The following is a 144179-nucleotide window of genomic DNA, read 5'->3' as shown; positions in this document are numbered from 1 at the left end:
TTCACATACGATGATTCCCAATGTGAGCAACCTCTTCCAGGCCAGTAAATACTTGTCTCTCTCCTGCTTTCATTGTCAGTACAGTTTCTTTTATTGGGTGGCAGGAATAGCTGTGTTAAGTATGTTCCCTGCCTTATCAGGTGCCCCTTGTTCTAAAATGTTCATTCCCAGGGCCTTGGAGAAACCCAGAGATGAAATCTTCCAAGCTAATGATAACGCTTCCAGTAGTTTCCACTCTGGGCCGGGCCTAATTATATGTGATTTTTACAGAAGTCTCTACAGATGAAGCAGATAAGATGTCTCCATTCTGTCTGGAGTATGTCTTACATGGATAGTCTTAATTGATTCACTGTTAGCTTTCCTTGGCTGCAAACTGGGGCTCTAGAAGCGTCCATCCAGACTCCACTATTGTCCATGCAAAGATTGTTCGTATTTTAGCCTGCAGACTGCAGGAGGGGAAGACTGTTTGGCAAGTGTGTAATGATAAGGAGTCGCTTGGTTTAAACACTCTCACCAAAGAGCTTCTTATTGTTCTCAACTTCCAGACCCTGGCTGCTTTGGGGTGGGTAGGTACAAACCAGGAAAACCTTTGAGTTTTACAGATATAGGGGGAAAAGAAAAAGAAAACAAAGAAAAAGCAACAGGATTCTTCCTTTGAGTTAGGAACAATTTTTAAAAGGCATTCAAAGAAAGTTGGCTGAGTCTGAATTGGGAGAAGGGAGGGAGCCAGGGAAAGTTTGACTTGACTCCCTCTGCACTGTTTATAACTTGTGGGAGCCCAACAGGGTTCGGAGGTAGAGGCCTTCCTGACCCACTTCCTGAACTCAGACTCTCTCCGGTGTCGAATTCACCGGGTGTAAGTGGCCAGCAAAAATCCTCATCGACCGAGGCCCAGAGGAAGTTTCTCAATTCGGTTATGATCTAACAAGAGAGCCAAGGTTTGGATGGCGAGTGTCGCCAAGTACTCCCCCTCCCCTTCCCTGTGGCCACAGAAAGGTCTGATGGGGGTGGACAGGGCAGTGTGTCCAGCCTGTTACCATGGAGGCGGCTTAATCCAAAGACAGTGAATTCAAAGCCTGCGGTAGAAAGGATGGGGTAGCATTGAAATGATGACCGTTTACTCAGAAGAATGCCCAAGTTGCAGCTCACAGAGATAAGCCGTGGCTCACTCTCTCCAGCCTGCAGAAGCAGCCAAGCCGGTTGGGCAACTTTGTTTCTTTCGCTTGCTTGTTTTCTTTTTTGGCCGGGCCAGTGCTGAATAGTAAGCAGTAACCTGGGACTTTAAGGAAAGGGTTCCCTCCACCCACCCTAAGTTCTCCTGGGCAGAATGCCTGTATCTTTTCATAGTTTAAAAAACAAGTGTGTGAAGTGTGTGTGTGTGTGTGTGTGTGTGTGTGTGTGTGTGTGTGTGTGTGTGTGTGTGTGTGTACTCATCTGCTGTTAGTTTTCTGCCCCTGGTGTTTGGAGCGGGAGAAAGGGGAGGCCTAGGGATTTAAATAATAATTTAAAAAATCCGACTGCTCTCTTTTTCATGGATTCTCCCCTAGCTAGTTTGCCAGCTTTGCTGTTTTCAGCTTCAACTTCCTTATTTCTAACCAAACTATCCAGTTGATGTCTGCCATGGAGCCTTTGTTCAGGAGAGGATTGGGGTAAAAGGGTTAAGGAAGAGAAAAATACAGTGTAACAGAGAATGCTTCTTGGAGACTGTCATCTCAGCAGGCCCGGAACACCAGAGGGGATTGGGCAAGGTTGAGATAGAATGGGAGATACTCCAGAGTCAGGATGGAGTGATAAAGGGGGCTGGGGAGGAGCTTGCTTCTTTTCCTTCCTTGGGTGACTCTGACTCAAGCACTCCCTGTTTGTCTTTGAACTGCCATGGCAGTTCAGAGTCTGGGGAAAGAGGAGAAACAGTAACAGAAGGCCAGAGGCCATTTGAAGGGGAGTATTACAGCATGCAGGATCCCCAGACTCCCCAGGTTAGCACCTGAAGTTCTGCTAACTTGGAGAGCAGGACGCAGGACGCCATCAGTTTTCTTGTCTACCTGCTTCCTGCCAGGCCTGTGCCTTTGGTGAATCTGCCCCCATGGTAGCTGAAAAACAGCACAACAAACATGCTTCATTTTTGGGTGGAACTGATGTTGTGGCTAGGCAACCATCTGGAGGGCTAAGAAGCTGAGCGGCCATGTTCCTAGAAGACTCGGATTGCAGAGCGTCAGGCTCTTCCCTCTTCAATTCTGGGTTACAGAGGCCTGTTTTCTAAAAAGGATACTTGGTTATCCTCATAAAGGCTCTCTTGCACGTTTATAGAATGCTCACAGGGTCCTGAGCATGCTTTCCATCAGTGTACGTTTTAAATGGCCCATCTTCTATTTGAGAAACATCTAGACTGCTTCAAAGGGGCAGACACAGCTTTTGTTTCCCATTGATCTGGAAGCAAAAGGTTCAGGTGAGAAGTTTATTTTGTTCCTGAATGCTTGATGCAGATGAGCCTATTGCTAATTAATTAAGTCAAGGGTTTGAGTCTCTTCCAAGCCTTATAGTCTTGTGATGCTGCATCAAGGTTGAGCTGACCCTCTCATTGTGGAGTGCTATGAAGTGGGGCTGCCCAAGTCACACACCCTCAGAATTAAAGAGCCATAGCATCAACCTAGGTACATGTGGATGTGTTGCTTCTATGTAGGAGGAGCCCACGGACATTTTAGACACACAAGCATTGTTCTTAGCACTCCTTGCTCTTCTCCATTTCTACCAATTCTTCTACCCCCAGGGCTCTCAGTATCAGCAGTGTGAACATTATGGGATTGGCAGTTCTTTCTAGTGGTGGGGAACAGAGCCCATCCTCTGCATCATTACAGGGTATTGATCAATAAATACTCCCAGGTCACACTAGATGTCAGTTGCTGTTGCTCTAGCAATAATCAGGACACAGACCAGGAAAAAAAAAAAGTCTCTCAGCACAGCCATACATCCCTGAGAATCTCGGCTTAGAGGTCGCCTGAGGCTGAACACCTGTGTTCTAGAACATTCTGCCCTTAGGTCCATTGAAAAGAAAGAAGACATTCTTTTGGTGTTCAGCCAGGCATGGGGGGTGGGTTGGGGGTAGGGAGTGGGGGGAATGACCTGCTTTAAAATAGGTATTTTAAGCGGAATCCACAGGGTGCCAATTTAAAACGTGAGAGCCAAGGAGGAGGCACAGTGCGGATGCAGGAGCAGTTTAGGCAGTAGCCCTCCAGGTTCCAGGTGAGAGGTTCGGAGCTTTAGAAGGCCGGTGATGTGAAGGCGCCACACTCAGGCTGGTTTCTTCCTTCCTGGTCTTAACGTTCTTCCTTAGCACAGTGCCCCCCCTGCTGGCGAGTGTTTTAGAGGCAGCTGGAAAATTTGTCTCCCGTATCTATCCTCCCTTACATCCACGAAATACATTTGCTTACACAATTTCCAATAGACGAAAGTGATTGTACACCATAATAAAGCATCAATATATATTTCGTGAGGCATTTTTATTACCACAAATACTATTTCTGTAGTAAACGAATATACCTCTATAAGAAGTTACTTTTACATATTATTTTATTTCTTGGAACCGGGGCTTATGTAAACAAAAACTCATTTTCTACCACTAAAACCACTAACTGTACCACAGGTGCCCCCTCCCGCTTTTTTATATATAAAAGTATTTTTCCCCCGTGTGTGGGAGGCTGGGGACGACCGCTCAAAACGTCATCACAAGGGTTAGAGTTTAACCCCCCCAGAATTCACATAAAAAAGGCTGAGCTTGGTGGTGTATGCTCTTAACCACAGAGCTGGGGAGGAGCCAGGCTGGGGCTCTCTGGCTTTCACTGGTCACTCAGGCTAGCCAATCCAGCCAGGCTAGCCAAACCAGGAGTTAAAGACAAGTGAGAGACCCTGTCTCGTAAAACAAGGGAGACCTCATCTGAGGAAGGACACCTGAGGTCTGCCTCCGGCGTCCACACGCATGTACCAGCATGTGTATGCACACACACCACTACACATATAGACCGTGTCCTGCAATCAGAATGATAATCAGCAGTCATTTGAATGATTGGTTGGTTGGTTGGTTGATTTCAGTGCTGGTCATGGAACCCAAGGCCATGTGCATACCAGGCAAACATTCTATATGTATTACTTAAAAAAAAAAAAAGAAAGAAAGAAAGAAAGAAAGAAAGAAAAGAACTTTCAAATTTCAAAGTGCTTGGAACCATGGGAGGAGTGGACTGGCTACTCTGAAAAACTGTTCAGAGCTCCTGGCTCTGAACACCCAACCTAAGGCCCTTGCTGTTCTAAGGATGGGGCATGTTCTTAGCCCTGTGTCTGCCTGGCTCCTTCCTTCCTTCCTGGAGACTGTAGCTGAGTCAGTTCCTCTACAGGGTTCTTTCTCTGTGAATGTCTAAAATAAAGACCAAGTAACAGAAACAGAGCACACAGAAAGGTCTCCCCCATCTCTCTGGACCGTTCTCCACGGCACTTGTTAAAGATTTCCAGGGAAGAAACATTACACATTTGCTTTATTATTTATTGTAAATAACAATCTGAAATCCTATAATCTTGGTTGAGAGTTTGATTTTAACTACCAGTTCCCAGAACAATGCCTGGTATTCTGCCGGCAGTTAATAAATAGCCGTTGAAGGGAAGCATTACCTTCTTGTCAAAGTGTGTGTGAGAGAGAGCAGGTCAGCAACAGCAGGACAGCAAGGCGTCCTGAATTCTTTTACTTTTGTAAATGGCTGTTTGCTTTTTTCCAGTATAAGCTCATATTTAATATTTAATTAGTTTAGCCTGACAAGTATTTCCAACAGACAGTCATTCCTTTGCATTAACTAACAGCTTTTTATGTATGGCAAAGAAAGTTCTAATGGGAATAGCAATGGACTCTCAGCTCACTGTCAGGAAAAGCTGGGGTGACATTTAAGACAATCAGAAAGCACACGCTTCCTTTAGAGACCTCAGATTGTACAGGGACAGCGGCAGAGCTTCCTGTGAATGCTCTCCTCTTTCATATTACAAAATGAAGTCTCTGTAACCAATCTTTGATATATTGTTGCAATTTTGCATGACCAGTAATCACACATTTATCTGTACAGTCATGTATGGAGTAGCTGGCTCTCTCCAGCCTGACTGGCCCTGCAGGTCCACAGTTCATCTTACCAACACAGCAAGCCTTGCCACCCTTCACTGCATTGAGGGAATAATCACTGTGCTTTCCTCAATGCACACCGACAGTAATACAATTCCTACGCCACCGCCACCAGAGAAGTTCTTCTAGAATCACAGTCAAGGAACATTTACAGTTGCCTATTTTTAAACTGAGTGTGTTTTAGGGGCTTTCATGTGAATTATCGCCACGCTAATCTCCTAAAGTGGTTATTTTAATTCCTGTTTTCAAGTGAGGAAATGGAGACTCAAAGATCTTAAAGCCAAAGGCCACGCTGTGATTTTCGGGTCTAGAGAAAACTTTGTGGCCATCTGTAGCCAGTTCTGAGGCCCCTTTAATTAAGGCAAGACAGAGTGCCATGGGTATGTGAACCTAGCCCTAAATATCAAATACTGCTGTGCATGCTGCTCGGCCACTGTGGGTACAGTTCTCACCTCTCAAGTTAGCCCAGATGATGAAGTAACAAACTGAAGATACCAAATAAACACTCACAAAACCCCAAGCCAAACCCACCACCAACAAAAAATGCCAACACACAGGGAAAAAACAACAAAAAACAAAAAACCCTGGCGGCTGGGGAAGCTGACCCATCAGCTTCTTAGAAGCTGCTTAGAATCAAAACACAGGAAGTAAGTTGTAAATGTCGAGAGATGAACACAGCTGTGATGGGGGGGGGGGGGTGGAGGCTGTGAAACAGAAAGTGTTATTTATAGGTCATTTTTCAAAATGGGGAGGGGGGCTGAGGTTAGAGTGTTCCCCCTGTACCCCATTTACAAAAAAAAAAAAAAAATAAATAAATAGCTAGGGATTTTTTTTTTAACTGAAAGTCACTGAATTGAACTGTTAAAGTGGCGTGTAAATGATATTGAAAGAGAATAGTAAATGCTGTTCCATATTTTGCTGATGGGCAGCCAGTACAGTGTGTGTGTGTGTGTGTGTGTGTGTGTGAAACACACCAAATACCTCCACCAGGGTGTGGGAGATGCAGGCTATCAGTTGTTATAGAAAGCCTGTGTGTAGAGCTAAAAGGGAAAAGGCCTTAGGTGGGCACTTGTGAGGCGAGAGGTAGGAAGAGAGAGCCTTTTGTCCTGAAGGCCTGGCAGCACCTTCCTTACCCACAGCTGGTTCTGTTCATTTGGACTGGCGGCTGGGTTCCAGCTACTGGGGACCGGGGGAAGCACAGAGCTTGTGTGGCAAGAGGAATGACTTACAACAGAAGTAATTCTGGAGGGTGTGGAGGGAATCTAGAGAGGATGGGCGGGGATGGGCAGGGAGAGAGCATGCTTCCTAGAGCAGCCGGGTATAATGGGGAGGTTTCCCAGCCACAGTGAGAGGTAGCTCCACTTGGAAGAACTGAGGGGGCATCTTGCTGGGGGGGGGGTACTCCGGATCAGGTCATAGAGCTAGAAACACACAGGTTCTGAGCCTCTAAGCGGCTTTCCAGGATCCTCGGGAAACTTGATAGGTTTAAAAGATGTCTTTATTAGCATGTATTCATCAGGCTTGAGTTTCGTTATGGCATTTCATATACGTACACAAACTATTTCGACTCTATTCACCTCTCTTGTTCTCTTCCCAGGGCCTCGGACTCTTTTCTGATTTCATGTCTCTTTTGTATTCATTAGGTATGGGGGTTTGAATGCGAACGGCGTCCACAGGCTGCTACCTCTGAATATCTGGCTCCAAGTTGGTGGAACTGTTTGGGGGAAATTGGGAGGTGTGGCCTATTTGGAGGAGGTGTGTCATTAGGGGTGGGCTTCCAGGCTTAAAAAGCCTCCCACCATCCAGAGTGAATTGCTTTCTGTTTACAGATCATTTGTGAGCTCTCAGCTGTCCCTGTCACCTTTACACGGCCATCACGTACTCTAACTCTCCGGCTCTGTGAGCCGCAGATAAACCATTTCTTCCGTAGCTTGCCTTGGCCGTGGTGTTTTGTCACAGCAATAAGATGAAACTAATACACTAGGGTTGCTTACGGGAGCGTGGGCCATATCACTGAAGAAAATGTCTCTGCTTCCCGGACAACTATTAACGCTGATAGCTCCTCAGGGAGGGGCGGGGCTTCATGAGTCCCTCCCCTTACCAACCATTACCGGCCTATAATTTCTCCAGGAGAGGCGGGGCTTCGTGATCACCCCCCCCCACTAACTATATCTGTTTTCTGTCAGTCACTATTATTTAATTTCATATTTTTAGTGCTGAGAGAATGTTGACGATGATTTTGAGATGGGAAATGCTTCCAGTTCGGGATCCTGAATGAATCTTGTGAACCGCAGAGTTTATGTAGCCTGTGGAACAACTTTGTCATCATTGTTATTTTTCTCTCTTTGTAGTCCTTGATGTTGGTGAGCCAATAAAATTTAGGGCTCATGGTGGGCTAAGTGGACGATTTCCTGGAAAACAGCTGGTTAAACATCTTTCAAGTAAACATCCTCCTGGGAGAAGGTCTTCCTCAGAATCACCCAGCTCAGCATCACCATTTCTGCAATCCACATTCCTGGACACTTCTCAGAAGATTCTGGAAGAGTCAGGAGTGACGTGAGAGCCAGGCTTTACCATCCCCACCTTTATTTTCATGCCAGTTCTGGGTGGTGGGTCCTTTCAGGAGGACAGAGGCCGGGACTCAATATATTCTGCATCAGTTAGTGATTTCGACAAGGGCAGATGGGTTTTATACCCAGGCATGTGGGCTTTAAGCATGGAGCCATCAGGCCTCCTTGACCCTGGAGTCAAAGGTCAACCTTTAATTTCGGTTTCTGCAGCTGTTGTCCGAGGACTCCAAGCCCAACATTCCAAGACAGGAAGTATGCAGATGCAAAGCTGGTGTTTTCTCCTGCAAAGTGATCTGTGCTATCTGTCTGTCTGTCTGTCTTTCTGTCTATCATCTATCTGTTTGTCTATCAATCTATCATCTATCCATCTGTCTATCTATCATCTATCTACTTAAACTCTTGCTGAAAGAGTGCAATGCGCTGATATTGATTCACAGACTGAGAAGGGAAGACAAAGAAAGAAAAAAATAAACAGAAAAATAGGAAGAGAGAGAGGGGAAGAGACTAGAGCTAAAGCACTCACACATTCATGGGGGAGAGGGGCAGGAAGGTTCCAGAGAAATTAGCCAGGCATACAGATCCACAAGGTCTGACTCACATGTGGGAACTTGGAAAATTGATCTTGTAGTCTTGGAGAACAGTGGTCAGCAGCTGCTGGAGAGGGGAACACTGGGGAATAGAGAGCCACTGCTGTTGGGTGTGGAGCTCTAACTAGGCAGGAGTAAGTCTAAGATTCCGGAATACCCAAGGGTGAGTCACAGTGATTTGTAATATATTTCAAAACAGCCAGAAGAAAGGATTTTGGACCGCCTCAACAGAAGGAATGCTGATGCTCTGGACACACACACACACACACACACACACACACACACACACACACACACACGCTAACTGCCCCAATCTGATAACAATATGTTGTGCACATGTACCCATAGCACATCTTACTCTATGAGTAATTATTATACATCAGTTAAGTTCAATGACATGGGCTGGAGAGGAGGCTCGATGGTTAAGAGCATTTATTGCTCTTGCAGAGGACCTGGGTTTGGTTCCCAGCACCACATCAGGTAGATGCCAAGTAGCTATAACTCCAGTTCAAAGCAATCTGACCTCCCTTTGGCCTTCATCGGGCCCTACATTCATTTGGTGCACATAAAGTCACACAGGTGCACACACATTCACACAAGTGAAAAATAATAAATGATAACAACAAAAACCAGGCTAGCAACACGCTCGGGTTGTAGAGTGTTTTCCACCATGCACAAAGCCTGGCTTATATTAGAGCCCGCATAAACTGCTTATGGCAATGGCATGTCTAATATAGATCTGGGAATGGACCTGACTGGGGGTATGAGGGAATGAAGAAAATACAGACAGATGGACATGTGAACACACATAAAACTCCAGCACCAGAATATAGTTTATATAGAGATGAAGTGTGTGGGGGGGTGGGGGTTATTTTATACAGCCGAAAAGGGAGGCAGGCAGGGTTGTTATATCTAGATAAACAGGAAGGCAGGGTTTATGGTATATATAGCTGGATCAAGGGGACAGGGTCATCCAAACTCCATGGAGCAAAGGTTATAGGGGAACAGATTATAAACCATAAACATCCTGGGGCAGAAAGATATGGTGGACCAACACTCACACGGAGACCTGAGGAAGGACTTGTCATCTCTCCGAGTCTAAGGCTATAGGGTCCCTAACATGGTGGTTCCCATGACAACAGTACATACACATTCACTCAGGACCACACTCACTCAAGGTTTCTTGTGCTCTCTACATGGTGACACTGGAGAGGTAGATTTGGACAATTCAGAATTCAATGCTACCCTAGGGTGCATAGTAAATTCAAGGCCAGCCTGAGTCGCACAAACTAAGAGGAGCTTCCCATTGCAATGGGTCCCAGCATGCCTGGAATCACATGATGAATCTCAGTAATCTCAGTAATGGGAAGAGGGTGGCCCAGCAGCTTGTACAGGGTGGTTCCTAGAAAACCAGGCCGGTGCACCGGCCAACAACAGAGCCTGGCTTCTCCTTCCCAGCCTGTAAGGTGCAGACATCAGTGTGTCCATTTACGGACCAGACTGCTCCTCCTTTCCCAGCATGCTGTGAGTGAGGGGCAGAGTCAGGCCAGGACTTTGGAGGTTGGGGCAGGAGACACGAGAGTGTGGGGGACACTTTTCCCTGTCTCTAGCCTGCACCTGTGGGGTCTGGGGACAAGCAGGGGAAGCGCTGGCCCTGCGCTGACTGTGTGTCCTTTGACTGTATGTACATCTATTACTTTTCACTGTTTGAGATTCGCAAGTTTTCCATCACCCGAGACACGCCATCCAAACTCCTGGTTCTGAAAAGTGGGAAATTTTATCAAAGAACTGTTGGCGAAAAGTCCAGTAGACAGAAAAAAGTGAGGTTCAGTGGTAATCATGATGGCGTCCTCAGTGACTGGCCTGATTCGAGCATGGATCCAGAGTTCCAGTGACTGACACACAAACCTCCACCCTTCCCCGTTAGCTGTGTGCAGGGCAACCTTTCAGAGATCGCCACGCCATTGATGTGCTGAGTCAATGCCCTTCAAAGTCCCAAAGCCCTGACCAATGGGAGCTCTTCATACACGCCAGTGAATTGTTAGGCTTCCTGTCATTGGTGGCTCGTGGTCTTTGGGTCACCGTGAAACATGGACTGTTCGCCTGTATTACGTCCTGCCTGTCCATTTGCTAGTGCCCTGGAGAAGGACGCTCAAGGTGAGATTCAGCTGTGGCAGTAGTAAGTTCAAGGTCACTGTGCCTCTCTGAGCTTCGGGTTCTTCACGGTGAAAAGGGATAAATAACGGCAAAACTCAGTGTGATCCAAGCGTGGATACTTGCCCCTCAGGACGGCCTTCCTTTACCTAATACTCTGTGGAGCGAATCACCATTCAGACTGGGATCTCCAGCCTCAGGTGTCTGCAGGGGAGTCCCACCCCACCCCCACCCATCTCCAGCACGGTACGGATTTTATCTCTGTCCCATTATTTGATGGGCAGTTTTGTGAGCCCACAGTTTTCTAAGTCGGCACGATGAGTAAATAAACATGGTGTTGGGAGTGGGTAGACTCTTCCGTCCTGCCAGCCCCTCCTCAGATAACCACAGAGAGACTTAATTATAAATGCTAGGTGAATAGCTTAAGCTTGGTTTTCTATCTAGCTCTTATAACTTAAATTAACCCATTTCTATTAACCTATGTGCCTCCCCAAGGCTTCTTTGCCTCATGTGTGTACTCCCGAGACTCATGGTGACTCTCTTTTTCCCAGCATTCTCTCTGCCCTGAAAATCCTGCCTAACCTTCGGTCAGCCAGCTCGCTATTAACCAATGAGAGTAATACATATTTACAGTGCACAACATGGCTATTCCACAACACTTGGGTCTTCAGAATTAGAGGAAAATTCCAAAAGATTCGACCACTGTCATGTGCTCCAGGGGCCCTTCCCCTCAGGAAATGGAACAAAATCAACAAAGTGTACAAGTCCCTTTCCTTTGAGGGCCATCCTGTCGAGCATGCTCCTGGGGTGGGGGGAGGGGTGCTGAGCCTTCAGCAGCTACAGGAGCTGAGTAGCCTTGCACTGCCCATAGGTTAGGGAAGGAGCTGGTCCCCTGCAGGCAGCTGGTGTCTCCTCTGTTAAAAACAGGCTAATGGTGCCTGGTGGTGGTGGTGGCGCATGCCTTTAATTCCAGCACTTGGGAGACAGGGGCAGGCAGAACTATGTGAGTTTGAGGCCAGCATGGTCTACGAAGTGAATGCCAGGATAGCCTCCAAAGCTACACACAGAGAAGCCCTGTCTTGACGCCCCCCCCCCAAAAAAAAACAAGATTGGCTGATGGCATTTAGCTCAGTCACACCTGGGGCACACTTGTCCAACCAGTCATCACTATTTGGACACATGTCATTTTCTTACACTGGAAAAAGACATGTATTTGGGTAAAAGCACATGACTAATAAAACGAACAGACTCTGTGATGCTTCCCCTGACCCCATCTCCAGGGCACATGACCTATTCCCGTCATTTTCCAAGTAGAGGCTCCAGCCATAGTGGCTGGAACGTACATTGGAAGCACATGGTAGCTTTCCCCAAAGCTGAGGCTGGTTTCATTAATGTTGCCTGACTAAGAAGACTTCAAACACTCCTCTAACGATTCTAGCCATTGGCCAGGGCTGAGAATCCCTGCTTTTTAAAGTGATGGGCTGAAGGGTGAGTGATGAGAGAGAGGCTCCTTGCATAGCTGAGGACAGTCTCGAACTTTGATCCTCCTGTTTCCTCCACCTGAGCCCACCTGAGCATTGAGAGAACACAGGTGTGTACTACCTCCCCAGGTTTACTAGCTGGGGATGGAAACTAGGGCTGGGCTACAAGCCTGGAATTATCTTATCTACAGGCAGGGCCACCCATGAGTCAGGCTACTATTGTTTGTTTGGTTGTTTTTTGGAATGTTTGGAGATGGAATCTAGGGCCTCAGGCACGCCCAGCAAGTCCCCTGTGGCCGAGCCACACACCCGCAGGCCCTAGAATACTTGGATTGTAATCCTGTCATTTACTGTCTGAGTGACTCTGGGTAAGATATGGGACACTTGTGCCTCAGTTTCCTCATTTGTGAAATGGGTACACAGAAAGCTGAGCTCATAGTCTCGTGGGCGTTAACATGGACACAGGTTATCCTGCTTGGTGGTATTTATCCACTGAGCCATCTCACCGGCCCAGTGTCTGTGTATTTGAGTCCCTGTCCCTCAGCACTTGAGGGAGCATGCCTAGAAGTGATTTCCAGGATCATACTGTGTCCCTTGTCCATCCTTCTACTGTTGGCACAGCGGCTGCTCCTTTCCCGTTCCCAGGAGCGACACACCAATGCTTCTGCTTTCCAGTCACCTCAAACACGCGTTTTCTGTTTTTTTTTTTTTTTTTTTTTTTTTTTTTTTTTTTTTTTTCCTTTTCCTCTTCTTTTTTGCTAACAGCCATCCTAATGGATGTGAGGTTGGTTCTGATTCCTTTTGATTCCATTCTTGGCTGATCACCACAGTCTACTGCTCTCTTCCCCACAGAACACAGCTCTTTACTTCCCTGCTGTGCTCACCGCTTGTCCTTATGTTTGTTGACTATAGCTCTCAGGAGTTGGCCAACGATGGCCTGAGGCTTCTGGGCCAATCCAGCTGCTGCTTGTTTTTGCTGGTCCACAAAACTAAAAATTGTTGTTACGTTTTTTTAATGGCTTCAAAAACATATCAGAAAAATATTCCCTGAACTGAGAGAGAGAGAGAGAATTCAAACCCATTGTTCGTGAGTAGTCATTGTGGAGCTCTGCCATCCCTCCTCATGTGTGCATGGCCGGTGGCTGTTTCTGGATGGGAAGGCAAAGGGGAGCAATTGCAACAGCGACCATATGGCCCATCAGACCTACACTGTTCACAATGAGCTTTTGTAGGAAAGGATGCCGAGTGCCACACTAGACCCTGACCTCTAGGACAGTTACCCTGCCACTCCACAGGCCCTGGCAGGGAACTCCTCAGTGCCCAGTGCATCTGTCTGTCCATCTTCTCATGCTAATTCTAGTCTCAGTTAAGACTGGAGAGGGACCAGAGAACTGAACATAAAAATTCCAGCTAGAATTTTCTAGAAGAGAAGATGGAACACTGTCATCACAAGTTTGGGATAGCCAAGAATATCAGTTATGATGTACTTCATAGTATTATTTATTCCTTCATTATTTATGCTGTGGAATCCTGGCTGGCCTGAAACTCCTGACCTACTGTTTCAGCCTTCTGAGTATGTGCCGCTATACCTGTCTATAAAACATTAAAAAGCTACATTTCTGTTCATCAAAAATAATATTCACAAAATTAGTAGATGAGACAAAAGCTGGAAGAAATAATTTTGCCACATGTCTGTGTTATAACTTGAATCTAAATATACAAAGAATTACAAATTAGAATAAGAAGACAATTCACTTCAAGAATATATTTATTTATTTAATATTTTGAGATAGGGTCTTAGGTAGACCAAGCTAGCCTCAAGCTTGCCATGAAAGCCCAGGTGGGCTTCAGAGTTGCCAATCCTCTTGCCTCCATCTCCCAAATGCTAGGGTTATAGTTGTGTACCACCATGCCTGGTGCAACTCTGTTTTTAAAATGGGCAAATAGACTTGAGAATACTTTGGAACTAACAAAGAAAGCCTGGTGTGGTGTGATGGATCTTTAATCCCAGCTTTGGGGAGGCTGTGATGGAAGGATTTCAAGTCTAAGACCAGCCTGGACTACACAGTGAGATCCTGCAGTGAGATCATTTCAAATTGATGCATAACCACAGAATGGGGGATCCAGATTACAACCTAAGGGATCCGACAGCAGCCTGTGTCCTCACGCTGGACAAAGACACCACACAGATGACAAATCTGCTGGTGTCATCTGCTGACAGTTTCAACTCTAGGGGCACTTTTATGAGCCTGCCTCTGTTCTTGTCTAATCCCTGCCTTGCCCTGCCTTCATTTCCTGTCTAAAACAGACGGCAGGAGACCTGGGCCTTCTAAGAAACAGACCTGAAGCCAGGAAGATGCTCACCCATTTACTCATCCCACCACCAGCGCGGTGGTTGAGCCAGCAATGAGTGTAGTTCAGAGCGGCTAAAACAGGAACATCGAGCTGTGAGCGAGGACTGGAGAGCCTCCAGCACCCACAGATTCCAACACCCTGGGAGTTTGTTTCCTCATTTGTAAAACAAGAACACCGTGTTGTTTGTAAGATTCCTCACTCATAGAGGGGTTTCTGTGTTTTGAATTTGGAAGGGGGGGGGGGGGTCTCTCACACAGGCCCCTGTGTTTGAACACTTGGTGTCCAGCTGGGGTCGCTGTTTTGGGAGGGTGCGGAGCCTTTAGGAGGTGGAGGATGTGTGTCACCGAGAGTGGGCCTGCTTCCCACATGCCCTCTGCTTCCTGCCCCACCAAGATGTGCCTCGAGGCGGTCCCAGGTGCACAGGCCTGCCACCCTGGAGCAGCCTGCTGCCTTGGCTTCCCCTCCCATGATGGATTTTATCCCTTCAAACTATAAGCCCGAATCACTTCCTTCTGTTACTTAAATTGCTTCTTGTCACAGGCAGAGACAGAAAAAAGAGCCGGTGGGCTGTTCAATCTCACAGCACCCTAACTGTACAAGCAACCACCCAAGACCTATGTGGCAGAGGCGTTTTTAAAAGACTAACCATCCCTCCCTTGATTTTTAGATGGATTTTGTTTAAAACAAAGGTCGGGAAGGGTTGTGTTTGAACTCCAGATGTTGCTGCCAAGCGAATGTTGGGGGTTTAGAGCCGCACCTGGGGGACTGCGGGTGGGCGGGTGGGCGGGGCTTTTGGATGCTCAAGGTGGAGAACCTGAATCAGTGAAGAGAAATAGTGAAAGTAAAAGAACGAAAGACAGAACCGGAGTTCTCCCTTGCGACTCTCCTGCCGTTCGCAGAATTATCCAGCGCGATCACCGAGTGCTTATCGGAGGTTCTCGGCCCCTGGTTTCCAACCAGGGCCAATTTTGTTCCCCAGGAGACATTTGGTGGTATCTGGAAACAGTTTTCTTGTCACACCGGTGCCAGCTGCTACTGCCATCTGGGCTTAGAGCAAGCACACAAGACAGTTTCGTGCTGGAGAAGTATCCTCCCTCAAATGTCTGTTAGCGCCACAATTAGGAGATCCTAGCCCAGGTTCTGGACACAGCCACAGACAAAACCACAAATATTAACCACTTGCTTTGCATTTGTACAAGATATGTTCTTTATGAGAAACAGGACATTGTCGTCACAAATGTGAAGTTTCTCAGTATGTGCTTCTTGCCTGTCAAGGTTCCATGGCTGTTTTACATTATTAGAAATTCTCCAAACGTATCATTTTTATGTATATGGAGGTTTTAAGATATATGTACAATCCTCACAATGACTGTCTCTGTCATTCTTAGGGGAGAACTGATTATTACAATAATACGATACTGTGCGCTCTTGTGTCCTTATGGTGGATGGGGTCTAAGGCTTGGAGTTTATTTTAGAAGCTATCAAGAGTCAAAATATGCAAATGTTAAGAAAGTCTTAATATGTATGATGCCTATTTCCCATTCTCTTTGTTCAGGGTTAGTTTCTATTAAACAAACTAAAAGAACAAAGTTTAACAGCAAACATTGCTAGTTCAGGCTATGAATGACTCATCTAATAAGTTCTGGGTCTTGAAAAATACTTATTGTATTTTCAAAGCTCTCTCTCTCTCTCTCTCTCTCTCTCTCTCTCTCTCTCTCTCTCTCTCTCTGTGTGTGTGTGTGTGTGTCTGTGAGCAGGTGCCCGTGAAAGCCAAGAGTGTCAGGTGCCCCTGGGGCTGGAGCTGTGGGCACTTGATGACACTGCATGCTGAGCATCGAACTCTGATCCTCTGCGAGAGAAGTGTGTGCTCCTAACTGCTGAGCCGTCTTTCTGTTCATCCTCTTTGTTTTCTTTGAAGAGGCAGATGACTTGGGCTCAGGTCCATAGTTCATTGGACCTGTCCTAGTTAGGGCTCTCTGCTGCTGTCATCAAATAGTGCCCCAAAACAACTATGGGAGGAAAGGGCTTATTTGACTTACACATCCCCATCGCAGGCCATCATCAAAGAAGTCAGGGCAGGAACTCGAGCAGCAGCAGCAGAAGGAAGCTCGCAGGGCTGCTGCTTACCAGCTTCTCCTCATGGCTTGCTAAATTTTCTTTCTTATACATCCCAGGACCACCTGCCCAGGGTTGGCATGGTCCACATCAACCATCAGTCAAGAAAATGTTCCACCGACATGCCCACAGGTTAGTCCAATGGAGGCAATTCCTTAATGGAAGCTCCAAGGCCATTCTAGTTCTTGCCAAGTTGACAAAAATTAACCAACATAGGCTCCTACATGCACAGTATGTACTTCCTCTCCAGCAGTCCCAGGGTGCAGGTCCTGTAAACATCCTAATAATATGGGGAGGCTGGAAACAGTTCAAAGAACTGGCAACAAAACACCATGAAGAATGATTAGCTTATGGGAAAGGATGACAAGAGCTTGGAGCCTGAAAGCTGTGGCAGAAAGCACTGTGAGGAGGGGATCTCCATCTCTGGGCCCTGAAATGCAGGAAATAAAGGGAAGAGAGGAACTTGCCAGGGAGAGGGTGGGGTGTGTTTGTGTGTGCCAGCTGTTCACAAACAGTGGGGATTCCAGACAGAAGTCTCAAGAGTGAACTTCCTTACCATGGCTCTCACAGAATAACCAACAAAGAAAATCACAGGATTCCTTCAAGAAACAAAGCTGAGGGCTTCTGAGAGGCTCGGCGTGAGGACTTCTGCCACCAAGCTTGGCTGCCCGAGTTTCTTCTTTAGAAACCACACAGCAGAAGGATAGAACTGACCCCTATCAGATTAGAGAAGTTGTTCTCTAATCCCGCAAGTGCACCCCTCCCCCACAACACAGAGCTAATAAATAGAAAATTTAATTTTTAACAGTTTTAGGGGATGACAAGATGTACTAGTGGTGAAAGTTGCTTGCTGCCAAACCCAATAGCTTGAATTTGATCTCCTGAATTCACATGGAAGAGAGAGTTCTACCAGGTCTTCTGACCTCCACATGTGCTCTGTGACATGAGTGTGCATAGACACACACACACACGCACACACATACACACATGCATGCACACATGCACACACATATACACACCACACACATACACACATGCATGCATGTGCACACACACATGCACACATGTGCATGCGTGCACACACACCACAACACTGCACACACATGCACACACTTGCACACATGCATGCACACAAGCACACACATACACACATGCATGCATGTGCACACACATACAAATAAACAAATGAAGTTAATTTTAAAAATTCTTAATTGGAGGTTGAGATATGGCTCAGTGGTTGAGAGCACTGGTTGTTTTTCCAGAGGACCCAGGATCATTCCCAGCACCCACATGGCAGCTGACAACCATCTGTCGCTCCATCTTCTTATCTTTTCAGGCCCCTGGTACACACATGATGCATAGACATACATATAGGCAAAACATCCATCCATAGAATTGTATCTTAATTTATTATTATCAGATTTGTTTGTGTGTATGAGACCCTGTGTGTGTGTGTGTGTGTGTGTGTGTGCGTGTGCACATGTACCATGATGCTCTTGAGAAGGTCGGAAAACAGTTTGGTGGAGTTTTATTTCCTCCATTCACCTTCATGTGGGTTCTGAGGATTTCTGGATGGCAAATATTTTACACACTAAGTTTTTTCTGTGGCCATAGAATTGTGTTTAAAGTATGTGTGGATGAAACAGCAATAGGCACACAGGCTAGCAGCCAGCATGGCCACAGTGCACATGAGAACCTGACAGGACAATCACACTGTACCTTCTGCTAGGGGGACCCAGTAACCAGTCTCTATTGTAACCCACAGCTGGGTAGAGAATCTTCTCTTGGAGAAAAAAAATGCTTATTTTTCTCTAGGGATATAGAAGAATAAAAATTTCCTTGTACAGGATATGGGCTGCCTCCTACTACAGCTCCAGAGCACAGGGAACAAATCTATTTTTCTACACAGGGACACATAGTAAAGAGTTTTGGCTTGCCAGGCCTCGAGGCTCCATGCCAATGACTCAGTCCTGACCTTATGAACCAAACAATTATATACCTTCAGTGAAAATGGGTGTGGCTATGCTTCAGTATAACTCAGAAAAGCCTGATAGCTACAAGAGGCACAGTTGGCTGACTTTCAAACTCAAGGAGTGGGCAGAGGTATAAGAGCAACTCTCAGGTGAGTGGGCTCTGACCCTACCCTAGGTACTTTCTGTTGCTGTGGTAACACACCAGGACCAAGAGCAATTTAAGACAGCTTGTTTGTGCTTATGGTTCCAGAGGGTGAGAGCATGATGTTAGGAATGACAATAGAATTGTGGTTGCAGTAGGGGACTGGATGACCCACACTTTCATCCACATGCAGGAAGCAGAGAGAAAGAGAACAGGACCTGTTGTAAATCTATGAACTTTTAGAGCCAGATCCTAGTGCCAGTGACATACTTCTCCCATGCCCACCCCCCAAGGGATCTACAACCTCCCAAAGAGCACCACCAACTGGGGATATGTGTACCCTGTACATGAGCATATATGTGTATGTGTGTAAAGGTTTCTCATTCAGTCCACCATAAACTCTGTCTCTGTGCTCAACAGCTGTGCAACCTTATATCAATTAACTTTGGGGTTAATTTGTTTGTTTTTGAGAGAAAAAATGGTAGTTAATTGAAATGCTTACTGAATAAGTTTATCCTCAACATTAAATGGCGGGATGATGCTTAACTTGGGCCTGGATGCATGGAGGCCCTGTGATAGGAGAAGGATGGAAAGAGTGTCCACCATCCATCCCGTGAGAGCGCTTACCTTTGTATGTCTGGGTAGCAGAACTCATTGGCCAATGAGCACAGATTTCTGGGGTGTAAGAACTGTTGCTTGCGGTTTCTTGTCCTGCCAGGTCCTGCCATTTCAGTCCCAAATAAACACACAAAGACTTATATTAACTATAAAACTGTTGGCCTACGACTAGGGGCTTCTTATTGGCTAGCCCTGTCTTAATTTATTAACCCATTTCTATAAATATAGGTATTCCCATGTGGTATTGGCTTACCGGAGAATGTCCAGACCTGTTTCTGGTCTTTTTGCTGTACCTCTCAACATACCTTTGCCAGAATTCTCCTCTTCTCCTAGTCCCGCCTATCTTCCTCCCTCTATTGGCTGGCTATTGGCCAACAATGTTTTATTCATCAACCGATAAGAGAAACATATACATATACAGAAGGACATCCTCTATCAAAGAACCATGTGTTGGCCTGGAGATCCAGGCCAGTGACAGAGCTCTTACCTGGCACATGCAAGGAAGCATGCAAACATGTCCTGTTTATATGGGTCTCCGTAGAGCATGGCATCTTTAGGTCTGGTGGTAGGACTGGGTATGGAGGTTGGATGCAATGGTTTAGTAAGGAAAGGCAGGAGGATGGGGCAGGGGTAGTGGAGAGGAAAGGAAGTAGCTAAGTGGCTTTCTCTTTGGGCACACATAGCGCCATAGTCTCATGCTCTTCTCGGAATAGCCCGCCCCCCCTTGGACAATGGAACAGCGACTGGCTGTTCCATCAAGGGTGGGGGCATCATTTCCTAGGTGAGTTGTCTCTTGTTTTGCTCAGAAAGAGAGGGGCTGGGGAGATCTCAGTGGGAGAGCTGGGGATTCTGCTGGCTTCTGCTACAGTACCTGGTTACTGCTCGCAATACCGCCCTCAGTCACCCACAAAACACAATGGTTTGTGGGAAAAGGATGGTAAAGGTGCCTCTACCACTTGTCACTTGTCATCTCAGAGACTGAGTAGTGCCTGTGGGTGTTTTCTTTGCCAAGAGCTGTGAGTAGTTTCACCCACAGGAGCCCCTCTGGGTTCCCAGACTGTGCTAGGCACAAACCGTGTGGGACTGAATCTTGCCCTGGCATTTGCTCAGTGTGGGTCCATCTGAATGTGGACGGCAGAGTCTCCCTGCTCACATGCTTTTGTATTGGCTTTAAAGCTAAGAAAATGTTTGGTCTGATGCCTAGCACCTGCTTCAGATTGCGTTTCAACACCTGGCAGTTACATTGTGTCTTGTTGCTGTTTGTCTGTATGGCAGAGGACTGTGTGTGTGCAGATGTTCTCACCAGTGCAGGTGTGTGTGAAAACCAGAGGTTGACAACAGGATGTCTTCCGTAATCACTCCTCCACCTTGTCTTTTCAGACTGGGTCTCCATTGAATTTAGAGCCCATTGCCTCTGGCCAAGGGATTACCATGGCCAGCTTTTTTATGTGGGTGCTGGGGATCCGAACTCAGATCCTCACCCTTGGGAAGCAAACACTTCACCCAGAGAACCATCTCACCAGCCCTCTACTTGTACTTTATCTACTTCCTCTGTTGCGGTTGCTTTATTTGTGGAAACCAGCATGGCCTAAGATTCTCAACTGTCATTTCCATGTTACCTTGGATTTCTGCCATATCTGTTGCCACATGTACTGTGCCTTATTTAGAACACATTAATTGGTGGTTAAATCATTTACACACGGTACAATAAACTTGAGATTATGGTTTGAATAGGCCACTGTTTGGCACTCTGGGATGAGTGATATCGTCATTGGCACTGTCAGGATTATATTCTTTATTCTTTTCTCCCTGAGAAGTTGGGTCATGGCTTTGTCTTGTTTGAACTCATAGTGATGCTCTATGGTAAATTGCTTGCCTGGGGATTTTACTCCTGAAGTCAGAGGGGTTTCTTTTTTCTTTTCTTTTTCTTTCTTTTTTTTTTTTTTTTTTTTTTTTCTTCTGTTAACTTGGACCCTGACAAATTACGAGGAAGTGGTTTTTTAGAGCTGAGCGTTCAGAGTTTCTGGGAGGGAGGGAGCTGTGGAAATTCCCCTTCCCTGCCTAAAATAACCAGAATGGGAGCCCAACAGTATGAGCTTTGTCCAGGCTTGAAACAATATCCCTTCCAAGTGTGTTTTGTGCGGAAATACTTACCGGTATACGATGGTAGTTCTTGCCGACAAGCTGAAAAACGTGCTAGTCATTCCGTGTCCCATAGCTAAAAGGGCCATTGTTACTAACAGTGAGTCTCACGGGGGTGAAATTTGAGTCTGTGGACATAGCAGCCTTGCCCTCACATGGCTTCCTCTCGCTCCTTCTGTTTGATTGCTTGGCTGTCACAGGAATCCAATTCTGGAAGTAGGTATGTCCTCTATGCGTGTGATTATTTCTGCTACACACCCACTTGTGACAATCATCTCCCAGACACTCCCCAGCAGGTTCTGAGGAAGTGAGAGACTGCAATGCTGGGGCCTTCTAGGAGGGCAGAGTTCACAGGAGCTGTCCCAGTTGGACGGCTGGCTGTGGGCTCAGCTTCCAGGGCAGTCTGTAAGCCCGTGCTTGGAGTGGGTCGGAAGTTTCCCACTGCAGGTGTGTAGGCTTGGGCAGACTGGGGCTTATTTGGATGAAATGACATCATTCGGGCTATTACAGACCCTAAAAGGCAAACAGGCTGGATAAGATCTCATGAAGTGCTTCATTCTTAGTTTTTAAAAACAGTTTTATTTATCACCCAAAAGAACATTTAGGGGCCAAATGAACAGGCAGGGATGAAAGTGAGAAGCCATGAATTAACTTAAAAAACAAAAAACAAAAAACATGGTGTTATAGTTTAGATCTCCGATGCTCCATAGAGGCCCGTGTGTTAGAAGGCCGAGCTTGCATGAACATGGGTGGAGTATTTATTTACTTGATCAATGTAGCTCCTCAGTAGCTACAGCATGGAACATGTCTTCTCCTCCCCCACACACCATTAACTTGCTCACATCTCCTCAGGGAGGGGCGGGGCCTCCTGTGCCTCTCCCTCATTCAGGTAAGAATGCTGGCAGGCCTGGTCTTGTGTGGCTATCATGCAGGTAAGCACTCATGCAGGTAACCGTAGCTGCCCCGTTTCACGGCACATCTTCCCCCACGGCTCTTCTGTCCCTTCTGAACGCTCTTCTTCAACACCTTGGAGGCTGGGGTGTAGATGGCATTTAGGGAGGAGCACTGAGCAGTTATTCTCAGCCCTCTGAGCCATTAGGAATCCCTCTGTGCATGAGGACGTGTCTCTTGCCCAGGGCTGAGAACAGAGCTGTTCCGTGGATCTGAACATGGTCTCTTAGGAGGTGGTTTGGCAGTACAGCCATTGGTTCCCACGAGGATCCAGGAGTTGATCGTGCTCTGTTGATATCTGCCTCCAGCGAGGCAGTAGCTCCGCAGTGGGGAGCGCTCACCTCACAGCCAGGAACAAAAAAGGAGGGTGTCACAGTGTCCTTTTAAAGGCATGTCCTCAATGATCTCCCGCTAGACTCCACCCCTTAAAGATTCAAAGCCCCCACCCCACACCTACCCCCACGGCACCTCCCAAAGACTAAACCTTTAACACAAGGGGAGCATTGAAGAGCTAACTACAGTACCACATTCAGTGAGGTTCCTCAATCCCTAAAACCGACCGCAAGAAGTTTCTTTCTGAAGGAAGGGAAGTCAAGTGTAGTGGTTTTTGGGGTCTCTAGCTCTTGATACTCTTGACCTTTGGGGTCACATCACAGGGGGAGGGTTCATGCTCCCGATAGCCATGCTGCTTTAGGGAAAGACTAGGGCAGTGATTCCCTCCACCTAGCAGATGAAGCCACGTGAGGTGGGATGGGTCTTAGCGCTTAGTCAAGCCTCTCCCTGACCTCACCTCACCCTCATCTCCCTTTCTTCAACACAAAGGAGTTGTGGGACCTTCTTCACTGGCCACACCTTACTCCAGGCCTGTGGTCCCAGTGCTGGCCGGGGCACTAGCTGCAGAGTGAGGAGTAAGGTCACTGATGCTCCCATTGGAGCTGAGAATTTTCTCACACAGCCTTCTTTCTAGCTAAGGGAGCTTGATTGGGACGAACATGGCTGCCTCACCATGTCAGTGAGGAGATGCCTTCCCCTCCCTGCAAGGAGGGAGTTCTCTCTTTCAATTTTCTCATACTGTGGCTCCTAACTGCAAGCCAATGGTGGCATCCAGGGAACCTCTTCTCCACAGACCACATTCATTAATTCAGATATGCTGACTAGGGAGAGACTCTGCTACAAAAGTATGGGGTGCTGAAGTAATTGCATAAGGCACTTGGCCTTGACCTCTGACCTCCACATGTGTGAACACACATACACACACCTGTGTATGGCATGCCTTGAGACAACAAGAAAAAGTACTTTAGATTGTAAAGAGTGTAAATGGCTTTTCATAGCAGAAGGGCAAAATCCCCGAGTCACCGGATGACTGACAGCTCTCTGCCTCTTGGGATGGCTCTTAACCCATATTTTGAGTTCATGACATACATTCCCAAATGCCTGCCTTTTATGAACCTCTGCATAGTGTTCCACCGTGCAGGATGTCACCTCATCACCCAGTGGCTCATGTGTAATCAGGTACCCGTTTCCCTTGGCTGCCCACAGGGTGGGTAGTGATTTTTGCCTCCAGTGGCTTAAGACTTTGACTTCTTTTTCCAGCCGATATGATGGATTTCACAGATATTGGCAGGGCTCATGAGGTTTCTGGTGCTAAAGGAAACAGCTATGAAGGGATGCCAAAACAAGGGCTAAGAAGAGTCAGAAGGTATTTTCAGTGTTTAAATCAAACAGAATAGGGAGCTGGGAATGTTGCCCAGTTGGTAGAATGCTTGCCTGGCATGTGGTGAACACTGACATCTTAGGAGGCTGAGGCAGGAGTATAAGATATTTATGATGATCCTCAGGTACACAGGGCATTCAAACTAGCCTGTGTTCCATCCAAGAGACAATGTCTCAAAGTAAATGAACAAGGGGGCTGGAGAGATGGCTCAGCAGTTGAGAGCACTGGCTGCTCTTCCAGAGGACCTGGGTTCAATTCCCAGCACCCATGTGGCAACTCACAACTGTCTGCAACACCAGTTCCAGGGGATCCAACACCTTCACACTGATGAATATAAAATAAAGTTAAATAAATTATTAAAAATAAATAAATGAGGAAACAAATGACAGTTGGGACACGGGTGGTCAGACGGACACACTGCAATGACGTCTGCTGAATCTGGAACCATAGCATTTACAGTAAGCTGGAGGGGGCATGGTCTGTGGATGGGACACTTTCATGCATCGCTTTGAAAACGAAGGCCTCTTGTTGATGATGCCACTTACTTGATGGAGACCCACAGGAATGCAGTGCTTACCTTGTGACTTTCTTTCAACTAGCGGAGTGAGCCTGTGGAGGGCACTTACCCTCTCTGGGTTTCCTCATCCGGAAAAAGGCAAGCATTGGGCCTTAGGACCGTGCAAGCTCCCTCTAAGAGTTTATGAACTCACCATTGCAAGGGCATCATCTCAGTTCTGGGGATACAGATCTTCCTTGCAGGGAACCCATGTTCTGTGCACAGGTGAGGTGGGAAAAAGGACAGGCAGACACCATGTGCTGCAAAGAGCAACTCAGCCATGAAAAGGGGGTGTGGACCACAGCGGGATGTGCCATAGAGTTCATGGAGGACTCAGGGGGCAGAGAGGCCACTGAAGGACCTAATGAAGACAGGAAGTGACTCCCCAGTGGATCAAGTATAAGAACTGGGAAAGAGGAGGCTCCTGGAGCATTCCAGACCATGTCTTCAGGAGGGTCTGGGTAGAAGCCTCTGCTCCAGTCAGTTAGCCACACGAGAGGGATGTAAGTAGCTGGCCCATCATGGATGGGTAGAGTGGAACATCCTAGAATTCGTCCATCCCAAGCAGGCATGTAAATAAAGGCCTGACTCATAACTGCCATAGAGCTTACTAATGTTGCAGGGCGTCAGCCGAGGAGTGTTCCATCAGGCCTGTCTGTCACTTCCTTCCACCCTCCCTGACAAGCAGGTACTGTTGTGATCCCATTTCATGGGTGAGGTAAGTGGTTCTGTCAGGTTGTTAACATTAGTCATTGTTATGCCCTATGGTGACATCATGAGAGGTTAAGGTGACCCAGCTGCTTAGCAAGGATGTCAGCAGAGACTGGCAACAGCTGCCGGGTCTCTGTTTGGAGGAGAAAAATAAAGGAATCCAGACTGGATAGGAATGCACGTCACCACCCACCATGGGTGTGTTTTATTGTACCAGCGTATTGTTTTGAGTTCTGACGGATTCGGATGCGGATGCGTAGCCACTTAAACCGTCCCACAGCTGTGACAGTGACCCATTTGCTCAGTCATAATGGTTTTTCTTTTCTAGGATTCCCTGTAAATGGCACCACAGGGTTCTTTCACAGCCTTGCTTGGCATTGCCCAGCGATATTCCACTGCCAATCAGACCTGTGCTTTATTTAGCTAAAGGATGGATGTTTGCCCCCTTGCTTCCTGTCCACTGTGAAGGAAGCAGTTGAGGACAGTTAAGTCCAAGTGTTGGTGGACACATGGCTTCAGCTTTCCTGGGTACCACACAGGAATGGGATTGTGGGGCCACACCCTAAGTGTGGTCTCACTGTATAAAACATTTTTTAAGGCAAAATTAGCTGTACTATTTTGTCTTCATGTTGGCATGGTAACTCCAACTGTTCTGTGTCTTTGCTAACAGCTGGGGCATCAGTAAAGGTTAGCTGTCCTACTGTGTGCTATCCTACTATGTACGGTGGCATCCCATCGTGAGTTCTAATTTGCATTTCCTTAACCACTGATGACAATTAACAACTGTACTCAGTGCTTAGTTGATAATCTAACGTCTCTTGGTAAAATGCATCTGTCCAAATAGTTTTCTTAGTTAAAAACACTGCCTTCTTTTTCATGGGTGTTTTGCTTTCAGACAGCACATTTCTATGTGGCCTGGGCCGGCCTTAGACTCGAGCCTTCTTCCTTAGTCTCCCGATGGCAGGTGTATTTTTAATTTAGTAAGCATGTTTAAAATGAAATCTCTTTTCTCTAGCCTGTGGTTTTTCTTTCCTTTTCTGTCCATTCCTCCTTCCTCCCTCCCTCCCTCCCTCTCTCCCTCCTTCCCCTTCCTTCCTTCCTTCCTTCCTTCCTTCCTTCCTTCCTTCCTTCCTTTCTTCCTTCCTTCCTTCCTGGGTCTTGCTACTACAGCTCAGCTCAGGATGACCTCCAGCTCATAAGTCTCTAATCCCCATTTTTTTGAGCACTGGAATTACGGGCATGTATAACACCCAACCCTTTCTATTTCCTAAACAGAGGCCCTGAAGATGGAAATTGTCAGTTTTTGTGATGGCTTAAGTGTCTATTAAAAATTAAGGATTTTTAATTATAGGAAAAATGGGACCAATCCAAGGTCATAGGGTTCTTTTCCTGGTTTCTCTCACAGGTTTTACAAATGCACCTTTCACATTTAGGTCTGCCAGGTCTGCCGCCATTTCAAGTTAATATTTTGCCTTCAGGGCCAAGTCTGTCTCTGCACATAGATGTTCCATTGTTTCAGTGTCTTTTGTTGTGAAGACTCACTGACTTAAAAATACTACATTAATGGCAGCACACCTGACTGTATTTAGTGGTGTCTTTTTGATGCTCCAGAGGTCTGTCCTTGATGGGGACACTCTGAAGTCACTTGTGGTGCTGGATCTTGAGCTTAGGCAGCCGAAATCTCCCATTTTTGGCCTTTCTATCCGTTCACGGAGTATCATCTATGCTCTGCTCATTTGTCAAAAATTTTAGGGCATCTGGCGCATCAGTTGGTAAAATGTTTGCCTGAGGCCCTGGATTTGATTCCCAGAACAGAATAAAAAGTGCATACCAATAATAATAATAATAATAATAATAATAATAATAATAATAATAATAAATGGTGGTGCATGCCTGTTATCCCACATGAGAGGTACATGTGGGAAGATCAGAAGTTCAAGGCCATCCTCAGCCATAGATTGAATTTAAAGCTAGCCTGGGCTACATGAGAGCCCGTCTGGAAACAAAACCAAAAATATTCAGCATCTATTAAGTCAGGCTTGGCTTCAGGTACTGGGGTGGAGTGGTAACAAAAATACACGGATTCCTGGCTTTCTAGGTTTTTTGTTTGTTTGTCTTATTTTTTCCAGGGATTCAGGTATTGCGTAATGGTGGGATGAAAATCCGAAACATACGTGTTGTATCTGCCATACTGCATGGATGTGTCTGTGTGGGTGTATGTGTGTGTGTGTGCCCAGATAGAAATATGTTCCATGGAAAAAACAAAACAAAACGAAAACCCACTCCAGAGACAGGCAGAAGAGTGGGTAGGGAAGGACGCCCCAGAGAGGTGAGAAATGAGCTCATGCCAGAGGAAGCCAGGGGCTGAACCACTCCACAGTCTTGCAGATGATATAGAACAGGCCAGAAGTGCTCAGAACTCCAGCAGGTCAGAAGTGGTTCCCAGGAGGTTTCTGCCCTTGGAGAACCCATGGTTTTGAGGAGGAAGCATCCATATTGAAAATGTAGTTAGTGGCCATTTCCATTAGTACAGTAACTAGAGAGAGCTGAGAGACAAACGAACTGAGCCCCAGATGTATAGACAGGCAACCAGGAAAGCCTAGACAAGCATTTCCAGACTGTAAAACAGCAGATATGAGGGGTCATGGGCAAGTTAGTGGGAGAGGTCTTCCAGAAGAAGTAGCAGGAACCGGGACTCACATTGGATGGCCTTGTCTACCAGGGGAAGCTAGGATCTTGTTCTAAGGGGTGGGGAATGCCGTTGGGTGACAAGGCTGATCTCAGTTTTTAAAAGGTTTTATGTTATATAATCACTTCTATTAGTCAGCTACTTTGTAATACAAATGAGTACTTGGCCTGTCTTTTAGAAACGTCTGGAATCCTGAGAAAACATGAGGTCTGGCCACACCACCTGGAGACTTTCAGCCAGGCCCTGGACCCGGGTGAGTCATGCAAACACTCAGGGGCAGAGTCTTCACTTGGTACTGATGAGCTGTCTTGGATGCAAATACCTGCGCTTCATTTTACTACCAGTCACGGTGAGTCAGGAGGTACTGTTTTCACAGCGTGACTAAGTGACAGAGAGCTGACTACAGCCCTTCTTGGCCCCAGCTCCTGAGATCCTTTTAAATTGAAAGTGAGCTCGAACTTACTGTGAAGTCACACCTGTATAAACCGTGTGAATGATCTGTGCACAGCCCTTCTTTACCTACTGCCTTCCAGTGATCGGGTTTGGACAGCCTGTGTGCTACTGGACTCTCGATGTCCCCAATACTGTCCCTGTCTTTTATGATACTGACATTTTTAATGAATTCAGTGGCTCCCTGTCCCCTCTATGCCTAGGTATACCGTTACTCATGGCATTTGTCTAGGACTCTGCTACATCCCCGGATGATGTGGACACACAGGTGTCCCTCTGGGAGACACGTGATGTCTCTGTCACTAGTGGAATCAGATGCCCCCCAAACTGCTGTGCAGTGTTTGGGAAAGTGACAGAGGGCAGGAGCAGGAAAAGGGGGGTGGGAATCCAGATGTGCCTGAGCATCTGATGTGCGTCTGAGTGGTCCAGGCTGCTGACTGCACTCCCTGGACTCAGGGAGGCCATGGTGAGAACACACACCTCACATACCCCATGTCTACCACACACGCATACTACATTTCACAAATCACACACACACATACTACACCCCGGACACACCATCTATACATACCACACATACACACTCCACACATCAAACACATACCTCACCCCCACTCCCTTACACCTAGTCACACATCCCTACCACACCATACACATACCACACACATACCACATCACACACATACCACACCCCCACACACATACCACACACACCCACATACCCAAAGGCACATATACACACACCACACACATACATTTGTGTATGCACACATACCCATAGGCACACATATATAACATACACACACACACACACACACAGATAGGCACAGATAGACACACCACATGCATACATTTATTTGTGTATGCACACATGCACATACACATAGGCACACATACATTTGGGTATGCACACATACATACACACACATAGGCACACATATACACCACACACATACATTTGTATATGCATAAATGCACACACACACACATACACACACTTCTACTTTGCATTGTTTAGCTGTCACAGAGTTCTATTTAGCTTGGAGCACACTGCCATTAATCACATGGTAATTCTGTTTCTTCATTAAGGTTCGCATGGACTTAGCAGTTCCTGGTGATCTCCTGGAACCTGGAGGAGTATTGCCTAGAAGCAGAAGCATTGGCCTGAGCCCTGGCTGCGCATTACCACCCCCACCCCTTCCCGCAAAGTTTAAAACTGAGAGGATCTCAATGTGAAACCTGCAGGCGCCATTTCAGAGAAGGCAGAGGGAATGAACTGGGGTGTAGTTTGAACCCCTATATCCAGCTATGCTTGATGCTGTCTTGCTATCTCTTTATTAAATATTCTTTTAGTTTTATGTGCATGAATATCTTGCTTGCATATATGTATGTACACCATATGTGTTCCTGGTGCCTGTGAGGCCGGCAGAAGAGGGCGTGGCTCCTCTGAGCTGGAGTTAGAGACAGTTGTGACCTACAGTGTGGGACCTGGGAACTGAGCCTTGGTCCTCCTCAAGTGCAATCGCTGCTCTTAACCTCTGAGCCATCTCTCCAGCTCTAAGACACGTTATTTTCTTAGGACATCCGGGAAGGAATCCAGAGCTTTAGGCTTGTCCGTTCAGCAAGTACTCTTTTCGTGTATGTTAAATTTTATTTTACTTTTTTGAGATAGAATCACATTCTGCAGCTGAGGTTGGGCCTGAACTCATGACAGTCAGTCTACCGGGTAATAAGATTCAGATGTAAGCCTGGCTTTGACAAGCACTTTTAAGTCTCCAGCCCTTCTGGACACTTGTTCTATGGATATTAGATATATATGTATATGTATGCATGCATGTATGCATGTATATGTGTGTATGCACATATATCTATACCTGTATACATATTTGTATATATTTAAATATAGCTCACTTGTTCTAAGGGTATCATATATATATATATATATATATATGTATATATATCTCCTTGATTTGCTTTTAATTTATTTTTTAATTAAAAATGATTAGCTACATGTCACCTTTATCATCTATATATTCTTCCTTCTCTCTCTTTCTCTCTTCTTCTCACCCCCAAGTATCTATTTTCATATCCTTGTGCTGAGATGTGGAGAGTCTTGTTGTGGGAGGTGGTGCCTGCTGGGGAGGGAGATACTGGAGCGGGAGATAGACTGGTCTGGGTCTTTGGAGAGCTCAGGCGAATTGCAGCCTTTCTTTCCTGTCCCTGGTGTCACCTCTTAGAGCCACCACCATTTTGTGGCCTGGCAGACATGAGTTGTCAAGCTGGTGACAGGTCTGCCACTTAATCCCAATCTGGCCCCAAGAAAGGGCACCAATGTCTGTCTCTGGGGTTATAGGTGCTGCTGGTCCTCTCCAGCGGTACTTGAAACTCCCGTTTAATAAAGAGTTCTGCAAAATAATGCCCGCGGAGTCACAGTGCCAGTGCTTTCCTGGCCCGCCAGGCATGGGCTCTCTACGAAGTGGGGCCTTGCTCGCCAAGCTCCCACGGCTTGCCCTTCAGACGGCCTGAATTATCTGGCACTCTGCGTTGCCACCGAAATGAAATGGAAAAAAAAAAAAAAAAAAGTATCACTGGAAGCCAACACGCTCACACAAATCCGCAACGATTGCATGACCACTCTTCATTGAGAAGCTGGAGTGCTGGAGTGCAGTCGCCCTCTGCTGGGAAGATGAAGGCAGCTGGTGGCCGGGAGGACAGTGCTAGCATCCTTCCACCGTGCGCTGGCTGTGGTGCATGACGGGAACCGAAACGCGGAACTGAAGTCGGTCTTGCTTTGGCGGAACTAACAATCAACGAAATCACTTACCCTGTTTTTCCCTTTTTACAGGAATTCTTGGATTTGGTAGCTGGGAGAGGATCAGAGGGGGAGGGGGAAGGGGCGCGGGGGCGGAGAGGGGAAGGGAGGAGGAGAAGAGAGGGGAGAAACACTAACTTTTCTAATGACAAAGATTCGGAGTAAGTGCACTGCTAGTGACCCAGGAATGCACTATTGGGCATCATATGCCCTGTTGTCTAATGGAATCAGACTCCTGGTTCCAGAACCAAGGGTTCTGTGCCTATCCTATCCAAGACAATCACCACAGCCCACGAGGAAGAGGCTATACAGTTGAATAAATAAAATTTTCACTTTATTTAATTTTTGTGACTGTATTTCACATTTTGAGAGCTACCTGTTTGTAGTGGCTAATGTGTTGGGCAGTAGAGTTCTGGGTCCATTAGTATCTGGACCGAATCAGAACTCCCACCACAGCTAGAGCTTGCTGGGTGAGATGCTTGATTAGATTTCTTCCTGTATTTATTTAGAGGCAAGGTCTCATACTGTAGTCCAAGCTAGCCTCAAGCTCACAGAAATTCTCCTGTTCCAGTTTCCCAAGTACTGGAGTAATGAGTGTGCGTTAATGAACAGCTAGGAATTTGGTAACTGAAGAAAAACTCCAGTGGGTGTGGCTAATCCCTGAGACCCCAGAGGCTGAGGCAGGGGGAATGAGAGTTCAAGGCTCGCCTGGCCACAGAGTGAGCTCAATGTGGAGCCTGTGTCAGGATAATAATAGTAATAACAACGAAGCCTAGGGTGTGGCTCTGTGGTAGAGCAGTTGGTTTGACATGCTTGAGGTCTGCCTGTCCATCTGCAGCCCAGCAACAGGAAGGAAGGGAGGAAGGAGAGAATGAGAGAGAGGAGAGAGTGAAGCAAAGGCCGGGGATGAGTGAGGAAGGAAGAAAAGGGAAGACATTCAGACTCCCGAGAAAGACACATTTTCCTTTATCTTCTCCAGTTCAGCCAAAGCCTGGTGACATCCTCTACATGCCATGACGTGGCCTTCGTGTGCACTGGCTTGGGTGGTTAGGAAAGGTATTTTCAGCCTGTGGCAGAACAGGGCCCAAGTTGCATGCTGGGTCGGTGTCGGTGAGAGTTTCTGCCCATTAACCCGAAGTCTCTACTACTTGTGACCTCACCAGTGAAAATTTCCTTAATTGTCTCCTGGTGTTCTGAGTTTTGCATTTTTTGTTTCTAAGGATGCATTCCTGGGTGATGTCATGAAGTCCCCAAAGACACAGAGGAGCTGTGTTGGGTTGGGACAGACAATGTGCTGACTATTTATTTGGAGGTGTCAAAAGGAAAAGAAGGAAAGCAGGCACTTGGGGAAATGGCCTCCCGCCCTGCATTTTGGCTTAGCAACCGTGGTGGAGGAGATAAGAAACACGTGGATGTTAGAGAAGGCATGGGGCGGGGGTCCCAGGAGGACTGGGGGTGGAAGAAGAGAGCTGGGCTAACAGCCTGCAGGCATTGCACAGTGTCAGAGGGAGATTACAGCATGGCTGAATTTTTAGGGATCCAACAGGGACCAGGGTAGGGATCTGTGGGTTCTGAGACAGTTTGACTTCAACCAGATGGTATTTGAATAATCTGCTCTTAGGATGAAAAAAAACAGAGCAAACGCAGTCACATTTAGTGATGAAACTCTCACTCTGACTGGATCATGTGCAGCACGCCCAGAGGTCAGGCTGACACTCAACTCAAAAACAAGTGAGGAACTGAAGCCAGTGAAGACAATCCACAGCCACGGGCACTGGAAGGGCGATGTCCCCACACACAGTGGAGCTGTTAAAAAGCCCTTAGTGATGGCACAGTTACCTTGAATGTATGGAGCAGAAATTTATGGAAGATCGAGAATGTTAATGAGGGGACATTTGAGTTGAGTCATTCCGTGTGGGAAACCGAAATTCTTCCATCCCCTAAAAGGAACATTTTTGCTCCCAGTCAAGATGGAAATAGAAATTGGGGCTTACATTTGGCAAATGATTCAGAACTCTGTGTAGGTATTTTCACACGCACAGCACATAATTTTCGTGTTGGAGTTTGTCTGTGCTAAAAGGCAGACAAGGGTAAAAAGCACACCTTAAGAATTGTGAGAGACTATGAATAAAAATATTGTTACTTACAGCTATCCCTAAATTAGTACCTCCTTCCACCTGTGGTAATTTACTGGGCTACTCAACGAAGAAAAGATCTCCCCTCCTCTCCTTTCTGCCCCTCCCCTCCTCTCCTTCTGGCTTTTCCTCCTCTTCTCCTCCCTCCCTCCCTTCCTCCTTCTTTCTTCCCTGCTTCTCTTCTACCTCCTTCCCTTTCATCTTCATTTATTCTAAGTAGCTTCTAACAGCACACCATTTACCTGTGTACAATGGGAAAACACAGGTTCAAAGCAGCTTAGGGAAGATTTTCTGTGTTCGCTATAGCCTGGAATTCGAGGTGGGTGAAGATGAAAGGCCAGAATTTGAGGCCATTCCCTTATTTGGCATGGTGCTTAGGGAGTGGGCTGTGCCTAATCTACTGGTTTGTAGCACCTGTCCCTTTAATGGACTGTTTGGGAGTTCCTCAGCAACCGCTTCTGCCATCTCATTGGCCAGAGGTCTGTTAAAAGATATTTAGTTGCAAATGAGGTGATGACTTGTAGCTTTAAAAGCCCCTCCACAACACAATTGCTACTCTCTTACCAAGAAGGAAGGAAGGAAGTATATGGCAAGGGGTCTAATAGACTTTACCACTTTGAAAAACCTTGATATGAATCACATAGTGATTTTGTAATGATTGGTCCTTTGTCCTGGCTGATCCTACTGCTGCTCAGCCCCCAAATAAACACACAGAGGCTATATTAATTATGAAACTTTAGGCCCATGGCTTGGGATTCTTACTGGATAGCTCTGTCTTAATTATTAACTCATGACTACTAATCTATTTTTCATGTGGTCTTATCCTACCAGAGACTGTAGTGAGATTTTTCTATCACTTGGCAACAAGCTAAGGAAATGTCCTACTTGCTCATTCTATAACCAAACTCCTTTACCACTAGGAAGTAACCCTAAAGGTATAAATAGGAATGAAATATGGCAAATGGATGTGTTTCATTCTGCAGAATTTAGAAAATTAAAATAAGTTCACCACACTATAGATACATTTTCAGGGTTTCAATGGGCTACTGCTCTGAGCTCTGAAAAGGCTGATTCTGTTCCAGCATATGTTTCCAGCAAATTGGAACAGTTTTTCTACAGGACAAGCAGTAGTTGAGAGATCCAATCATACTTTAAAGGAAATGTTCCATAAACAGGCAAGAGGAACCAAGACACCCAAACACAGATTACAAAATGCTTTATTAACATTAAACTTTCTTAATGCTAATGAAAAAGGAAAAACAGCTGCAGAAAGACACTGGACAATGGAAAAAACTTCTGAACTAAATCAGCCGGTGTAATTCAAGGATGTATTGACCTCAGTATGGAAACCAGGATATGTGTTACATTGGGGTAGGGGGTTTCACATTTGTATCTACAGGAGAAGAAAAACTATGGATACTGTCTAAGTTGATCAAGATCCGAGTTGAATAAGAGAAACAATGAAGAGAAATGACAAGTCATCCAACAAATTAGGTCCTATGAGATGTGTGGAGACCTCTCAAAGGTAGGGGAACTGTTCTGTTCTTGTCCTTACAGGAAAACAGAAAACACCCATCTTCAAACAGCCAAAAGACACTGAACATGTAGGTACCTACAGTAGAGAAGATAGCTCTCCAAAAAGAATCATTTAATGAAGAGGAATCTGATTAATGGTAAAAATATTTAATTATAGTAAACTATTTCTATATAGAAATATATTTCTCTATACTATCTAGTACTCCTGTAGTCCCAGTTCATGTAAACCAATGCTGGCTTTGGAGCTGGATTTGGCTTTCCTTCTCTAAATTCAAGCATGTTGTTAAGATTAAATTCATGGTTTCTGCCTTATATCAAGATGCCAATTGGTGTAAGGTAGAAGAACACAATATCTGGGCACTCATTTGCTTATTCAGTTTTCTCTAGCAAATCCTAATTTTCTCACATACATTTTAATGCTGTACCAACGTTGCTGTGAGACCTTGGGTGACTGTCCAGGTAGCCTGCTGTTTCTGTCCTTGCTGCACTGTTTGGAAGCTGCCCATCTGCATTTCCTGTCTACCCTAGTATTGTTATCTTCCTTCTCGGGTCTTTGATGAAGTTGAAGACTAAACTATCACAACTATTATTCTCTCTTCCTAGTTAGATATATTAGGTACTAGACTTAAGCTTTCCAGCTTAAGACAACTCTATTGTAAACGCTGTTATGCCTCCACCCTAGGACTAGATATGTAGGTCTTAAGTTTGTATGTTTTTGATTTTTTCCTTTTCTTAGAGAACACTTGTTATTCACTGCTTTGTATATAGTTTTGTATCAAGCCTAAATCTTTTCTTTAGACTAAAAGGAATTGTAGTGAGATATTCACTTTGTCTGCACCTGTGGCACTGACCACGCCCATTGGGTGGGGACAGGGGTGGATGTTACCTGGGGGAACTAGGTCTGGGGAAGGGGTCCCAGGGAGCTCTCTTGCTTACAGCATGGGGACAGAAGAGAATCCGGAGGCATCCTTGGGACCAGGAACCTGCTGGTGTTCATCTGTCTATGTTGTTAAGTTATTTCTCCCTGAATAAGCATCTATTCGGCCTATTTGTTTCTCTTGATCCTTATTAAACCACTATAGGAGACACCTCACTCTAGTCCTCTCTTCCCAGGCTCACACGATGACTCCTCTCTGCCTATACTTCCCAGAACCCTCCTCATCTCCTACACCGACCTATCTTGCTGCCCTATTGGGCGACAGTGTTTTATTCATCAACCAATAAGATATACAGGACAACCCCATCAACATAGAGCCTATTTTTAACTGAGTTTTGAAAACAATCTTTGTGTGTGTGTGTGTGTGTGTGTGTGTGTGTCTGTATGTGCACCACTTGTAGCCGGTGCTGGAGGAGGCCAGAAGAGGGCAGCAAATCTCTTGGACCCAAACCACACATGTTTCCGAGCTGCCTAATGTGGGTGTTGGGAACTGAACTCAGGTGTTCTGAAAGAGCAGCAACTGTTCTCTCCAGCCTCCCCATAATTTTAGTTGTTTATTTTAGTAATTTTATTAATAATCAATTATCACAGTATAAAACAATGACTATATATATCATATGCATATCAAGGATAACAGTGTGTGTGTGTGTCTGTGTGTGTGGGGGGGTGTGATTTCTCTGTTGCTTGTGATTTCTCTGTGTGTGTGTGTGTGTGTGTGGTTTCTGTATGTGTGTATGATTTCTGTGATTTCTGTGTGTGTGTGATGTCTGTGTGTGTGTGAGCGTGTGATTTCTCTGTGTGTGTGATTTCTGTGTGTGTGTTTCTCTGTGTGTGTGAGTGTGTGATTTCTGTGTGTGTGTGATTTCTGTGTCTGTGTGTGTGTGATTTCTCTGTGTGTGTGTGAGAGTGTGTGATTTCTCTGTGTGAGTGTGTGAGTTCTCTGTGTGTGTGTGTGATTATTCTGTGTGTGAGTGTGTGATTTCTCTGTGTGTATGTGTGTGAGTGTGTGATTTCTCTCTCTGTGTGTGATTACTCTGTGTGTGTGTGTGTGTGTGATTTCTCTGTGTGTGTGTGTGATTTCTCTCTCTGTGTGTATGTGTGTGTGTTATTTCTCTCTGTGTGTGTGTGTGAGTGTGTGTGTGTGTGTGTGTGTGTGCTTCCTAAGAATGTACAACAGTAACTGCACTTCTCTGAAGGATTTCAAAGGCATGAGGCATGCCTGCCTGCCAGGAACTCTGTCTTCCTCTTTTGGAGTCTGAGCCAAAAGAGGTGCTCTGAAGAACTAAAGGCAAAGCTCAAGTAGCAATGTCTTAAACTTTCTAGACAAAGTCAACTTCATCAGTGATCCGAGGAGAGATTTCCTGAGCGGGAAAACAAGTCCTCGCACATCCACTTGGATTAAGTGACTCCAGTGGCAGCTGGGGAGTGCAGCCTGTGCTCCATCTGAAACAGTATCTTTGCCAGTCAGCTGTGAGGAGCAGCTGAAGAGAGGATGGGGAGGGAGGGAAGGTGGGAGCGGGGCTTAGGGTTCAGACTAGGTAGAGCGAGCACACCAGCTGGATGGCTTGTGGTCTGTGGGTCAGGCTCTCAGGGTCAGAAACATTGCTTGAACTGAATGGCTGAGACAATGCAGAGAAGGCGAAGACTGCAAAGTACTGCCCGCTTCCACCTCCCCCGGGGTCACTGGTTATAGCTGAGACTGGACAGCATGCTACTAGCTGGTTAGATCCTTCAGGGGAAACTTGATGCCTGCATGTTGTTATTAAATCAGATTTGATACTTTGTGATAAAACTTATCATGCTGGGTCAGTCAAGCCCGGAACAAAGGAGGATACCATTGGTACCTTGGCGTTAGGGGCTTCATGACCTTGACTTTTAGTGGGACTTTTCTTTCTGTCCCTGAGTTCCCAGAAAACCAACATGAAAGCTTAATATTAATTATAAATGCTCTGCTGATAGCTCAGGCTTGTTACTAGCTAACTCTTACAACTTAACCATTTCTATTAATTTATATTCTGCCACATGGCTTTATCTTGTACCTTGTTTCTTCTCCTTGTCTGGCTGACACTACTTTGACTCTGCCCTTCTTCCTACTGTCCTTAGTCTGGTTCTCCCGCCTAACCTTATCAATTCCCCACAACCATATGGTGGTTCACAACCATCTGTAATGAGATCTGGTGCTCTCTTCTGTCCTGTAGGGATACGTACAGGCAGAAAGCTGTATACATAATAAATAAGTACATCTTAAAAAAAAAAAAAAACTATATAGATTCCTGGAGTCTAAGAAAGCCATGACAGCTGGAGCTATGGAACAGATGTTCCTGATGAAACACCCCAGGGTTTCTACTTAGTATCTATTTTTCATTGTTGTTTTGAGACATGGCCTTATGCTGTCCAGACTGGGCTTCCAACTTCTGATCTTCCAGCCTCTACCTCTCAAGTCCTGGGACTACTTGGCTCATAAAACAGTTTTGTTGGGCTCTCTGACGTTATGGTTGTGCAAACCATGGGGGTCAATACACTCGCTTAGGCAGAGAGAGGAGGTCTGAATCCCAGAACATAACAGCATCTCAGGACAGCTGGGCAGAGGACAGTGGCAGAAGGGTTAGGAAAGATATGCCGGAGAGTGGAAAAGCGGCAGGGACAGAGAAACAAAACAGGAAGCCCGCTATCCAGGGCCACTCAAGAGTCCTGTGGCAGGGGGAAGTGGGCTGGGGATACACGTGTGCTGCTGCGTGTGTGTGTGTGTGTGTGTGTGTGTGTGTGTGTGTGTGTGGTCAATGCTTAATAATGCTGAAGGGAAAATACTTCCATCACAGTGTGTGTGTGTGTGTGTGTGTGTGTGTGTGTGTGTGTGGTCAATGCTTAATAATGCTGAAGGGAAAATACTTCCATCACAGTGTGTGTGTGTGTGGGGGTCAATGCTTAATAATGTTGAAGGGAAAATACTTCCGCCTGTTAATGCTGAAGGGAAATATGTATACCACATTGGCTCTGGGAGCAATTCTCAGTATCTGGCCTAGAGAAAGGAATGGTCCCTACAGAATACACAGAGTGAATGGTGCCCTCCTGCGCTTTACTGTTTGTTAAAGTGAAGGAAAAATGAATATTCTTCCATAGCGTTTCAGGTAAACGAACCCCACAGTTCATCTGTGCTGTGGAGGCCTGGCCAGCGGATAAAAGACACTGACAAACGTCCAAAGGACGCAGTCTCACACAGGAAGAGGAGATCCACCCCACAATCTCTGTAAGTTTCCTCAAGGGGAAGACATTCCAAGAGTGGGAATAAATGGTGGTGGTGGGGGGTTGTGCACCCTTGTCTTTAAATTGCTTGTTATTTTAATCAGGAAAACAATTTCCTGTATCCCTTGTGAAACTGGAAGCTGATTTGGGGCACAGGACAAGAGTTTTGCGAAAGTTGTTCCAGAACAACTATACAGCGAGGAGTGAGGGTGGGTGGAGGAGGGGGCAGAAGCGGAAGCTGGCATTAAGGGAGGAGGGACAGACCACAGACAGGCTGGGGCGGCGCTCAAAGGAGGCAGTGGGAGCCTTGCTAGTGTTCACAGCCGTAAGCGAGTGTGCAAGCGTGAGTGTGCAAGCGCCTTTGTGGTGCGTGACCAGGAGTGGCACAGCTGGCTTGCGTGCTACGCTTTTTGAGGCTTTCTTACTGTTGTGCAGTGGCTGCACATTTCCCTCAGAGAGCGCGAGGGCTCCGCTTTACCCGCCTCTCCTCACCAGCACTTGTTATTTGTTTCCAAGATGGCGGTGGGGGAGATGAAGCCTCTCTGCTGATTTGCCTTTAACAGGGGTGTGCGAGCTCAACCGGGGGACATTTTTGCCTTCTTGGAAGGCAATGCTTCCATATAGAGCAGTGAGTGGGACCCACCTCTAAGGCGAATGACCATTTGCCCCCCACCCCGATGCAGGAAGGGAGCTGGCGAGGAAGCAAGAGTGTTTGCCTCTTAAGATGGACACATTCTCCATGCAAAGGCTCGGGAGGGGCGAAGGCTGCTTCATGTTTAGGACCCGGGAAGGCCCCTGGCAAATCTGTGATTAGCTGTCTGCATCTGTGGAGCAGACATGGGCTTGTTTAAAACCAGTGTTTTCTAACCGTCAAACCTTTAAGGTGAGATGATTGACTTGGTGTGCTGGGCCGTACACAGAGCCAGTGCACTGCTATTGGGCCAAATCCCCAGCTCTGGTTTTTTGTGCACTAGAATGGCCTAGAACTCACAGCCCTCCTGTTCCAGGCCCCAGCTGCTAGCATGAGCCACTATACCAGCCTTGCCTGCCTGCCTTCCTAAGTTTTAAATCATGGGAACTACACTTTTTGTAGTTAGGGTTTCTATTGCTGTGAAGAGACACTGTGACCACAGCAACTCTTATAAAGGAAACGTTTAATTGGGTGGCCTATAGTTTAGTACGCTATCATCATAGCGGGGAAGATGACCGTGTGCAGGCAGACATGGTGCTGGAGAACAAACTGAGAGTCCTACATCTTGCAGGCAACAGGACCTCAGCTGACACACTGGGCAGTGTCCTGAGCATAGGAAACCTGAAAGCCCACCCCCACAGTAGTGACTCACTTCCTCCAACAAGGCCACACCTCCTATAGTGCCACTCCCTATGAGACTGTGGGGGCCAATTACATTCAAACTACTATGTATGGTAGCCGGGTGGCGGCAGAGGCACATGCCTTTAATCTCAGCACTTGGGAGTCAGAGGCAGGTAGATCTCTGTGAGTTCGAGGCCAGCCTGATTTACTGGAGTTAGTTCCAGGACAGCCAGGGAAGAATACACAAGGAAACCCTGACTTGAAAAACCAAAACAAAACAAGAATTGTGCTGGGAGCCATCTCTGCTTTGGCTGCTTCCCACTTCCCCAGAGCTGGACTCTTAGTCCACAGTGAACCAGCTGTGAAACCAACTCCTGAATTCTCCTCTTGGAACAGGAGCCAGGAGTCCGGCCATCCACCCCTTGTCGTCTTGCAGGGTTGCTACGACCTTTTTCTGCATGCCCACGATTCCAGAACAAAGGAGAGAGTGGCAGTAGCAGAGACTGGGAAGGCCACAATGGAAACAGGAAGTTTTTGCACCCTGGGAATAGTGTGGAAATGAAGTTTCAAAACTTGCTTCATGTTCAGTTGGACAAGCTCACTCCCAGGTTGACTCATGACTATGTCTGGACTGTTTCTCTCTGCCCCTTCTCTCTCTCCTTTCCAAAATGCTGAGTGTGCAATGTGAGTGAGTCACCCTTGGATTCCCAGCCCAGGGTCATCCTCCTCAACCTGGCCTTGTCTTTCTCCAGCAGCCTCTGCCCACCCCACCCCCCACTCCCTTATTGCAACCTTACTCCTTACATTCCCTCCATCAGAAGGCCTGAGCAGAGCACTCACATTCTGATCCACTCCTTGTCTCCCTGGTGAAGTGTTTGCCATGAGGACAGGAGGGGGGGGGCAGAGTTGCCTGTAGCAGTATGCACCTGAAATCCCAGGGCTGGGGAGGTAGAGACGGATGGGTGTCCAGGGCTTCCTGGCTGGTCAGCCAGCCTAAAGGAACTGGTGAGTTCCAAGACCTAATGAAAAACCTTTATCAAACAAACAAACAAAACAAATATAAATAAAAGTAAAAACCCACACAAGGTGGGTGGCTCTTGGCTCTCGAGGAATGACTCACCCAAACCCAAAGCTTGCCAAAGCAGTTCTCTGGCCTAAATGGGAGAGAGAGAGAGAATATGTGTTGTGTGAGAGACACTGTGTGTGAGAGAGAAACTGTGTGTGTATGTGAGTGTGTGTGTGTGTGTGAGGGGGGAGAGAGAGAGAGAGAGAGAGAGAAGGAGAGAGAGAGAGAGAGAGAGAGAGAGAGGGCTTCCTGTACTGTGTGCTCTAGGCCATCAGGAACTCGCCTGTCTTGCTCCCTATCTGGCACAGCCACAGTACCAGCACCGGGCAGGTGCACACACCTCCCTCCGTGGCTCTTGAACAAACACAGGTGTATTGGTTGTCTATTGTCCTGTAGTAAGTTCTCCCAGTTCTATGCCTGGAAACAACATTTTCCTGGTTTTATTTCTACTGTTGTGATAAAGACCGTGGCCAGAAGCCACTGGGGAAGGAAGGGTTGATTTCATCTTAGCATCCATGTAACACTCTGTCACCTAGGGCAGTCAGGGAGGGGACTCAAGAAAGCAGCTGAGGCAGAGGAAAATACAGGAACTCTGCCTCCTGGCTTGTTCCCCATGGCTTGCTGCTTTCTGCAAGCCCTCATCTTCCTGTTGGCATGCCTGACATGAACGGCATGAGAAACACTCAAATGTCGCATTCAAAAAGGCTTCTCTAATCTTGCTAACTAAATCGGACCAGGTTTTGCTATGTTTCACTATCTTTCTGCTGCCTGCCTGCCTGCCTGCCTGCCTGCCTGCCTGCCTGCCTGCCTGCCTGCCTGCCTGCCTGCCTATCTATCTATCTATCTATCTATCTATCTATCTATCTAATCTATCTATCATCTATCTCTATTTATGTACCTATTATTCAATCATTTATCACCTAACTAGCTATCATCTATTTATCATTTATGTGTTTGTGTGTTTACTTACTTATTTTGTGTTTTGTTTTTGAGACAGGATGTCTCTGTGTAACATCCTTGGCTGTTCTGGAACTCACTCTGTAGGCTGGCCTTGAATTCAACTCACAGAGATCCCCTGACTCTGCCTCCCCAGGGCTGGGATTAAAGATGTGTGCCACTACTTTATGGCAAAAATTTGCTTTTAAGTATGTCTTTAGGTGAATCTTTGTTTCGATATGGCAAAGGTTCTTAGTCAAATGCTTTTGTGTGTGCACCATGGTTCATGAATGGAGGTCAGAGGACAATCTCGGCTGTTGGCCTTGACTTCACGTTGTTTGAGGCAGGGTCTTATTGCCGCTGCATACAGCAGGCTAGCTGGCCTGCATGCTCCTGGTGGTTGTTCAGGAAGTTCTTGTGGGGAGGTTATCAAGTCCCAGAAAAGAAAAAAAGCCTGCACCACTCAGACCTACTGTTAGCCTGACTTGGGTGGGAATGCGCTAGAACCTTTACAACATTCCCAGGACTTGTTTTCCCATGTGCCCTCCTAGACGATTGATGTGTGGGCTCTCTTCAGTTAACATGACTCCAGTGCAGCCCTGTCTCTGTCTCCCATCTCACTGTAGAGGTGCTGGGATTATGACACACACTAGCTTTACGTGGGCTCTGTGTTTGCACATCAATTGCATTTTCTACCAAGCCACATGCGGCACCTGTGAATTGGTCTCTGTTTGCCATCGGGATTTGGTTTTGAAGCTGTGAGCTTTCAGAATCATTTCCAAGTACTTGGACATCTTCTCTTCTGCTGTTGGTTTCCACCGTGGGCAGGAACCATACCAAGTGTGTGTTATTCTTTGAAGTTTCTTGAGGCCAAGTGTACATGGCATTGATCAAATCCTTGTTGGCTTTTGTCTTGGTGTCAGTGACAGGGAGCATTGAAGAGCCTACCGCTGTGTGTGGATTTCTTGATTTTACCTTTCAGATTTGGCAGCTTTTGCTTCTTTCATGTTGAGACTATGTTTCTGTGTACAAATAGAATTAATTTGTCTTTCCAGGGAGCATGATGATTTTTTTTTTTGCTATTATAAAATATCTCTTTCTATTTACATTGTTTCTTTCCTTAAAATATACTTCACTTGGTACAAAAATAGCTAAGGCAGCTTTCTTTAGGTCAATGCACTCATGTAATATGTTTCCACATTAGAAAAATACTCATTTTATACTGTTTGTATGCGTGTGTGTGGGGCATGCACATGAGCCATACCACTCATGTGGATGGCAGAGGACAATTTTCAGTAACTGTTTTTCTCTTTCCACCATGTGGGTCTCAGGGGTCAAGTTCAAGGGTCACAAGGCTTGGTAGCAACTTCCTTAACCAGAGCGTCATTTTGTAGCTTGGGCTGGCCTCAGATTCTTTTTAGAATTAATTTATTTTTATGTGCAGTGACATCTCAGCCTGCATGTGTCTCTGTGCAAGAGTGCCGGATCACAGACATTTGTGAGCCATCGTGAGGATGCTGGGGATTGAACCCTGGTTCTCTGGAAGAGCAGCTGGTGCTGAGCCATTTCTCCAGCCCCCTGGCCTCAGACTCATTAGTATATCGTACTGACACATGTCAACCCCACTATACAACTACCCAGAACAGTCTCATCTTTGAACTTCCATCATTTCTGAGTGTTTCATTCAGATGCCTCTTAGAATATAGTCTTCTTTTTTCCTCCAGTTTAGTATAAAATCCCTTCTATTGATTGATTGGTTGGTTTTTCAAGACAGGGTTTCTTTCTGTAATAGCCCTGGCTGTCCTGGAACTTGCCCTATAGACCAGGCTGGCCTCTAACTCACAGAGATCCATCTGCCTCTACCATCCCAATGCCCCAGCATTAAAGGCATGTGTGCCACCAGTGGCTTCTCCTTCTACTGTGTGTGTGTGTGTGTGTGTGTGTGTGTGTGTGTGTGAATGGAGTCTGTGCACATGAGTGCAGGTGTCTGAAGAAGTCTGTGGTGTCAGACCCCTCCGGAGCCGCAGTTGCAGGCAGTCATGGGCCACCCTGGGAACAGAACCCAGATCCTCTGTGGCAGCGGATCCTCTTTACAGATGGGACGTCTCACCAGCTCCTGGGATGGAAGCTTTTAGTTGAAGGGTTTAGTTCTTTATACCTAATGTGATTATTAATATATTAGTAACGTAATGCTAATGTATTGTTAGCTGTTTTCAATTAGCTTTACTTGTTAGAAGTCCAAGTCTTGACAACACCCCGTTTGTGGATACAGCAGCTCCTATGTAGCCAGACTGGCTTCCACTTTCAGACCCGCTGTCTCGGTGTCCCAAGTGTTTGGATTGCAGTCAAGGCCGCTGGACGCAGCTCAGGTCCCTATTTGTTCTCTTCTCACTTTTTAATTAAGGAGACCTTTATTATCTTTTTTGTGCGGTATGCATATTTCGATCATTCAATGTCTCCTTTTATCTTGCTATTACTACATTCTTGTCTTTCTTGTTGCCGCACGGATTGCGGTGATTATCCCTGATCATCGGAAAACTGATAAAATTAAAACTGGTAAAATTAGTGCACTTACTATTTTCCCCAGATCATGCAGTGGGAGAGCACATTTCACTCTGTGTTTCCTACCATGCATGCATACTGTGGCTGCTATGCGTTAATACTGTACATATCTCTTGATGTCCATGGGACATTATTATCTTTAACCTAAGTAATATTAATTTAAATTTAGTAATGCTTTAATCCCGTTGCTCTTTATTTTCCCTGCATTTCCAAGATCATTACTTCCTCTCAGGGAACTTACACACACACATATATACACACATACATACACACCACACACACAGGAGCACATACACACCCAGACATACTTACATACTTGCACACACATGCATACATACATATATACATACACACACATACATATATACATACATACACACATACGTACATACATATATATACATACATACACACATACATATATACTTACACACACACACACACACCCTTGTTGGTAGCATATTAGTTTTGTTTTGTTTTTCTGAAAGCATATTTTGTATTCAATTCTGATAAACATATTATTATGATGCAGAATTTTTCAACTGTCCTCCCCTCCCCTCTTCTCCTCTCCTTTCCTTGTCTTTTGTTTTTTTTTTTTTGTTTTGAGACAGGGTCTCGCTATCTTCTCTAGGTATGGCTCTCAGCTCCATCAGTTCTGCTGAAGTACATTGGCTGTCTCCTTGCTTTCAGTTGTTCTTATTACCAGGTCCTAGGATGCTTCCAACAGCTTTTGGGGTGTCTTTGTTTTCAATTTTGTGTAGGGAGAGATTTTACACATTAGCTGACTTTGGTTTCCCCCAGGCAGTGTTGGGGACTGGAGGATGGAGGGAAGGTTTGTGTGCAGGGTGGGGGAGGAGCTTTACTTAGAAGGAGAGATCCTCAGAGCCCAGCCTGGTGGCACACTATGGTGGCACACTAGCTCTAATTGCAGCACTTGGGGGGCTGATACATATAAGCAGGTCTTGAAACTGACAGCAGCAGGGATACATAGCCAATCCCCATGTTAGAGCAACAAGCCAGCGAGGTGGACCCCAGATTAGCAGCAGGAGGGGTAACTCAGGTGGGTGACACTTTCTGATGGTGATCTGTGGGTGTGTGAGTGAGTGTGAGTGTGTGTGTGTGTGTGTGTGTGTGTGTGTGTTGTGACTTCTTCCAGGGACAAGTCCTGAGAACACTATTTTTCCTGCTTGCCAGGGAGACACTTCATGGAGGAGGCTGTGAATTGCCCTCTGGGATTGAAGAGAAAGGCCTAGAATGCTGGTTTCTTAGGCAATACTTTCCCAGGACTGCCACGCAAAACTCCTCTGCTGCAGACAGATTAAATAAAGCTGCCGGCGTTCTAGATGTCCTGTCTTGCGGTTGACTTAAACCACATTACCACTGGCCCGGCTCTTTCTCATCAAGCCTTCTGTTTGGCTCAAGCAGCTCTATGTTTGCAATGCACACCATTAAACAATCCTGAGATCTTGGCACGGGACCTGGATTTTCAAGGCCCAAATTTATGGGAACTAAAGAAATCTGTCTGTCCCTCAGAAGGATTTTGAGAATGAGGTTTTCAGTCCTCACTGGGCGGAGGGCCTAATTTCCTGTTTTGTATTCTCAGAATCATGGCATACTTCTGAGGACTGGCCAGCAAAGATACCTAGACAGGGTGGGCGAGTGGATGGGGTATGTGTATATGGATTCTTACAGGGGTGCCTGGGTCAAGGTTGGGAGGGGAAGGAACAGGCTCTAGAGAGTTCCAGCTCTGGCCTAACCTCTCAAAAGGAGATGATTTCGTAGGACTGTAGACAGAGTTTCTGTCCTGCCTGCTCCCACAGCCATTTAGTTCCAAATAAACACAAAGAGGCTTATATTAATTATAAACTGTTTAGATGATAGCTTAGGCTTCTTACTGGCTAGTTCTCTCTTAATTATCAACCCATACTATTAATTTATGAATTTTTTTCATCTTACTAAGAGAATTCCCAGCATCCTATCTTCCCGGTAGCTACATAGAGTTTCCCCAATATGAGTTAATAATTAAGAGAGAGAGCTGCCAATAAAAAGTCTAAGCCATTGGCCAAAAAGTTTGTAATTAATACAAGCCACTGTGTGTTTATTTGGGTCCAAATGGCTGTGGGTGCAATGGCAGGACAGAAACTCTGTGTACATAAGGCTTTGAAGAACAGTCTGGAGGCAGATCCTAGGCAAGTAGTAAGAAGGAGAAAAGACCCCACTGTAGCTGATTACTGTGCATGCGTGCACTGGCGTGCAGGTGTATGCAGTGTACATGCATGTAGAGGGCAGAGGTGGACACTGAGTGTCAGTCTCCACTGAGGCAAAGATGGGGATGTCCTTCTGTGTGTGCGTCTCTCTTAGTGGTCAATGAACAAAACACTGTGGGTCAATGAGGCAGGAAGATAGGGGATGAGGAGAAGGGGAGAGTTCTGGGAAGGGAGGCAGAAAGGACTCACCGTGTAGCCACGAGAGGATAGGATGCAATCAGCATTCTCCGGTAAGATGAGACCACGTGGAAATACTTAGATTAACAGAAATGGGTTAATAATTAAGACAGAGCCAGCCAATAAGTATCCAACAGTTTTATAACTAATGCAGCATCTGTGTGTTTATTTGGGGCTGAAAGGTAGTTGCAGAATCGGGCGGGGAATCCTGTAACGAGGCAAGGCCTCTCCCTGAACCTGAAGTTCACTCAGCAGGTCCCAGGGGTGTGCCTCTGCCTGGCCAGCTCTGGGATTACAGGTGGGTGGCCTCTACTTACAGATTTTTATGTGCATGTTGGGCATCGAACTGCGGTCTTGGTCTTTAAAGCTTGAGCAGGAGCAGTGAGCCCTTTTAGCATTGAGCCACCCTCCCACCTGAGCAGGGATTTCAATGGCCTCACAGCCCGCTCCCTTCACTTGCACTTTCAAGTAGCTGACTTTCATGTCCACTGTCTCCATGGGAATGGACCCTTACTGGGTACCAAACGCAATCACTCGTCTCCTGCTAAGCATCACCAAGTCTCCATCATGTTTGGTGAAGGCTCATCACTTCCATGGTGTGAAAGAGGCTTGCCAACCTTAAGCAGTTTGCTCAAGGCCGCATGGCTAGTGAGTAGCAGAGCTCAATTCCGGTTGAGGCTATGTGGGTGCGGGCCTGTGCTTTAACCATAACTGCCATCCTGTTCTTTTTTTTAATGTGTTTATTTTATTTTTGAAGGTTTAATAATTTTTAAAATTAACTTGAAGTTAGTGTACAAAATAATGAGTTTCATTCTGGCATTTTCATATCTTGCCCGCTACCCTCTGTCCCTCCACGATAGTCTTCCTTTGGCTTTCATATTCCCCCTCCCCCAACTTCCCTCTAGAGGCCCCCCTCACATAGTTTGTCTTCCCAAGTCCCACATATGTCACTTAATACAATGGTGTCCATTCCCATCCATTTTCTCAAAAATGTCATAATTCCAGTTTTCTTACAGACGAATAAGACTATTATGTGCACACAGCACATGCTCTTTATCCATTCCTCTGTTGATGGGCATCTACGCTGCCTCCGTAGCTTGGCTGTTGTGAATAATACAATGACAAGCTTGGGTGCCCAGGCATCTCTGTGGCTTGCTGATGTGGATTGCTTGGGCAAATTCCCAACACTAACTTTGTTTGTTCTGAAGATGAAATGATAGGCATGTCATCGTGACCATTTCATACATCCTCACTTACTTAGACCCACATAAGGGCTGGGACCCTCACTGCAGCTGCAACCCAGTCTCTGGTGATGCTGAGGTGACTCTTGGATCCTCTTTCCAACCTCCAGTTCCAATTGCCTCTCCCCGGTGGTTGCATTGCCAGCAGTTTCTGGGGTTTGGCCAGGGAGGTCACTGATGGCTGTGTTTCTTCACCGTCCCTTCCAGCCACTGAAAGACCACACTTGCTGAGGCACCCTGGCCCCAGCTGTCCTCAGCAAACTCCTAGCATTGTTTCTCACAGGCACTCACAGCCTCTCCTGCCACACTAACACCTTCTCCATCTGTTTCTAGCTTCCTTCCCTGGAGCTCTTTGCTGAAGGCTGGCCTTCTCTTAGTCCCCCAGCGCATTAAAATCATTGCCCATATCTAGTTCTCACCACCGAATTACTTGCACGGGGTCAGCCTTCCTGAGATGCCTAATATAGACACAGCCCCAGCTACAGCAAGCTGAGATGCTAGTGGTTTATTTGCCAAGTGATGGGAGTTAGGCAATGTGTATTCAAGAGCACGGCACTCGATACTGTGGGTGCCCGCCCACTAAGGACCCTGCAGGAATGTGGAGAGGACACCTCAAAGTTGTCCCACAGAAAGACGGGAGGTGTATATGCCATCTTCCCTCCCTCACTGGGAAGAGGGGACTCTGGAGATGAACACTGGCCAAGCTCTGACAGCATCTGCAGAAAGCCACCAAGAAGAGGAGCAGAGATGGGAGGTCATTAGTACTTCCTGGAACTCCGAGGTGGGCTGAGGAGATGGGGCTGGCTGGGCATCTGTTGCCATAGAAACCTCTTATTGTTGCAACCAAAGGAAGTCAAAGGCAGATCGATTTCTTCTCTCCAGAGAAATGGACATACTTCCAAATGGGATGTGAACCTGGAGCCCTGCCTCCCTCTCCCTACCCCCACCCCCCTCTAATGAGCCAGAAAGGGGACAAGATAGGAACAAGGCATCCCGAAGACCAAATGCCTTCACACGAGAACACCCGCGCTCTCCCCAGGCCAGATGCCATCTGCAATCGATTACTCTCCCTATGTGGGGTCACCTGACCACTGAGCTTGCGTGCCCCAGGTCGCCGGCATCTCATTTGCTCTGCTCTCAACCTTAATCGTGCAGTCTAGGCAGAACAAATGAACGGAGCTCCCTGGCTTGTTCAAGCTCTCTGAGCCTTGCATTGTGGCTATGGATCACCTGGGTGGGTGGCTGGGCCCGAGTCCCGTCAACATCGACACTTAGAAATGCATGTTTCGTGGGTGTCTTTTTAATGGTTAGAGTGTATTTTTATTTCATATAAAAAGATTTTATTTTTAGTTATGTGTCTGCGTGTGTGTGAGTACAGTGACCCCAGAGCACAGAAAGGGGCACACAACCCCTGGAGCTGTAGTTAGAAGTAGTTGTGACCCCCTCCCCACCACCCCATGCTGGAAACCAAACTTTTCTCATCTGCAAGAACAGTAAGTTCTTATAGTCATTACCTTAGCTTAAAAAGAAATGATTTTGTAATTAATATCTGCTGGACAGTTAGTCATGTGGTAGATATTGGCTGAACTGTTTGTATTAGGCCCTACTTGAAACCAAAATGCCAATTTAATTATATCACCCCCTCCAACTCGTGTGTCTTCTATGGCTGCCTATTGGGAGAGAGAGGAAGGGAGGGAGGGAGGCAGAGAGAGAGGGAGGAAGGGAAGGGGGGAGATGCATGTGTGTTGGGGATCAGAGTCCTGCTCATGCTCAGCCCATGATCTGCCATGAGCATGGTACTCCCGGCTTACAGACAGCTTGGGATTCTTACAGTGACTCCTATACAGCCTGAAGACCAGTCCTGCACTGCGTCCTGGCCTCCGGCCTCTGCAAGCCATGCCACCCTGCCAACTGTACTGGACTACTTATGTCTACTCTGGGGAGTCTACACTCTGGCACTTCCGGTTCCAATGGGAATCCGTGGCCAAGGCTTCTTCGCTCTTCTTGAATTAGCTCAACTGTCCCCTCTGTAAAAGGTCACCCTCCATCCAAGTGGCCTTGTGCTGGTGCTTTCTCTCAGACCCACAATGTCACATCCTCAGACAACCGTCACCATCCTTTCCCTTCCCGTGTCTCCCACAGGCCTTCCTTCGTTGGCAGGGCCAGGGTGGTGGCTCAGTTGGTAGGAGGCTTTCCTGCCGTGCTGCATTTGCTCCTCAGTGCCACACAATCCCAACACCAGGAGGCAGAGCCGGGAAAATCAGAAGTTTAAACTCGTCCTTGCCTACATGATGCAGAGAGAAAAAGCGCTGCTGCCCAAGGCTGAAACCCAACCTTAACTATTAACTGTGTGCATTAGAGGCAGGTCTCATGTGTGCCGGGCTCTCTCTGCTGGCTCAGAGAGGCTTTTTTCCTCTGTAAAATGGGGAAATAAACAAGGCCATTTGCATGTTGCACAGTGCCTGGATTCTAGTGAAGTTCAGTGCTGGCTTGTGTGTGTGTGAGTGTGTGTGATGTGTGTGAGTGTGTGAGTGTCCTCTCCGGAGCCTGTCTTTGGACCACATACTCAGTGGGTAGTTCAGGAGGTGGTCTCTCTCAGGGGTTTCGGATTTTCATCTACATTGGAACGGCCTGAAGGCTATGGAAGGACACGGGTGGCTGGGGCCCACTCTAGGAATTTTTGGTCAGAGTGTCTGCATTGGAGCATGAGGACCCTGTATCCCTGTCAAGCTCTTAATGGATGCGGTGGCCACTGGTTCAGGGCCATCCATTGAGACCACTGAGCTGTCCACCTGGCAGGTTGATAGGACTGGAGTGAACACTTGTTTGCAGCTAGGTGAAGCTCACTCTAGAGCATATGGAGATCTGTGTTCTCAGGGCTAGCGTCTGTGGAGTATCTGCCCATCAATCTAGCAGCTCAAGTGACACTTACTGAGTATCTGCTGTGCCCAGGCTGCCTGACAGTGTCCATGAAGCACAAAAAGGTCCTGATCTGGAGAAGCCACAGCCCGGCGACTTTTCTTTGGGGGCCAAGCTTCAGCTTGCACAGGCCCTGTGGCTAACACTCGTATAGGAGGGGGTGGTTTGGGGATGGCTGTTGACTACTGCAGGCCTTGTAGCTGCCTTGTCTAGGCTGAGTTCACTCAAACATCCAGGGTTGCAATAATCCTATAATCCCCTTGCCTACAGTGGCACTTATCACCTGTCACTAGCTTTAGTCCAAAGTTAACCCACAGAACAAGGCAGAGCAAAGCCTCTTGGGACCAGAGCCAGGCTGTGGCACACCTGTTGGGTGTAAGGGTGTCTTTCATTATCAGCCAGAAGTCTCCAAGACCCAAAGCGAAGGTCATCTTGTAATGCTGTGTGTGTGTGCATTGTTAGTATTAGCTAGGGACTTCTGTTACTGCTATGGGTCCCTATGCTGGGGTGGCTGTTGTTTACTGAGTTCTGACTGTGTGTCAGCCACAGCACTATGAGCTGTGACAGCTGTAATCCTCACAGTCACTGGAGGAAATAGAGACGGGGATTCTTTTGATCTCTAAGTGGGTGTGTTGGGGGAGGGGAGTCCGTGGGAGGGAAGGCCAGACTGTGGATCATGACAGATGCAGCAAGGGTGCCTGAAAGCTTGGCAATCTCATTCTTCCCAAAGCTTTCTGCAGGATGGAATGAAATGGAACAGAGAACCTACCCAGCTCATCTTTGTTGGGAAGGCTGTGGGGATCATAGACAGACACTGGCCAGTTTGTCTTAATTATTCCAGTTCTCCTAATGGAAGCTGACTGTATTCTAGAAGTTAATCAACAAGAAGTTCCTTTCTTGGGTTCAGTTTCCTGGGTAGGAAACAGGAGAAAGCGCCTTGGTCAGTTTGCAGAACTCTGGTCCTGGAGCGCACCCATGTGGCCAAATTAGGTAAAAAGTCGCTTGAATGACAGTGTCTCCCAAGAGCTCATTTCAAAGGCAACAGTTGCCAGATGTGCAGCTGGGCCATTTTGTCAAGAAGCACCCATTTGGAAATCTGTAACAAACCCATACAAGGTTCCTGCCGATTGGCTCTTAAGAAAATGTAATGAGGCAGTTAAATTCAGTAGGTGTGTGTGTGTGTTTGTGTGTGTGTGTGTGACAATGTGTGTGTTTGTGTGTGTGACAACACAGCTGTAAGTTAGATAATGTTTAGGGAGGCTGTGTGAGATCCTGTCACACAGCAGGGACCGCTATCCTTATTCCAGTTAAATCACGGGGTTCGCTTCTGCCAAGCAAATTAGAGGCTCCAGGGTACAGAGGAACCAGGGGTAGCTTCATTGGTGGCGCTGGGAAGGCCAAAGAAGTCCAAATTCCCAGGAAGCAATCCCTAGCCCTGGCCCATGTCTCTGCCTTCAGCAAAAATCCCAATAATCAATGTTTGGAAGTTTGCTGTCACCTTGCTTTCCTCTTCTTGCTAACGGGCATTTTCAGGGGACCACACTGCTCCATTTGGGACAGAGCGAACACTGCAAACTGCTTAAAGGGTTCCAAAGAGGACATGCCCAGGGTGGCTACAGCGAGCCCTGCCGGTGCCCGTCCCTAATCTGGGGGTTTGCACTGTGGGAAAGTGGGTAATGTGCCCTTTCCCCTTCCCCAGGCAGGCCGGGCGGGGAAGGATTTTCTCTCCCATGTGTGTTAACTATGGTGCCGCTGCCCGCTCCACCCCCACAAGGCTGGGAATGGAACACAAGGCTTCATCTGTGCTGGGCCAGTGCTGTACCACTGAGCTGCACCCCAAGCTCTGAGTTTATTGCCTTAGGCCGAAGACTAGCTTGGGGCTCTGGGATGGAAGCGACCACACCTGCAGGTCCTGGACGAAGAGACCCAGCCTTCCTCTGCATCTATGATGGGGATCCAGAGGGCACATTCTGGACTTTGTAAATTTAATGAGACCTCCACTGCCCTACTGATTGCATGATGCTGGGGGTGCGGGAGGGAGGGGAGAAGGAGAGGAGGAGGAGGAGGGAGAGAGAGAGAGAGAGAGAGAGAGAGAGAGAGAGAGAGAGAGAGAGAGAGAGAGAGCGCTATGTTCAAAGAGCTACAAACAAAAACAGTTCCCTCTCTGGCTTTCTCTTTTCCTTCCTATTTTTGGCAGCTCCTTAGGTTTGTGGCTCATTCCCCGAGAGGACGAGTCTAGGCGTGGCCTCCGGCTCCTGGAGACAACTGCTCCTTTGAGTGAATTCTTTTATGGGTATCAGTCAAAAAGTTTCTGTCTGCAGAAACAGGAAGGCATTGCTGAGATTGTGCATGTTCGCGAGCGCGTGTGTATGTGCATGTGCGTGCGTGAGCATGTGTGTGTGTATGTGTGAGCATGTGAGCATGTGTGTGTATGTGTGAGCATGTGTGTGTGTGTGTACACTTGAACACACAGTGGTGGACACTTCATCTCACTAACTCCATTCTTGGAAAAGCCACGTCTTCTTGGCAAGGGAGAGGAGACACTTCCCTGTGCACCTACAAATAAATCAGTAAATCATTAAATGACTCATCATGACAAACCCAGCACCTTTGTCCCCTCTCCTCCCAAACTTCTTAACTTTGTTTTCTTTCGGGGAGAGTATTCTGGAATGTTTTGCTGCCTGCAGGCTTGCTTCCCATCCACTTGCCAGAGCTTGGTTTGGCTCTGTGGGGTCGAGTGTGTAACTTCTTTCTGTGACATCTGTGGGGGCCTGCTCTTTCTCACACTACTGTAGCATGAGGTGTGACAGTTAGTGTCTGCTGTGGATTCATCAGAAACTGGGATTACAACCGAAAGCACACAACTTCCACACAAAACTACAGCTGGGTTTGGGGTCCTGGGGGTTAGTAAATCGTTGTTCTAGTTTATGGCTTAAATTTCCTAACCTTCATAAAAACAAAAGCAAAACCACAATTGCATTTCAGAGCCCCCTCGTCGTGGGACTGGGAGGGACAAGGCATAAAGGCCAGGGAGGGGCTTTGCAGAGCTTTGCCACAGAGAGCCGCTCCCCCACCCGACCTGTGTTCGGTTTCCAGGAAGTGGGAGGGTGCTATTGCCTGGTGGTTTGAGTCACTCTTCACTGCTTCTGGACCTCCCTATCCTGCCTGGAAACATTTCTCCTCTGAGCCCAAAGCGCTGGTGCCCTGTACGGTGACACTGGCCAAGCAAGAGACTGTCACCTTCCTCTGCTGGCGGGCAGACAAAGGAACAGACAGCTGGCTGGTTTCATTGATGGCCTCCTGGAGGGTCTGGGTGGTGTGGCCACTGGACCCTCTCTTCCAGCTTTCCCAAGGTGTTTTTAGCTCCCACCCCTAAACCCCCACGCACCCTGTCAAGAACCAGACAGGGATTTCTAACTCAGGTAAGGAGGAGCCAGGAAGCAAATGTAGCTTACAGGAAACCACTTCTGGTCTGTGTTTGAAACCCAGAATCCAGTCAGTCTGTCCGCAGCCCACGGGCCACCTGCCATTCCTCCCTCCACATCTGGGCATTTACAGATGTGGCTCTTCCGACACATCTATCCATGTCCTAGTCTGCCTTAGCATGGCCTTCCTGCTCTCATCCGTGGCAGCACAGGATATTCTAAGTTAATATCTGACCGCTACGAGATAGCTCTCATGTGCAGTGGGTTTGTGTGAACCAGCGTGTAGGCATGTAGGTGGGTGTGAGTATGTGTCAGTGTGAGTGTGTGTGCACGTGCACACACGCGCGTGTAAAACTTGTCTGGCTCCAGGAATCAATATATTCTAAAGGGACACTTAGGATCCCTTTTGACTATCAGACTATTGAAACAAATTAAAATTTCCTCAGGGGTCTCCAGATGGAAAAGGGAAAGACGGAAACCCAGGGGCTGCCTGAGAGGTGTTTGTTTTCCGGAGCAAGTTTTACAGCTGAGATAATGAAGACCAGGGAGCCACACCTGGGCTGGACTGGGTCATGCAGTTCTGGCTTCTATTTAAACCTTACCCTCTTGTCAGGACTCTGAAGAAGGGCTGTGGCCACATAGAGTACATCTCCCTTTTTTGGGTTTCACTATTAATTTGGCACTTTTAAGTGGCCAAGCCTGGTTTTCTGGGGCACTGTCGGTGACCTTAAGGTCCAGTCACATGTGTGCACCCATCTATTCCTGTATATGTCCTGTTTTTAAAACGATTTATTTATTGTATGTATGAGTGCTCTCTCTGCATGTATGACTTTATGTCAGAAGAGGGAATCAGATCCCAGGAGAGATGGCTGTGAGCCACCATGTGGGTGCTGGGAATTGAACTCAGGACCCCTGGAAGAGCAGCCAGTGCTCTTAACCATGGAGCCATCACTCCAGCCCTGAATGTATCACCCTGTAAGTATGGATGTTCATGCGCACAAAGGCCTGTGTGAAGGGATATCTGCACATGTATGTGGGCATCTGAAGTAGACATTGTTTTTTATCTGCTTAGGAAGACTTGCGTTTGTAGAGAGCACAAAGAAGAGAGCTGCATTTAAAGTTTAGAATAGGAAGGTTTTCTCAAATTAATTTTTTTTTATTAAATAAGAAAAAGAAAGGTACAATGTACATGACCATTAGTCAATCATAAGATACTTAGCATCCCACCTTAATGGACTCATGATCCAATCTAGTTCTCTATACAAGAATTAAAAACAAAACAAAACAAAACAAAAAACCACCTCAAGTATTTGAATAATCTCCTGTAAATTTTTATTAACTGGGTTAGGGGAAGGCTTTTATCGCAGAGCATCCTGAACACATTAGGAAATTACAGACAGGCGTGAGATAAGCGTCAGACAGAACAGATGAAGCAAGCCCCTCAGCCATCTGAGAAACATTAATAACGAAATACCGCAGAGACAAATCTTTGTTAGGGGTACTGGATGCAAAGGGAAAAGTAGAGGTCTTAGTGCCCCTTTGTGTTGCAAAATGAACCTCAACTTAATTTCATTTTACTCTTGGTTTTTCTTTTGAGGTTGGTAATCCATGCCCTTTTTTGTTCCCCAAAACATTGCAATCCCTCTCCAGCCCCTCACTCCCCTTCACCGATAACTTTCAAGGACCCTATTTGAAAACCAACTCTTACCCATTCTTCTTTATACCCCTCACGTTCCATTCTAGAAAGTTAACAGGTGCCCAGCCTGCCCAGAGCCCTCTTCCCTCCAAGTGTGAACTGAAACAAATGGGCCTTCCCTTCCCAGCTCAGGCTCAGGGGGATGAGGCAGCATTTGCTACAAAGCAGAATATTATTCTTCTCATGTTTGCAATTTTTTCCTCTGCAACTTACTGGATGCTGCCATTTTTTCATAACTTAACACAAATGCCTTTATCTACCTCCTCCATCCCACTCCGGGCACTCACCAGCTTCCCTAGATCTACTAGTCAACCTGCTAACCCATTTTTACAGTTATATTGCTAGGAAATACCAGACCAGAGATATAAATAATACACCTCGACCTACAACAACACAGGTTGAAGTTGTAGGCAGAATTTCATTGGCTGGCCAGGAGAAAAACAAATATATACACAGAGTGAGTCTGGATGGGGGATGGATTGGGGGAGGACCCGGTGGGAACCGAGTGATTTGTTTACTTGGATTTTCCAACTGGTCCGATGGATACGGGGTCCGTTTGCACTTGAGCATCCAACATTCGCTTTGGTCCCTGGAGAAAAACATAAAGCAGTCACTATAAAACCGGCAGCAGCAATGAGTACTTACAATATACTTATTCTGAGCCAGGTAATATGCTAAGTAAATATGCCCTGTTCATGGGTAGACGTCCAGCTTTCTGGTTTTGGGAAATCTTAGATACATTATGATTTGATTTCTTTGCCTTTAAGATGAGAATGTACAAACATCTCAGGCAGTTGTTCTGGAGATAAAGTGGGATCACACTGTGACACCCGTAGGGCAGTCCTGGGGTGAGGACTTCCTATTCTAGCTCATTCTAGACACCTCATCTCTTGTCACCATCAAGCAACTCATTCATTCACTGTTTCACAAAATGGTGCTCCGATTTATTCCTCATCACTTGATGTGGGATGTCCTTCTATATGCTGCAAATATGTGTTGCTTTTATTGGTTGATGAATAATGCTGCTTTGGCCTATGGTATGGCAGAATATAGCTAGGTGGGAAATTCAGATGGAGATACAGAGAGACAAGTGGAGTCAGGGAGATGCCATATAGCTGCCGGAGGAGTAAGATGCCAGAGCATTACCGGTAAGTCACAGTGACATGGTGATACATAGATTAATAGAAATGGGCTAATTTAAATGTGAGAGCTTGTTAGTAATATGCCTGAGCCATTGGCCAAACAATTTTAATAGCAAGCCTCAGAGTGGTTATTCAGGAACTGGCGGGCAGGAGAGAAAGTTCCAGCTACATCACTATTTGAAGAGATCTTACTGTCCTTTATCTGTCATCTTCCTCCTCTGTGGATTCTGTTTGCTGCGTCCTCAGGGCCATGCAGGTGCCTAGTTCATGGAGAGTGCACCTTACTACTGTCCTGCTGTGGCAGGTGGATGCATGCAGGCACTGTTATGACTGTACTACTGTACTTTCTGTCAAGTGTAATGTAGACACACTCAAACCAGCCCTTCCTGCATACAGTTCCATGAGCTCAGATTAATACAATGGTCATGTTAGCACCATCTAAATCAAAATACATGCCTCCCTTGTCTCTGCCTATCTTCCAACTAACAGACTCACTTACAGACCCTCATGACATCTGACCTTTCCACATCCTACAGATTTTCTTCATCTAGGATCTTTCTTTTTTGTCTTGTTTTCCAGATAGCATCTCATTGCGTAGTCCAGGCTGTCCTAGAACTCACTATTTAGCCAAAGTTGGCCCTGGTCTCACAGTAATCTTCCTGAGAGTTAGGATCATAGGCTTGCACCATTACTCCTATTTTCTAGGATTTCATATCAAGGAGTAATAGAATCCCTAGGCTTTGAACACGGTTTCTTTCCTGTCACACATGAGTCAAGATTTATACATGCCACATGGATCAGCTCTTTCTTCAGTATAAAGTAGAACTTTACAACACAGAATTGTGAACAGAGCACATAAAGGTGTACAGAGCAGAGTTTGGGACTATAGTATGTTAAATAAAGGGAATAGTGTTATATATAACATAGGAGAGTGTGTATTACATAATATATACACACCATCTGCCGCAAAGTGTAGGACATATTATACAGTATAGTTTTTAGGTGTGTATATGTATGCATGTATGCTCACATGTGTATGGTGCACACATGAAGGCCGTATGAAGACCATACGTGGATGCCAGGCATTTCCCCAATTGCTCACCACTTCTATACCGAGGCAGGGTCTCTCACTTGGACCAACAATACACTGATTTAGTCTAGCTAGTCATCTTCCTCTAGGGATCCTGTCTCTGCTCCCCTTAAGCACTGGGATTACATGTTTGTAGCCATAACCTCTCAGCATTTACGTGGGTCTCGGGGATACCACCTCTGACAATTGTATGGGGTGGTTGGAGCAAATCTGGATCTCCTGGCCACTTTGTCTAAAACCTGCAGTCACAAAACGAATTAATTCTGTTCCCAGAAGTGTCAGTTGCTCCTTCAGTGAAGAAGTGACCCAACCAAGAATTTATATCCCTGGCAGACTAAAGACGAGGAGGCCATCAGCCTGAGGCTGGCTCTAAGTTTTTATGTCCCAAAGTACAGTATGACCGAGTGGCTAAACACACCAAAACCTAAGAGAAGAGTGTGTTCTACGTAGCAAGTAGCTGGGCTTCCTGTCAATCACAAGCTGGGAACATATCATCTCATACCATGCCTACATAAGGTGAACGGTATATCACACCACTCCGATGCTTCTTGTAGCCAATCAGTGATTACTTTACAGCCTGTAAGCTGGTGGCTGGTAGGGCTGAGCTGGGCTCTAGGATCTCCCTGTGGTTCAGAGCTGTGCCTGACCCACCGATGGTCCCTTCCTCAAATACTCCATACTAAAATCCACCAACTTAGGGAAGAGGAGATGTCAGTTAAGGAATTGCTCCCATCAGATTGGGCAGTAGGCAAGTCTGTGGGGGTATTTTCTTGATTGGGAGGGCTCGGCTCACTGTGGGCGTTGCCATCCCCTGAGCAGGTAGTCCTAGGTTGTGTAAAAAAGCAGGCTGAGCCAGCCATGATGAGCAAGCCGGTAAATACACTCCTCCATGGTCTCTGCTTCCGTTCCTGCCTTCAGGTTCCTGCACTCATTTCCCTCCATGATGGACTGTAAACTACACGCTGAAATAAACTTCCCCAAGTTGCTTTTGGTCGTGGTATTTATCACAGCAATAGAAAGAAAACCTAAGATAGAACTGTGGCTGTAACCATGACCTAAACGTTACAATGGGGGAAACTGAGACACTCAGAGGTTGAATGACTCATCCAAGGACATCCAAGGAGGCAGCCAAAGCAGGACTGCACACAAGCTGGGTGGAGTGGCTTCGGAGCACACTCTGATCCCCTGTGTTATTTAGATCTTCCCGTCCATAGCATCCAGCATCCTCATCCTTCCTGCCCCAGCCTCAAGCTTGCCGGCCCAGTGCAGTGCCTGGCACCCAGTAGATGCACAAGAATCTTCTTATTTATTTATCTATTTGCCAGCTTTACAGCCAGCCCCCACTTTGGAGATTAATATCTTATCTCTAGGCTAGGAACCAAGAAAAAAAGACTGCACCCACTCACCAGCCCCTTCAGGAAAACCCCGAGGGACTGTCGCCGCTTCTCGGACCTCTTCGGGGTCTTGTCCCCATTCTGCAGCGAGTTTGCCTCCACCACGGGCTGTTGCACGCACTGCCCGGGTTCTCTGGTTTCCTGTTTGCTGCTCTTCTGCTTGTTGGTCTCTGTCACAGACTTCTTGTCCATCAACTTCTTGTCCTTGGAGGGGTTCTCCTTGCTTTTCTGGGCTATCCCTGCGGGCTCTGGTTCTGGGGGTGAGGGTGTCTTCTCCGCGGAGTTCGATGTCTAATTTCAAAAAAAGCCCTTGTTTAGTGTTTGAAAGATTATTCTAAATAGCAGAGGGGTAAATGTGTCAGATGTTGGAAATGAGTTTGGGCAACATGTGGGTCATCAAGGTCATGCATAGCAGGGGGCATTTATTTATATATTTATTTTTTGTAATACTCCATCACTCATTTATGCTTTCCCTGCAAGCACTCTTTCTCTTTGTCAAATTGCATAAATGACGTTGGCTGAGCCACTTACCTCCCCAGGGCCTCAATTTCCCCACCCGTAAACTGAGGTAGTAATAACAGCTGCCCCATGAAATCTAGGCAAACTAATTCTATGCCTGGATAAGAGCATGTGGTCCAGGTCTGGCCAGTCACGGCCATGTTTGTGGGCACATATAGCTCTGATTGATTCAGGATAGCTGAAAATTGTTCTGATTGGTTCAGGATAGCTGAAGAGAATTCTGATTGCTTTGGGATCACTGAAGACAGCTCTTATTGGTTCAGGATAGCTAAGGACAGAAGCTGATCTGATATTAGAGCTTTACTAGAATAAGCAAGAGGTCTGGATTTACTACACTGGATTTGAAGGTATGAAAATGTAAGCCTCGACCTTTGCGAATTTGTTTCAAGGAAAAAAAAAATGCCTGGATAGGAAGTCAACACAGGAAAAAAACAGAGTTGAGAATATTAGAAAGAAACCAGTATGGGTGTCAGCATCTGTGACCTTGGATCCAGACATTCCTGAAGCCCTTTCAATCATAGGCCAGTGTTGAGGTGTCCTATAATTAGCCCAAGTGACTTATTTCTTGAGGGTTCTCATTTTGAAATTCATAATTACATATGCCTTATATTTTTATATGAAACTGTCCTTTTATTTCATGAAATGGTAGTTTTAAAAAAAACCCTGATGGTTATTTTTAGTTTTGAATCAGCATCTTTCAATAACAAAACGAGACACCCTACATGGTACCTACAATGCAGAGCTGTAAAAATCCCAGTTCTAGAAGATTCTGGCAAAAGTGTAGCTACACAGAAGAACTAAAACAAACAACTCCCACACTAAAACAAACAAACAAACCCCCACACTAAAACAAACAAACAAAAACAAACTCCTGCACTAAGACAAACAAAACTAACAAGCAAAAACCCTAAAATCAAAACCTGGCAGGAAGTTGAAATCTATTTCTCATCATATTGTTTACCTCAATTGGTTACCAGTACAGACAATATATAAGCAGAAAGAGGAAGACCAGACAACCCCAGAGGAATCTTACTCCCCAGCAGTAAGCAAACAGGCCCAATGAGCTCTCTCAGTCACTCGCTGGTCTCAGTAACTCTGGCTTTGGTGCAGGGGAGGCAAAAGGGAGTGGCAGGAGAAATTTGACAAATTCAATGTCACAAGCACCGTCCCATGGGCTAGTGGCTGCTCAGATCCTAGCGGGGAGACATCATGTCTTTACACGGCCAGCACAGGCCTCAAACTTGTCATCCTCCGGCCTCTGCCTCCTCAGTGCTGGTGGTCCCATGTCCAGGTGAGGCGTCTGAGACCTTGACAATGAACTCTTCTGAAATGCAATCGGTATGGGCCTTAAAACAGAAGCTCTGAAAGTCACAGGAAACAACGGAAGTCAAACTACTTCCCCATGGGCCACATGTGACCCCCTCATACAGGTCTCCAAACTCTGGTTCACGAAGGCTGTCATGTACCCAGGCAGGAAGTCCCATGCAGAGGTGCAGTTGACTGAGAATAAAGGCTGGTATTGTGTAGCTGTGAACCCAGAACAGTTCTGAGAAAGAAGTCAAAAGACAAGCCGATAGGCTGCTCTGAGCCTGAGCTCAGGGTGACTGCAGCGTTCCAGGAAGTAGATGTCCCTGAGGTAGCCAATACTCTTCAAATTATTGTGTGGCCACATGTCCCTAGTCCCGTCATTTCCTAGCAGCCAAAGCTGCAGCAAGCAAGTGCTAAGAAAGGAGACGCCCTGAGCGGCACAGGAAGCCCAGAACAGCCATCTCCTCTGGATGGAGGGGACCCAACCCCCATGCTCCTTGGGAGGGTCAGGAACGTGTGATGCTCTGAGCCCCCCCCCCCGAATTTTCACAAATTGTGTGGAAGATGCCAGCGTCTAGCAGTGACTCAAAACCTTACAGCGGACTCAGAGACCTGGCTTGAGTATAGTTCCATCACATCCTTGTGGCATCAAGAGTCCCTTTGTGTCCCCACCTGTGTAGTGTCCCCCGAGGGTCAAATGACCACATCTGGCTCATGTGCAATGCCAAGCACAGGGCAGAGATCATCTTGGGTTTTCTCAGAGGGAGGTGATTCCAGGGCTCATACCGGACAACTTGACGTCCAGGAAAGTCCCCAGCCAGCAGCGATCAGACCAGCTGGTCACTCTGTTAACCTCGCCTGCAGTTCCTCTCTTTAAGAAACGGTGAGGTTCTGATTGCACGGTGCAGATGAGGGGGGCTCTGGGAAATAATGGCGCACGCAGGGTGACACACGAGTGGCCCGCAGCTCGCACTGCCCACCTGCAGGGACTCCCCACCCCCTTCTCCGGAAAAACTCCATCTGGGAACCGAGCTTCCTTCTTCCCACACACACAAGAAGTTTTCTAATCACTAGTGGAAACAGAAGCTTTAGCCTGTATTCTGAATTATGCTGCGGATTCGTGTGATGTGAATATAGACAGGATGGCCACTCCCTACCAACACTTTAATAACATTGTCAAATAGCACCTGCAATAGGCTGGATAGTGCAACCCCATTCATACGTTGAAATGGTGATTCCCTTTTGTGGTTGCATTTGGAGTAAAGTAATAATTCATGTTAAATGAGGCTGTACTATGGGGCTCTGATTCCAAAGGCTTAGCATTATTATAGGAAGAGACACTAGGGGGCATTCTTCTTCCCCGCTCCTATTCCCCTATTCCCCCTGCGAGGCAGAAGGCAGCCATTTGCAAGTAAAGGAGAGAAAACCTCCACCAGAGACTAAACTGTGTCAATACTTTGATTTTAGCCTTTCCAGCAACAGAAATGTGGGAAAAGAAATTTCTGTGGTTTAAGCCACTCAGGGTACTTGGGTGTTTTGTTATGGCAGCCTACACTGATGTAAAACAATTTATGGAGCCCTCTGTGCCAGCAACGTCGTCTCCGAGCTTCCTCAGTAGATTCATTCAGCTGGATGCCCTATCAAGTCTACTTCTCCTACATCCTCCTAGGTGTGGGACCTGAGGCACTCAGAGATCCTGCCAAAACACAGACAGAAAACAAAACAGAAAAAACAAAACAAAACAAAAAAAACCAAAAAGACCTTGGCCAAGCCAGGATTGGATCCAGGCCCTTTGAGTCTAAAATCCAGGCTTTTGAGCACTTCTCCGTATTATTAAAATTAATACAAGAGTATTTGATATTTTTATAGAGATTTCTATTTAAATTAAAAGAAGTGCCAGATCATAAACTAGGAGGTCATTAGATGATGTTGAACACCTAGTTTTCTCTGCTGGGACAGCAGGCACGAGCTACCAGGCCTGGTCTCCCACAGTGCTGGGATGGAATCCAGAGCTTTGTGTATGTCAGGCAAGCTTTCTACTAAGCGAGCCACACCCCCAGCCCAAGGATCCCGTTTTAAAAGAGAGAACCCATGCAGATATAAAGTATTCTGTTAAGAATAAAGCAACCAAATAAACGAGCACCATTTGTGTGTTCTCGGACAGTTCCCACTGTGTGCCAGGCACCACACACGGGGATAGGAAACGGAAGCACCTGCTTACTCCACAGTGCCCCAGACATGGGTGGGAAGAACCAGGAGAGGCAGGCGGGAGAAGCATGATGGCGGTGACGGCGAAGGGCATAGGCTCTCTTTGAGGAGGTGGCATTTCTGCTAAAACTTGAAGGCTGGGAAGGAGTTTTCCACACAGAGAGAGAAGAGGAGGTTCGACCACAGCTGAAGACCTGTTTATACCATGCCTGCAGAGCCCAACAGTGTTGTCTATACAGTAGGTGCTTATTCAAGAAATGTTTCACAAATGACTGAGAATCGCATTCAACACGAGTCTGGAGAGGTGAGGAGGCACCGCTAAACCCACCACCAGAGTGAGGTCAAGGTCACTTACTTGGCAAGTGGAGTCTTTCCCATTACTTTCTTCTGAGCGGGTGGTCCCTCCATCCCCTTTCACTGACTACAATAACAAACAGACAGTGGCCTTTGAGTAACGGAAACGCAGCAACAACGGACAAACGCATGCCCTTCCAAAACCCACGACCCCCGCCGACGCTTATTCTTGAGATTTAGGATCAAGGCACCAGAAGAGCCACGAGGAAGGGATCACTCACAGAGGTGTGGACCTTTGTGTCATCGGAGTCCTATGGAATTCAAGTGTTAGCTCCCCCAAAGGAGTCCCGGGTCCCTGGGAGTATGTAATTCTGGGATGAACAGATGATGAGGAAAGAAACAGCGATGAGGCTGACTCTGGTGGGAACACCTGCCATTGCAGCGTGTGGTCCTCTGGACATAAGGGCCACCACGGCCATGGAGCAGCTGTGACTGCTACAAGAGACCCTCTAACATCAGGCCTGTTGACTGTCCCTCAGAGAAGGGAGGGGGTGGCATTAGACCCAGACCTGAGACTCCACACAGCCACTCTTTCCTAGCCTCCCTTCCCAGCTGTATGTGATTCTGTTTGTGGTCTCAGGGTGTAGCAGGCTAATTGGCGAGAAGGGTGTGGCTCCATTAGCTAGCTCTAGCTAGCTATGGGGAAGTCATTATCCTTGCTGGAGTGAGACCTTCCAGTGCTGTGGTTGCTTTGGGGTCACGGAAGCTCCTATAAGTCACCCCTCACCCATGCTGCGGAAGCAAGCCCAATAAACTCAGTGGAGTGGGTATTTTGCTCAGTCACTGGCCCCCTATCTGGGGTAAATAGACATTTGTTCCTGTCTCCTTAGGAAAATACATGTAATCCCAGCACGTGTGGGCGGAGGCAGCAGGACCCCAAGATAGCCTGGGCTAAATGAGATCGTTTTTCAGAAGGGGAAGGAGAGGAGAAAGACAGCGTTGGAAGGAGGAGGTGATTAAACATGGATGAATGAAAGAATGCACCATTGGCCATTGGAGCCTTCCATTGGTACCACCTGGCTGCTAACTCTGCTATTTTCACCCAGTGGAGCTTCGAGTTGGTGAGCATTCCATTCTCCATCCTTTAGCGCCCCCTAGAGCCAGTGGCTTCCTTGACAGGCTGCATCGGGTTGACTGCATCTTGGATTCAGTCAACCAGGTGAATGGAGCTAGTGGTTCCAAATGTGTGGCTACAGGCTCAGAGGCATCAGACTCACCTGGGGACTTGTTAGAGCGATGTAAATTCTTCACACCCGCTTAGACGCAGATCCGCTGAATCAAACTCTGGGGGCTAGGGCTCAGCCACCTGTGTTTAACAAGCCCCTCAGGGGGTTCTGAGCACATTAATGCTTGAACTGGCCCTGGTCACACTCAGACTCACCCTGAGCTCTGTGGTTTAACTGTGCAAACAGGGATGCTCAGTGCTCGACACAATCAAATACCCACGCAATACGAGGATGAGCGAGCGTTCAGGTCTCATCAACAACACCAGCTCAGGTCGAGTCTCTGAATAGCTAGTTATTACTTGGCATCTTCTCTCCCGGCTGTGCAGGAGTGGGGCGGGAGCAGGATGGGCTGAAGACTCCCATGAGACTCCCACCTGCACTGTTATCAGCAGATAGCTGGCACTCACAATGCACAGCCAAGAACAGTTAATCCTGAGAACATTAGAGCAGGCAGGGGGCTGGCTCGGCACCTTCTGTGAAAGCGGCAGGTGTGAGGATAGAGGTTAGACCCCGGGAAGCTGGGCGGGCATGGTGACCACTTGTAATCCCAGTGCCCGGGGGGGAAGACATAGGGTTCCTGGAGCACGGGGCTCTATCTGAGAGCACTTGGCTCAACTCAGAGACGGTGCCCTAACATAAGGAGAACTCCCAACAGCAGCCTCAGGCACACATGCAGGTTTAGACCCCCTCACATGTGTACCCCTGAACCGGCAAACGTGCATATAAACACACATACCATGCACGCATGAAGAAAGAAAACCATACAGGCACTCATGCATTTGGACTGGCTACTGTTACCACTTCTGTGGTCTGAGATATGGTGCTCAAGGTATTGGAGATAAGCTAGGCCCAGTCTCTCTTTCTCTCTGTCTCCCCCTGCTGTCTGTGGGTCGGAATGTAACTCTCAGCCATTTTTCCAGCATCACGCCTGCCTGCCTGCCTGCCACCATGCTCTCCACTGTGGTGGTGTGGGCTGACCTTCTAAAACTGTGAGCAAGCCCCCGATTTAAATCGTCCTTTAAGAGAGTCACCGTGGTTATGGTGTCTCTTCACAACGATTTAAATCATCCTTTAAGAGAGTCACCGTCTCTTCACAACAACAGAACTGTGACTAAGACAGCCACTGTTCCTGGCTTCCACGTACTCTTCTCAGAGAGCTCAGTATTGTGGATTCACCAAGGATCATCAGTGTGGTCCTCGGCATGGAACGCAGACCCCAGGTCATGAAGAGCGGCTCTTCCTTCCTCTGGGTCTCCTGTGCTGTTCTAAGAGGCTCAACCTGGCCTGAGAGCACTGAGGATGGGGAATTGACTCCTTTGATTATTGTGCCCAGCCCTCCTGTCGTCTGCTGTATCGACACTCTGGGATGTCACTCAGCCCTCTGGGTTCAGCAGAAAGAACTTCTACTGACTCACCTCCAGAGTGGCCTTCAGGACATGGCTCTGTTCACAGCAGTTAGCCCTGGGTGTGTGTGTGTTTGTCTGTGTGGGTGAGTGGGGAGGTGTTCTTGTGTGCCAGTGTGCGTGAGGAGGCCACAGGTCAACACTGAGCGACATCCCCCTGGAAGCATCCACCTGTTGTTTATGAAGCAGAGTCTCCCACTGAACCTGGAACTCACCAATTTAGCTAGGCTGGCTGATACCAGGGAACCCAGTGAGCTACCAGTTTCTGCTTCCCATGCTGGGATGACAAGCAAGTGCTATCATACCTGGCCTTTTAAATGTGGGTTCTGGGGAAAGTAGGTCCTCACACTTGGAAATCAAACAGGTTACCAAGTGAGCCCTCCCAGGGAAATGTTGGGTTGCAAAATACGGACACACGTGTGGTGGCCTGAGTGAGGATGGTCCCCAGAGACTGGCGTTTGAGCACGTGGTCCCCTGTTAGTGACACTGTTTGGGGAGACTTCTGAAGTGTGAGCTTGTCACTGGAGGCGGGCTTTGAGAGGTTAAAGACCTTCACTACTGTTATTTCTCTGTACTTCCTCCTTTCTGTTCAAGGCCTAACTCTCAGCTCCCAGCCCCAACCGCCATAGGACCTCTTTTATAAGTTGCTTTGGGCATGATGTTTTATCACAGCAGTAGAAAAATAACCACTATAGCATGCATGCACGAAAAACTTTTAATAAAAAAACAAAACAACAACACGAACAATGGTCCTCCCCCAACTTCTTGACCAAAGAACTTTGGTATTCTGAGAGAGTGCTGCTGAGTTTGACTGTCTTGAAGTTGGTGTTCAAACTTTTCCAGGTCAGGGGTCGGATATGCTTTCTATGCCTCTGTCTCTTTGGTAGTTTTGGAGAACTGGGTCAGATCAGTACCGTGCTGTGTTGGCAGTGTGAGAGCAGACCTCCAGGACCGAGGGAAGACCGCTGCCAATCCCATTCTTCTTAGGAAAAATGAGACAGTCTCTCACGCCTTCCGATGGCCTTCCTCTGTTCATTTCTGACACAAGAAGCTGTGTGTATTCCAAGCTAACTGACTTCTGGTGTCAGACGAACGTGTCATTAAGTTCATCCGAGGCCATTTCCTTAATCAGCCCTATCATGTATAAGGGCGCCTCCTACCTGCCCTCCCTCAGAACTTAACTCCCCCACAGAGCCAGCCCTCATCAGTGACAACTCAGATAATCAGTGTTGGGCTTGGCCATCCAAACAACCATAACCACGGAGGTTTTATTTTCTCCAGTTGTCAAAAATAATGACCTTACGGTTTGAGGATACTTAAATTCTTTCAGAAACGATTCAGTGTCATGTAGAAAAGTTTAGAGGGTCGGCAGAAGTTTCTCAGATTTTCCTCCTCTCTGCCAAGGAACTTGTTTCACCCGTGCGTGGTGAAAATGGTTCAGGACTCCAGTTTGCCGTTAGGAGACAGAATCGCACTGTGGTGTCTGAGCCTTGCATGATAATGGTGCCAGTTTTTACTGCTTACACGATGTCAAGTGTTTTGATGACTTGATCCTCTGAGGAATATTGGAGCCGTTTCCAATATGGTCCACTTAGGTGGCCAACATTAGGGAAGAAACATTTGGTGGACGGTTCACGTTTTGTTTGGAAAGGAAGACAAATGTCAACCCTGACAGGTAAAAGAGGAGGAATGGGTGTGGTGGCTTAAACCTTTAATCCAGCACCGGGGAGGCAAAGTTGTGGTGGATGTGTTGGTGTTCTCTAGAGTAACGAGACTATGGGATGCATCTCTCTCTCTCTTATTGGAATGACTTATAGGCTGCAGCTCAGCTAATCCAACAAAGGCTGACTGGGAACAGAAAATCCAAGAATCTAGTAGTTTCTTAGTCCACAAGCCTGCATGGATGTCTCAGCTGGTCTTCAGTATACACCGGAGTCCCAAGAAGTAAGCTCCAGTGCCAGTGAAGGAATGGACTGGCTAGCAAGGTGAGGGCTAGCGGACAGAGCAAAAGCTCCCTTCTTCCATGTCCTTATGTAGACTCCCAGCAGAAGGTGTGTGTGTGTGTGGCCCACATTAAATTGTGCCTTCCCACCTCCAGGTCCAAATCAAAGCTGTAAATCTTTCCACCTCAAAGGCCGGGATTACAAGTGGATGCACCCAAGCAAAAATAATCTCTCATAGGTGTGTCCTCCATCTCTGGATCACAGTTTATTCCAGATGTAGACAAGCTGACAACCAAGAACAGCCATCATAGTGGATCTCTGTGAGTTCAAGGCCAGGCTGATCTACGTAGTGATCAGGGCTACATGGAGAGATCCTATCTCAACAAACAAACAAACAAACAAAACACCACCTCCGAGGCAAAGAAGCAGGGTGACTTTTTATTTGTTTGTTTATTTATTGGATACAGGGTCTCACATAGTCCAGGTTGGCCTGGAACTTAATATATACCCAAGGGTGACCTTGACTTCTGATCCTCCTGCCTCCCTGTCCTGAACGCTGGGATTACAGGTGTCCATTACTTTTTCCAGTTTGGGGGTAAAATTTTAATATAGTGTAAGAATATTAGTAATGATGTTTCCTAACTCAACCGTATTAACTTAGATCCAAGGAAATGGATGTTCATTAAACGTCCGGGTCCACAGAGGTAATTCTTCCCAGTTTTCTGTTTCACTGAGATGTTCATTTGTGTAGGACTGCATTACGCAAATTAATGATCTATGTGAAGGAGCTTTCACTGTAAGAGCAAATGTATTCAAGAACCCTGTACCCAAGCTTAACATAAGCCAAGCATTAATTTTCCTCTCCTGCCTTGTAACTTTTAGACCAGTAGCCCAACATAGAGACAACGTTTGCAGAGAAACCCCGTAATAAGAGAATCCCCAGATGGGGCTCAGCATCGTTACTACATCCCCTAACTCCAGGAGTAGCAGTAACAGCCGGATCAAAGGGCAGCTCCAGAAAGGACAAAAATGGAATGAAAGGGGACTCCTGACTGAAGTCCAAGTCTGCTCCAGGGTTTGGGTGAACTGCTCAGCTCTGCTCCCTCCTCTGAGTTGTGATGATCACTCCGAAAAAGTCAAAGCATTTATCATAGCTGGGGAGCTTTGACTTTTAGAAATCTTCTATTTCTACTTATGTGTCTGTGTGTTTGTAGGTGTCCACAGAAGCCAGAAGAGGGCGTCAGAGCCCCTGGGGTGTGAGCTGCCTGACATTTGTGCTGGGAACCAACCTGGTGTCTTAAGTTCTGTGCATGACTGATCCGTCTCCTCACCATCCCGTTATTGATATTTTAGTACCCACGGGGGAATTTGAGATCCAGAACTTTGGCCTAAAGACTTTCAAACCATCATCCTCTCCCCAGCAAATACTAATTTTTGAAGATTTATTAGCCTATTAGAGTGAATATAACAGGGAACTAGATTTCTTGGCTGCTTCCTTATTTGGGCCTTTAGCTGGCCTGCCATTAACCTCAAGCCTTTCCCTCAGCCTGAGGACATTACACCAATCAAAATTTTCTTGTAAAGCCAGTGGGCCAGAGAAAGACCCCCAAGCAGGAATAAATGGAACAATGTAGTTAAAACTGTGTGGAGAGAAAGTGGGCTTTCCAAAAGCAGCGTGTTATCATACTGACAGATTAGGCATCTGAAATCTACATATTTCTGTCTCCCACATTTCTGGTTTTGAATTTGCCTACCTGGTGATCAGGTACCTGAACACAGCTCCCTCTGCCTACTCATGCATAAAAATAAACAAGCATTTCAGTCAATTTCTTGACATTCACTGATTAGTATGTATAAGAATCTATCTCTCTTTTCTGACAGGCTGACGTCTTAGACATCCCTTGCAATTATTTTTGGAGCCCTGTAGGAGCCTGTGGGACTTCGGTGTTTTAAACTACCTGCGTCACTATGTTATGGTAGGATTTATACAACTCTACTTTCTTTTACCTGATATATAGTTACACTAGAAATGAAGAACTTCTGATATGTGAGAGGTTTATTTCTGGAAAGAAAACGATTTCTTAAGAAATGAACTAGGCCAAGTAGGCCACGGAGCTGCACCTCTGTAATCACAGCACTTGGTAAGGTGAGACAGGAGGATTGCCGTGAGTTTGAGGCCAGATTGGGCCACATTGTGAATTTTAAGCATTATAGTAAAAGCCTGTCTCAAAAAGGCAAAGAAACAAGATTAAAGAAAAGCAATGAAATAAATAGCAAAGTGCGTTTGTTTGGAAAAAAAATTCAACAAAGAAATCCTTTGCCACGAAACACTAAGACATGTCATCAGACAAGAAGAGACGTGATACAGAGGCTGGCAGTCACCTCTCTGGCTGCAGGGGTTGGATGCAAACAAGAGGTTTTGCTGATGCCTTTTCCATGAAATCAATTATTTGAAATAAAACTGTAATTTTCTAATTATGTAAAACTGTGTTAGAAACATCCAGTTACATGGCTTTAAAAGGTGCCCTAACCCTTGGTGGAAGTTGCTGTCTATTTCCAACCCCTTAGGGCAGGCCCCTGCCTTGATCCCCTGTATAAATTCAAAATTTTTAAGTCAACTTAGAGGCCATGAATACACTACCAAAAAAAAAAAAAAAAAAAAAAAAAAAAAAAGTTTCCTGAAAGTAACCATGGGGCCCACCTTCCAGGGATCTCCCCAGCAGGGAAATTAATACACATACATAAAAGAGAATGTAAAGTCCAGTCCAGGGCATGCCCAGTGGGTAAAGGTGCCTGCCACCCAGTTTGACAACCTGAGTTTGATTCCTAGGACCCACAGGATGGAAGGAGAGAGCTGACTTCTACATGTTGCCTTCTGATCTCCACATGTGTACATCATCCCAGCATACAGAATAGATTAATGTAAAAGGAAAAAGAAGTTTTGTTTGTTTTCTGTTTTTGTTTTTTGGTGTGTGTGTGTGTGTGTGTGTGTGTGTGCACATCCTTCATGCAGGCAAAAGAAGGAATCGGACTGCGTGGATACTGGAGCTACTCACTGAGTGTGAGCAGAGTTAAGCCTGAAGGTCTTGTCCCCTTTCACTGGGTTTTACTCCCCGAGGCGATGGGACTGTTAACTGTTCTTTCCCTTGTGCCCAACCCATCACACTCTATCCTCAGTGACTCTTGGTTGAACAGTAAATGAATATAATGGAAAAGTTGGACTCAATGATCGTTATCAAAGAGTAATGGCTACTCTGAGGGCGATAAATCACTCACTCTAAGTCAAGGGACTATCCCAGGACTGTGAACTCCAATACCCTCAGGGACAGGGATCTAACCGGAGTGACAGCAGGGACGCTCGGGGAGTGTTGCTAACGCTGGAAAACCCTGTCTTATGTATCAGAATCCACCACAACGCCCATCACAATGCTGATAGCATATTTTAAGGAAAACAAAACAAAGATAATAATCGGGTGCCAGGAGTTTTGGGGGTGGTGGTGTGAATCTGACAATCCCTGGAGCTTTGGACTGGGTAGTTCAAGTTTGCGGGTGAAGACATCGATGACACTGGTCGCCAAGGGCCGCCTGGGGAGGGCCAGCTCCGAAGGCCTCCTCTGCCAGCCATTCAGACGACCTGGTGCTGACCGTGGGGAAACAGTGTCTGGCAGACAGTGCTGAGGCGTAAAGCCCCACGGTAGGAACCTCCCTCAGCTTAAGGCTTTGCTGGAGAAGCACACTGGCTTTCGCCTTTATGCTTAGTTTGGAGTTTCTTGTCTCTCCTCGAGATTTGGAAGAGGTGCTAGTTTATCTGGTGGTTCTTCTGTGTTTCCCTACTTTATCCAGAAACATGAAAGCTAACCCGCTTTCATATCAGCATGAGGAATCTGGGAATCCCATTTATCATTTAGATCAGTCACCAGCAATGGGCCAAATATGTTTACTGGTGTCAGGTAAAAACAAGTGTAAGTCTCAGGGTTTTCTTTTTATCCCCAAAATTCTTACGTTGTTTATTTATTTACCTGTGTGTGTGTGTGTGTGTGTGTGTGTGTGTGTGTGTGTGTGTGTTGGAAGCAGGCTCTCTCATGCAATGGCACACGTATGGAGGACTGGTGGGAGATGTCATTCTGTATATGTCTCTCATACTGGTTAATGAATAAAGCACTGTTGGCCAATAGGAAAGCAAGATAGGTGGGACTAGGAGACAAGGAGGAAAGAGGAAGGAGTAAGGAGGAGTCAAGATGGATAGTCTGGAGAGAATAGAACTGCCATTCCTCCGCTCTTGGTAAGACCACGTGGAAATACATAGAAATGGGTTAATAATTAAGACAGAGCTAGCCGATAAAAAAGTAGTAACTGGCCAACAGTATTATATCTAATACAGAGTCTCAATGTGTTGTTGGGGCTGGCATGGCAGCGGGACCAGACCACCAGCGGCGGCAGGCAGAAAAACCTTACACCTTACAGAGGACAAAGAACAACGTTTCGGAGTCAGTTCATGCCATCTACCATGTTGTCTCTGCTTCGGATGGGGCCACCAGGGCAGAGGCTCTTGAATCTTAAATTCTGTCTCGGCTTGGAATCACGCCATAGCAGGGCGATGTGTGGCTGCATAGGCATTTCACACAAGTTCTGGGGCTGCAACCAGGTCATCAGGCTTGGACAGGAAATGACTTTACCTACCGAGCCTGCCCCCTTGGCCCAAAGGTCTCAAATCTAGTTTTTAAAAATCACGCTGGTTTTATGTTGCATGCACACGCGTGTGTGCTCTCATGCACATTTGCATTAATGCCACAGTGCACGCATGGAGGTCAGAGGGCAAAGGTAACTGGTGCCCTGACCTGCTGAGCCATCTCACTGGCCTAAAGTCTCAGATCTTGACCCCAATTTTAGAACAGGTGGGTGATGGGAGGGGAGGGGCTCAGCCTCAGCTGATCCCCCCTTTTTTAACACCCTCAATTGCAGGGGCCGTGAGAAGGAGCAGGGCCCCCAGCTGATTCCTCCTAAGTCTCAGTTCCCACCTGCACGGCTTTGGCCGGCTCATGTTCCATCTGCAGTCTTGTTAATGGGCTTCTGAAACTGGGGAGTTGCTCCCCCCCAATGGATTAGACTCCCAGACACAGAAACGGTGGTGCCCGAGGGCAAAGGTCCTTGTTCTTCACTAAAGAGAAATAAACCATGACCTTTCTCTCAGGCTTTGCCGCTGTCACCTGGCTGACTTCAGTTTTCTTGTAGTCACAGGGACCCAAAGGTGTTTGCTCACATTCTTTCTGTTCCACAAGGATTAAGAAGGTGAATAATTCATCAACCAAGCTATGTAGCCATATGTATCCACTCTAAGAACTACGCAGCCATCTCTGCAGATGGATGGCCCAGGCTGTTCATATGCCACCTTCGGAACTTCTGGGCTTCAATCGATAGTTTTGGCCTTTTCTGTTTTGCAGACTGGGTCTCACTGTGCCCCAGTTTGGCTTTGGACTTGGAATCCACCCCAGAAAATGCCTAATATTGGTTTTAAAGATCCGCTTTAATTTATTTACACGTTCTTTATAATTACTTTTAAAATGTGTATGTGTACCCCACATGTGCAGTACCCTAAGAGGCCAGGAGAGGGCACTGGATCTCTCGGAACTGGAGCTACCTATGGTTGAGAGCCACTTGAAGCGGGCACTGGGAACAGAACCCCGGCCCTCCACAGGAGCAACAGGTGCTCTTAACCAGCAAGCCATCTCCACCTCCATCTTTACTCATTCTTATGCTCTTTATGTAAACAGTTCATTTGAATAAAAGGAACGTTCTCCTCATCGTCATAATGAGAAAGCAGTATCACTTACCCAAACTGAAGCAAACAGCAAGCATACAATGCAAAGCCAGCAATGGAATTAACGTCTGGGTGGATGGATACTGCTGTCAACGTTTACAACCAAAAGCCTCTTCATTTACAAAAAAAAAGGGAATTAGCAGAAGTTGAAGGACAGTAGCAAGAAGCAGGCCTTGGGACCAAATGAGGGGGAACCAACTCACCGAGCCCATCCGCAGCGCCCACACATCACCACGGTCACGTGTCACGCCTGGGGTAGGACCCACCCCCTACTATCAGAGGATGAGCTGCATGTCTGCTCTGTACGGACGGATGGATGGAAGGATGGACGGAAGGTGGCTTACCATTTGTCTGAGAAATGCCATCAGAGGGGTCCTCCGGGGTTTGTTTTCTTCCTTAACTTTTACATCTGTGGGTTCAGGCCCGGCCTCTCCTTCATTGAGATCCACAGTTTGTAAAGCCGGCTCTACTTCCTCAAACCTCACAGCCTCCACGGGTGGCTCACACGCCGCCTGGATTGTTTTGCCAGGTAACAAGGAAGTAAAACAAAGCAAAACAACACCCACCACCTTTTAAATATTCCCCCATAACATGTTTCATGAGGGGTCTTGGTTCTCCCATCTACAGAGTAGCTGTGGGTTTGAACCTGTGACCCTGTGACTAGTTTCTACGCAGGCGAATCTTCAAGAGGTAATATTTGGATGCATTTAATGAACTCACAGGCAGATGATTGCTGGTCATTGGACAGACCGATACACAGGCAGGCAGACAGACAGACAGATTGGAGTGGAGTTGGCAAACTCCTTTCCCGTGAAGGTGCTAGACAGACAGATGTTCCTTCCACCCTTCCATTCAGAAGCCTCTCTTTGATCTGCCCCCAGAACAATCACACCCAGCCTGCACAGACACCCTGTAGTAATTTGAATGAGAAGGCCCCCAGAGGCTCGAATGTTTGAATGCTTGGTCCCCAGTTGGTAGAACTGTTGGGGAAGGACTAGGAGGTGTGGCCTTGTTGGAGGAGGTGTGTCACTGGGGGTGGGCTTTGAGGCTCTCTCTCTCTCTCTTTGTGTCTACAGATGGTGGATCAGATGTGAGCTCTAGGCTAAGTCCCACCACCATGCCTGCCTGTTGGCATGATTCCACCATGATGGTCATGGACTAACCCACTGAAATGATAATCCAGACCCCAATTAAATGCTTTCTTTGGTAAATTGCCTTGGTCATGGCATTTTGTCACAGCAATAGGACTGTGACTAAGGTAGATAATCAGGCAACACGTGTCAAGTTCTTACTGTGTCAGGGCACCATAACACTTAGATAATGCTACTGGTTCTTACTGTTCTTACTGGTGCTAACATTAAACATATTTACTCCACGACCACGGATGACCTGGAGGAGCATCCAATGGCTTACAGGTCCATTTGGACCTCTTTCAATGCCTATTGTATGATGTACTTCTTACATATGACCTTGGGACATAGCTACAGAGGTAATGCCATTTCCACTTTACAAACGAGGAATGAATATATGTGTATATATTTATGTATATAATTATATATTTTAGAAGACATGTGGTCCCAAAGGCCCTGCTTTCCTTTTCATGAAAACTTGACGTTGGTGTCATCCCTGCCTTTAGCTTAGGGAATGAAGGGGGCTGTGCATTGGCTGATGGATAGCTTTTGGAAAGGTGTGGGTAGAGAAATTAGACAAAACGAGGCAGTTCAACCACATTGCTCCTGGAGTCACTAGACACAAGGCTCTTGTCTCTTGTCACAATGTTACTGGCTTCTAGCTGTCTTACATGGAGGGTCTAGGGTACTGGGCACTGCTGTGGTTAACACTGCTGCTTCTCCAGGGAGGAAGAAATGAAATGAACTTGTATTTTACATACTCCTCCACTCCACCTGGATGCCTAGCCAGCTGGGAAAAGCATAATCTCCCTGGGAACTAGCACACTGATGGTAGGACCAGGGCTCACCATGATACCTGCCACTCACCAGCAGCTGCTACTGGGAGCAGCCAGCTTTCCCGGAAAGAGTTACTGCCTGTCTTGGTCCACTGGGCAAAACATCCAGAGGCAATGCATAAAGGGACACGTGATCCCGTTCTAATAAACTCTGTCAACACTGACATTTGAATTTATGTGACTTCTGTATGTCATTATGTTATTTTTCTTTCACTTTTTTTCGCCATTTAAAAATATAGAAACCCACTCTTGTGGGCCAGATTTAAAAAGGTGGTGGGCTGGATTTGGTCTGTGGACTGTCGTTTACTAATGCCTAAATTACCATCTCATTTCATTCTTACCAGAGCCACAACCTGGTTCCATCAGTATCCCCATGTAACAGATAAGTAAACTGAGGTTCAGGGGGAAATGTTACCTGGAGATAATGGTGCCTGTGTCATAGCTGTTTAGTCTTGTTTTCTGCAAGTTGTGGATAGCTAGATGATAAATTGGAGCCTTAAATTGGAAGTGTAAGGTTTGGGCTAAGCAAGAAAAAAAAATTTCATTTCATTAAATATGTCTTGCTTTCCTTCACATCCCTGTTAGCTTTGTGCTACCCTTTGATATTACAAAAGTATCTATTCATTCAGCCATATTCCTGGTTTAAGCATATGGTGCAAAGTGCAATGTACTCAGCTGTTTCAGATCAATTCCATATTTTAACACTGAGCTGCAGGGAATACAAGGATCCTAGGATGAATGGAAACACTACATTTTTTTTTTTCACCAAAAAATTCTCTTCAGAGAACTCAGAATCTCCAAGCTGACTTGAGCTTTTCAGGTTGACAGTAAGGAAGATTCTGGGTTTGTAGAAAATACCAGATAAACTCACAAGGACTTTCTAGAATCAAGAGAGGCCTGAGCTTTGCTGAGCTGTTAACATTGACTCAAGAAATACAAGAGGAAAGAATATAATGAAAGGAAGGATGAATGAATGGACAAGAGGATGTATGAAGGAACGGAGGGAGCAATAAATAACAAAACCAACCGACTGTCAAGATTCCTCTCCTAATCAGAATAATAGCACATCTAGAGGAACGATGGGAACTAACTGGACAGGGGAATGGGAAGAAAGAGGAGGGACAGGAGTATGGGGGTAACACACTCAAAGTATACCATACACTTGTATGAAAATGTCCTTATGTAATTCAATACCACGTGAAGTGAATGTATGGCGATGAAAATAAACTGCATAGAAGGAATCATACACCTGGGTGGTGGTAGCACACACTTTTAATCCCAGGACTCAGGTGGCAGAGGCAGGAGGATCTCTGTGAGTTTGAGGCCAGCCTGGTCTACAGAGTGAGTTCCAGGACAGCCAGGACTACACAGAGAAACCCTGTCTCAACAACAACCAAACAAAGGAATCATACACAGCTATTCCAGTGTTCACTGGCTATCATGCTAACTAATGTTTGCTTGCATTTCCAACATCTATTTGGTTCCAGTAACTAAAGAAAAATGAAAGCATACACACTGTTCATGGTAAGCGAACAGGAGACTCCAGAGCATGCGAGCACATTTTGCTTTGGCAAAGTAATCATGTACTTTTGTCATTTTAAGAGGCAGTGAATTCACGTATTCCGGTCATAAAAATGTCCAAAGTCTGCACTGCTTTCAGCATGAGAGATGCTGTCTTGGGCCTGAAGCTACCAAGGTTCTGTTAGTAATCTGTCAGGATGAGCTTTTCAAAAGTTACGTGTGTGTGTGTGTGTGTGCGTGCGTGTGTGTGTGTGTGTGTGTGTGTGTGTGCGCGCGTGCATGCGCCACAAGAGACACAGAGAGAGAGAGATCTCATGCAACATTATCCCTTTGAACTGTTCTAAAATTTTTTTTTTTTTTTTTTTTTTTTTTTTTTTTTTAGTATTTCTAAAAGATTAAAGTCCAGAAATATCTGGCCATCAGTCAGTCTACCAGGTGCAGACCTCTGGGTCAGCTCTCTAGTGGAGACAACAGTCTGGATCATTGCCGTAAGACATTCTCATCCGTGACACAAATGGCTGGACTTGATTACCACCCAAAGTTAGTGAGAATCTGAATAACCATGGAAACAAAGGTGAAGGAGCAATCAAAGCAAAAACGAAGCAGAAGATGCAACCCTGTCCCTTAATGATGTGCAAAGCCATTACTACATGTAGTAGACTCGTTCAGCCCCTACAGGATGACAATCTGAAAAGGGGGATGCTCTGATTTTAGATATACTTTTGCATAGATTCATTGGAAAGGTAAAGAACTGATCCAATGTTGGTTCCCCACCTTGGTCCCTGATCACGGGAAGGGATGAAAGAGTCTACAGTGGAAGTATAATACAGGGTATGCAAAACAAGGCATCCCCAAGCTGAATACCCAATGGCCCAACACATCGAAGATGACAGCGGAATGATTTAAGATGGCACTGAGTCACTTACATTCTCCTCTGCACCTGTAGAAAGTGAATCCTCCTTAACTGACTAGAGGAAGATAAAAACAAAAGCAAGAGTCAAGATGTTGCCAAAATAAGTCACGTGAAAGCAAAGGGTATCTGGTCTACCAGTTCCGTAGGGTTGTTCTCAGATACTGAATTGTTAATGTGGACCTGGTTCAAGCAAGCATTTGATGGAGGGCTTCCACAAGGGCAAACAGTATAGCAAGATAATACCATCTGTGCATTTCAAAATGCAGTGAACTAAGAATAAACATAGTGTCCCAGGTAGAGTATGCATGGAAGAGAAATGGTTGTCATAGAAAACACAAGCCACAGAGTTAGTTGTGACAGTGGGAAAGAAACATATTTGCTTCACATTTTCCAGTAGCAAACAAAAACAGAACAATAATAATAACAACTATATAATAATATATAACCTTAGTTATTATTATATTAACATTATTATTGTTGCTGAATATCATACATTTCAGGCTAGCCTTGAATTTATTCTAGTCAAAGATGACTCTAAATTTCTGATCCTCCTGCCTCTACTTTTTCAGGACTGTGATTCCACGTGGCAGTACCACGTGTACTACTATACTCACTCATATGGTGCTGGGGAGCAAAGCCAGGGTTTCCTGCATGCTGGGCAAACATTCTACCCACTGAGCTACATTCCTGGCCCAAGAGGGAAATATAGTCCTTCAACACACAGCTACTGTTAGGCAAAAACAGATAACTTCTTTGGGGGATTCTATAAGAGAACAGAGAAACCCACCCAGGGCTTTATGGACCAAGCAGGCACCCCCACCTCACAAGAGGGTCTAAATCCTTGTGTGACTGCAGTCCTTGGTCAGCACTGGGGGCTGCTCCCTGCACTAGCCCTCAGTCTGAGCCAACTCTGTCTTGCTCAAGTTCAACCTGAATGGAACCATCCATAAAACTCCAATCCAGATACTGTTTTATCTCCCTGGAATCACCTGGCTCTAGAGTTCTGTCCCAGGTCATTCTGTAAATATGTTTCTCTTATTTGTTAATGGGAAAACCTACTCTTAACATTGTCAGTTGGCTATGACTCTGGAGGTCATCTTGATTGATTTCCTTCATGGGTACTTGTGGATACAGGCTGCCTTGAGAATTTCCCAGAAACAAAATACTTTGCAAGTGATACCAGTATACTCACAGACCTTCTGTGTCTTTTTCTTGGATTCCAGGTTAAAACCACTCCCCTAGACCCATTTTAGTCCTGCCTAATAACGACGATGACGAGAGGAAGAGAAGGGATATTGACGCATACATCTCTCAGGCACCTGCCACGCCTTATCCCCTTTAACGTGTCTCAGATAACAAGTATATGACCACCATTTATAGCGTAAGAAGGGCCACAGACAGGCCAGTCACTTGCTCAGGTTAAATAGCTAGAGAGCAGAGACACTGTTCTGAAAGCCAAGCCCCCGTTTGGTGAGTGCGAACTTTCTATCTTCCTAGCTGGCTTGGACTGTTTCTTTCTGCTCATGTTATTTCCATATGGATGACATCCGGGGCACAGAAGAACCCCAACATTTCTGAAAGCTTCTGTTGATGAGTAAATGACGCCACCGTCAAAACAATTTACAAGGACTGCTGCTTTCCTGGGGTGTGTCCTGGTTGGGGTTAGTCAACTTGACAAAACCTAGACATATCTGGGAAGAGAGGCTTTTAACTGGGAAACTGCCCCCATAACCTTGGCCTGTAGGTAAGTCTGTGGAGTATTATCTTGATTAGTGATCAATGTGGCAGGGCCCAGTCCTCTGTGGGTGCTGCCACCTCTGGGCAGGAGGTCCAGGATTGTATAAGAACACAAGCTTAGCAAGCCATGGGGAGCAAGCCAGTAAGCAGCATCCCTCCATGGCCTCTGCATCAGCTCCTGCCTCTAGGTTCCTGCCTTGACTTGAGCGTTGTAAACTAAAACAAACTCCTTCATCCCCAAATTGTTCTTGGACATAGAGTTTTATCACAGCAATCAAAATGTAACTAAGACAGAGCCAGCCAGTCTCCGAAGCCAGTGGGAAGCTATTTAATATTATACACAGGTAAAAGCACAAGGGATTGTTGGGCAGTGGTGGTGCAGGCCTTTAATCCCGCACTTGAGTGCACTTGGGAGGTAGAGGCAGGCAGATCTATGAGTTCGAGATCAGCCTGGTCTGCAGAGTGAGTTCCAGGACAGGCTCCAAAGCTACACAGAGAAACTGTCTCAAAAAGCAAAAATAAACAAAAAGACTTTTAAAAACCAGACACCCTCAAGCCCAACCCATAATAGCTTCAGGAATCAAAATACTGTTTATGTTAGGTCGAGGACCACCCACCATTCCACACACATACTGTTTAAAAGCAGAGCTCACAGGGTTTCAGGCCTCTTTCCTGTCCCATGTCTCTGAAAAGAGACCAGTCTTATCTGGATGTTCCTGTCTGTAAAGTTCCTAGTGTGTCAGTTGCTCTCTGTGTTCTAGAAGACAGTGAGCTTGGTATAGATGACAGAGGAAGATAGGAGTTCATTCTGAACACCAGTGTCCTTTGATCTTCACAGTGGCTTTAGATTTCCAGATCCTTCTACCTGTTGGGGGGTTTGGGATCTGGCTCCGTTGATAGCATGCTTGCTTAGCATGCACAAACCGGAGTTCCACCCCCGGCGTCACATGGCCGGCATGGTGTCACATGAACTGTAAAATCCCAGCACTTGGGAGGTGGAACGGAAAGGTAAGACTGGCTACCTGGTGGGTTCATGGCCAGTCTGAGATTGCTGTATTACACTTTTAAAGTCATACTACTCAGTTGTAGTTGATGGAGAGATCAAACTTCCTCTCCATTCATCTTGTGAGTCCCAGGGATTGAACTCAGGTCATCAGGCTTGGCTGTAAGCACCTTCACCCATTGAGTCATCTAATTAAGGTTCTTATTTTGAGAGCTTATGAGTGCCCCTCATACTTGAGCGATGTTGATAGTATCTTCCAGTTCAAGACAGTCTTGTACTACCTGAATCTACTTTCTGTTTTTCTCTAAATTGACGGTAGTCCTGCTTAGATCAGTCAGAGTGCTATCAACATCTTTGCTGTGTCGACAGCAGCACAAATAAAAGCAAAGGAAGGGAAGAAAACTCTTAAGTCTAAATGTAGTATGTGCTAATAGCTAGCTGGTTGCTGTCTGTGCAAACTGACTCCTGTCTCCCGTCAACCTCAAAGTGAAGGATGTCAAGAGATCACCTGACATTTCCACCAATGTATTTCAGAGGCGTACTGATTTACTGCTTTCTTTGTTCTGTTACAACGAGAACTTCATGAAACTGTTCCTGTTGGGACTCATATAACCTGAATCTGTGTTCCTGGGCCATGGCCTCCAATAATTAACTTCGGAGTAAACTCTTCCTTCCTTTGAGGTAGGAGCTGTGTTTTTAGTGTCAACAGCAACTAAGTCAAGACCCTGATTCAAATGGGAAAAACGTCGCTGGGGGTGGGGTAGAGGTGGGAATGGGGATAATATGCTAGTTCAGTGGTAGAGTACTTGCTTGCCCAGGTTCATGTATATGTGGATTTTTTTGTTTGTTTTGTGTTTTAGACTAAAGTAGTGGCACAGGGAAAAAAAAATCCTATTACTAAGAAGAGACTTCCCTTAATGTCACCTGAAGAGTTAGATTGGAATGGAAAAGGGAACCAGCCGTGCACCATGTAATGTCAAGTGTTTTTAGGACTGTAAACTAAGAACCATCAGATCTGAACTTTGTAGATGTTTGCAAACTTGCCTGCAGGGGCAGCCTCCCAACAATCAGCCACTGAAACATCCGGTTAGCATAAACCTTCGGAAAGGTCAAAAGGCCACTTCCAGCCACCCTTTTGCACCCAGTGTAAGAGAAAATCAACTTAGAACCCGAGTTCTGGTTATTGTGACAGAACAGGCAGGCTCAGGTTTAGTGTTTGGCTGTGCAACCTTGCTCAAGAATCACGGCTTCTCTGAGTTTGGGTTCATGCACCCCAAGGTTGTGTGCCAAGCATGGTGTTGTTTCAGGGGATGTATAAGATAAAGCATGTGTTGGGAAATACGTGACTGAAGCAGAGGTGAGACTGGCTGGTGCTGGTTCCTGGGGTACTGCCCCAGGGTTCCTCTGGCTAATCCTAGAAGGACCCCTATTTGAGGGGGGAAGCCTGGAAGGTGAACATGGGTAGGGGAAACAAGTAGAAAAGTGTGTGTAGTTAGGTCCAGTTGTCTCTAGACTCCTGGAGAAAGCAGAGCATAAGGATGGTGGACAAAGAAGGAAACCAGAAAGATGGATGGATGGATGGATGGATGGATGGATGGATGGATGGATGGAAATAAGAACTCCGGGGAATCTGCTGCCTTTGCAGTCAGTGTACGGGAGTGGCTCTACGAGGCCTGCTGGTGGCTGGTAGGTCGACTCAGACCAGCTCAGCTGCCCTTTAGTTGCCTATGTTCTATGGAGAGACTGTGGGTACTGAGGATAACCCATATCTGATGATTCACCCAGGAGCCTAAGGAGTGACCTTGGAATCTGCCCCAGGGAGCCAATCCGGGTTGGCAGCTTTCTCCCAGTGACGTTGCCAGGGGCACATGAGCTATGCTGGGGTCTAAGAGTTGGGACAGGCAGAATGAGTAGCCTGGGTCTCCCTCTCAATGACTTCTGGGACGGTTCTGTGGTTCGGGCTGATCCTAGAGACATATGGAAGCCCAGAATTTATAGTCACCTGCCTTAGCTTCCTAGCGCCACCCAGATAGGTCAAGTGGGGTGGGACATGGATTTGTTTATTTGCAGCAGTCCAAGGTGACTGATGCAGTTCATTTGCATATGAAAAGCATTTAATACAGCCATGAGTTAGTGATGGACAGGACCGCATCTTGAGCAAGACAGTTTGGCTATGCATACCCCTTCCTCTCTACTTAACCATAAACCTCAAGCCAGGTTAGGGTAGAGTTGGAGGTCAGTGGACCTCTTTATTTGTTCCTCTTCCAAATGTGTCCTCATTAAGTGCCCACCCTTTTTCATAATTGGCAGATTAAGGATGAGTGGCTGAGCCTAGCTCTTAAGAGTTACCAGGATCCAGGCTCTGACCCTAAAAACTCCAGTAACGGAGAGACATCGCAAACACAGCTTCAATCACCCTGGCTCCAAAGTTGCAATGGGGTAGGCAGGGTGTGATGTGAGGCTCACTGCCTTCTTTTAACACAGTGTTCCAGGTCGGATCAACCTCAGCTCGTTGTGCCTGTTTCTGGAGGCCTTCACTGTCCGTTGCCGAGATTGCATTAATGAACTCACCCAGCCTGGCGAGCATGGTGAGTATGCACTCCTCTTACTGATAAACAAATCAAACCAGACTGAGACTGGATCCCAGAGGCTTCCCCAAAGGGAGCAGCCATGTGGGGCAGTTTGTACTCTTCCACTGTGTTCAAATACATCACAGATGCAGTCACAGAGCTCAAAATAAACAGAACAGATACCGATAAAAGATCCAAATCGTGCTAACCACCCACACCACCGGGCTGCCCGTCAGGCTGTTAAGCGCTTGCCCTTGTCCTACGTCATTTGTCACTTCTAAGCATTGGCCACACCATTTGTGGGCTTTGCTGCTATGCAAAAGCCTGTCTTTCTATGGTGGGATGGGGCATGTCTCGATCTTCTCTGAAAGCATGGCATTGGCCACGATGAACACCGTCTAGACCCTGTCTTTCATCTGTATCTGCCCCTGCCTGGTTTCCCAGTTCAATACACAGGGCCTTAGGGCCTGCTCCCCTTCTCCTACCCTCAGAGTCTATGGCTGTGAGCATGGGGGAACCAGATGGCAATTCTGTACTTTCCATAGCCAATGAGCAGATGTGAAGAAGGGCAGAGAAGGTCTGATTACCCAGCATGGGAATGTGTTCTTCGAGGTCACTGGAGAGGCAAGAAGGAAACCTGGACAGAGTGGCCGAGAAAGAGGCTCGATTGGGAGTAAATGGAGAGTGGGCAGCGTTTGGAAGGAGAAGCTCAGCCGCTCAGACTGAAAATAAAATAAACAGGACTGAGGCCAGACCCCTGAGGCTCCCTGAAAGGGAGCAGCCTAGCGATTTAATGCCCCATTGAATTTGAATTTCAGATCAGCAAATAATAATTTTATTGGCACAAGTATGTCTCAAATATTCCACGGAACACACTTAACTTCTGCTAAAATGACTTCTTTTTTTTTTTTTTAAACTAATAATTTTAATAACGTGAGTGTTTTTCAGTTTTTCTATCTCTTTGTGATAGGGAACGTCCAGTATGAGAGAATCATTCAAATCTCAAGAACAGAGTCATGCCCATTCTCCTCCAGAGGCACTTGGCTCTTAACTGGTTAATCAAAGAATAGACTGGCCCCATTAACAACAATAAACACTCCCTCTCCAAGGATCCCATTCAAGATTTGCATATTGCTAAGAGCAAGGAGCTACAAGCCAGACCAAATTCTAGCGGGGGGGGGGGGGGGGGGTGGGGGGGGGGGACGGGGACGGGGGACGGGCAGGAAGCCCCACCCCTAGCCAGGGCACTACTGGCAACTGACAGCTGCTGGGAGACTGAGAATCTGTTTCTTTAAAAGAGTAACCCCTGGTAAGTTGGCCACACTCTAGTGGCAGGCCACACATCCGCAAATAGATGGGCTGTATATATTTGACATGATGAGGGTGAATAAGTTAAAAAAAAAAAAAAAAAAAAAAAAAAAAAAAAAAAAAAAAGGAGGAGGACATATAGCTGGGTGGGTGGGGAGGAGTGAATTGGGGAGGGGCAGGGAGAGAGATGAATACTATCAAATGCATCGAATGGAAGTCTCAGGATCTAATAAAAACATGACAGAAACCATATAAAGACCTATACAGCACGTAGCTTACCCATGTAAGCTCCACCGACAAGGGTTCTCTTGTTTAAAAGAATGTGTCCAACTCTTTGAAAGAGATTTTTTCCGTTAAGATAGGAGCTGGCCCATTTTGATCATGTGATGGTCCCAGCTCATAGATTTCACATGTCACACGAGATCACAGAGAGTCAGACCTTCCCACAAATCCTGGGCATTTCTGGGAGCATCTAGCCCTTCTCCGGCTTCCTTACCTAGTCCCCACATGGAGACAGGGAAGCCTGTCATCGGGTCAAACAGCCCAGATGGCTCAGCATGAGATGTCTTGGAGGTGGGTCAGACCTACTTCGGGGACAGATTCCACCTGTCACACCTTCAGCTCACTACTGTGCTTTGGTTGATGACTCTGTCACTGACAGAGCATGGAGGGCCCTGGGTCACATTTCCCTGTCCAGTCTGGGACTCCCTCTGCCTCTGCCAGCACCAGCTGCAGACAGACCACACTCTTCCTCCCTTCTGTCTCAGTCTCTCTCTGTCTCACACACACCCGACAGCAACCTCTGACTGTGGCCTCAGCACTGGTTTCCTGCCTCCATGCCTTTGCCACTCACAGGACTTTCCCCCTAAACCACTCCTACATTACTTCTGTTCGGTGTGTGTGCATCTTGGAGAATCCAAATTCGCGTTTGCACCAGACCACTTTTTATGTAACCTGCTCCCTTTTCACTGGATTCCTTTCTAAGCGCAATGCACTTGGCCTCACCCTGAGCAATAAACCTGCTTTCAAAAAAGGTAGGTGTGTGTGTGTGTGTGTATGTGTGTGTGTGCCCGCCCACAGAAGCCAGCGGTGTCAGGTCCCCTGGAGCTGGGGTTGCAGGCAGTTGTGAGCCCTCGTGGGGACACTGGAACTGAACCGATTTTCTACAAGAGCAGTACATTTGCTCCGAACCACTGAGCCACCTCTTCAGCCTGCAAAAATCTGTTGACCTCAAGCTTAATATGCTAATATGCTTTGAAGATATGTACAATTCTGTTTTTGTTTGTTTGTTTTGTTTTTGAGACCAGATCTCTCTATTTTATCCTGGAAAAATATATATATTAGGCTGGCCTCGGAATCACAGAGATCCTCTTTCCTCTGCCTCATGAATGGCAGTGTGTGCCACCAAGCCTGGCTCAGTATATTTATAACTACCATGTGTACTTGTATATATGGTATATAGCTATATAGATGACAAATACATATACATAATACATGTAAGTCTCAGACATATTAATATATAATCACTTTTTAAATGTGAGTATTCAAATATGGGTCACCAAAGTCCTGTGCCGACGGTATGTGCACATAAATCATTTGGAAATTGTTTCCTATATTGTACTGCTGGCAAAAGTCTTCTAAATTAGTATGCAGGCAGAAAGAGGATTAAAATAGCATCAGTTAACGTGTTCCAATGTGTGCATGAATGGTTGGAATCAGTGTCCTTGGAAGAATCCAGAAGAAAAACTTTCTGTACAACAAGAAACAAACCAGAAAGTGGCTCAGAGGTCCCGCTGAACTCCCGACGACAGAGTGGAACCGACCGGGCATGCGCCACTGTTTAGCGCAGTCTGCCACGGGGCAGGGGTTTTGCGCAGTCTGCCATTGAGGGAGGTGCTCCCAGCTGTATTAATCCACCCGGCTTCTTGAGTTCAGAACATGTGTGAAGTGGGGTTCATCTTCACTGACACCTAGAGCCCCCCTCTTTTGGAGCACCGTAGCCCGGCCACCACTTATTTCTGTGCACGCTGTACCTCCTGCCACCTGTGCTGTAGTCTACGTCCCCTGCTGGCGATCTGGGTGGGGGGCATCCTTATTTTCTGAAATGGGGATGAAGAATCAGCTGACCAGGGCTGTATCTTGACTGGGAGAGGTGAAGACAAACAGGGGGTCCTCTCCCCAAGCACGGTGCGTGCTGAGGAAGCCCGGGTTATCGACCTTTGCAGAGGGACAATATAGTCACGGCACACCGCAGCCCTCTGTCACCAACCCCAGTGACTCAAAGATTGAAAACTGTCACTTGTTCACATGCCTTTCTCCCCCACCCTCCAAAAGCCTAGGAGTCATGGAGGAAGAAGGCAACCAGTAACCCCTGAGAATCAAAGTCCACCTGCCACTGGAGGTCATTCCTGAGTCAGCTCAGCCGCAAGAACTCTGCAAATGCCTCACAGCCAGACTTACCTTCTTCCAAAACAGCTTTCCCAGGGGCAATGAGCTGGGCCCCGACTTTTCCTTGCTTCCTTCTTTTGCTGTGTCGCTGGCTGTTGCGGGTGTCACATGACTTGGCGGGCTGCAGCCTTTCGAGCTCTTGGTCGCCCCTTGGGTCTCCTGGGCTGTGAAGCTGGCTTGATCAGACTTGAGACTGGTTGAAGTAGCAGGTGAATTTTCAGCATCCTATAAAGTTTTGTTTGTAAAAAGGGAAGTGAAAACTTCAAAACAATTTCAAGAGTAAAAGATTCTCTGTTAAAACAGGCGCAGGCTGAGGCCATGCATGATGTTAACTTTTTTTTTCTGATTTTCTGCTTTATGCAAGTTTCCACTGTGCGCATAACAGTATATATATATATGTATATATACATATATATATATACACACACACATATACATATATGTGTAATTTTCCAGATATTTTCCTTTTGAGAAAGAAAAAAAGGGGGAGACTTGTTAGTAGTGATGCTTACATATGTAAAATCAAGGGGGTAGGTTTCAGGGAAAGTAGGTAAGTAATTAGAAAGTGGAATTCTGGGCTGGCTCTTGGCTCAGTGGGTAAAGGAGCTTGCCTCTAAGCCTGATGACATGAGTTCAATCCCTGAAACCCACATAGTGGAAGGAGAGACTCCTGCAACTTTTTCTTTGACCTGCACATGTGTGCTGTGGCTCCCATGTGTCTGTCTATATGTGTGTACTCACATACATATACATACATGTTCACACATGTGCACATGCACGCGCTCACACATACACACACAATCAATCATTGCAAAAAAAAAAAAAAAGAAGAAAGGAAGGAAAGAAAACAGAGAAAAATATTTTTTTGTTTGTTTTTTATCCAGGCCCTTTGTCTTCAACTAGTATTGACCTGGCTCCCATCCATGGAAATATTCTGAATATACACAATGGCTTGTATTTATTTTATAAGCATGATCAATTTTTTTTCTTTTTTAACCAAGCCAAACTGGAAATTAAGGAAGGGTGGAGATAAATAAAGGCCATAGTAGTTCTGAAATTTTTCTCCCACATCCCACTTTGGAAGATCCAGGCCACGGAGAAGGCAGAGAGCGGCTACGAGCTAATGGAGTTCCACAGACCCCACTCCTACACTCTAGATGCGACCTCCACACCCCACACATAACCTCTTCAAATGTGACACCTGTCCCTGCTCCTCCCTGCCCTTCCTTCCTGAACCTCCACCCCAGCCCTCCTCACCGCCCTCCACAGGCTGTGCCGAAGTCCAGCTCCAAAGCACCTGATGCTTCTTCACCCCCTTTCTCCCTCACCGTCCTTTCTTTTCTCTTTTCTTTCCTCTCTAGTTTTTCTTCTCTTTCCCACCCCGAAGGGCCTCATGCAGCCCAGGCTGGCCTCAGACCCCTGCACAGCCAAGCGTGACCTGGAACTCCTGATCATCTCGCTTCTACCTCTCTCCCCTACATCCCCTTCTTGCCCTCGTGCTGAGAACATAGCTAGGTACCAACCCACTTGCTTCAAGGCATCATTTACTCCCTCGGTGAATCCCTGTTAATTCCTGGTCTCTGCTTTCCCCGAGTCACTGGGGAATGACTATTGACATTCAAGTTTTAACATCAGGCTCTTCCAAACGGTTTCTTTATCCTAAGCATCTTCATTGTCTTTCCTTTGCTCTCTGGACTCAGGGACTCAAACCCTTTAAATTCTCAGATGATGATTTCTGACAATAAAAATGGGATTTAGATCAAAATATATTTAGAATTTCAAAATACTTTTGGTTCTTGATTCTTTCTGGCTGTTTTAAAAGGTCTTTGAAAGTAGCTCTGATTGGGCTACAGCTAGTTATTTCTCTGCCCAGTCTCCAGAGTTCGTTCTGGGACTACAGGTGTGCACCACACTGACCATGGCCCGACCTTTCCAATGTTTATATTTTCAGATAGGGAAACTGGGACCTATGATCTAGCTACCCCTAAACTGAGAGGGGAGGAGGACCAGATCCTGCCATGGCCGGGTTTCCGCTCAGTCGATTCCTGGGACAGAATCCCAGGAAAGCCACATCTGCTTTTGCATTCCCTGTCCGTCTAACTTCTCACTTTCCACAGAAAACTCACGAATGGCATTTTGCCTCCCTTATATAATTTAATATTCTTCCTCTGGATGCTGTATGAGACAGTAAAGGTTCCAGTCTGACTCAGAGGCAAGCTACTCTAGAGGGTAGCCAGGCTGCAATTGAAAAATGACAATGTAGGAAGGTTGCTCAGTGGTTGGGGAGCATCCTGCTCTTGCAAAGGATTGAAGTTTGGTTCCCAGCATCCATCCAAACCACCTGTAACTCCAGCTCCAGGGGACCAATGCCCTCTTTCTGGACTCCCCAGGCACCTGCATTCACACGTGTACACACACACAGAGACATACACACATATATGTGATTTTTAAAAAAGGAATGTCCCATTAAGTTTGAATTTCAAATCAGCAAATAATAATTTTTCTACCATAAGTACATCAAAATATTGCATGAAATAGACTTAAATGTATATTAAAATTACTTCTTTTTCTTAATAATTTACTATATAAAAGAATGGATTTCAAGACAACATAAAATTATTTCTCGTGTGAATGAAGTCTGAATTTCACTGTGCATGCTATATCCTACCTGGTGACCTTACCCATGTGATTATAACAGCTCTGGGGACTATTTTCTTAAAGTAAGTCATCCCCTTGATTTTATTTCTGGATGTGGAACACAGGAGTTCTCAGTGAGGTACAAACATTAGAACAAGAACCCAAAGCAACGGCTATGTGAAAAGTAGAAGAGCTCATTGGCTGGCTTCTAATAAAACAAATAAACAAAATAAAACAAACAAACAAACAAAAAACCACAAAAAACTGCAGTTGCCTCACTGAGAGGATGGGCATTGGCCAAGCGCTTTAAGGCAATGCCTGGCCTTGGGTATGTACACATTGTCACCACACATGGCTTTGTTGGAGTGGCCTTGTTGGAGGAAGTATGTCACTGTGGGGGTGGGGCTTTGAGGTCTCGTCTATGTCCAAGCCCCTTGGGACTGGGGGTTTCGGATGTGCACTGTGCCTTTCTTCATGCTCGAGAGTCTGTCTCCAAAGCTGAGCTCCTTTACCAATCAGGACTGGCTCTGCCACTGTTCACCACTGTCTTCCCCTGGGCATCTATGTGGGCTCAGTATAAACTCAGTCAACAGAGGGAACGGGGAATGCGAATGACAGCAAGGTAATGTTGTTATCTTGAGGTTAGAAGAGGATTTCCCAAGGAGTGGATGGCCTACCACAACTTCTACAACCAGGATGGAAGCCACACTCAGGTAGCATACTTTCTCTCTCTAACTCCTGAGTTAGTGACGTTCAGGTCTGTCTGCTGCTGGGATGGCTCTATCAGTTTCCACCATCAGCCAATCCCTTCCTAAGAAAAGCCTGGAGGACACTAGACTCCAAGCTCTACAGACATGAGCAAGATCATCACTTTTAGTGAGCCACATTAAGGCCATTTTTCCGTTAGGAAAAATCATTCTGGTTTCCACATATGACGGAATGAAGGCTTATTTATTTATTTATTTATTTTGGCATGTTTAAATAGGAATAGTCAATTTTAGTGTAAAAATATCAAGTGATTAATAGTATATTAAAGTAAAGTGGTGAAGGTGTATGCCATCGACTGACGTTTGGGAAACACTAGGTGAGAATTTCGGAACCCTGGTCCACACTCGGAAGGAACCAATCTGAAATGTTTATAGCTATGGGGACAGAAATGCCCCAAGTTCAGGCCTTAGTATCTTCAAACTCCCCCTCAGTGACCACAGCCACCCAAGGCTCAGGATTCCTTGACTTGGAGCTGGTGGACACTGGACCCTAGGCATTAGAGATGAGGAGCAGGGCCCTTTTCCCTCCTAGCAGAGGAGATACAGACCTTATGCCTAAAGAACTTCCTAAAGGCCAGTCCTAGCCTGGGGCTGTCCAGGCGTTTCTTCTTGCTCTTAGCCTGCGTCTCCACCATCTTCTGGCCAGCATGTCCATCACAGACATTGTCTGCCTTGGTTGCCTTCTGGACAACAGCAGGCGTAGCTTAGAAATGTCCTTTTAAACAAACTCACTTGTTCTTTTCCGTTTCAAAGGATATTCAGACACTGTGACAGCTAATTACGGGTGTGTCACTCATCTCCCAGCCACAAAGCACCATGGGAATACTTACCTTTTAACAGTTCTCAAAAATGATTCACTAAACGGTATACTCACAGTCAATTTCAGGCACACATTGGTTTTTAACAGGGTCACCTATGCAAATGACCCAAATCAACACACCTCAGAACTCCATCCCCAACCCAGCAAAAACAACTCCCCTCATGCCTGTTTGCTTAAGGCAGGGACAGGCCGTTTAAGCTCTGATTATGTGACCTAAAACATGAAATGAAACATAACCAAATCCAAAAGGCAAACACTTCAGTCTCTACCAATAGCTTTAAACATGTTGCCTGGGAAAGGAAAACAATAAACTACCCATTGACAACTGATGCCTTGTGTCCTGGTTTTGTTTTCTTGGCTAAATATTACCACCAAATGACTGTCATCCTCACACCAATTTCCTTTGAATCTGAAGTTGACCCTTCATGGAAATAATAGCACCCACAGCGTTTTGAGTGACTTCCATATGGGCAGATTTTTTCCAGGCAAAGGAAGTTTCTGGTGGGAACCAATTCATTGAGCCAAAATGGGAGGAGAGAGGAGGAATCAAAATAACTCTGCTACATCACTACAAACTGCTGACTCAAGTTACAAATGCTGTGAGGCTTTTCAAGAAGCATGTCGTGTGGGAGCAATTACCCAGGGGGCTGGAGAGACGGCTCAGCTGTTGAGAGTACTGGCTGCTCTTCCAGAGGGCCTGGGTTCGGTTCCCAGCACCCGCATAATGGCTGATGACCTCCTATAACTCCCATTCCAGAGGATCAGATGACCTCTTCTGACCTCCATACACACTGTATGCACGTGGCACTGCAGACATGTGGTGCATTTACACACACGTGAACAAGACACCCATACACATGAAACAAAATAAATGTATAAAAATAAGGAAGTGAAAGTATATATAAAGAAGACTCAGGGTCAAGTGTGACAGAGATGGAGACTTTTCAAAAGTACTTTGGAAACTTCAGAGGAAAGATGCCCCAAAGACAAATATAGAGCAAGAGAGGCCTGCTCCTGGGCATCACAAGCAGTCTGTATTCATAATCCCTCATCTAAAAACACCAGTTCCCAGGAGGGACTTTGGTTCAGGGAGATTTTATCAACAAGGTATGCCCAGCGAGGACCACATTTGCTTTGCGGATGGATCTTGGGACATGGAGCAGCTAAATAGAAAGAGCGAATCAGGTCACTTGGGAAGCCACCCAACACACCCACATCCTCCACTGTTGACAGCCCAGTGTGCTGAGCATGGGGCTCCAAGAATTGAAAAACACAGAAACAAGCATCTTGACCCAACCATTCATGGAAGATGACCTTAGCTGCCTCGTAGCAAATGAGTAATCTTAAGGAATCTGTTTTTCAATGGGAGAAGAAAATTAGTCTAGAGTATCCTCTCAATCCACTATGTGATTGTGGAAACAGGGTTGACTACATTCAAACAGGGCTCCACAGTTTGCAAGGTGTTGCATCCCATTCCCTCCACCCTGGGCCAATTTTACAGATGTGGAGATTTTAAGTTAGGGTCTCACAGCCACCGCATCAGTGACCTGGAGTTCAAACACAAGCTCTCTGGGAAGAGATAAAGGGTGCTGCCCACACCTCTGCTTTAGTTAATTCCTTCAACCCTAAGCAGCAGACGAGTGGGGCTGGCTAAGCCACCTATTGCATCCCATCCCTGCCAAAGGACTTCCAGTGCTCTCTCCAGCTTAAACCGTCTCACAGTTTCCAAGACGCTTAAGCCTCATGTCCCACTGCGGGCCACCAGCCCTGTCAGGCAGCAGGAGGAACACCCGTAAGAAGGTGGTGACTTCATCCCAGGGTTACCTGGAGAGGAATGGTCTACTCTTGTAGCCTACAGGCTCAGCAGGATCCACACTCTACCCAGCCTTTTACTGGGCAGGTTCCCATGGCAACTGTTTCAGTTCAATACTGCCTTTCAACAGAGATCACTTTTCAAATTATTTGAAAATGGAAAACACATTAACACTCCCAGAGCTGCAGCAGCTTCTGCCTTCCACTTCAGAGGAAGTCTTTGTCTTTTTTTTTTTTTTTAATGCATTCCCTTGTTTTCTTTTCAAAACAATGAAAAAAAGATGATGATGCTACAGTTATTAGTAACTTGTATCTATTGTATATTTAGCAACTGGGTATTATGACATTCTATAGCCATAGCTAGCCATTTTTCAAGCATCCCACTAAAATGTTTATTAACATACCGTTAACCAGGGTAGGGGTAGAGGCCTCATCTACTAGACAGGAGGCCCTGGATTCAGTGGCCAGCACTGCGGAGTCCAGAATCCATCAAAACAAAACCACAATCTTAACCTAAACACCTTAAGGACAATCTAACAGCACTATTAGATTTCTAAGTAGATTCACATATGTGCATATGTGACATACAATATTCGTGATATGTACATCACTGGAGACACATAAACGCAAATCGAAACCAAATTCTTTGCATAAACCCAGACATATATGCACTTCAGGGCACCTACCGTGTCTTCTGGATCCTTTTTTGTTTCAGTTTTGTTCGGTGAAACCTGAAAAGTGAGAGGAATACAAATGTTAAAAGTCAGCTCTAGCAGGGTGATGGTGGCACACGATTTTAATCCCAGTACTCGGGAGGCAGAAGCAGGAGGATCTCTGTGAGTTGGAGGCCAGCCTTGTCTATAGAGTGAGATCCAGGACAGCCAGGGCTGTTACACAGAGAAACACTGTCTCAACCACCAACCCCCGCCTTCCCCCCCCCCAAAAAAAATCAGCTCTAGAGGGTGACTTGTACTTCATAGAGACATGACTTATTTCATAGAGACGATTCTTCAGGGTGTTCTAGTTTACCACACCAAAAATTGATAAATGAAAAGTACCTTTGACCAAATAGAGACATGAACACCTCTAGGTAATAAACAGTTTATAAAAATCCATAATTTATTCTGAAATGTATTAGATCTTACACATCCACCAAGAGTTTGATCACACTCAAAAATCACTTCCCAGAAGGCTATTAGGTGTCCCCTCAATTCTGTGGCCACTAGTTGAAACACAATACCTGTGACACGTCCTATCGATTGTTTTTTCACTCTATCTGTTAAAGTCAGACTGATATTTGCATACAACCCAAACACATGTGGGAGCAGTTACCGGTGGATTCTATTACACCGCGGCTCCTACGCCACAGGTGAGACTCTCACATTGTTGTTATAATCGCTTCCTGCTCTGAAGCTTTGTCGCTGAAGGCCAGGTGAACAGTTTCCTTAGAAAGAACATTTACGTGTCCCTGATGATAATCTTGCTGTCACAACAGTCAAGTATCCTTAGACACCAGGACAATGAAATTAAGGAAGAAAAACAGAGAACACTACTTACGAGGGTCTTGAAGAAGCTCATGATGGAGTTAGTATTCTCTGTGGTTTCTACCACCTGGGGGTCCTCCTTGTTGGTCCCCAGCACCTCTGGATCCCCAGGGACAGAATAACTCAGAGTGTCAACTTCTTGTCCTCTCCCCTCGCTGTTGACTATGTCCTGGGAACAAAACAGAGTTTTCACAGTCGCAGCTCCTTGGATGTGGTCTCTGAGAGTCTTCCTTTTATTCCACACCCCTCTCTTCCTTATCCCCTAATTCCAGCCATAGCTCTTCTGCCCACGGCCATGCAGGACAATGGGGAGTTTATAAGGGCCCTTCTCTCTTCCCTTCCTCCCTTGCCAACACATTCATCGCACTTGGTAGGAGGGACATTGTTTGGGGCCAGAGGGTAACAAACTGAGCAGTGCATATCACGTCCAAAACAAAACCCCTTTTCTTTCGAGTCTGCAAGGAGGTTGTTGGAGAAGCCAAGGTTTTTCATCTTCATGGTCTCTGTCTGACTATCTGTGTGCTAGGCTAGCGATGGCCCTGCGGGATTTCTCAGAGCAAATCATCAACATAACTACAATAACAAGTCATTCCCCCAGCAACTACTCTGGGAGTTTGTTGGTACCTGGGATGTGATTTGGGAAGGATTTCTTTCCTTGCCCCATTGTTACCATGACCCTGAGCCGAGACACTATGGTCTCTCCACTCCATGACAGCCATGACTCTTGCCCTGTCTCCTTGCGTCCTGTCGGCTCACTCACTCCACGGCTTTATGTTTCACACTGTACCAGCCTCCACTGCCCTGCCCAGACTCTGACTTGGCCTCCTCAGTGTCATTATCAGCGTGGCTCTCTCTGAGGTCTGGCACCTCGCTCTGATTCCTTTCTCTCTGTTCCTCCTGTCCTAATTTCTTCTGCCCCTCTGGGTGCCTATGGGTAATTCTCATTTATCTGCCACTTCTTCTTTTAGGATGTTTTAAAAATTAGGTGTGTGTGTGTGTGTGTGTGTGTGTGTGTGTGTGTGTGTGTGTGTGTGTGCAGGTGCCCATGGAGACCAGAAGAGGGCGTCAGATCACCTGGAGCTGGAGATACAGGTGTTTGTGAACTGCCTGATGTTGACTGCTGGCAACACAACTGGATCTGCTGCAAGAGCAGTATGAGCTGTTAAGGTCTTAGCATCTCTCCAGCCCCCACCTCCCACTCCCAGTCTTAGGTGGTGCCTCTTCCAAGGACCCATCTCTAAAACTCCAGCAAAAGCCCTCATCCCACATCTCTGCCCTTTCTACCTTTAATGTCCCAATATCTTTACTAACTCCATCCATCTCAGCCTCTGTCCTTACGGGCCCACAGACCATCATCTCCACAAAGACAGAAGCTTTATTTATTTTGATCCATGCTGTTTTCTTACATATCAAGGGCAGTGTGTTTGTTGGGGTTTCTATTGCTGTGAAGAGACACCATGGCCATGGAAACTCTTATAAAGGGAAACATTTGATTGTGGTGGCTTATAGTTCAGCGGTTAAGTCCGTTATCATTATGGGAGGGGATGGTGGCATGCAGGGAGGTATGGTCCTGGAGAGGTATCTGAGAGTCTGCATCTTGTGCAGACAACGGGAAGTAGTCTGAGACACTGAGTGGGATCTTCAACATATATGAGACCTCAGAATCCATCTCCAAAGTGACACACTTCCTCCATCAAGACCACACCTACTGTGACAAGGCCACACCTCCTAACAGTGCCTCTCCCTATGGGAGCCATTTTCTTTCAAACCACCACAGGCAAAGAGGCCACAAAAGACATCTAAAAACTCTGTATTGTTTAAATACTTAGTAGATGAACAGAGGGAATAAAAACTTCAAGTAGGGGCTGGAGAGGGACCTTGGTTCAGTTCCCAGCACACACACCAGGTGCCTCACAAAAGCCTCTAACTCTAATTCCAGTGGATCCAACTCAATTTCTGTGGGCATCTGCATGCATGTAGTATTCATAAAGTCACACACCATCATATGCATACATATAAATACATATTTTGAAAACTTTATGCAAGTGAGACAAGGATGTCTGTCCTAACTTGCCTTTCTTGCATAAGAAGAGAACAGACAGAGGCGGCTGCTCAGAACCAAGCAGCTAGACCCTGCCATTCTGTGTGCCTTCCATGATATTTATTCTGTTTTTCCAACGTATTTTATTGTCTGGCATCCTCAGTTATGGGTAATTGTGGTTTTACGTTTTGTACATTATAAGTATCTCACAGTTTCACTTTTGAGTGTGTGGGGGCCATGGGTCTGGGTGTGAGTGTGGTTGTGCATGTCCCTTGCTGTGTAGGTTGGGGTCAGAGGACAATTCTCCGGAGTTGGTCCTCAAATTCCACCCTGCCTTTAAGGCAGGATCTCTCTTGTTACTGTGGCTGCATACTCAGACTGGCTGGCTGTCCCGGGAACTGTGAGCAATTTTCTCCTCCTCCCGTCTTGTTTCTCATAGGATGTGATAGTACAGACACATGCTACACAATTCAGCTTTTACATTGATCCGGGAACTCAGTTCAGTCCTTAGGCTCCTGTGGAAAGTGCTTGGCTCCCTGAGCGGCTTCCCCGGGCACACTTTTATCTTTAAGCCTCACATGTTGCTCCTTTTCCTTTGGCAAATTAGCAGAGTGAAATTTACAGGTCAAGGGTTAAGCAGATTTTATAAACTGATATTCCTGCCTGGCAGTAGGGGCTACCCAGGCTCCCTGCTCCTCTGATCATGCAGGGAGCCCTGTGTACCTGCCTGGTATGTTGGAAGAGTGGGCAATACCTGTAATGTGCCCAGGACAGGTAGGGGAAGTGGATGTGTCCAGAGACAGCCAGAAGCTTCATGTGCTATAGACGGTTAGGATGAGTCTGACTCCCCTTGGTATCATTTTGCTTTGTTACCATCTCTTATACACACGCGTGCGCGTGCGCGCGCACGCACGCACACACACACACACACACACACACACACACACACACACACACACACAGTCTTTTCCCTCATCCCAAGGGTTGGGGGTCATTCTGAACTTCCCAACTCCCTGAAGGATGGATGCGAGGGAGGGATGGAAGGGCGCTCTTTTGCTTCTATCTGAGATTTCTCACATTGCCCAGGGATTGAGCTTCCAGGAGCCCACAGGAGACTGGTATTGCTGTTTCGATCACTTCCTGCCCCAGGTTGTTGCATATGAACTCTTGCTTGCTAGGGATATTCCCTCTTACTTCCTTCAAGTCTTTGCCAACTGTTACATTTTCATTGAACCCTTTCCTTACCGCCCTGCTTTAAATTGCCACAACTCAATCCCGTATACCCTGTGTTTAATTGCCTTCTTATCTGGGACATTTCGCTCTAACACTGGGCCTTCCTCCTCCCACCAGGGACTTGTAGTAGTGATGGTTTCTGGAGATAGTTTTGATTTCCATGATGGAGGGTCCAGCTGACATCTGGTAGGCAGACTCTGGGAATGCTGCCAAGCATATCCTACAATACCCAGGACGGAGAATTTTCCAGCCTAGGCATCAAGCAAGAGCAAGGAGATGGAGAAATCCCTGGTTGTATTAAAAATATCACCCGTTCGTTTCTTTGTGCCTCTTCCCCGCCCCCAGAATGGAGGGGAAGCTTTTTTCTTTTTCTCCAGTGTCCATCACTTACACCTGGACTCGTGCCCATCACAGATGCCCCAGAAGAATGGATGAATGAACAAATGGATGATTTGATCCGAGTGAAACCAGCATCATTCGTTTTAGTAAAGAGTGACTGGCTAGTTTCCAAAATCACAACCTATACCTTAGGCTTCACCAAAATTAAAAGAGCTCACCCTAGTTTCTTTTCCTGTAGCTGACTAAAGCAACTTAAGGGAAACGGGGCTTCTTATAGATGGCAGCTCCTGGTCCATCACAGCAGGGAGCCAAGGCACCCGGGGTCTGAAGCAGCTGATCGCATTGAATATGACATCAGAAGAAGACAGCAACGAATGCATACACACCGGAGCTCACCTGGCTCACCTGCCTAGGGAATGATGTCACCCACACTTGGCAGGTCTTCCTATATCAACTAGCATAATGATGGTAATTCCTATCGGGCATGCCCAGAGGCTTATCTCCCAAGTGATTCTAACTTTTGCTGTGTTAGCAACACTGTCCCAGCCGGTGTTCTATTGCTGCACACAGACACATGACCCAGTCAACTCTTACAAAAGAAAGCATGTAATTGTGGCTTGCCTATAGTTCCAGAGGCTAGGCCATTTTCATCATGGTGGGGAGCACGGCGGTGTGCAGGCGTATATGGTGTTGGAGAAGTAGCTGAGAGTTCTATATCCAGATCCACAGGCAGCAGAAAGTCTGGCTGGGCCTGGCATGGGCTTTTGAAGCAAGCTTTTCCTTTTGGGCTACCAACCAGCTCCTAACTCGTGATGTTGAGGCTTACTGTAAGTTATGAATGCTTGGCCTTATCTTATGCTTGTCCCTCTAGCTCTTATAACTTAAACCGTTTCTCTTCATCTTCATTTTGCCTCAGGGCTCCTCCCCTCCCTTCCTCCCTCCCTCCCTCCTCCCCTTCCTTCCTTCCTTCCTTCCAGACTTACTTTCACAGCTTCCTCTGTGTCTGTCTGTCTGGCAGCTGCCTGTCTGGTCCCAGGCATCTCCCTCTTCTTCTCCCTGATTCTCTCTCTCCTCTCTCTTCTTGAGCCTAGATTTTTTCCTCCTACTTATCCTCTCTGCCAGCCAATCCTGCTATCCCTCTACTGCCTAGCTATTGGCCATTCAACTTTTTATTAGGCCAGTCAGGTGCCTTAGGCGGGCAAAGTGAAACAAAGGTAACACATCTTTACACAGTTAAACAAATGCAGCATAGACAAATGTAACACATCTTTACATAGTTAAACAAATGCAGCATAGACAAATGTAACACATCTTTACACAGTTAAACAAATGCAGCATAGACAAATGTAACACATCTTTACACAGTTAAAGTGATATTCCATAAAACCCACCCCCAGTGACATGCTTTCTCCAACAAGGCCACATCTACTCCAACAAGGCCACACCTCTTATTCCTGTTTTCCTTTCAAACACTTTCACTCTCTGGTGACCAAGATTTCAAACACATGTATCTATGGAACGCATTCTTATTCAAATTACCACAGACACTATCACAGTTTTGTCCTGTGAAATACCTATAATGTATAAGGAACGCAACACGGAAAAGAGCTCTGGCTGCTCTTGCAGAGGACCTGGATTTGGTTCTCAGCACCCACACGATGGGTCACAACCATCTTCAACTCCAGCTCCAGGGAATTGGATACCCTCTTCTGGCCTCTGAGGCAAAATACTCATAGAATAAAATACATAGAATAAAAATGTGAGCCAAACAAGGAGATGCTTCAGCAGGCAAGAACACTTGCTGCTAAGCCCAATGACTTCTTTGACCTCTGGGCCCCGCATGGTGGAAGGAGAGAAATGACTCCCACAAGTTGTCCTCTGACCTCCACATACATGTGTGTGGGCACACACACATAAACAAATGTAATTTTAAAATAATATCTTTTATTTATTCTTTGACAATTGTATACGTCCATACAATGTATTTTGAATATATCCAGCCCAGAGCTCCCATTCACCCCCAGACCTCCCCAATACGGGCCTCTTCCATCTTCGTCCCTTTTTATTTCGTGATCCTCTTAGTCCAGCTGCCTGCTGGGACATTCACTGATGACGTTGGTTTGATGTCCTGAAGGTGTGCTGCAAGTAATCACAGCGTCTGTGAGTTTGTGAGGGTGACAGCCATGTCATGTCCAGTACACGGCATTTCACAGCATGCAGCACCCCCCCCATTCTCCAGCTCTCACGTTCTCTCTGTCCCCTCTTCTTCGGCATTCTCTGTGACTTGGGGAGGTGGTGACATAAATGTCAGGGTGAATCACTCAAGTCTCTCTCAGCATTTTGATCAGTTGTGAGTCTCCTCGCCTTAACTGCTGGCTGCTGCTGAAACAAACTTCTCTGACCACGGTTGAGGATGGTGCTAGCTGTACCCCTGATCGTGTCTTCTAGAGAAACAAACCCTGTATTCACAAAACCCCATACATTAATGTCCATCGTATCTTTATTAATAACTGCTCCAAACTGGGAGACATTAAATGATTAAACAACTTTTAAACATGGCTAAACTAACTGATAAATCCACAGCATGGAGTATTACTCAGCAATGAAATGGGAAGAGAAAGACAGTATCTACCAACACAGGCTATGGTCTGGATCAATCTGTGGTCCTAGCACATGACCCTGCTTATATAGCAGCCTTGAAATGGGAAATCAGCAGGAATGGAGGACACATTGGCTAGCGGATGCCAAGAGTGAGGAAAGGAGGGACTTGAGGCACAGGCCAGGAATTCCAACCATCAGAAGCTGAGCCAGGAGATTTGTGGTCTCAAGTCAGCCTGAGCTATATATATATATACTAGTCTAGCATGAGCTACATAATAGTCTAGCCTGGGCTACATAATAGTTGCAGTCTAGCCTGAGCTGTGCAGTGAGACACTGTCTTGGGAGTTTGTGGGGGGGGGAGGTGGGATGGCTGTGGGTCTTTGGGGAGATTGATATAGTCTCTGTTTCCACACCAATGACAATACATGGCTGTGATACCACAAGGTCAGTTTGTAAGATGCCATTGTGGGGTAGTATTAGGTTAGAGGATTTCTCTGTCTAATCCTTTCACTGCCTGTGAAACTTCTTCAAGAGTCAGAAGAGAACGTTCCTTCATGGGATGGTGCTGGAGGGGTGACAAAGACCCCCTCCAGCACCCTGATGAGACCAGGAAAATCAAACGAATCAGCTCGTGCTACTGGCATGTGAAGTTAGACTATAGCCACGTGAAGGGTGTTCTGTAGGCACAGATTTTACTGAGGGATGGTTGAAGAGGGAGAACAATGCCCACAATCATTCTAGCGGTAGCCAAACACCCTGGTCCGGCTTCATGCCACACTGGTCTGGCTCAATGCCACACTGGTCCTCATGAGGACTGATGAAGGATGCTCTACTTACACTCCCAACCTTGCAGGTGAAGAACAGATGTATGAAAAGAGTAAGTACTTGTCTCTGATCAAAGAGCAGAGCTGGGATTAGAGCCTGTCCCATGTGATTCCAGAGCGCAAGGCTCATAGGACCGCACTGCCTTAACCGGCTCATCTGCCCACTCCAGGTTTGCTCAAGTATCTTCCCAGCAATGGATTTGATCTTAAGTCTACTCCACCCCATCACTCTTCACTGCTGGATATTTTCCCATGCTTCCAAAAGCCATGCATCGGTTCTACCTAAAGACCAATGGTGCTCTAGTCCAAAACACAAATGATACTGGGGACCCACGAAGGTGAAGGAGGGTGTTGAAAGTGTGGGGAAAAACGGCAGTCAGCCCGGGGTGGGGGCGGCATTGAACGTGGTGTCATAGCCCCTCTCCAGCTCAGGGGAACAACCCAATAGGGAAAGACACTAGAAATCGTGCAATTCTAGACTGAAAGGTTCTTGTGTCTATGACGTGAAATGTAGAAGTCATGAAAAGAAAGAGTGGAAAGAACCCAAATGTTTGTAAAAACCTTCGTCAGGCAGGCTGTGCTAACAGGCATTGCTGATTAAAATATAAATTAATTCAGTCTGGATATAGGGCGACTTTGGGAATTTTTTAGTAAGAAGATCTTTATGTAGAGACACGGAAAATGATGACTGAGTAAAGAGCATGGATCTTATAGTGGGCACACTATATTACCATTTCCGGAAGAGGGAAGAGGTAAGAATTCAGATTTTATTTCTGTTCAAAGAAATGGTAGATACACTCAAATGTTATTTACTCAGTGATAGAAAGATACATTCAAATGTTATTTACTCAGTGACGCGCCCCACAAAGGTAAAGATTATAATTTCTTGTTTTGAGCGAGGAGAGAGCATTACTGTGTTGGTTGGTTTAAACTGTCAGCTAGGAGTTCAGTGACAAGGCAGGGGATGTGACTGCCAGCCTTCCTTCCTCCCTCCCTCCGAGAAGTCTTCCATTCCTCAGCCTCCTCCACAGCAGCCTCTTGCCAACAGGACCATGGCAGCCTAAAGCTGGGCTAGAGTTGACTCCATTTGGAATCTTTACACCAAGAACCGGGGCTGAAAGCATGGGGACTCTCAAGGAGAGGGAGGAAATACAGAAGGGGCCTGGGCTCCTGTCCTCTGTCCTCGGTTTCCCGAGCCGGGTGCCGCCTGGGATCAAAGGAAAACAAGGGACCCGGCTTTCCTGTCCCCTGGGATGCGGAGGGTTTCATCTGCCAGGCAGCCTGGGTCTCTCACTCACTTTTCTTCAGGCTACAATTAGACGCTAATCTGCCTACAAGGGAAGTAAATTAGCGGCTGGGAAGAAGATACTAAAAGCATTTTGTGTGGCTTCATTAGCGGACTGCGATTCTTCCAAACAGAATATTTGTTTGTTTACCACAAAGCTCATAGTTACTGAGGGAAAATCAAACATGTATTAAGAGTGTAGGGAAACGTCGCTATTATTTTTCTCACGATTCCTACTCCGATTCACACTGGCTAATAAGAATGCATTCTTATTTCTTAAGCTCAGGGATGGATTCCGAAAGAATGCAATCGGAGCAACCTAGGAAATGTCCATCCGGAAAGCGAGCCAAATGCTGCCACTGTCAGAGAGTGCTGGAGACGCGTTTGTCTGAAAAGCCGGCGTTGTTTCAGGGCAAGGAGCTGCCACACAAGGTCTGGATCGCCGAGTTTGGGAACTGAGAAGAGAGAAAAATCATCTCTGGGCGCCACTGTGACCAGGGAGGGAGGGATCCAGATGTCAGTGTGACTTGGGATGGTCCTGTCCCCGTAGCGCCACCTACTGGAAGAACCGGGGAAACGCTGGATGTGTGGGTTTCGTTTTGTGTTTTTCTTGGGGGATTCACTCTGTGGTTCATTTTGCGAAACAGACAAACAAATCTTGGCTACTCATGCCCGTAACCCTAGCACTCGAGAGACTGATGCAGGAGGACTGCCTCGAGTTTGGGGCTAATTTAGGCTATGTTACAAAAACCCTGTCTCAAAACAAAAACAACCTAAAAATAAAATAAAATATAGAGAAATAGACACATTGGAAAACTATATTCATTCAGCCATTATGGAAAAGAAATCACTATTAATAATTTCAATATTTTTGTTCTCCTTTTCTCTGTGGAAGAGCTGGTGCAGGCAGAGGATGGTTAAGATGTGGTGGGTCTTTCCTGACGCTGAATTTCTCCCTTACAAAGGAGTCTAGAATTAAAAAAAAAAATCCTTGGGCTGGGGATTGAGCACTCAGCTGGTAGAGTGTTTGTCTAGCATGCACAATGCCCTGGGTTCTATCCCCAGCACTGCAACAAATAAAAAAAGCATATAAATAATCCTGTGGGTTAAAATGTTGCCAAATGCTTCAATAAATATTTAACTATAAAGTGGGCCATTTGAAAGGTGACTGTGCTTGAAAGAAATATTTTAAATTTATGTCATCAACATACAGGGTTGAAACACACTACATACGGATCCATGTATCTAAGGGCTGGAGAGATGGCTCAGCAGTTGGAGCACTTGCTGCTCTTAGCACCCCCCCACCTCCCCCCTCCCCGCAGCGCCCCCCCACCATAATCATTCACAAAAGTTTCATCAGTAACTCCAGCTCCAGGGGTTCTGACGCCCCCTTCTGGCTTCTGAGGGCACTGCATATGTGTGGTATACAATACTGGAGCAGGCAAAATATCCATACATGTAAAATAGAATTATATACATACATAATACATGCATACATATATGTAAGTTTCTACTGCCTCTGTCATGTTTTCTGAGAGAGATCCCACTTCCTTCTTCTTTGGGGGAAGAAAGAGGCAACTCTGTCAATTTTATTTGCTTTTTCTAATTGAGCCAACTGAAGCATTATGTAGGCACCACACTGGAAATGACCGCCTGTCTTTGCTCCTCTGCAGACAAACCTTAGTGTGTGTAAAGCTAGTCTATGTTTCCCCAAGAAGTCGACATTGGCATCATATTGCCTAAAGCCATGGGCTCACTGGGGAACATGATTCTTACCTTAACCATGCTGGCTGGCTGTGACTGGAGGTTGGGGGGGGGGTGGAAAGAACATCAGAGAAGTCCAATGGTTCCTTCCGCCTTGCTTCCTGTAGGCAACGGCCCCCTCCTTCTCTCCACCCACCGTCCTTCCCTCCCCCGCCCTCCTTCTCCTTCTGTCTCACTCTCTTCTCTCTGACCCGAAGCCTAGTTTGGCAGCTTGATTCCCATCAGCTCAGATAGGTGAATAGATTTTTAGCTCAATGGACTCTTCTTCTGGTTCAAGGGCTCATGTAGCCCAGGCTGGACTCAAACTCACTATATGGCTAAGAATGATCTTGAATTTCTGATCCTCTGCCTTCTATCCTCCTGATGCTAGGGTTACAGGCTTGTGCTACCAAACCTATTTTATGCAATGCTGGGACAGGAACCCAGGGTCTCCGGCACACCAGGTAAACCCTTAGCCAGCTGAGCTACATCCCCAGGTTCTGGCTTTGTTTTTGGCATCAGTAACCACCTAGGGTTGCACCTAGGGACACAAGCGTGAGTTCGCTCCTTCTTACTCAGGGCTTGGAATAGAATGTGAGTTTTGCTGTTGGCAAGGTGTGAACTCACGCGCTGACAGGGAGAGGGCAATGAGGGCTTGCAGGAGGTACCTCTGTCGTATGCGTCCCTCTTGACTGTTAATTATTGGAGGGGGAAACCCCAGCATTAATTACTGCCCCAAACTACCACAAACTCAAAACCCACTGTCCAGATGGATATGTTGTGTGCTTAACACACTTTTCCAATAGTGACAAGTGCTTTTAGTGATGCCAAAATAGGGACAGTCAACTTTCTAAGTACTGCCTGGTATTGTAGAAAGAAAGGGGGGAGGGGGGGAGAGGGAGGAGGGGGACAGGGAAGGAGGGAAGAAAGAAAGAAAACACACACGCAGTTTTTTGTCTTTTTAGATAATGCTTTTGAATTGTCCTCCCATCTATTTTAATTATCACTCTCCTCTCTATTTCCCATCCTAATGTATCCACAGTTGACATTCTGGAACTGACTGCTCGTCCATTTGCTGTTCATCGTTGTTTGTTTGGTTTGGTTTTTTTTTGGGGGGGGGGAAGGATCTTGTGCAGTTGAGGCTCGCTCGCCTCCTGCTCACCACGAAGCAAAGGATGACCTTGAACATCTGATTCTTCTGCCTCTACCTCTCAAGCACTGGGTTTATTTTCTGGTGTTAGAGTTAGTGTTTCCATTTGGTGAGCATTTCTGAGTGCTCCTTCTGGATGAAAGGAGAGCAGGAAGCAGAAACAGCAAGCTTGCTCTCCACATGTGTGGCCTGAGTGACCCAAGGCTTCAAGAAAATCCACGAGGGCTGGGCGTTGGTAGCGCACACCTTTAATTCCAGCACTCGGGAGGCAGAGGCAGGTGGATCTCTGTGAGTTTGAGGCCAGCCTGGTCTACACAGCGAGTTCCAGGACAGGCTCCAAAGCAATACAGAGAACCCCTGTCTCGAAAAATCTACAAGGAGGGTTGGAGAGATGGCTCAGTAAGTAAAGGTGATTGCTGCCAAACCTGATGACCAGGGACTGAACTCAGGGACAGCAATGGAAAGAGACTAGCCATCCCTACAGGTTGGCCTCCAATGTGTGTGCATGCATGCACACAGGGTAAATAAATAAGTGTAATAAAAAGCTTAGGGCGCACAAAGAAACTCATTAGATAAGATGTTAGCACTAGGAAAGCCGACCAACCTTCCCCTCTTGTACCAGGCTTGTGTTTAAACAATCGGTGCAGAACTTGAATACATTTATAAGCAAAAAGTTCTTAAATGCGAAGGAACCATCCCTGGCAGCCATCACTCTCCCCTGTACCCACCCCCCACCACAAAGATAGCCCTGGAAGGACCATGGGGGAAACAGAGACCCAGTGTTTTCTTTTATAACCAGTAAGGCCAGATTCCCATTATAGGATCATTTTGTGCACGTGCGATGAAATCTATTAAATGTTTATCTTAGAACTCTGGTTCAGTTGGGGAGAGAGTGGGGGGGGGGGGAAGCCTCAGCCCTGCCAACCAGTTGGTCTGTGTGAATCACAGCTCAGTCAGACTTTCAGGTCTATAATTTATCTTTTCTTTGGTCTCTGTGCTAAATGCTCCATTTGTCCATGAATTCTTGCCTTGTTTTAATTATGCTATGGTCTGAATGTAGTTTTATGAGGCGCACAAATAAGATTGTCATTCTGAAAACACAGATTTGTGTGTTTATTCTCCCCCCCCCAGATGAGCTGGGGGTCAGTTATCTCTGTCCTAATTCACATCTCGGTGGGCCTGTGGCTGGAATTCCAAACCCAGCATGCAGAGACATTTGGGGGGGGGAGGGGGAGAGCCCGGGTGTGCAGGCGCAGAACTGTGGGGGATGGGCCAGGCAGAGAGCTGACCTGGCAGAACCCAATGCATAATTTACCCTAAGAATTCTGAATCGATACATCCAATGTTCAACTTTGCATTGTGGCGTTACTAGTTCCAAAAATGCTATTGATTTCAACATTTTACTTGTGTTATTTTCTAAGGGCTGCATTTTCTCACTATACTTAAAAAAAAAAAAAAACAAAGATTGGTTTTCCCCTAAACATAGAAGTAGGCCACAACAGGGACTAGATGGGAAAACTGAACAAATCAGAACCCTAGGCTTTTTGCTGTTTAGTTTAAACAAACAAAAAACTTGCACATATACACATTCAAATATCCATATGCTTGCAGACGGAAGGAGAAATGGTTATTTCACACTATGTAAAAAGATGTTTTTACTGTGCATAGTACACGACAGACACTCAATATTTCAAATTTCAGTGAAATTGCCAACCCCCTAAAATGGAAATTCGAAGTGTAACACACTTAAGCACAAACACTTCCTTGGCAAATGTGAGAGAGGTCTTTTACCCAGGAAAGAAAACATGTTTATAAGTTGGGGTGGGGTTACTCTGAAAGACGATTTCAGTTCCAAACATCACTCCGGGCTGGAGGACAGCATCCATACTTGCTATGTTGCTACCACACATTGGGTCTTGAAGCCAGTGCCACCTGGGAACCCACTGCAATTAAATCCAGCTGCCTGTCTAGGAGGGGGTCCCTTATCTCAGCCCGATAGAGGAGGCTGACTTTGCAAAGTACCACTTCACAACAGTTTGTCACCGAGTCCTTTCAGAGTTAAGAGTAGATTGAGTATGCCCAGGGTTTTGTGACTGAACACCATCAAGAACTGGCTGGCGGATGCTGGTTTGATTTGTTTAATTAAGGAGGATTTGGCTGAGTCACTAGGCAACCGAGCAAAGATGGGCAGAGCACAGCTCTTCATTCTCTCCTTATAAATAACTCAGGCAATGGACTGGCCGTGAATCCCTACCCCTTAAAAACCTATGACTGTTTAAGTCACCGCCTCTGAATGGCTCTTGAGCCCATGCAAACCCAGCCAGGCCATGTGTGTGAACGGTGCCACAATCGTCAGGAATACTGGTGCCCAGTTCAGAGCCCTCGGAGGAGCAGCTTAGGGCGCTTGGCTTGTGCAGGTAAGACGCTTTGTGTTGCAAGGCTGTTGTCCGAGAGTCCAGACCCCCTCCCCACATGCTGCTCATTGGACTGCTTGTCAAACTAGCTCAGTTGGGAGTAGACATACGAAAGAACATGTGAAGACAAACCCTGGGTCCAATGTAGGGGTACACACAGTGGAAACGCTGACAGCAGGGGCTCCAATGCATTAGACTTCTTGTCTTTTTGCAATTACACTGGGGTCGAATCGTCGCTGTATAATTAATTCCTTGTTTTTGATCTTTTGTTTTTACTTTTGAGACATGGTCTTATGTACCTCAGGCTAGCTTTAAGTAGTCAAGGATGACCTCGAACTCCAGATTTTCTTGCTTCCACCTCCCAAGGGCTGGGACAGGAAGCTGGAGCCTCCATGCCTGGTGTTTGCAGGACTGGGGATCAAATCCAGGCCTTCAAGTACGGCAGGCGAACACTCACAGTCTACATCCCCAGCCGGGTACTTAAGTTTGTTAGGAGTCATTTTCTTCCTTTCAGTCTGGGCTCCTTTCTGCCTTTCAGTCTGGGCTCATCAGCACGGGCCCCGTGCCCCAGCCTTGGATGAGGAGGCCAGATACATCTCTAGGTATGTCACCTACCACCTCTTTCTCTTTCCATAAAACACAGGTTATAGAGACTGCTCTTTGGATGTTTCTGCCTACACAAACATAGAGGAGAGGTTAGGCTTACCTTGTCTAGGACCCTGGATGACTATAGGTGGCATGTGCAGTGGCCCCACCCAATCAGTGTCCCCCACAGAAGCAACCACTGAAGAGGAAGTAGGTAAAATGTGGCACACTTACCTCTCCAGCAGGGTCACCATGGGGATTCCTTGTGAAAGCAGGAGCCTCCTCGGCCTGGTCTGGGTCTCTCACCCTGGTGGCTTCTTCAGGCTGGCGGCCAACTGGTGCACTTTCTCTGCCTCTGTCTAGTTTAAATAGTCTGTCGAAGAAGCTGAAGTCCTTGGGCTTGGAGGTGCCGTCTGCGCTGGACTCAGGTGGTGAAGGTGCGGGTGAGCAGGTGGCAGGGAAGGCCGGCTGCTTGGCCTCAGTGCACCCTGGCGCTTTATCTGCAGCCGGCCCTGGCGCAGCTGCCACCGGAAGTGCCCCGTGCTCACTTGGGTCTTTGTTCGCAGGCGCTGTGCCGGGCCTGACATCAAGCTTGCCCGATGCAGCCGATGAATCCGTGCCTTGGTCCCCGGGACGTCCTGGTACAGGCCGAGAGAGTGTCAAGAAAAAACTCGATCTAGCAGCTGGTGCCTCGGGCTTGGCTTCTTTCCCAAGATTCTTTCCGCTGGCATTGGCCACAGCTTGGGCCTTCATTGTCTTGGGGGAAGAAGTGGCGGTGTTATCCTTGGGGATGCTTATTCCCAAATCGACTGTAAACACAAACATAAACAGTGGTCATTCAACAAGCCAGGAAATGCAAGGGTGAATAATGGAGTCCAACTTCTGATAAACCAAGTGTCCTCTGCAGACAGGCTGCCTTGTGCATCTCCTGACCCTGCTCTTCCTGAGGCTGATGAGGCAGAGAAGTCAATGGCTAGGAAGTCAACACCTGCCAGGCACCATGTGTGTGAGACCCAAGTCTACTGTCACCATTTGTCTCCCCGGAGCCCAGAGAAGAGTAAAGTTAAGGTTTTCCTGTAGGAAATCACACTAGGTTAGAGTTTGGGCTCTGGAGCTGGGAGGTCCATCAACCTCTCAACACTCGGGACATTTGGCCTTGAGCCTTTATCATGTATCCGTCCTGTGTATTATGCTTAGCAGCCCCATTGGCCCCAGCCCCTTGAATGCCCCTCACACCCCAATGCTGTGACAAGCAAATGTATTTTATAAATGCACTCCAGGGGAGAGAAAGCACTCGTATTTGAGGGCCAACTCTGGCGGGAGTGGTGACACATGCCTTTAGTCCCAGCATTGTGGAGGCAGAAGCAGGCAGATTTCTGTGAGTTCCAATCAAAGCAACACTGTGAGACCTTGTCTCGATAACAAACAAACAAACAAACAAAAAGTCTTTTTTAATCCAAGTCATTTACTCTTTTCTCTCTGGAAAAATGAAGAAACACTAGACCTGCCCTTACCATTTTCTTAGGAAATGACACCTGTTAGTATGTTTAAAGTATTTGGGAAAGTGGCTGAGTGAGATACACTAATTGCTCAATACATGTCGTGAAACTTAGCTATTGTCACCGCTGGTGGGGGAGAACAGTGGCACCAGATCCCTCAGGTGACCGGGTTCGACAGAAGCCAACTCCTGAGCTCATGTCCTTTCTGTCTTAATGTAAGATCTATCAGCATGGACTGTGGGGGATATCTAGACTGAAACAGTAATACTCAGAAAGTCGACACTCTGTAGCCTTGAAGAGCAGGTGTGTACAGGAAGGCTGGCGCATCACTACAGCTCATGCATTCTGTGTGTATAGGTGGCAGCTTCCCAACCTCCTGGGAGCTGCACTCTCAAACACCCACCCCTTGCTGCCTTGAGCCAGTGAATGGCCTTCTTTTCAAGGCCCTGTGGTAGGGAAAGAGCGAGAAAGAATCCTGGGATCTTACTTGATTCTGGAGAGCTTCTGCGGACAAGCTTGGGGATCCTGGGAGAATCCCTGATAAGCCTGCGTTTCCCTTGTTTATAAAACCGGGAAGTTAGCACCGGGGAGATGGCTCCTTCAATAAAGCACCTGCCTCACAAGCATAAGGACCTGCCAGTGTGTAGTGTCCCTGATGCCACAACCTCACATAGAAAATCTGGGTGTGGTGTTCCAGCCCTGGGGAGGTGGAGACCCATGGATCCCTGGGGCACACTGGCCAGTCAATCAAACCTGATTGGCGAGTTCCAGGCTGGTAAGTTGGCAAGAAGCCCTGTCTCCATAAAAAAGATGTGTACAGCCCCCGAAGAACAATACTTGTGGTTGTTCTCTGGCCTCCACCTCACACATCCATGTGAGCACGTGCACTCAAACCCACATGAACATGTGCACACACACAAGCATGTGTGAGTGCACACACATACACACATGAAACAGAATGAAATAAATGAAACAAACAGGAATGTGCATAGCTCCCTGGTACAGCCCGTGTAATGCTTGGAAAGAAACTCACCCAGGGTCTGGGCGGCTGCAACCCACCCCCAACAGGTACTTAATGACTGACAGATACTGTGATAATGTTGAAGACTGCTCTCCATCCTTGCCAACACTGCATTTTGTTTAGTATACACTTGGACAGTCAGACACCCAAACACAGACTGTTTGCAAGAGGTCAAGGAGCAGGATAAAGCAGGGATATTTCCATTACAAATTGACATGGGACAGTAAACACATGCATGCATTCACTCTGCCAAACTCTAGGCTCTGGAGTCGGGAACCCTAGGAGAAAGCCGCCTTCCTGTGTGTGTTAGTGATCTCTTAGTAATACAGAGGCCAGTAATGGAACGAGGCAGGCGTCACAAGGAAGCCCTCAGTCAGTGCATTAGCTGACCCCTCTGAGTGCTCCAGGAGCTCCTAGGCCTGAACTTGTCAGAGGGAACAGAAAGGATCATGGATCAGGTCCAGAGGAAGAGGAACCTGTTGACAAAAAGGAACAGGCTGGCATTGAAATTAGGGTGAGACTGATTTCCCTGCTTCATGTCCTGGCTGGGAACCAAAGGAGATAGAAGGAGGAAAGCAACAGCAGACAACACTCTCCATGGTAAAACAAACAAACAAACAAACATGCCAGTGTTTTGCTTTGAAAAGGTTCAACACTGAGCGTGTAGAAGCCATCAGCTGAGGGAAACAGGAGGCCTTTCTGCGGGAGATTGGGTGGAGCCCGGAGTTGGGAGTGGGCTCCCTTCATGACAGCTGAAGCTCTACGCTGCAGGCTGGGGGCCTCATACTGTTGGTGGGGTGTTAGGGACACAGCCTGGGCTCTGGAAGCCCTGACAAGCTGGGCTTGGTCCCCCATCCTCAGCAGGCTGATTAATAGACAGCAAATATCGAAGAACAGAGAAATGTGATTTAGTCAACGTGTCACATTGAGAAGAAATAAAGAGGTCCAGTGACCCCCCACACATCCCCGGGTCCATCTTAGGGGCCCAGTGACTCCCACACATCCCCGGGTCCATCTTAGGGGCCCAGTGACTCCCACACATCCCCGGGTCCATCTTAGGGGCCCAGTGACTCCCACACATCCCCGGGTCCATCTTAGGGGCCCAGTGACTCCCACACATCCCCAGGTCCATCTTAGGGGTCCAGTGATTCACCCCACCTCCCCAGTCCATCTTAGGGGTCCAACCTCTTATGATCACTAGTGTTTGTTTTCTGAAATTGATACATGTATATTTCTATCTTCTTGGTGAATTGATTTGTTTTATTAATATGTAGCTGTCTTTTAAAACCTCTTCTGACTATGTTTGGGTTAGAGTCAGCTTTAACAGATACCAGATTATCTGTGGCGCTTTGTCTGGTTCGCATTTGCTGTGAAGATTGTTTTCATCCTTTACCTCTCAATCCATGGGAGTCTCTACTAGCACAATATCCCCCTACCCCCAACTCTGGTCTCTCTCCAGGGTTTCTTTTCATAGCCCTGGCTGGCCTGAACTCTCTGTAGAGCGGGCTGGCCTGGAACTCACAGAGATCCACCTGTCTCTGCCTCCTGATTGCTGGGATTAAAAGCATGCGCCACCACCACCCAGCTATGCAATGTCTTTCTTGTAGACAACATAGTTGGTTCTAGCTTGGTAATCTAGCCTGCCTCTTTATGGCTGGAGATAATTTACCAGACAGGTGTTTTAACCAGCTAAGTGATGGAGCCTAGAGCTCATTTACACTAAGGAGGTTGAGCATTAACCTTATTCTCCATCTCTGCATTTCTTTATTCTGCTTGGTAGAATCTACTGAAGATTCTTTCTACTGCGTGTGTGTGTGTGGCTTGTTTTGTTTTGAATGATTCATCAAAGTTCTTGCTTCCAACATTTCTATTTAATTTTTTAAAACCTCAGTTCCTTTGTTGCTGTTTTCCTATGTCTCTGACCTTTCCACTCATATTGCTAATTTTCTCATTCATTTTGCTAACTGTCTCTCTGTGTCGCTGACATTCCTCTCCTGGTCCTGGACTGAGTTCAGCTGCTTCTTTGTGCGGTCTTTCAGGACATCATTTTAACAGAAAGCTTTTGAAATCTTCCTGTTGTTTTACCTGAGTCAGTGTCTTGAGTATGGAGTCAGGCGGTCTGATTTTTTGTAGCTGTCCGGATGCTTTTCTTTCTTTTTCTTCCTTCCTTCCTTCCTTCCTTCCTTCCTTCCTTCCTTCCTTCCTCTCTTTCTTTCTTTTTCGTTTTGAACAGTGTTTTGCATTTCTGTATCACGGTTTGTACATCTGTTGATCTGGACTTTTCTTCTGGTTTGGGGGGGTACTTTTTATTGAGTCTCCTACTTATTACTGATGGGGGTGGGGGGCGCCATGACATATGTGTAGAGGTCAGAGGACAACCCAAAGGACCCTGCTTCTTCCATCACGTGGGATCTCAGGTCATCGGCTTGGTGGCAAGCACTTTTTCCCGTTATGCCATCCTATATATGGCATACGTACAGCATCATCATGGATGAAAAACTGCATCGTATATTCCAAACTCAGTACTGTCAAGGCAAGTACTGAGGGAAAGGGAGAGCCATAGAAATTCCTTGTTTCCTCCCCACTCTAGCCCCCCCAAGTGAGCAGAGCCTTAGGATGTCCAAGTACAGCTCTGCATGTCTTTCTTTAGGAGTGCCTGGCAGTAGGGCAAAGTCCGGTGACATGGGTAAGTCCAGGAGCAGAGCCTTGCACACACTCAGGGGAAGACGTTGATGGTTACAGGGAAAAGCCACCTTGTAACACACTGCTGGGGACAGGCTGCCCTTGATTTTTTTTCCTGAGGTTTATTGCCTGTTCTCCCCCGGGGTTTTCACAGAGAAAGCTGAGACTGCTCATCTTCGCTCCCCGATAAACATCCATTTCTGAGTGCTGATTCCATCGGCCCATGATGCTTGCTCTCATGACAAACCTCATGTTTGCATATGTGGCGTATGTGTGCCTGTGCATGCGTGTGCAAGGGCACAGGTGTATGGGGGTACATGCACATGTGTGTGCACGTGCCTATGGAGGCCAGAGGTCAACTTCAGCTCACTTCCTCCATCACTGCTTCATCTCCTTACTTTCCAAGGCAGGGTCTCTCGCTGAACCAGGAGCATGCAGATTTGGCTAGACTGATTCCCTGCTCCATCTCCTGTCTTAGCACTGGGATTAGATGTGCTGCTGGGCTTTTTCATTTTGTTTTTTTGGTAATGTAAGTGCTGGGGACCCAAACACAGGTGCACATGGCAAGCACCTTACCATCTCTCCAGCCCCTTCATCTCTTTTTATGCACCCATCTCACACACTGATGTCCTGATCTATCACGGTAAGTCACTAAGTGGATATACAATGATTCATAATCATGAAGGGCGCTGTTTCAAATCCTCCAGATGCTATGGGAGTTTGTAGAATTACGGCAGTTAACATGTGTAAAATACTTGGATCAGACACACAGCTATTGTTGTGTCAGGATCCAAATGCAGATGCGGGGCAAAGCAATTCATTGCAGAGGGAGGGAAGGAGAAGCTGAGTTCTTCAAAAGAGAATCCTATTTAAATATCAAAGGGCCATGGGAAGCCCTTGGGGGGACCCCCCCCCATGAAGACCTCAGAGAGTATGCAAAATTGACCCTCAGCAGGTCCTGTTGCAGAGTCAAATGACACTTCAAACAACTGTGTCTTTCAGTCTTTGTTGTTCTGAAGTGTCAGAGTCAGGCTTCCATGGGGCAGATGCTTATGGCTTGGAGGAAGATGGCAGATTTGGAAATTTCACTGAACGATCACATTTCAGGCTTTTCATCTCAGTTCTGAAGAGCCAGGATGTCTTGGCAGGAAATCCAAGCACAAATAACGGAGGGGACTTTTGGACTCGGGAACGGAGTCTTGATTATCAGCTTGATTCGCCTGGAAATTGAGTGACGTCATGGCTCCCATTAACCCTGTGCTAACTCCACATTTTCCACTTGCGTCTTTGTCTTTTCCTCGCCACGTTCCTGCTGCTCATACGCTTTGCATAAATGTGGACTCTGCAGGGTTACTTCAGATGCAAAGCCAACTGTTCCAACAGGAGCAAACACAGCAGATGTTTGAGCTGGTCTTGTGGGTTTTGTTCGTTTTTCCTTCTTAAGTCAGGTGGTAACATGCATCTGATGTGCCTTTACTACCAAAACTGGTGCTCTCTCTAATCCTTTCCCTTCCTATCTGCCTTCCACCTTTTTTTTTTGCAACCAACATCTGCAACCTGATTTGGCTCCTCAAGAATTCTGCATATTCATATATGGTGATTGTATTTGTTATTGTGAGTAGGTATGGAGGTCAGAAGAAGAAAATGTCAGGTATTGATCCACAAGTGACTCCATCTTTTTTACCTTTTTTTTTGGACAGGACTCTCATTGGATTGGAACTCTCCAAGTAAGGCTAGCCTGCCAGTGAGCTCCAAGGATCTGCTGTTTCTGCTCCCCACCATGCTGGGATTATAAACTTATGCCCCCACTCCCTATTTTGGTTTGTCTTTTAAGGCAGGGTCTCACTGTTTAGCCCTGGCTAGCCTAGAACAGGCTGTGTAGACCAGACTGGTCTTGAACTCACAGAGATCTACCAGCTTCTGACTCTTGAGTGCTGGGATTAAATTGATACACCACTACACTCAACTTTTTTTTTTTTTTTTTAATAAAGGCTTTTGGGTGTCAACTGCAGGCTCTCTTGCTTGCAACACAAGCACTTCACAGCTGAGCTATCTCTCCAACTCTATATTAGAAATAGTTTTGATTTTCGCAAAATGATTTTTATATAAAAATGTTGTCTCTCATAGCCAAAATACCCAAATCCACCTTCTCTCTTTTTTGAGGTATCATGTAATATTTCTTAATATACATACTGCAAAAGATATGCAAGCCATTGCCCAATCCAGGCATGGTCATCTCCTATCGCTTCTTTCATCTCCCCTACAAACAATTCCAGAGGAAGCTTCTACGTTTAACAGTCCTAAGCTGGTGTTTCCCTTCTATAGACCAGAAGGGAAAATGTGGGCTTGCTGCCCCCAAACCAATGAATACCCCCCCAAAAAAAAGGTTGCTGCCAGACCACTTTCCACAAACCGTCTGGAGATTCGGAGTGGCTCGTGATCCCCGTCACCATGGAGGAGCCCTGATCAGGTACTACGTTAAGCAGGTTTTAAATGTTAAACACCTTGCCAAAGAAGGTGGTACCTTGCTGCCCTTGTGCACAGGGCAGTTAGGGTGAGCTCTGGAGATGGAGGTGGGGTAAGAAGTCTCGATACACAGGAGACTGCAAAAGGCTAACCACCGTTAGTTTGGGATTCTGAGAAATTTACTGAGAAGATGGTATGAGGCAAAGGACCCGGGAAGCAGAAAAGCTGTTAGGTTAGGATGGCGTCGCTGTTCCAAAAATAGATGTACAAATGGGCATTGGCACATCCAAAGATCCTTAGTGCCACTGTCATTGTGGGAATGCAGTCAAAATTACAGTACAACTCTATCTGCTCTACACCCACTGGGATGACTGTAACAAAAAAGGCAAACAGTAGCCAGAATCTGGCAAGGATGCTGAGCAACCAGAATCTATATTCATCACTGGGGGGATGTGAAATGGGCAGTTGCTTTGGAAATGGGTTAGGAAGTCCTCAGAGAGGTGGACATTGAGCCAGCATATGATCCACAGTTCTGTTCCTTGACGTGTCAAAAACAAGCTCACAGAAGCACAAGGGTGTGTTAGTCATAAGCATTGGAATTTAAACAGCCACAGTCAAAATGTCCATTCACTTGTGAGTGAGTCACGAAAATGTGGCTTCTGTGCAATAGAACACCATTTACCTTAAAGGAAGACGATGAGACACAGATGCAAGCCACAACCAGGTTGAACTTTGAAAATAGTCTGTGACCTGAAACTTTGGCAAAAAGCATTTGGGTTGGGGTCCGAGAATCCATGGAATCAGACTAGAGACGCTATCTCCCAGCACAACCTTGACCTTGTGTACAAGGCTCAGGCTCAGAATGTTTCCTGTGTCTATGAACTAGATACACTCACCTTACGCCACTAAAACGTTCAGAGAGGGCTCAGAAGTCAAAGCTCTCGACTGCATACAAGAGGGCTCGACTTCATGGACCCTGAGAGCCCACACAAATGCTGGGTGAGCATGGCAGCCTGCCTGAATTCAATCCCAGCCTTGGACGGTAGAGACTGGCGGGGGGGGGGGGGGTCGTCTTCCAAACAAACTAGCTAAAGTGCCAGCCATACTGGTGAGGTCAGGTTTGACCCTGCCTTGAAGGATACTGTGGAAGAGAAATGAAGGGCAACTACTGACATCAACCCCGAGCCTACACCACACACACACACACACACACACAGCTGCCAACATACATGCAAACATGTATGTCGCAAATACATGAAAAAAAGAAAAAACAAAAAGAAATACATGTACAAGTAGTGAAAAGAGAAAATGAAAGGAAAAGAGGGACACAGAAAGGAGCTGCAGGATTCAAAGCAGATGAAAGAAATATTTGATATAATGGTGGTGATTATTATGATGACGTGATGATGGTGGTAATGTCGGTTGATAAAGATGGCGATGCTGGTGATTATGGTGATGACAGTTGATGCTGACGATGGCTGCTGCTGGCAATGGTGGTGATGGCTGATGATTATAGAGATGATAATGGTCATGACTAGGGTGATGGTTATAAAGTTTTCAAAAAGCGATCTTTTGAGAAGTATGAAGGAGTGAAGCAAGCACCATGACAGAGGTGGCCCACCCTGGGGTCTGCTGTGTCGTGTGTTTGGTCAGAACACTGTTGCAGACGTTTTCAGTTGGGGATTCTAAATGAAAGCCCTAACTTCAGGCTGTCACAGGAGTACCCTGACTCTCTTACCGGCTTCCTGTCAGGAGCCACACATAGAGCTGTGGAGACAGGGCTCATTTCTAGCTCTTCGAACTTTCTGTGTCTCAGAGAGTCTCAGACTGCTTCTTAGCCATCTTCGCATTCCCATGGCATCAGGATCTCTCAGAAGGCTGGAGAAACTGTGCTGCTCTAGGCCTTGAGTACAGTGGATGTACTGAGCTTTGGTATAACAGACGGCAAAGAGCCCTTTGCTCTCAGGGGCTTCTAAAATTTAAATTAATTATTAACCGTGTGCGCGTGTGTGTGTGTGTGTGTGTGTGTTCATGTGTATCTATGTACAGGTGAGGTCATAAACGAATACAAGTGTGCACATGCATGGAAACTAGAGGACAACCTTGGGTATCGTTTCTCCGGCCCTGCCTATCTTGCTATTTTGAGACAGGATCTCCCTTGCCAAGTAGGCTAGACTGGCTGGCCAGTGAGCCCTAGGGATCTATGTCTCTATACCTCCCCAGTACTGGGATTATAAGCATATGACACCATGCCAGCCTTTAAAAAAAAAAAATAACAAATAGGGGGCTGGAGAGATGGCTCAGTGGTTAAGAGCACTGGCTGTTCTCCCAAAGGTCCTGAGTTCAACTCCCAGCAACCCCAGCCATCCGTAATGAGATCTGGTGCCCTCCTCTGGCCTGCAGGTGTATATGGAGGCAGAACACTGTATACATAATAAATAAATAAAAATCTTAATGAAAAATAGACAAATGAAATGTAAAAACAAACTTGGATTCCGGGGATCAATTCGGGTCCACAGTATTTACTGACTAAGCCCCAATCCCCTACCAGACTTTTACTCAACTCATACAAGCATTTTAAAAAAGTAATATTAGCCTGGCACTGTGTTAAGGCCTACAACCCCCGCTACTAAAGGATGACATAGGGGGATTTCAACTTCAAGGTCAAAATGACCAACATAAAACCACCGCAAGCGACAACAACAAAACCCAAAGCAAACGTGGGCAGAGTAGTTGGAAAAAGCAGCTGCTACAAGAAAACATGCATTAGCATCTGTCCAGGCCCTGCCATTTTTTTCCACTGTCAGGCACCTATGACTTGGGGCATTGTCTGGGAGAATTCATGAAGGATCAAAACTGGCAAGTTCTCACTCATTGTCTCATCAGCAGAAGCCTCTTTTACTTGAGTAGGGAATTTTCCCTTCACTAAGCCGATCCCATATATGTGCGTACAGATACACAAATGTATCTTAGAGGTGCAAAATTGGACAGTTCCTTCTTTAAGAACAATTGACAAGGAATGAAAAAGAAGATATTAATTCTAAGAAACGTCCTATCTGTGTGTGGCAGAGACAGGTATCAGCTTCTGAGAAATGATGCACTCTGGCAGAACAGTCATGTGTCAGGCTCTGCCATCCATCAGCTGTGAGGATAGACACTTTTTTCCTCTGAAGAGGATAAATGGACTAGAACAGAATCAAAGAGAGAGAGAAATGAGGCATTTTAACTTTCCCCAAAGATCTGTGAAGTTTTAGGGATAAATACCCAAGAAGAAAAATCTTGTCAGGTAGGATTGATTCATCCAGGCTGGAGAGATGGCTCAGTGGTTAAGAGCACTGGTTGTTCTTCCAGAGGACGTGGGTTCAGTTCCCAGTAACCACATGGCAGCTCACAACCGTGATGATATTTTGTTTATGATCTAACAAAGTTTGTATGAAGATCAGAGTGCAAAGCTAGCCATACTAGTCAGCCATAGGGGCCAGGCAGTGGTGACACACACCTTTAATCCCAGCAATCGGGATACAGGATCTCTGTGAGTTCAAGGACACCCTGGGCTACATGAAAATGATCCAGTCTAAAAGAGAAACAGCTCACACAAAGGTGATCCCAGCACTTGGAGTGACACACCTTTAATCCCAGCATGAAGGAGGTGGAGACAGGAAGGGGTATGGCTGGGTAGAGAGAGGAAAATAAGGCAGGAGGGGACAGGAGCTCAGGGCAGTCTGGCAGTCTGAGGCAGGAGTCTGAAGCAGGCAGTGTGAGGGTTCGTAGAGACAGGATCTCCGCTTCAGGCTGAGGACTCCGTAGAGGTGAAAGGTCTCTCTAGCTGGCTGCTCTGCTTCTCTGACCTCTAATATCTGACTCCGGGGTCTTATTATTAAGACCTATGAGAGTCGGTGCAACACACAACTATTACATAAATCTTTAAAGAAAGATTGGCTCATCCGGGGTAGCCAGGGCTTGTCACTTTGCCTGTAGTTGGCCCCTCCTCCTTTGCGTCCTCAAGCTCATGTTCCATAGCCACCATGCTTATACCCCCCTTACGGCTGGAGAAAATGGTGTGACTCCCATCTTACAGCGAATTCCAGTTCCATCCCTCCGTTATACAGGTAGCAAGCAGCAGAGCTGACCCCACCCCCCACCCCACCCGCAGCCCAGGTTAGACTGTAGTGCTTGCATGCACTGTGGTACCAAAGGACTACAAAGTTTGAGCCTTAACACAACACAGGTATCTTACAGTTCAGAAGGTCACACATTAAAAGTGGGTTAGCTTCTAGAAATTTCCACCGCTTTTCTGAGGCTGTGTATTACTTAGTGTCTGGTCACCATGGTCAAGTCTATCAGTATCCATCTTCAAGCCTGCCCATCCCTCCCTCTCCCCTCTAACATCTGCTCCCAATGTCACCCCTTCCTTTCCAGCTCTGTCCCTCTCTCTTCTTCCTTTGCAATGACCCTTCAGATGACATTAGACCTCCACAGATACCTCAAGGCCACCTCTCCACCTCACCCCCTCACAAGGCCTTCTTTAGGTCACCCACACGTAAGGTCACATGTTCAGTTTCTAGGGTGACAAACACCTGTCCTCGCCTGCAATGCTCTGCAGCTTCGTAAATCCCCCAAAGTGGTCCAGGTAAGGAGATAAAAACCCTTATTCTTTTCACATGAACCGACGCACAAGCCACACACACGCGTGTGAGTTAACATCTCTGTGATACAACACTGAAGACCGGGTCCTGTGGGTCCCGTGCATCCTCCCCACATGTCCTAGTCCCTCATACACGTCTCCCTCCCCCTCCCCCCCCCAAGTGCTCACTCCCTGCCTCCTTTGGCTTCTGCCAAAAACTTCAAGTCCACTTTAGTGTGGAGGTGACTCAGGCGCTCCCTGGAGAATGGAAGTGTCTTTTTAGAGCACACTTTTGTGATTTAAGGAACAAAATATTAATGAAACAGCTGCAGCATTATCTGTGCTCAGAGGGGATTGGCTTTATGCGAACCCTTGCCTTACAGTCCCTGAGGACTGTGCTGTGGCTTTGCAAAAATAAACAAAAGCAAACCCAGAGAATAGTTATCTTCCAGGGCGGTTAAAAGCTCCTTGGGTGTTCCCTCCTGGGACCTCTGGGCTTAGTGCCCTCTCCTCCTTCTTGCTTTTAGCGACAAAGGTAAACTTCCTCCTGTCTTACCAGGTGGGAAGGACTGTGAAACATCAGAGCCGCTGTGGCATTTCTGTAGCCAACAACTTATGAAGCAGAAAGTACAATACTTCATTTTTAAAAATGTGGGCGTGTGTGTGTGCCTGTGTGAGTGTGTACACTGTGGGCATGCAGGAGCCCGTGGAGGCCAGAAGGCACCAAATTCTTGGAACTGGCATCATAGATGGCTGTGGACGGCCGTGTGAGTGCAGGACCTTGGACCCAAAGCCTGCGGGAGAGCAGCAGGTGTCCTTAGCCACTGAGCCATCTCTATAGCCCTAGAAGAGGTCGTCTTCCTATAAGGGCTATTGATTAGATTGGCCTGGAAGTAGGTAGGAGGGTTGTGAGCTCCATCCCTGTAACTGTGATCTCTGTGATGTCTGAGGCTTCTCCAAAACCACATAGGGAAGGAACTCCTGCCTGCAGCAGGGGGGTGTGGCTGCATCAGCCATCAGATGTCATCGACTGTCATCAGCTGCCCTAGACCACACCTTGCTGTACCATGTGACAGAACCAATGAGCTGCCAAGTGGGGTCTAAGTCAGCTATGTTGACCCCAAAGCCGGACCATGGACGCTCCCATCCTGTCACTTATTCTTATCTGCTGTAAAGCCATGGCCAGCTGCTATTTGCATTTAGAGAAGCTGTGGGGATCCAGGAAGAAACCATCCATCCCTGAGTCAGAACGGGCTGAATCAGGTCCTTCCCAGAGCTCAGAGGAGAGCAAGAACCCTAGGGCAGGCAGCTCCTGGTGACCTGACACTCTGGCAGAGCAGTCTGCCCACAGCCACACAGCACTGACCTTCATCATACCGTTGAACCACCTGGGTGGACACCATCGCTGGGTTCCCATTCTGAACACGCTCATTGTCTGCCATCACCTGTAACAGAACAGACCGCTTTAGTGGTCAGGTCTTGGAAGGGGGAAACACATGGGAGACCCTCCAGGCTACAGGAACCCCTTCCAACGTCAAAATTAAAAGACTGTATTTGTAGAAAGCGCCAGCTTTCTATCCAGACGTGGAGTAGCGAAATGACTCACTCAGGCTGGATTCCTGTCAGACCAGCACTCCTGGGGTCATGCGCCACCTTAGCAGCCTCACACAGGTGGTCACACCCCACAGTACACGTGGGATACTGAGGCCCAAAAGGGACACTGTCTAACAAGCAACAGAGCAAGCATCTAAAACTCCATTCAGTGGCCTGCCAGGGACTTCTGTCTATCTTGGCCACACAAATGTAACCACTGACCATGCTTTAATGAACACGCCAAGTAATGAAAGTTCGCTGTGTACATATGTGTTTATGTAGATGCACATGTGTAGTGAGATAGTCCTTCTGTGGCACTCACCACGCCCATTGGGGGGTGGAGCCATGGGCGGAAGTGACCTGTGGAAGGAGGTCGGAGGGGGCCAGGAAGGCGCTCTCTTTCTGGCGTGACTCGGACAGGAGAGGATCGGGTTGGACAGGAGAGGATCGGGTTGAATTTTCTGGTGTTCATCTGTCTAGGTTGTAAGTTATTTCTCCCTGAATAAACATCTATTTGGCCTATTTGTTTATCCTGATCCTTGGAGCTCACCAAGTAATCTACATTAGCTAGCCTACAAGCCGCCTGTTTCCACCTTCTCGGAGTTGGTATATACAAGTCTGGCTTTTTTTTTTTTTTATGTGGACTCTGGGAATCGAACACAGGTCCTTGTGTTTGGAAGGCAAGCACTTTATCGACTGATCTTGGCCTCAGCTCTTGACAGGCATCTTTTAGAGGAGAGCCACCAGTGCTATGTGTGCTTTATCGACAAGCTTTGAGAACACTCCCATACACTTTGATTTCCACACAATTTCGGGTTAAATTGTGCAGTAGGAATTTGTTTCCACCAACAGTTTCAGGGTCTTAGGGCGTGGCTTCGGTGTGCCGACGTTATCCCTTATAAGGAAGAGGATAGGTTGTGCTGGCTCTATCTTGGGCTGAGACGTGGCCATCATCCTGTACTGTATCCTCCAAGGGAGGAAGAGTATGGTGGTGGTTTACCTTGCAGTGTTAGTGCTCCCTAAATAAAAATATTTGTTATTCTTTTACTCGGGCGTTGGCGGACTTCCTTAATCCGCCCACAAAATTGTTCTATGGAGAAAACCAGATGCTGCACGTTTAGACGTTTTCCAGAGGTTCAATACAGCTAAAGGCTTGCCTAGGGTTGCCAACCTCAGCACTGTAGCACTCACAGTAGGTAATTCTTGGCTATGTGTGTGTCCTGTGCACTGTAGGATGGAGCACTATTCTAATTCACTTTTATCAATGAAAAATCGGGAGTCTGATACCAGGGTCAGAACCCGAAAGATCGGAGATGGGAGAGCATCCGCTACTCGCCTCCCACCTCTTTCCTTCCTCTGTCCAAAAGGGCGGAGATCCTCTCTCAGCCCCGCCTTACTACTTCCTGCCTCCTCTCTGTCTGCAGTCCTCCAAACCTCTATGGCTAATTTTGGTCAGCCGGTGGCTTTCTCCACCCTCTGACTCCAAGCACACTTTATTTGTCAGAACACAATCAAAACATCACACAACAGTAGGACTGCCAGCGGTAATTGTGTCCTCTGCACCAGATGTCAGAAACAGCCCCTTCCTTAGCTGACTATCAAAAACATCTCCACATACTGTCCCGTGCCCCTAGGGGGAGCAACTGACAAACAAGTCTGCATTTGGAAACTGACCTTGAACTAGCTACCAAATTGGCTCCCTGGCCATCTCCCGAGGTCGTTGAAGACACAGGCTTCACGGACCACCATTTCTTCGAATTGCTAGTCTTACATGGCATCTCAGTATGCATTTTGTGGAGGGGCTGTACTCATACATGCCCATGCATGTGTGAACAGATGTCGAGGGCACAGAGGGACCCTTATGTCTCTGTCCTGCCACACCCAATTTTTTCTGTGGGTGCTGAGGATCAGAGCTCAGGTTCTCATGTTTGCATGGCAGGCATGCTACCCCCTGAGGCCCCTCCCCACCACAGGACCTGCCTCTTTCACTAGCTCCTTGGTAGGTTCTAGGACATCAGCTACCGCAGGCGCAGTGGCCTGTACACACCATCTCCTCATTGAGCCCTGGGAAGGCAGAGTATTATTAGACTCTACTTTCTGGTATCCATGTGCCGTTACCTTGTAAGTGTCTGCTTCTGGTTCCCTCTCCTGGACTTCAGTTCTCAGCGGGACGCTCATTTGGTTGCCCATTTTTCCTTCAATAGAGAAAAGGGAGGGGGAAAAAAAGTTAAAACACAAACCTAAGTCTTAGTGCCTGCCTGTGAAGCCGAGATACAGAGACACAGAGACACACACACAGATGCAGAGACGCAGAGACACAGAGACACAGAGACAAGCTCCCTGAACTGGTCGGCCCCTGGCACCAGGCTTCAGCCTTTTTCTTCACAATGAAACTCTTGGGGAAAATCCCAATGTCTTGGGTACCGTTTAAATTTTTTGTTTGTTTGTTTGTTTGTTTTTGTTTTTCAAGACAGGGTTTCTCTGTGCAACAGCCCTGGTTGTCCTGGAACTCGCTCTGTAGACTGGGGTAGCCTTGAACTCAGAGATCCATCTGCCTCTGCCTCACGAGTGCTGGGATTAAAGATGTGTACCACCACTGCCTGGCTCTTAAAAAATATTTTTTAAAGGTTTATTCATTTTTATTTTACACGTATGGGTGCTTTCCCTGCACACATGATATCTGTGTGCCACGTGCGTGCTGTGTCCTCAGGGGCCAGAAGAGGGCTCAGGCTTCCCTGGAACGGGAGTTACAGAGCTGTGAGCCATCATGTGGGGGCTGGGAATCGAACCCTGGTCCCATGGAAGAACTAGGGAGGAAGCTAGTGTCTCTAGAGCATCTTCATTGCTAACAGGGCAGGGTACAGCTCAGACAAGCACAGCCATGAGGTAATGCTGACGGCGCCAGCTGCTGAGGACTTTCCCTGTGAGGAGACGCTGTGTAGCTTTGCACCGAGTCAAACTCACTGACTGCTTGTAACATGTCAGCAGGACCATGAGACTATTGTCCTGAATTCCCAGATGGGGAAACTGAGGCATGTAGGTTGAATATCTTGGAAAAGGTCGTGCATAAACATATGCACACACAAGAATACATTTCTGCACGGGGCACACATAATGGCTCCATCCAGTTTTCAAATTTAGCTTTATACAAGTTTAAACACTGTTATTTAACAATTCAACTAAGGGGGCTTGCAAACTTAAAAGCCCCGATTGTTCAATCCAAGCTAGCTCTTATTTAATGGCTACTTTGGGGGCCTGTCTGTGTGTGTGCAAGTGCGTTGGATCTGCACCACATCTGGGTGACTTTCTCAATTGTCTCCACCTTATTTTTGACAGAGTTTCTCACTGAACTTGGAACTCCCTGGACCAGGTGGACTGGCGAACAGGCCCCAGCAATCTTCCTGCAGCTACCACCCAGTGCTGGGATGGTAGGTATGTGCTCTCCTTTTTTCTTGGGTGTGGAAATCTGAACTCAAAACCTCACGCTCATGTACAAGCACTTGGCCTACTGAGCCAACTCCCCCACCGCTTGGTAATTACTTTCAATACACATTGAAGGTTAAAAATATCTTGGGCTGGGAGATGTGTACTACCCACAGTCAGGAGCCATGTCTTTTCATCTTACAGAGCTGAGGCTACCTGGCTCTTTCATTGTATACTCTAAATAGTCTTTCTGCAACTTCAGGGCGACGGGGAGCAAACAGTGTTCTGACAGACAACACTGCTTTTCTCCAGCAATCAGAAGGTCCCTCTAAATCTATCCCACCTGTCCATCAACTGTTTAAAACAACAGTATTTAAATCAATCCAAAGCAAGAGGTTTACTGTCACCTACTGGCAGACATAAGTGCAACAGAAATGAATCCTTAAGCCTAGGGGCTACGTTCAAAGGACCTGGAGGTTGAAGGGAGCAAGCAGCATTTAGAACATCTGTTAACAGCTGGCAGGAGGGTGGCAAGGCTTCCAAGGTCCTAGTAAAACAAGGTCTAGTAAAACAAGAATGACAGCCATGCCTGACGGGTCTGGAGAGCTCACACAGAGGCTGCAGATGGCGCTAGGTGAACGCAGTGGAACATGGGATTGCAAAGTGGGCTCTAGAGTTTACATTCCTCTTCTGCTCACCACTTACTGAAAACCTTGACCCTGGACAGGTCCCAAAGCCCCAATGATCTCCAGTCTCATCATCCATGTGATGAGAGTTTTTAATTTCTATATGCCTAAAAAATGTGTGTGTGAGTGTTTGGTTCACATATATGTATGTGTATTGTGTGTATGCCTGGTGTTCAAGGAGAGCGATCAGAAATGCGTATTGAATCCTTTGGAACTGAAGTTACGGATAGTTCTGAGCTGCCATGTGGGAACAGGGAACCATACCCATCTTCCACAAGAGAAGCAAGCACACTTAACCCTGAGTAACATCTCCAGCCCCGCACACTTTCAAAAATGTTTGTGTTTCTTCTTTTAAAGAACTTTCTATTTATCTCACTAGCTCATTTACAGATTATCAGTACTTCTATGTGTGAGATTTTTGTTTTGGTGTTTAATTTGTGCACAGTTTTACATATTCTGGATATTATAGCTGGCCAAGGTTTTTCTCCTACTCTGCACAGGCTGTCACCCTGCGCTGATGGTAAGATCCTTTGTTATGCAGTGACTTTTAAACTTCATGTAGTCTGACTTGGTAATTTGTGGGGCTATTTCCTTTGATTCTGAAGTCCAGTTCAGAAAGTTCTTGCCTATAGCATAGAAGCAGGCAGGGATCTACTAGGAGGAAAGCATTTGAGGGGTAACAGGACTTGGGGAGGGGAGAGAAGGAAGGAGGATAAACAGCAACAAGAAATGTTTGACGCCATCATATGAAACCTAACACATTTATGCTAACTTAAAAATTAATTAATTAATTAATTAATTAATTAATTAATTAAGGATACTAGGTCCCATCTCAAGAGAGTACTGTGAGAATTAAGTGAGTGCATATGTTCAAGGTGCTTCCCCAGGGCCTGGCGCACCATAGTGCCACCCAAACGCTAGCCACAAACGGGGTCATCTTTGTTGATGTCCTTGCTATTTCTGGCCAGTTTCCCTCAGAGTGATGAGACCCCGCTGAGGAATCTGCTCTTGACTGCCAACCATGTGACCTGTGAAAAGGTGAGTATCTGTCATTAAGGCCCCAAACGCCTGTCTGTGGTATTTTTGTTTTTGCAGCCTGAGCAGGCTAAAGGGTTGGGGCATGGCTCTGGAGGTAAAATGCTTGCCACCCAAGAATGAGGCCCGAGTTCAAGCTCTGGTTCTTCTGTATGTAGCTGCTGCAGCGGTATGCACCCCGAATCCCAGCACTGAGGAGGCAGAGACAGGCAGATAACTGGGCACATATCCCAGCACCGAGGAAGGACAGAACGGCATCTCTCTGGGCTCACTGGTCAGCCTGTCCAGCCTGCTTTGTGAGCTCCAGACCAGTGAGAGACCCTGTCTCAAGAAAGCTCTCTCACAGAGGACCCTATTTCAATTCCCAGCACCCACACGGTGGCTCACGACTGTTTGTAATTCTAGTTATCATGAATAATATCCATTTCTCATCATGGTGCCTTGAACTCAGCCGCTCTGGGCTCAGAGTCTTGCAAATGAGCCACTCGGGGTGTTGCTAAGAAACACCTCTTGATTGACAGATATGACTGTATCCTTGCCCCTCATTTCAACTGCGGATCAGCAGGGATCCCTGTTCCTGGGATGGGGATAAATGTATACACCATTCTAGTCTGCCTTAGCAAAAGAACATCTCAGAGAACTTCCTCCCAGCAGGCAGCTAAATGCCTGCTGGGTGCAAGGGGAGAGTCTGGGAGGGTGGAATGGTGACAGGATTACTCACCCAGCAAACAAGAAGTCACCTTTGATCAATGCACTGGAATGTAGACAAAACCACAAACCATCCACTGCTCCACCGAGAGTGGTGCCAACATGGCCAGGCTGGCATGCTGGGCAGCACCAGGCTCTCTCCCAGTCCCTAAAGCAAGGGCGGGGTTGCTGGCGTGAGAGTAGACCACCGTCTAGACCCTGGGTGCCTGGCACAGTGCTGGGCTTCGGTGGCTAACACCAGAGGGCTATGCGCAGAGGTGCAGGTGGCTTCCTGTATGGGGCTCTGGATAGAAGACCCCCGTCTCTGACCTCCTTACCCCCAGCCCGGCATGGGATGCCTGGAGTCCAGGGGAAGGGCTTCCTGCTGGGTGTCTAGGAATGTTTGGTGACATGTGTGTTGTTTCTGTGACACACCATTGCTTTTGCATATACAGTGACTGGTTCTAGAAAGTGGGCAGCTTACTGCTTTAATTTTCTTTTGTTCTCTCTCTCTCTCCTCTCCTCTCACCCCTCCGTACTAGGGATTGGACCCAGGGCCTCAAGCGCTCTACCACTGAGCTACATCCCAGTCCCCAGTTTGTCTGTAAAGAGACAATCTCACTAGGTTGCCTAGGTTACCCTTGGGATGACTCTGCACCCCCGACTCCCCCCCTTCCCCCCCCCCCCCCGCTCTCCTTGCTTCAGACATCCCAGAGTAGGGGTGGCGGAGAGAACAGGCCTGTACCACTAGGCCCAGACTTGATTATTCTTGTTCTGGGGACGGAACCAAAGGTCTTTAAATGAAGGATGGGGGAATGCCTTGAACTGGAAGCATCCGGTGCACTGTGGGGCCGGCACTCACCCACCTGGGTGCCCTCGCATGGCAGGCAGCTGTCCTTCTTAAGGCCTGGGCAGCCACAATGTGAGCGAAGAAGGGAATGCCTCCTGCAGTTAGCTGCACGTGTGTGCTCGCCTCACATAGCCTGGCCCCAATTCCGGGTGTTTGTTGCCCTTCTAAAAAGCTCTGCTTCCCTGTTCTGTAGAAGAAGGAGCCTAGCCTGGTCCTGCAGCTACCTCCCCCACCCCCATAAGCAGGTGATCACCAAAAAGGCCATACCTTGTCTGTCCTTCCTGCATCCCCCCATGCCTCACTTCCTGCTTGTTGGTTAAATGGAGAGAGGCATAGATGGGGTTCGAACCTAGGTCTGCGAGGACTCAGCAGACTTTAGTCGCTTGACTGCTCAAGGTTGGGTTGAAATAAAGAAGCTGCTGGGGGGGGGGGGGGGGGGGGGGGGGGGGGGGGGGGGGGGGGGGGGGCTCACTGTCAGATACTGTGCAGGACACCAGCGGGGGCAGAGCCTGAGTGAGGGAGCTGGCCCCCTCAGCGCTGTCTGTCCCTCTCTCCTTTTCTCTAGAGGCAAAGCAGCCAGGGCCAGCCCTGGCTCACCTACTGCTTCCTAGAGTGCCCTCTTCCTTAAGGAGAACAGGCAACCAGGAAGCCTGGCTCTGTGGTGCATGCCTGTAAACAAAGCACTCAGGAAAGCTACCACAGGAGGATTCTGAGTTTGGAACTAGCCTGGGCTTCATAGCGAGACCCTGCCAAAAATATTCAAACCAAACAAAACCAGATATGCTCCCCCCCCACCCCGGGGAGGGGGGAGTTCAGAAAAATAAAGTCAGAAAGAATTTTCTGTGGTTCAGAGTGTGACTCTTCCTCCCATTCCACCTCGGTTGAAGCCACTGCAGTGTACACACCTTCTTTTGTTAGGGAAGCAAAATACACACCCTAGGGCTGAGGGCAGCTGGCTCAGATCGCAGCAGGGCGGGAACCAGAAAGAGCCAGTGAGGCGAGGTGGCTTCAGGTGTGAAGAAAGGCAAGAATCCCAGGCTTCAGGAGGAACCGGGGTTAACAGTTTTCTCCTCTTTTCTTAGCGTCACTCTACAGTGCAGGCTGGAATAGACTCCGAGACTCAGCCTGGCCTCCAGCTCACTGCGATCTGCCTGCCTCATCCTCGCAAGTGTTAGGTCACAGGTGCGAGCCTTCTGTTCATTTGTTTTTCTCTGGAGTACTGAGGATGGAACCCAGGGCCTTGTGTTTGCTACCCAAGGCAAGTTCTCTTCCACTGAGCTACATCTCCGATAACGTTAACAGTTTTTAAAAATCAAGATTAATGCCGTCACGGATCTTATTTTTACAGTCTTGGGTTGAGATTTTGTGAATTAAGGATGTCTTGAATTTTTCACTTTGAGAATTTTGTCTTAAAATTTAATTGATCTTTTTATAGGTTTCAATTTTTAAAAAGGTATTTATTTTTTTTATGTGTACGAGCGTTTGCCTGTGTGTGTGTGTGTGTGTGTGTGTGTGTGTGTATTTGTGTGTGCAGTGCTCACAGAGGCCAGAAGGGGGCAGCGTCATATCATAGAGATGATTGTGAGCTGTCACATGGGTGCTTTGAACAGAACCCAGGTCACCTGCAAGAACAAGTATTCTGAACTGCTGAGCCACCTCTCCAGCCCTTAATTAATTAATTACAACAAGGTCTCACTATATTCAACTGGTTGGCCTAGAACTTGCCATGTAGACCAGGCTGGCCTCAAACTTGTGGTGATCCCCCTGCTTCTGCCTCCTGAATGCCACCACTCCTGGTGTTAGCTGATCTTGACTGAGTTTTTTATGTCCCTTCCTCCTGGTTGTCACTTGGACCCATCAGCATCCACTGCTATGGTTTCAGGACCAGTTCCCATCCCTGTCCACAGTCTCCTTCTCCCCACTGAGAGGTGGATATGACCTTAACGCCCAGATTAGACCCCCGGCTCAAGTTAGCTATGGGTATTGGTGTACATTTTTCCTCTGAGTTCAGAGTTGTGGTGATGCCCATTTTACAGATGAGGAAACTGAGGCCCACAGGGCTGAAGGAACCTGCTCTCAGGGTGCCTGGCCTGCTTGTGGTAGGGTAGAGACCACCCTCTGAACATCATGGCTCTTCCAGGCAGGAGAGTGGCTCAGAGGGTGATGCAAATTCCCAGGGACTTGAATTCAGCACCTGCCCTACTCTATGTCACCACAATCACAGAGAAAGAGAAAGAGCCGATTCACAGGCAGCATTTAAAGAGTCCGTCTCCCCTGTCTCCTCAGGTCCTCAGACAACGTGCTTAGGCACAGATTCGGAGCCTGCTTGGCCGTGAGGTTTTTGCCTTGACCCTGGTCCCCAATCTTCGATGGCCCTCTAGGGTCCACACTGACTGGAGTAACTTCTGTTGCTCCATACCCAACACAGCCCTCCTGGCCACTGATGCTATTTGGGAAGAGCAATCTCTAAGTCCATTTCACAGACAGAAAAGCCAAAGCCCTCACAACCACAGCAAACAAGAGAGATGGGAAGTGGGGGGTCAAACTTAACCCTCGGGTCCGCAGCCTCTATCCCGTCCCCACCACCAGCAACAGACGCCCGGGTGGCGAAGAAGCTTCGCAGTCCTGGAGGTGGTTACCTGATAGCTGCTGGTGGCAGTATCTTGGGTCCCCTTCTGCTTCTGGTAGTTGTCCCTGCTCAGGGTCCTGCGTCTCCAGCTGCTGCTGCCCAGTTCCAGACTTATGTGCAAAGCCTGGCCCCCTGCCCTTTGCTTCCTCGTCAGGCCTGCTGGCTGAATACACAGAGCAGGGCAAACACGCCCTGGGAGGAGTCCTCCCCTCCCCTGCCTGCCCCACGGAAAGGCAAGGCGTCTCTTCCTGGATTCAGGTGCCTCTCCTCCCAGCCAAAAACAGCCGCTGAATTAGTTATCTTACATTCATGCCTCCTGGGCACTTTGAGCATCTCACGCAGTGTCCTTTTCCTTGTGGGGCTGTGCATGTGGACCGGGGATGCAACAACTTCCTGAGACAGTGTGCATCACAGTCAAAGCAGGATGATGTTCTGGAGAGTTTACAGTGCTGTCTTTGCAGAGCTGGTTTGTCTTTTACCTGCAGATTCCAGGGTGCCATCTCTGCCATAACCCGGCCACCTAGCTAGAACATATCCCTCACCCTCACCCCAATGTCTGGTCCTCTAAAAGCTCTGAACACCAGAAGGCAGTCAGACTGAGTGACATTGCTGGGCATTCTTGTGCTCTGCTGGCCACAAGTTCAGGACAGGGGTTTTTATTTGTTTGCCTGTTTGAGGCAGGATCTCATGTAGCCCAGGCTGGCCTTGATCTGATTGTGCAGTTTAAGGACATCATCATCTGATGCTCCTGCCTCTGCCTCCTCCAGGCACACACACGCACCTCCACAACCAAGTTATGTGACTCAGGAGATGGAACTCAGGACTTTGCGGACACTGGGCAAGCTGCTCTATGCACGGAGTTACAGCTTCAAGCCAAGACAGCTAAAGTGTGCGACAGGTTAAAGTGTCTGGCAAGGATGCACGCCGTGTACGGGAGAGCATAAAATCAAGCCAACGAGGTGGACACAAAATGATGGGAGGGGACAAAAAAGCAAGTGTGCATGTCATTTATAGACTTGCTGAGAAGTCTTCAAAACCATGACTCTGAGCTTCCTGACAGCCGGCGCAAAAGGGAAATGTGTTAAGGACACTCCTGGGAAAACATTCCAGGGAAGTGCAACCAGTAATTACTGAGGCTTCAGTCAATAACGCACTTGCCCAGGTGTGACTATTTGCTGAGCATCAGGCTATGTATAGGCTGGTGGGTGGGGCTTCTCCACCCTCCTGGGCTTATTGTTACTAGACACAGAGTCCCAACAACATAAACACTGGACCTTACAGTGCGGCCAAGAATAGCCTCAGCAGTTGACAATCTGGAGTCAGGCTCAGAAAGCAGCAGAAACTTCACACAGGCTTGAAATAAACTCTTAATGTCCAGGCAGGAGTGCTCAGCTCTGGATTATGCCCCTAGGCACGCAAGAAAACCAAGTGCAGAGCGCCCATCTAGGCACGCTGTGCAATGCAAGCCTTCACCGTGGTGCTGGCCCAGACCTGGACTCCTGCAGGCCAGCTGGGTGATTGTGAGTGAGTCAGCAACTCCCCCTCACTTCATGTTCCTGATCCACTGGAAAGGGAAGATGGTGGGCAAGACTCCAAGAGCAAGGCTCCAAAGCTAAGAGCTGCCTGGCTGTTTTCACCCTCAGATTATCCCCCACGCAGCTAACTGCTGCCCTTCTCTTTGGACCTCACTTACATTCACAGTGGAGGATTGGGGCTGAGGATACTCACTGAGGCCAGGCTCTCAGGGAGTGCCAATAGGTTGTAAATTCTCAGTGCTCCAAGTTTCAGTCAGCAGCTGTACTGTGGGCTTCATGGGTGTCGTACCAGCCTCACAAGACTGTAGGATAATGCCTAAGAGGGGTTGCTTATAGAGAGAAAAGGCTCAGTTTGGATCATGACTTGGTTCCAGTCCATGATCAAATGGCCCTAGTGCTTTGAGGGGCATGTCACAGTGGGAAGGAGTGGTTGAGTAGCCTTGCTCACCTCCTGGGTGCAGGAAGGGAAGAGCAAGAGGAGGAAGAGACCGGGACCCCATAATCCCCTCGTAATCCCCCTTGCGGATGGGTTTCCAAGGATTGAAGGACCAGTAAGTCCTCCCAGCGAGGATGTCCCTACTCAAGGCCATGGCATCACCAGGAGCACCAGACTGGGGAGGGAACAAGCTTGTATCTTTCTAGGGGACCCTAATCCAAACCATAGCAGCCAGCAGTGGAGTTTTCAGTGTGAAGAGAGAACAATGCAGGCTTGTTCTAAAAACAGGGAGAAGGACCGTGGAAGGAACGAGAATAGGGTTTCCCCCTCAGTCTACATCCTCTCACTCCACCATTCATGAATTATATTGGTTGTCCAAGTCATTGCAAGTTAAAAGGGAATTCAAAGTTTGAGCCATTAGTATGGATCCTACCATCTTTATACTGTGCAGAGCTAGCTTGAAATGTAAGGAACTCTGGTGTGGAACCCTGGAAACGTCACAACTGTTCTCTCTGCAGGTGTGTGTGTGTGTGTGTGTGTGTGTGTGTGTGTGTGTGTAAAGCCCTGCACATGTATTTGTGTATATGCAGGTACATGTGTACATACATGTGTGTGTATGTACATGTGTATCCCTGTGCTTGTGTGTTTGTTTGTATGTATGTGCATATGTACATGTGTGTGTGCACTTATGTAGAGACCAAAGGTCAACCTTGGCTCCTGTTTCTCATCTTCTTTTGAGAGAGTCTCTCACTAACCTGATCTTTCCTGATTAGGTGACCCCCCCCCAACCAGGTGACCCTGGAGCCTCTCACAATACTGGGCTACATGTGTGTTGCACCATGCTTGGCTTTTTCACTTGGCCTCTGGGGACTGAATTTGCTTTACCATCTGAATTTTTAGATCGTGGGTTTTAGAATGTGTGCCCCCTGCTGTGTTTGGCATTACACTGACATGTATAGCAAGCAGGCTAACACTCAGATCACGCACACTGGATTGTAGATGTTCTTTTATTGCCAGGCTTGCTCAACACTCCACGTGGATGGTGACACCCTGAGCGGTACGTGTGAATGAGCAGTAAGAGCAGCCATCGTGCATATCCCCATGGACACCCTTTACACACACCATCAGCTTTACTCATACAACTCCGGCTCACAGATTACACTATCTGTGTATCAAGGGTTTGCTTGGTGTGATGCTGAGTGGTTAAGAGCACTTGGGACTCTTTCAGGGGATCCAAGTTCAGCTTCCATCACCCATGTTAGGAGGCTCAGTATTGCCTGTAACTCCAGCTCCAGGGGATCAGACCCCCTCCTCATCCTGTGCTCAGGTGCACATACCCACACAGACAAAAACACACATACACAATTAAAAATAAAATTAATAGCTTAAAAGAAATAGTTCAGGGGGCTAGGGACGAGGTTCACCCACACACGGGTGAGGATTGGAGTCCAGATCCCCACGTCACATGTGGAAGCCAGGTGGGTATGGTGGCTCACCTGCAATCCTAGTGTGTGGGAGGCAGAGGCAAGGAGTCCCCAGAGCCAGCCTGGAACAGTGCGCTCTGGGTTCAGTGAGAGCCTCTGCCTCAATGTCTAAAGTGGAGAGCCACCAAGAAAGATGGCCACTGTCAGCCTTGTCTCAGGGTCACTATTGCTGTGATGAAACACCATGACCAAAGCAAGTTGTGGAGGAAAGGGTTTATTTGGCTCACACTTTCACATCTCTGTTCATCATCGAAGGAAGTCAGGACTGGAGCTCAGGCAGGGCAGGAACCCGGAGGCAGGAGCTGATGCAGAGGCCATGGAGCAGTGATGCTTGCTGGCTTGCTCCCCATGACTTGTTCAGCTCTGCTTTCTTATAGAACCCAGGACCACCAGCCCAAGGATGGCCCCACTCACGTGAGCTGGGCCCTCCCCCATCAATCACTAATTAAGAAAATGCCCTGGAGGCTTGTCTACAGCCCAGCCTTACAGAGGCATATTCTCAATTAGCTTCCCTCCTGTTAAATGACTACAGCTTGTGACAAGTTGTCATAAAACTAGCCAGCACAGACCTCCACATGCATGTGCACACATGTGCATACGCACCTATGTATGTGTATCTACATACATGCAGATACTCAATATACATGCGTGCGCACTACCTACACAAACATAGGAAGAAAAAAGAATTTCAAGATGGTGACCACAGAACAGTAGGCAGAGCGGAACGCTCTGGGTGGAGATCACAGTGAACTCCAGAGTGAAGATTTCCTGGTGAAGACTGTCCCAGTGGGGACAAGCCGGACACTGAGCAGAACCACTCTGCATACAGACTCGAGGTGCTCACACACACCCCTGACATGATTCACCTCTTAATCTTCTCTCCCTAGGATCTCCACCCCTCTTCAAATATTGACCTACCCACACTGTTGTCAACTCCTGTCTCCATGATCTGGATGGAGCTGGTTGCAGAGCAGCCACTGGGAATCCAACACATCCTAGCACCGTTCTCCAAGCCAGTCCTTAACAACCCTGCACACACGCCATCCTCTTCCATACAGAGCTTTTGCCTGTGCTCACTGACACAATCATAATGGCAGCTTCCCCCCTCCCCCCCCCCCCGTGTGTGTGTGTGTGTGTGTGTGTGTGTGTGTGTGTGTGTGTGTGTGTGTGTATAGACCAGAGGACAACCTCGATGCAGCTCCTCAGGAGTCACTCACAGTTTTTTGTTGTTGTGTGTTTGTTTTTGAGGCAGGGTCTCTGATTAGCCTGAGCTTACCAATAGGCTGGGCTATTGGTTCCAGGCACCCTCTAGTCAGAATCTCCTTAAGAGCAATTTGTAAGTTTCTATTTTTCCATAAACTGTTTTTTGCTTTTTCAAAACAGTTTAATTTTTGAAATGTTAGGAGAATTATTAAAAATATTACATTAAGAAAAGAAACACCTTCATCCAGAAAACAGTGAATATTAGGATGAGTGAACATAAGGAAAAAAATAAAAGTAAAAATTACCATTTTATTTATATTCGAGTGCCTGTGTGTGTGTGTGTGTGTATAGATATGTGTGTGTATAGATATGTGTGTATACATATATGTATATATATGTGTGTGTGTATATAGATATGTGTGTGTATACATATATGTATATGTGTGTGTATAGATATGTATGTGTGTGTGTATAGATATGTGTGTATGTGTGTGTATACATATATGTATGTGTGTGTGTGTATGTGTGTGTGTGTATGACACATGTGTGGAGTGCCCACAGTGGCTAGATGAGGGCATGGGGTCCCTGGAGCTGGACTTAACGGCCATGGTGAGCCGCCTGGCATGGGTGCTGGGAACTGAACTGTGGTCCTCTGACAGCAGGACCCACTCTCAATTGCTGGCTGTCCCACCAGCCCCGTGTCCTCTCTGCTAAAATAAGATAAAATAAAATACGATGAAACATGGTCGCTCTTCAGCTTTGGCATAGTGCTCATAGTTACCTGAAAACAGTTGTTAGAATTGTCTCTCTCAGCTGCACGATTGTGCAACACTGTTTTTTTCACTTTAGCCAAAGCAGCAGAGGCAGGAGGGGACTCCGGTGTCTTCCATCAGGGCAGACTCCTAAGAACTCCCAAAAATCTGAAAACTGTTGGCTTTTGTTGGAAGATTATTGTAAAAAATTGTTATATTTTATACTAATGTTTTCATTAACATCAAATGGGCTTATTATACTTTTAAGTGAGCTTATGAATATTTAAAACGTGTTAGCTCTGATTCCCAACATGACAAATATCACTAGATCTCATCCAAATAAAACAAAATGTCCTGGGGCTGGAGAGATGGCTCAGTGGCTGCTCTTTCAGAGAACCTGAGTTCAAGTCCCAGCACCCACATGGTGGCTCACCACCATCTAATGCCCTCTTCTGACATGTAGATTACTTGCAGAACACTCATACATAAAATATACATTAATAAATTAATACAAGGCAAAACCAAAAATTCCTTTCTGTCTTTGACTGTTTCTGACGGTGTCAGGGAATTAATCTGAACTGTCCCCACGAGTGATGTTCTGAATTCTTTGTCTCTAGCAGGCAGTGATACTCTGAAGGTAGAGGCATAGAATGGTCAGGAAGTAGGGCCCAGCTGAAGGGAGCGAGTCACTGGGGGTGGCCTTTGAAAGTAATAGCCATTCCTGGTTTGGTCCTGTGTCCCCAGATTCCTGTATGCCGCCATAAGGTGGGAAACCCTGCACATGCTTGCCCACCTCAGTTCTCATGCCTGTTTTTCTCCTCTGGGATGCGTAATACTTCTGAACATGGATCCCCAGCCCTCCTGCATCTCTCACATTGCTTCTGTCTCAACGAGAACGGCAACTAATGAACTCCAAAGAACAAAAGTTTTAAGTTGATTTTTCCATAGCTCAGGGTATATCTCTAGAGCAGGGAGAATCTGGCAAGCCCTGGGTTCAAATCCCATTATGACTCAGAAAAACAAATTCAAAGAGAATTATGCAAAGACATGGGCAGAAACAAAAACAGAAACTATCGAGTCTGTCTTGAGGAGATTCTCTTTGGTAATTGCCCCGTTCCATATCAATGTCATACGCATAGTCCTCATTCCAAAACACAGCTTCCCTTTTGTTTTGAGACAAGGTCTTCTTAGTCACGGCCACTCCATTTTTGTAAAGCTCCCTTTTGGGAGCTCCCCGACCCCTGCCCTCGATCTGCAGTGGACAAATGATAAGACCTTTTTTTAAAAGGTGGAGCAGGGAGAGGCAGGTATAACGGTACCCAGGCAGCAACATTTCTCTACCCTGCTAAACCATGATGGGAGGTGTCCTGTATAGGTGCTTCTCTTATTGGTTGGTGAATAAAGCACTGTTTGACCTATAGCCAGTAGAGGCAGGAAGATAGACGGGACTAGGAGATGAAGAGAATTCTGGAAAGGTAGGAGAGACCACCAAAAACAGTCGCTATGTAGGCTGCCAAAAGTCCTGGCATTCTCCGTTGAGCCAGGACACCACTATACCAAAAAAGAACGCTTATTTAAAAAAAAAAACCTTATAAAGGGAATCCAGAAACATTTGTTCAATCCTTGACCCCTCTCAGTGATTAAATACAATAGTTACATGTGATTCAATGTACTGACCAGTGTGTCATGTGTGTCCCTAAGGGTTTTAGGCAATCTGTCATCTGTGACCCCATGTTTTTGTCCTAGTTAGCTTTAGCTGTCCACTTGATATGAGCCTGGAGTCACCTGGAAAGGGGAACCTCAGCTGGAGAGTTTCCTGCACCAGACTGGCCTGTGGCCACGATTATGAGATGTTTCCTTGATTGCTAGTTGACACTGAGGGCCCAGCCCACTGCGGGCAGTGCCATCCTGTAAGCAGGTGGCTCTGGGCTATGTAAGAAAGCAGGTGAACAAGTGAGAAGGAGAAAGCCAGCAAGCAACATTCCCTCGTGGCTTCTGCTTCCTATCACTGCCTTGAGCTCCTGCCCTGGCTTCTCTCAAAGAGACACCACAAACTGTAAGATGAAATAAACCCTCTCTTCCCCCCTCTTGGTATTTATCACAGCAGCAGAAAGCAAGCTGGAACAATCTTATTATGTTAAAAAACAAAACAGAACAGAATTGAAGAAGACCTCCAGCTATGATGTAAAGTGAGGTATGGAACGTGTGTGTGTGTGTGTGTGCGTGTGCGTGCGTGTGTGTGTGTGTGTGTGCGCGTGCGTGTGTGTGCGTGTGCGTGTGTGTGTGTGTGCGCGTGCGTGCGTGCGTGTGTGTGTGCGCGTGTGTGTGCATAAATAAAAACTACACAACTGGCTTAAAGACACGGTTTTCTTTTGGAATATGTTTAAAGTGATTGTTTTACTCTACCTATGTTCATGCCTGTTGGATAATGGGTCTACAGCACATGTGTTTTATGTGTTTAAAATATCATTATTAGTTTTTAAGATATAGTTGATTTCAAGATTTTACGAACAGAGTTAGGTATAAACCATTGAGTTAAAGAAGACACAAGGAGGAAAGAGAACCGACTCCTGCAAGTTGTTCTCTGATCTCCACACCTGCACCCTGGCATGTGCGTACCCTAGAAACTGGTGACTGCCACAAGCAGAAAGCAAATATTGTCTTTCACAAACAAAAATTAATTCTAAAAGCTAAAGATACGACAGAGGCTTGAGAAGTTCTTCTATTCTGGTTCTGTTTTATTGCGTACATAGATGGTTCACCTTGACTGTCAGTCTGACCGGACTGAGATCCAGCCAGGAGCTGTGGGTCTGCATGCATCTGAGGGCGTCTGCAGCTAAGGGCATCACTAAGGGCTGTGCTAGTTAATCTATCCGTTTCCCTGACCAGATCCAGACAGAAAGCAACCGAAGGAGTAAAAACAGTTTGAAGGTGCAGCCCACCTCGGTGGGAAGTTCTGCTGGCAGGAGCAGGAGGCAGCCGGCCACATTGCGTCTTCTGGATGGAAGCAGCAGGGGTGACCGCTGGTGCTCAGCTTGCCTTCTCCTCTTTTCTGATCCACTCCTAGACCACGATGCACAAGGACTCTGGTTGGCTTCATAGTGGGCAAAGAATCCCAGCTCCTGGAAGTTCATGAGTGCAATAGCCGTGTTGTGTCTGGACAACTACAATTCCCAGCATCCCTTATCATCCTCCAGCTTTCATCCCCCCCTCCAAAAGTTTCCAGAGCCTTGGTGATGCTGGAGTGATCAACATGTCCCCTGAGGAGTTGAACACTCAGTCTCTTGCTCAGCATTTTGACAGTTACGGATCTCTACACTGACTGTTGTCCACTCTGACCAAGGTTGAGAATATCCCAGGGCTATGGGTATAAGCATAAATATTTAGAAGGCAATTTAGCAGCATGCCCTTTAGCAAGGCAACATTAGCAGGGTCTGCCCTAGGCTTATGACCTTCTGAGCCACAGGCTTTTGCTTAGGATTATAGTATCAGGCATGACAATCTCTCCCACGGAGTATAGACATCAAATCCAGTCAACAATCGGTTAGTTAGCCTGCAACAGATTGTGAGTCATTTACCCACACCGACTGCAGAGTTTTTATCTATAGGATGGGGACTGTCATAGCTAGTCTGAAGGTCTGCCTGGAGAAAGGCCAAGTGGGGCAGGACCTGGCCCACAGTAGGTGCTTTATAAGTGTCTGTAAGCCTTTGCCCACTCATTTTCAACAGACCCTCCTCTAGGCTTCTGAAAAAGGGTTCTTAACAAGCAGAACCTGATGATTCTTGGTCCTCCCAGCCCTCCACAGTGACACACTTATGGCTGCCTGCTCCCTGAGAACTGTGTTTGCCTTGTCTGAGCAACAATGTGCAAACTTCCTAGGGAGCCTGGCCTGTGGAAACAGCTGTTCGAGTACATGTGTGGCGAGGAGTCTTGCAAACAATAGCACACACCCTCACCGCCAAGTTTGCTTCCTGAAGGGGGTGGCTTGGGATTCCTGACACCTACCACTAAAAGGAATGCCTTTTAGTAGCTGGTTCACCCTGCCGGCTCAGTTCCACCTACGATTCACAACTCCAAGTTAGCCAAGAGATCCTTGGAACCTTCCACTCAAAAGGAAATGGGTTCCAATAGGCAGATGATTCAAGCAAGGGCTATCTCCAGAGAGACTCATTGCTAGGTGCATGGGAGCCCTTGGGCGGCAGTGATGTCCCAGGAAGGGTAGGCGCTTTGACACCAGGGACTTTGCTTTTGAAACGTGGTCTCACATTGTAGCACAGGCTGGACTGCACCTAGCAATGTAGCCTGGCTTGACTTGAAATCTCAGTTTTTTGGCCTCCTATGTTCTGAACCATAGGCGTGAGCTATTCTGCCCAGCATGTGAACAGTAACTTTTTTGTTGAAGGATGCTTCAACTGGAGGTCTCCCCGCTCTCACTCCCCATCTCTAGCTTCTTGCTTGGTATCTACCTCAGCCAAAGCAAGCTAGGAGCCCAAGTGTGCAGAAGCTTATCACTGGGTGTGGACATCATTCATCTGGGATGGTCACAGGGGACAGGAGCTGGGAGAAGGTGGAAAGAAACCCAGATGGACAAACTGACTAACTGACTAGAGCAAGAAGGCAGAAGCCAATGAGCTGCCTGGATTAGATGGCCCCTGAGATGCTTGTCCTTCTGTCAATCCCACAGTTCTGTCCAGCCAGCAGCTAACTACAGGTGGAGCTGGGCAAACCCTCAAAACAACATGAGTACCATGCTGCCCTGTAATCCAAGGTGCTTGTGAGGAAGTCAATTGCAAAAGCCAGGGAGGAGAAGTTAAATAGGCCTTGTTGGTCATGTTTGTTACAGAGCCATTGGGCTCACATTTCCTCGTTAGCTCTGTAAACAGGCAAGTCTTTTGTTGGGGACAGTGGTCTATAAAACACCCAGGCTATCCCTGGCAGATGACAGCATCTGGAGTTGGCGAGGTCTGGACTTCTTTGTCTTCATCTATTGAGTTTTCTGAGCATTAGGATGAGGTGGTTCATTCCAGGCTTGCTTATATTGGAAGCACTTGCTAGGGGGTCATATAAAATATAACCTCAATAAAATATCAAACATCCTAATACACTATGAGATTGAAATCAAGTTGATGTGTCAACTAAATTTCCTGAGGGCAAGAAAAAATCAATAGAGGCTAACTATTAAAACATAATTGCAAAGGGCTGGGGAGATAACCTTACTTGTCAGCTAAGCATGAGGACCTAAGTTCAGATCCCCAGAACTCCTGTAAGGCTGGTCTGGGTAGC

The 144179-nt window shown here is 46.9% G+C and overlaps 1 protein-coding gene across 1 annotated transcript; it reads right to left on the bottom strand.

Annotated features, from left to right (window-relative positions):
- Positions 1 to 56863: 56863 nt before the first annotated feature.
- Positions 56864 to 126366, bottom strand: Bcas1 (brain enriched myelin associated protein 1). Its single transcript, XM_051185619.1, has 11 exons — positions 126294 to 126366; positions 123949 to 124027; positions 110525 to 111099; positions 96089 to 96244; positions 95218 to 95262; positions 88508 to 88720; positions 79443 to 79484; positions 75374 to 75541; positions 64641 to 64706; positions 60263 to 60541; positions 56864 to 57213 (listed from the first exon to the last, which is right to left on the bottom strand). The coding sequence occupies exons 1-11, from the start codon at positions 126363 to 126365 to the stop codon at positions 57139 to 57141; spliced, it is 1770 nt and encodes a 589-aa protein (XP_051041576.1). The 5' UTR covers position 126366; the 3' UTR covers positions 56864 to 57138.
- Between the last annotated feature and the right edge of the window lie 17813 nt (positions 126367 to 144179).

Source organism: Phodopus roborovskii, unplaced genomic scaffold (assembly GCF_943737965.1).
Source record: "Phodopus roborovskii unplaced genomic scaffold, PHOROB, whole genome shotgun sequence".
NCBI classification, from domain to species: Eukaryota; Metazoa; Chordata; class Mammalia; order Rodentia; family Cricetidae; genus Phodopus; species Phodopus roborovskii.
The sequence above is the reverse complement of the archived record's forward strand: the minus strand, read 5'-3'. Positions and strand labels throughout refer to the sequence as shown.

Excerpts from the sequence above, each read along its gene's own strand:
- Bcas1 (XM_051185619.1), bottom strand. The coding sequence starts at position 126,365 with ATGGGCAACCAAATGAGCGTCCCGCTGAGAACTGAAGTCCAGGAGAGG. Across the intron at positions 96,245-110,524 it reads ATGGTGACCCTGCTGGAGAG|GACATAGTCAACAGCGAGGG; the intron begins GTAAGTGTGCCA and ends TTTTGTTCCCAG. Across the intron at positions 60,542-64,640 it reads GGAAAGACTCCACTTGCCAA|ACATCGAACTCCGCGGAGAA; the intron begins GTAAGTGACCTT and ends TTTTGAAATTAG.